Genomic DNA, 119702 nt, shown 5'->3' with positions numbered 1-119702 from the left:
TACCCAGTCATTTATTGTCGTCTCAAATGTCTACAGACGATGATTCGTCAGTTTTTACAGTTGATATTTGTAAATTTTTTTTTGCCAGAATTAAATGACGCATGTGGTGGCGCAGTGGGTTGGACCAGGTCCTGCTCTCCGGTGGGTCTAGGGTTCAAGCCCTGCTTGGGGTGCCTTGCGACAGACTGGCATCCCGTCCTGGGTGTGTCCCCTCCCCCTCTGGCCTCATGCCCTGTGTTGCCAGGTTGGGCTCTGGCTCTCCGTGACCCTGCATGGGACAAGCGGTTCAGAAAATGTGTGTGTGTGAATGGCGCATTAAGCAGCGGTTATTGAAGTGCCTTAAATATAATTTATGCTGAGTTCTCTGGGCCTGTCTGTGTCATGCTGGAATGTACATTACATGTGAGTGATGGAAGGTTTACAACCTTTTTTCAGTGCAAAGAAAAATGAAGTGACACAAAATATGTGAAAAACTCTATATTATCTTTATGTATCTACATTAAAAAATTCCACAAAATGACCTTAAAGGATACAAAAACTTCCTACTAAAATCTTCCTTATCAGAACTAATTATAATCAATATTCATTTCCTGTAACTATTAATGTTTCCGAGGGACAGAATATTATGCATTCCAATGATTTGTGTTTTAATTTACCAGAGGAATAAATGTAATCAGGATTTGGTTCATTTGTGAAATCAATATGGTGCTAAATGTATTTGTCAGTATTTTCTTAGTTAAAGAGCTAAAAGGAACAGCAGCTTCACACCAGCGTTCCTCGCCGATGGTGCGGTTCCAAGTCGGACAAGGAGCTCTGGGTCCACAGGTGTCTTGGACGGCGAAGTGGCCGACTGCAAGTGAAAGGGCTTCACGTCCTTGTCAAGAGTACTGAAACATTTACAATATCTACAGGTCTGAACAGTAGGCAATAAAACACAAAATAAGCACAAAGGCTTTGCTGTGTACAAGGCACAGCTGCAAGCCTTTAACTTAAATCCTGGTGCATCTTAGACCACAGCCACACCCCCTATAGACAATAACCACTCCCCCTTTAGACCACAGCCCCACCCCATTAGACCATAGCCACACCCCTTTAGACCACAACCGCACCCTATCAGGCCATAGTTACACCTCCTTTAGACCACAGCCACACCTCCATAACACCATAGCCCCACCCCCTTTAGACCACAGCAACAACCACTTTAGAGCATAATACCACCCCTTTTACAAAAAATCTCCACCCCTTTTAGAGCATTTTATATTGAGAACAGATACATATATATATACATAGAAATACATTTCACATCACAGTGAAACTTCCAGCACATTAGAGAACGCCCCTGCAATAATGGTACATCCCAAGGCAGTGCGGGGACAGTAAGATAAACCCCAAAGGGCCAGTTTGGAAAAACAGCAGGAACAACATTCAGCTTTCAGTCCATAACCCTCACTGCACACAGTGTGTGTATTGGCGTTCGTTTTCTACAAGGGGACCATACAGTCTCTTCAGGAAAGCTAACGGTCATTGAGGAATGGGAAGAAAACAAACTTCTGGGGGGGTCCAAGTAGCAGCTGCTGCCCACCCCTCCTGGGCAAGATGCCTCGGGCGCTTCATTTGAAGAAACTCCAGATGTGCGTTCTGAAGAGTAAGGTTCAAAACAAGGCAGAGCAGTTCCCTCAGGACCGTGATTCACTCTCTCTCTCTCACACACACACACACACACACACACACACACACACACACACACAGAGATTCTGCCTGGGGCCACCAGGTGGCTCAATGATGCCAGTGAAGCTGCCCTGTAGGAGGCAAATACACTTGTAGCTGAAGTTACAAACACAAATCGAGACCAGGAGTCAGTTCGTAACATGCAGTTGTTCGAAAGTCCTACCGCTAACTCGTAATCAATAAAAGTAACAGTTCAACCACTGTTTATTGACAGGCTAAGTTGTGTAAATTAAATTCTCTGTAAGACTTTATTCTATTTTCATAAACAAGTCAGAGTGAAGGGTCTCAGTGTTCAGTGGGACACCAGTTTACTATCCTTTATTAACATGAAACGACAGTAAAGTATGCTTAAAAATTACCGAAAATAAAACAGTTAACCATCTCCTACTCGCCGTACGTAGTTCCGCTTTATACACACGAGACAGTGCCGTGTTCCTTCTGAGCTTCAGGTACTACAGTGGAATGAAACAGTGGAGAACAGAGAAATATAATTATATTAGGCCATCTTGCTCTTTCTGAGTAGCTTTATTTTCTACACTGTATGAATAACTGATCACAAAGTTATTTTTTTCAGTTTAAAATATAGAACAGCGTTTGCTTAGAATAGGTATGAAAAAAATATTTAAAAATCTTTTGCTCAATAGTACGATGACATAAGTACACAGGATTCCTGTCTGCACTGTGTTTACTTACATTTTACTTGTAAAGTACCTGTAACGTTTTAATGTTATCGTAAATCTACTAATAATTCCATATACAACCATTTAGACAGGATTGCAGAAATATTTTAAAATGTTTAAACGTTTATCCAGGTGGCCTGATTTTTTTTTTTTTTTGACTGAAAAAATTATTTGTGACAATATGTGCAATATTCATGGTAAGAAAGGTCCACGTAAAGTGTTCAGGCGCTGAAGATAATGGTCCGTAAGGTGGTGAAAAATCTATTATGCAACAATTATGCGATTTACTCAAACTCACACCCGATATGAAAACACTCTGTGTGTGTGTGTGTGTGTGTGTGTGTGTGTGTGTGTCGAAGGCAGAGCTGTGCGCATTATTGCATACTAAAGGTTACAGGTATTATAATGGTGAGAAACAATCATTTAAATAATGAGCATCTGAATGAGCATCTTGACAAATTAACTCAATGTGCTTACATATAATTCATTTAAAAAGTACCACACAGTAACGATTGCTCATAAGAACAAATAATCACTTTTAATTCATGTTTAGATAATTATTCAGTATGTCTCGTGGCTACATTCATGTATAAGGCACAGAACTCACGCACACATTTGTTTACATGTTGTTGTGGGGACTGCACACGCTACCGCATTAATGCCGTTAATGGTTTCTAACCCCATCTTAACTATTTGTAGAAGCTGATAAAATAATATTTCACACTTTTATTGGTTTAAGCTGAAAAAGTTAAAGAATGGGGGCATTCCCACAGTCTGTTTTCCGGGAATTATTATCGCCTTGTACCCACAAGGACAGCAAAACACACATGAAAACACACAAACACACAAATATATATATATATACATAATCTTTGTCCTTACTGTACCAGAGAACAGATGTTACAAGCTAATGCAAAAAAAAGGTACAAATACAGTATTTACGCTCTAACAATGCTTAATGTTCTGTACAGTATATATGTACCATAAAAGTTCAGAGACTCAAGTTCTGAATGAAAGATTTAAGTTATATAATGAAACCTTAATACTGATCAACTATTATGACAAACAGCAGTAAGACTGCACATATGGAACAAAAGAATTACAGCAGAATCCAATAATTTTCAGATGTTTTTCACAAGCAACAACAAAGGGAATCAGAGGTCAGTTCAAATATGTAAATTAACAAACATAATTAGTGATAATTTTAAAGAAAGGGATAAACATGATAAAGTTCCATGTACAAAAAGTTAATTTCTACATCTGAAAACTAACTAATATAGTCAGCTATTAATTATGTACTTCTACAGCATATAAGCTATGCAGTAAGTTGTCGAGAGCAGCCATGCAAAAATAAACAATGCTCATTTTGAAGGGAAGTGTTACCATGGATACCATGAAATGTACCGTCTAGTTCTGTGCTTGGATCGCATTACAGATAGACCACGTAATTTTCAGGTATTAGCCCCGTTTTGCCTTCATAGGTAGCTTGGAGCCAGCCGGGTTCCACGGAAGGATAGACTGCGAGGAAAATATAAAAACAGAAACGTGAAACTCAACTCTGGAGAACATAACCAGGGATACAGTCCCCCCCCCCACCCCCCGATATAAAATTCTGCACTCTTTTCGCAACATGTTAACATTAATCATCATAATGAGAAACTGAATTAAATACTGAAGGTATTTAATTTAAACTTAACAACTGACCCTTGTGATGTGGAAACATTTTACTTCATTTGAAAATGTTTTACGGATGGTTCCACTAGCTAAAGTAGAAACGGCACTCACCATTGGTGAAAACGGCCCCCTGCGGGAAGCTGAGCTCGTGGCTGTGCTCCGCCTTGCACGAGTACATTGCCTTCGCATTCCTGAAGTGCAACGCAAATGATAGGATCTATTTTTACTCTTAACTCATGACACAAACTGATGCTACAAAGGAGACTAAAACATTAAGTAGCTGTTTGTTATCACTGGCACATCTTATCTTCCTATAACAATAAAAAAATATAATGGCAACTTGCATATGAGAAAATTGTGAACTAAAACAAGTGTACGATACTTAAATCAACCACTTACATTTATTCATTTTGCTGATCCTTTTCTCCAAACGTTAAGCTACCTACAATTATTCACCGATTTATAGAGCTGGGTAATTTTTACTGGAACTATTTAGGGGAAGGACCTTGCTCAAGGGTACTACAGCTGGAAATGGGATTTGAACCCGCAGCTCTCAAAGCAAAACGCCCTATCCACTATCCAATCAGCCCCATGCAACAAAAAAATGGGAGAGTGGGGTGAAATAAAAAGCGAAGCCACTGAGGAATTATTACTTTATTAAGTATTTGAGTCAAAAGGCAGCAGCTCTAACCACTTTGCTACCAGCCGTCCACCAAAGAAAGCTGAAAGTCAACATGCAGTCTGAACAATGTAAAAATGTTTAGTTTAAATAGAAGGGAATATTCCCACCTTCCGGCCGGAACGGGCAGTGAGGACACTGTATTTTCAAAGAGCATTGCTCTGGTAGCGACTCTGCAATGAAAAGTGCATCCTCATATCACAGTCAATCATTTTTAATGTGCATAAATATTCACACCTGCTGCCTTCTTCAAAATGTTTTCTCAGCAAACTTCATCCCTATAGTGACCCACACAGAGTACGACTTTACACAATTTACGTGAGAAGATATTAAGGACAGTGGTTTGTACCTTAAAATCCAACAGTAATAATGGTGATGCATATAGAGTGATCACCTTGCAATTGAAAAGTACAAGGTCTGAAGCCTCCTTCGAACATTAAAATCTTGCTCTTAACTGCACCAATAAAACTATGTCAATTATGCCATCATTTACATTCTTTAATTTAGTTGACTACCTGTATAACTGAGTAAACAGCATTAAGTACCTTAGTACAGAAACTAGCCTTGGAAGTGGACTTGGATAAAGGCATCTAAATGAGTACACTGGTTTGGCAAATTACAAACATTCACGTTATGAACTTTCAAAGATGGAAACGTTTTGTCGCTTTCTTATTATTAGTATTTCCTTCACCTACTGTCTAAAGTTTTCGCGTATTTGCGTCCGGGTGATTGTTGACGGTAAAACGCAAACAAAATAGCTATGTAGGACTGACTTGATTCAACTCACTTTCAGTGTCTGAAGCTTGTGCCCAGTGTTGACAAGTACCCGTGATCAAGAACAAAATGCAAAGCTGTGACTGAGTTATGCTGCTGAGTGCTTACTTACCGATGGTTTAGAACCAAAGCAGCGCCACACGGTGGTCAGTCTTATAATTTACTGACTGCATGACGTGAGAAAGCATTTTTTTGAACCTTCGGCCTACTTACACGGATCCGGGTCGCTGGTAACCATTACTAGTGGACGCTTCCGCTCTGTACTGCACAGCCATTTTTGGCGGTACTTCCGGGTTGTTCAGGTGCTTTGGAGGGTCCTTTTGGTCCAGAGATGCCAGACTCTGCAGAGAACCACTACAGCTTCTCTGGCCTGGAGGGAGAGACACCACACACATTTTGCATAAAAATGACAAAAAGCACATGGGTTTTAAAGCTTTTGCAAGTTAAAGCCTTCTTGACAGCTCTTCCACTTGACCCTCAAATGTGCCGAGTGAAAAAGCAGGAACACTCCGATCACACCTGGTGTGAACTTCTCCAGCGAGGTGAAAAGACATCCCACCAGCCCACCTTTGGCAAAAGCATTTCTTTGAAGGAGCTGCAAAAATTGCTTTTCCAAACATTACCCACATCTTTTATTCATGCCCTTCTAAGCTAAGGAAAAAACACAGCAGTAAATCTCAGCATGTTTTTCACTAGAAAAAAGAGAAAGCTAAAGTAGCAAACAGAGGTTGTTTGTCACAGGGCACGACATTATAATATATCTGCGCCTCACAGGGGACTGAAAATTTACATAAGAAATTCATTACCACCATAAGTCAAAAACCATCAATTACAAAGTCTTAGAAAATCAGTTCTGGCTACAGGGGCTGTCCCTGATGCAGAGCAAGTTCACATTATTTTACCTATTATAAACTTTTTTACCCTTTTATTACCCAAGTGTGTAGCTTCTATTACTCATTTTATTAAAGTCTTTTTTCTTTTTATATCTTTATTTTACCTGTCATACACATTGCTGTTCTGTTACTGTGCACAACTCGAGAAAGTTCTACAGAATTCAGAACAATTTTTACATGTAATTTGGAGGATGTCCGAGCAAGGCACTTCACCTGAACCAGTACAGTAAAAATACAGTAAAGCATTCTAAGTAGGTTAACACCGTAAGTCACGCTGGGGGGGAAGTGCTGGCAGAAAAAAAAAAAGGGTAAATTTAAATTATAGGCCTGGGGGGGGGGGGGGGGGGTCCTAGTTCCTACACTAACACTGAGAAAAAAAAGAAAAAAAAAAAGTTATATTTTCTCGATATATGGCCGAAGAGTCGTTAACAAGTCACTACAGTGCAAAGTGTTTGTTATACCTGTGAATTTATGATGATTAAGATGAAAAGAGCACTGTGTTCACCTTCTGAAATATGCAATGATCTGAGTGAGGGCGAGGCTTTAAGGTTCACATCATCCGACTTGTGTTCTGCTGCGTTTGGTGTGGCTTTCTTGGGTGTGTCTGGCGCAGGGGAGCACCGGTCCGCCGTGGTGACTGAAGACACGCTCTGGGTGTCCTCGGACTCCCAGTCGGTCTTGGCGGCGTCTTCTCTGGAGCTGCACTCGGGGCTGGTGGTGCAGGTAGAGCTCTTGGGCCCGTTGGAGGAGACCTGCGAGGGCGTCCAGCACAGGCTGCCTGTCGATTTGTCCTTGGGCTGCGAAGAGGAGCCCGTCTTGGAGGAGCTGTTCTGCTCCGACGAGTGAGAAGACAGCGACTCGATGCTCCCCATGGGGGTACTGGCGGGGCTGCTGCTAAACGTGTCACCTGCGGGGTGAAGGGCACGACAACACAACAGGCTCACCGCAAGAAAACTAGACCAGTTTAAGCAGTGAAATGATAAACATTAACACACTGATATTTACATGAAACATTGGCATATTTAAATATTCACCAATTCACCTTTATTTTAATAAAGTATTAAAATAGAGTTTAAAGAAATATTTACTTTTTTTTTGTTTTAATCTCTATTAAAATTTACATTTATTCATTCAGACTATTTTCTCCAAAGCAACTTAGCATGTTAAGGTATTTACTCATTTATATAGCTACAATATATAATTTTTTTTTGTGCTGGAGCAACCTGGGGAGGTACCTTGCTCAAGGGTAGTACTAAAGCTGGAGATGAGATTTGAACCTGCAACCTCCAAGTCCAAAGGCAGGAGCTCTAATCTGCTACACTACCGGCTGCTCCATTAAAGATATTATGTCCAAATACACAAAGAAATGCATATTTATAACAGGATAATATTGAACATATTTCCTTAATTATGTTTAAAGATATTGTAATATTTAATTTTCGTTTAAATATATTCTTTAAATGTTTATTAAAATAGATATTGAAACGAGTGAATGAATGAATGTCTTCAGTTCACCTAGACCTTGAGAAGAGCAACTCACTGTCAGCATCAGCGAGGCACAGTGTGGGTGTGTAGAGGCTCCTTGGCTTCCTGGGCCCAGTGGACAAACAGATAGCTTTGCTCCGCCGGGAACTGGAGCGGGACTGAGGCTGCGGCAGTGGCACGTTCGGGTCGGGAGCTTGGTGAAAGATCTGGAGAAAAACCAGAGTAATGGTTCAGAACACATAACTGCCACACAGTGCAAACAGAATACCAAGCAGGATGAACAAGGTCATACCCAAGGAAAGTGCACCTGTCTACTTTCAGAACCAAACTGCCTAAAATAACGTAAATTGTGTAAATATTTAACGAAAAGAAAATTTCAGATAAAAACACAAATGGGTTACTCTCACAGTTTAGCGTAACAAATAAAAAATAAAGTTTCCGATAAAAACAGAAGTGCATTAGTTTCACGGTTCAGCACAGCAAATCAAAAAAAAGAAAACTTCCGATAAACACAAATGTCGTCAGGGTTTTGTATGATAAATAGCTGTTATTTAAATAAGAGAAACATTTGCCTGCACACTACAGTAAAAAAGGACCACAGTTAACATCTTTAAGCTGAAGGTTAAATTGAGCATATATTAAAACTACTATTATGTTTCCTCAATACTTCTGTGGGCTGGAGTGCAACAAAAGAATCCGATTTTAGAAAAGTTCAAGAGAAATGCTGTGTATATGGTGTACGATTCTTACCGGACAATTACGCAGTTAACTCATAATAAAGCTAAAAGCAATAATTCTTGCTAAAAAGATTTATATCTTTCTAAGGTCAAAGTGAGGAGTAATATTTGTATCTCTCCCCTCACACACTTAACTGCGTAGGATTGTTTAAACGACTTTGCTTTATGACATTGTTACATTTACATTTATCTGCTTGACTGACCCTTTTCCACAAAGCGACTTACAACGTAAAGCTACGTACAATCACTTACCCATTTATACAGCTGGGTACTTTGTAAGTGAAGATATTTAAGGTAAGTAACTTGCACAAGGGCACTACAGCAGGAGGCAGGATTTGACATTCAACCTCTGAGGCCAAAGGCGGCAGCTCTAAACACTACATTACCTGTGCTACGGTTTTTAAGTGCTGAGGGAGCCTACAGAGTTGGGTACTATGCAAATTTAAACTTAAGAAAAATTTAGATTACGCTGATGATGTCAAACTGAACGCGCAAAATCGATACATTTAAGACTATAACAAAATCAAAAACAATGCAACTCAATTTAATTACTAAGCACTGATGAAGAGCCCAGTTTCTATTCTGTCTGAGTGCATTTTGCTGCCAACTAACAGCTGGATGTGGAACTGCAAGTCACTTTTGCTCCACAAGACAGTTTTTAGAAAATAGTGCAAAAAATGCATTTATATGCATCCAAAATTATACTAGATCCTATTGTGCTTTATGTTGTGCAAAAGCACAAGTGCACAAATCACAGCAACAATTACTTACCTTCTCATAGTTCTCGATCAGAATCTCTACCACTATGTTCTGAAACTTGATGTTCATCATGGCGGCGACGGTCTCCTCCTGTGATCGCATCAGTGTGGGGCCGAAAATTACGCCCAAGTTTGAGACAGTCATAAGGTTCATCTGGCTGTGTTTAGAAACCCTGGGAAAAGGAGACACAAGATATCAAAATCATTGTACAGCATCACGTCTCTATCCAGAGCAACTAAAGAACACGCGAGGGAGCCGCTCTCACTTTTCGGACTGGTTTTCAGCACCGTCGTTTCACGTTCTAGGGGAATACTAACTTGAGCAGGTGCTTAATGAGAATGTCCAGCATCTCCTTGTTCTTATCGGGTAGCTTGTGGACGAGGGCGTGAACGGCTTGGACTCTGTAGTTCTGATCATCGGATTCTGTAAGGCAGAACGACATACAATCCATCCATCCATTCTTTGTGTGACTGAAAGTCTAATAACCCAAGTAATTAAAACATACAGCTACACAGAATTTGAAAGTACCAGGACGGGACATTCTGCAAAACATTAGGAAAAAATCTGCTTTTAACTAACGTTTTAATGGTAAAATATTATTATTTTTTATTTATGGATTTGCTGTATTAGTCTTTTAAATGCAATGCTATTTTTAAAAAATTTTTGTACGATTCATTTCCGCTGTAAAGCAATTTGAGCTGCAAGGTTTGTACAAAAGGTGCCATGTAAATAGCTTTTATAACTTACTGACAGCTACGATGAAGTCTTTATGGAGCTTGTACGTCATCAGCGGTTCAGACAGACATCTGGAGCAACGGAAAAAAGTAAAGCTAGTTTTCACCTATGCAAGCCATAAGAGACCTATGCTAAATTAATCAAAAAACGCTACAGCAGTTTTGGAATTTAAATAGGTTTAAATGTTCATGCACCGTGACTTTATGATCATGTCCAGATGAGCCTTTACACAGCCGCTACTCCTGTACTGTACGTAAATGTTTGTGTACCTTTTTAAAAATAAAAACTAAAAATTGTAGAAAGGTGATCAGGATCAGTCTATCCCGAGTTTTGTGCACCTACTCGTGCAACGAACATCGGTGCATAAAGCGGAAAGAAAAACTAGGTTTACTTAAGAATCTGTGATGTATGTCGTTTTGGAGAAAAGCGTCCGCTAAATGGATAAATGTAAATGTAAATACTGATTAAGAGCTGTGAAGGTACCACCCTTCCAGAAAATATACACAACACAGTAATACATGTTAGCTGGAGCAGACTCGCCTGAGATAATTCTTCAGGCCGCTCGTGATGGTCTTGTTGTCCCAAGTATCTGGATCCAGTTCCATATCTGCAGGAGCTTTGGATCCTGTGTAGAAAGACACATGTGAAGTGTTTACTGGGAATGAAGGTAATTAATTTACAAAAACGCGTTGAAGTCCAGTCTGTCGTACCGAATGCTGACGTCATTAATCGCTGCACTTTGGAGTTAACTCCTCCTATTCGATATAGTCCCATGGTATTTATTCCTGTGGGGCGGGCAGACAGACAGACACATAACTCCATTGTCCCATCACTGTACCCCTAGGCTACATGTTTTACAAACAAAAGTGTTAATATGGGAAAAATACATGTGGCGAATAAAGAAAAAATGCTTTTCAAAATTTTAAACAAGAAAATCAAAATTACGAAGGCTAAATTGCTTTAGTAAAAGTTACCCAGCGATAGAAATAGGTAAATCACTGTAAGCAGCTTAACACAGCAAACTGTTTTGATGGAAAATGTTAGCTAAACAAACACATGGAATGACAAGCACTTTAAATCTTGTATCTATTCAAATTGCAAACCTACGAATTACGTTACAGTTCCATTTCAAACAACACATTTAACAGATAGCCCAGTAACAAGATGAGCAAAAAAAAGTGGCAGCAATTGCAAATGACTCACCTCTTGCCTCAACCAAGTGAATGCATTTCTTCACAAAATTAAACCCAGCCTCATTCAGGAACACTGAACACACAAAGAGGTACACGGCTTTCACTCACTGAGGTACCAGAGGCGAAAAAAAACCAAAAAAACAGAATGCTCCTGTTGCCTCCTATGAGTCACGGTTGTTTCATTCAGTAATTTTAAAATGTGAAACAGAAGCCAGGCAGAGCAAGTGTTTTTAGCTAAAACTTCTTACTGCGCTAAGGTTGACTTCATTCATAAAGATCAGTGTATACAAATAAGGGGATGTTTAAAAAAAATAAATAAAAATAAAAATCAGCATATCAATGGATGAGACAGAAGATCGAGAAGTCCACTTACTCTCTTCTTTCTTGCTCAGAAGTGCTGGGAGGGTGTATATCTAAACACAAGAAAGACAAACCTTGACATAATGCATCAGTTTAAACACACTCTACTGCGGATATCAAAAGTCTACTTGCCCTACCTGAAATAACACATTCTGTTGATGTAAAGACTCAAATCAAGAGAAATCCTGGCAGAAGTTTGTTTATAATTTTTTTTTTTATAAATTTTTCATAATAGTCAACATTTTATTTTTCCCTTGAATGCTGTTCCAAGATCTGATTAGCGGTGAAAAGGTCTGGCATGATTTGTGTTGATTTTACATTTAAAAAAAAAAAAATCGACTGTGATACAATGGACTGTCCGGAATAAGTGGTCACCTGACTTCCAGTCATGCATGGATGAGCTGTACATCATTCACACCACATTCCATTATTTGCTTACATCTCAGAAGACTTATTATAAGAACTTTAAAAGCCAGGCATCTTACTGGATCCATGTCTTCTGAGCCTAAACCACATTTAGCTGGTATTAAACATTTCAAGAACTAAAAGCTGTAAGAAAAGGACACACTATGACCAGGTAGCGTAGTGGTTACAGTTGCTGCCTTTGAACTCAGAGGTGCCAGGTTTGAATACCACCTCCTACTTCAGTGTCCTTGATCAAGGCACTTACCTGGAATTGACACGGTAAAAATGAGCAAATACATAGAGATGGTCCTCGACTTACGATGGTTCAACTTATGATTTTTTTCGACTTTACGACGGTGAGCTGGCGATATGCGGTACAATACTCTTGAGATGCTGGGCAGCGCCAGCAATCCGCATCTCCCAATCTGCCACGCAAAGGTGTGTACTAGGTGTACTAAATGCATTTTTGACTTACGATATTTTCAATTTACGATGGGTTTCGCGGAACGTAACCCCATCGTAAGTCGGGGACCACCTGAATGTATAAATGGGTAAATCAGTGTAAACAGTTCAATACTTCAAGTCACTTTGGAGAAAAGCTAAAGGCATATTCTCAGCAGGTGGAGGGGGGGGTGTGCTCACCGGCTCTTTGCCATCCATAGCCTCCAGCCACAACCTTCTGTTGGACTCTGACAGGGCCTGGAGAGTTATGATGCCGTGCCTGAAGGGAATGAAACCAGAGCCTTTTCAGGCTTCCAACACCTCTTAGGCAAACACCGCTACCAGTACCTCTCTTATTCAAATAAACCACCAGTTCAGCTTCACTTTCTTCCCTACTTGCAGGATGAGGCTTGGTGTTGGGTCTCGCGGTACATCATCTTTACTAACAAACCCTCTCTAACCATAGCAGGCTTCTGACTTTGGAGTTTAACAGTAAACACCACGAGTCCATTACAGACCATGTCATGTTCTTGGTCAGCATGCAGGCTGCCCTCCGCCGTCGAGGCATGACTACAAGGTGCCCATGCAGCTACATGAAGACTGGTGAAGAGGCCCACTGCGGAAACCCATTTTCTGTGCATCGTAGCCCTTCTGCGAGAGTGACAGTGCGAGAGGCTCTGCTGTGGGCAGCTGACCATCCACCCAGATTCCAAACTGGGCTACGGCCAGAAAAGCAGGAGATTTGCAAATTACTGAGCGAGTGCTCCTAAACATCTTCCCTAAGCAGCCAACTCTGCAAGACGTTGACTCAGTCAGGCTCGCTGGCGTTCTGGATCTTCTCGATTTCAAAGAGCAGGCTGTACGAAAACGGCCCCTATCCAACCGACACACTGGGACTGAACACATCTTCCTCAAAATGACCAAGCAGAAACATTCTCACTCTGAGTTGATCCATGAAATAGATGTCATTTTCCATTGCATTTTACTACAGTAACTTTCCACCATACACACAGATGCCCACACACACATTTTCATACTATGGACACAAAAGTATCTGTCCCCTTTACAATTATGTTTTTGCAGCTTTTCGGCATTAAATTTAATCAGTAATTTTCAGTTCTAGTAGCACACGATTCCTCCATAGCCTCCACAACGATGCCAGACCCTGATAAATATCTACAGGAATTGTTTAGTTGCAGTCATTGCAGCTAAAGGTGTAACGACCAGTTGACTGTGAATGTGCAACAACTTCTTCCACACCTACGACGGATCTTTCACAGTAGTGTTAATTTTTTACTCCTGGGCTCCATTCATATAAAATTTAATGTGAAAAAGCTGCAAAAACAGACAACTTTTTGACAGCAATGTATACGTTTTGCATTTGATGCATATTTCTTCAAATCAACACTAAAATACATCGTAACATAAATGTAATATTTCAAAGGACTAGACTACAATATGGAGTAATTTACATGGTTAACAAATATGTTGGACAAGCTGGGCATTACAAAGTTGTTTTTTTCTGGCTACAAAACAATACTGAATACTTGTATTACATATTTGTGTAAACTGTAATATTATTCATTTTAGATTTGAGAGATTATTTTACATCTTTAAATATCCAAGATTTCTGTGATGTTTGCCTGGACCAACTCTGTGCACCTTATCATGTAGTAGGATATATACTAACATGCCCACAATATACAATTTATATCCCGTTGCTTTATGGAACTCTGTCAGCATAACACAAGTAGGCTACATATACAATGTTCCATAAGTTTACAGACATGACTTTTTTTTTTTTTTTTAAAAAGGTTTTTTAGATGGTTGTGAATTTCTTTATCTCATACTGATATTTTTCAGTTATATTAAATAATTTTAGAATTAAACATGGATGGATGAAGATGTAATACACATAATTTTTAGGGTCAATGACATCTTCAAGGGAAACACAGGGTCCATTACCTAACACATCAAACGATGACTCTTATGAAAGGGTAATGACAGTTTCTAGATGAAGCTGCTGGCCAATAGCATGAAAAAAATGTAAGTTCTGATACCTCCTCTACCCATAAAGTAGACAACTATCGCAAATCTTTTAAAAAGGAACTATTCCCAGTGCCAGATGATCCTTTATGATACTGAAAAACACAAATAATTGCATCAAATCTATTTTCACAAACCTCAGCTGCCTACAAAGTCATAGCCAGGAAATCTGTTATGCAAGTATGTGCAACTAATTGGTGAGAGACAATTATTACATGCATTTTCATGAATTACAAATAAGATGGTCAGTGTGATTTACTGGGAAAAAGTGGAAAAGTTTGCTGGTTCAAAATCAGTAAGAAAAGTTCAATAGCAGCAGATAAGCCAAACATGCAAACTGCACTATGAGGACACGATACGGGTAACATACCGGACTTTACAGAAAATTTGAAGAGGTCTGAAAAGAGTTCCACGATAGATCGTATCTCTACATTAACATGAAAACAAAGGGGGGATGGGTACAAACAAAAAAAAGCTATTTTAAAACGCCCTTCACTTGCAGGGACATGAGAGGAGACACAAAATTCATGCACAAAGCAAACATGAAAATACCACATTTGCACGGGGCTTTTCATTACTGATTAGCAGTGCAGCCCAACTCAGGAAGGGTGTGTTTTCCTCAACATAGCAGATCAACAGAGGAGGGGGAAAAAAACTCCAGGCATCTCAGAAAACGATGCCCTCGGTGAACACGTTAACTCCTGCAAAACTCAGATTAAGACTACAGTGCATGTATTCACTACGATATACAAAACATAGTGCGTTTATAGCTCCTATAAAAAGTATTCAGCCCCTTGGACATTTTCAGATGTTACTATTTAACACTGAATCACAATGGATTTAATTATACTTGACACCAATCAGTAGAAAATTCAATTTAATGCCAATACAATAAAACATAAATGGGTTGAACACTTTTTATAGGCACTGTAATACAAAGGGTTCTAATCTCAGTAGAAGATATTAGTGCTTCCTTGACGTAAACATGCTTCACATACAGACTCACAGCAATAAAAACTCATTGCCTCATTTTAATGGATTAATAACCAATTTTTGAAAGTGACCTGAACACTGGAAAAAAATGAAAAAAAGAGGATTTGATGACTGACAAATTCACCGGCACAGTCAGCTCAAACAGTGAGCCACTAAGCTGTATTACCTATGCAAGAACACATGGCACTTTCCACCAAACTTTCGATCCTAGTGAAATTAACTATAGCATTCAAGTATTCAAAATATGGATGTAAGGGCCTGCAAACTATAATGCTACACGAGGGCATACAGTACAGGGGTGTGTGTACTTGAACTATATATTATATCTATCGAGATAGTAATCAGAGGTTAGTGCCCCTCAGATTCTGTAGAAATAGGAAAAGGGCTTTTATGTGTGCCATATTTTAATATCTTACAGGTATGATGAATTATGAATATGAATGCACCTGGCATTATATTCATATATTTATATTCAGTACGGTGAACTATGAATATTAATGCACCGGGCCCAACGCATCTTTACATTATTGATCACAATACTTGATATAATGAGGAATGAACACAAGTTCTGAATCCTGCTACGTATGACTTTGGGCCGAAATCCTGATTCCCATATATAGGAAGGCACAGCACTAAACAGGGATTAAATATTTCATTTAATCTGAAACATATTTTGAAACAAATGTGCCCATACAGACCTCTCCACCACCTCAATGTCAAAACAGAAACGTTTGTCGATGGAGTCCGTCTTCCTCCGGATGCAGGACTTCAGCTTGAACATCTCAGGTGGACTCATGACCAGACCATTCTATTAACAAACATTTTATTAAAAAAAAAAAAAAAAAAAAAATTAAAATTAAATGGCAGCATAGCTGGTGTTTAGTTATAATAATTTTGTGCCTGACAAAAGCCCCCTTACCCCCTTGCATCTTATAAAATAAAAACAAAAAAGACTGAATTTTTAAGGAACTGCAGTGATGTCCTTGAAAAACAAACAGGTCTTTGTTACACTGATGAAGTTTGATCACTGATTTTACTTTCTATGTACCTGTCACTGAAGCATTCATTAAATCTACCTACGTACGTCCGTCCATCCATCCATCCCCCCGCTCATCCTTCTACCTACTTACCAAACCACCCATCCATCTACCTACCTACTCAATCTATTGTGCTATAATAAACATCTCCACTTCACCTGTTTGGTCCCTGACTTATTTTCTGTGTTGCTCATGGCGAACGTATTGGTTCCCTTATCGTATGTACAGTAGTGGCGGGTCCATGTGCAACCTAGGGGGCCTGCAAGAGGAAAGCAGCCAATGTACAATACAGCAGAGCACAAACATCAAGCACCACCACCGTTTCCTGGAACGGCTCCCAAATCCACGATTAAGCTGAGTGATTCACATAGACGCGTTTATCTACAAAGAGCCATGCCGTTCTGTGGAGAGCGCCTTGATACGAGCTTTCTTTGATTCCGTCGATTACTGTGTACACACAGATTCGGCAAACGGAACGGATTTCAGCTGAACTTCCTCACCTTGGAAGTGCTTTTCACAACGCAATTTAGTGGTGAGAACAAACATGTTTATGTGGTGCAGTCCAGTGGAGACATGCGACACGTACGCTTTTCCTGGACACAGAGGAAGCCCTCCATGGTCCACTGTCCCGGGGCTTTGTAGTCCTGCTCCACCGACCGAATCCTTTTCATCAGCTTCTCCACCTCCTGCCTTGTGCTCTCAAAGTTGTTCCTCGTCTTCACCCAACAAGAAACAGCTCGTCAGTAGAAGATCGCTATTGCTCTTACGATAAACCCTGCTGGAAGTTACGGAAATTTAGCAAAATTCCGTAATTTACGTAAAAAATAGCTTAATTTATACTGTAATGAATATTGCTAAATTCCTTAGGTCATTACAAAGTTGTGTCATATCGGAAGACAGACAGACAGACAGACAGGTACAGATGTGTAGTCTCTCTCTGTTTGGGCTCAAACTTCAGGACCTGGGTGGACCCCTCCCATCCAGACCATTACGTGTTCCAACCCCATCGTGTCAATTCCTCTTAACCATGCTTGTGCTTTACAGTGATATGTGATCTACACTCAGAAATGCTGGAAATGTGTGAAAAACACGTCTTTGTAACACGTCAAGAATAGTACTCACTTGATGGCAGAAAGGGTAAAAGAAACGTGGAATAAGAAATATGATCGCTTTTGACTAAGTTTAATTTCCCAGAATATGAATGACACTAGAAGCTGTTACAGTTCCCCCTCCCAGGTTCTCCCACAAAGCATTAACCTCAGGTTGCCCCTACAGGGGGCCGCAGAGGGGCTCTTACATTTTGCAAATTGAACTGCAGCTGCTGCTTATAGGGCTCAAACTCATTTGCTAGCTCATAGCCCTCGTGGTAGAAGGTGAACAGGCCCTGCAGGAAAGCCAGGAGCTGGGAGGAGAAAAAAAACAGGGCACAGAAGAAAAAAGTGAAAAAGACAAAGAAACAATGAGCGCATAATGTGGATATTATAGAATTACATTCCAAGCTATTAATATTTTCTCTCTGCAGGTGTGATGGTGCATTTAAGAAACAAGATGAAATATACGAAGCATCTCATAGCATAGTGGTTGGAGCTGCAGCCTCTGGATCCAAAGGTTGCAGGTTTGAATCCCACCTCCAGCTGTAGCAGTCCTCAGCAAGGTACTGACCCGAAATGACTCCAGTAATATTACCTAGCTGTATAAATGGGTAACTAATGGTAAGTCACTTTGAAGAAAAGCATCAAATAAATGTAAGATTAATAATAACTGTGAAACTGTTTGTTCACCATTAACCTCCCATCAATATTCTCTTCAGCTAAATAACTAGATTTGCCATTGTGTACTTCCTTTCACAAAGATTTTTACAGTTATACTGTACGTGATGAGCTAGGGTGGAGGTAGTGGTTTGAAAACTGAACTATTAAGTACTGAAAAGTGGCGTTCCCAGGTTCAGGTGCAGGAGGGGAATGGATGCTGAACTGTTGAGGATCACCCATCACCTGCCCTACTTCAGTGAAAAACATTTGGCTATTAAACTAATATTTTTCTTTAAAAAATAAATAAATAAATAAATAAATAAATAAATAAATAAGGTGCTCTGAATAAACAGAGGTGAACAGCAGATATTAAATCCCGTATTACATCACGGGGATTTCGGAAACGCTGGCATCTCCATCTTCTGGCCCTGTGCTTTGAATGCTGCTAGTTGGAAAGTTGGAAAATCCCTCTTTCATTACCCAGAAGTGCTCTAGAACCGAACTCATTTTAATCAGAGCGAGCAGTTTTCAATAATCCTCATCTGGAATTGGGGGGCGGGGGGGAATTAAATACAGAATGCAAAAACACCACTTACCGGTTCAACAAATTCAAACTTCTTCTTTTCTTGAACTTCTTGGATTTTGTACACGTATTCAAGAGAAGCGTCGTAGAAGACTTGCCTTTCTTTATCAATCTGCATATCTGCCTGGGAATCAATCCAAGGGTTAGTTTACCCAGTCGACAGGAAGACTCAAACAATGAAACCCATGAACAAGAGATTATTCTGGCATTTTTGTATTGTAATTAGTTTGGCAAGAACACGTTTTTTTAAGTTAAATAAATGTGTCCAGCATTTTTTAAACTTAAAACACAATGGAGGAACCTATTTTTTTAATACAAGCCAGATTAACCGGGTTTACCTCTTGTAAAGATGCCTCTTTCTTTTTAGATGACAAATTTAAGTGCTTCTCCAAGAACGAGTAATATTTTTCCGTTTCCTTGTCAAATTTCTTCTTTCCTTCCTTCAGAAAATAAGCAAAAAAAAAAAAAAAAAAAACACATTAATTTAAACAAACACAGGAATTTCCTGCACTGTAATTACGGAGATAAAAACCAAATCATCGGACAGATTAAAAAAAAAAAACAAAAAAAAAAAAAAAAAAAATACATAGGACACAGTGGTTGTAAACAGAGAACCACAATCTTAACATTCCACTTCCAGGCAGTGGTTTTATCCCCTCTAAGGCACTCATACTTATTAATAATTTCAAAGCCAGAGAATAATTTCCAGCACGTAACAACGTATGATTTGGCAGCATACAGCCTGCAGATGGCAATGTGAACCCACCACTACAGTTTCTACTCAAACCGTCTGCATGCAGTAAATTTTAATGACCCTTACATCATCTCGTACACCATCCTGAGAGCAGCGACTACACCTTGCTGCAGTCATCACGAAACTGGCGCGCACGATGGGGAAGGACCCCCGAAACATTAGTAACGGGATGGAATCAGACGTTTACATCGCTGCCGCTGGAAGAGAAGAATAGTCTCGGTGGGAATTCTCCCTGGTCGAGCAGAAGGGCCCTTCCTGTTATAAAGTAAATTCCAAAACAGCCAGAGGGCTTCGCTCAGACGTCTCCGTGTCTCCCACTTTTGTAAGGATGACGTCTAACGGAGAACACAAGTACTGGTACATTGCGCCGAAGCAAATAAAAAGGGCGGTTCTGGAATGTCGAAGGTCACAAAGATCTCTCTGTGTGTGTGTGTGTGTGTGTGTGTGGGGGGGGTGGGGGGACGGGGATGGACGATGAGTAGCTTCACACATAACCCTGTACGCCCTGAAACCCTCCAGCCTTTGTGCTTTGTGAAAGGCCTTAGTCAAAGAGCTACACCTGATGAGTCCTGCAGTTCTTTGGAAAATTTCCAGCATTTTTGGGAATTTTTCTGAAATTTTTTGGGAAGTGCAGCAATAGGTGGATTCCGTGGAGCCCTTTCTTTCTTTCTTTTTTTTTTTTTTTTTTTTGCACAAAAAAAAAAAAAAAAAGGCCTTCCTGACGTACGGGACCAGCAGGGTCGGCAGACCTTCTTCTGGTAGCAGTCACTGAAACCAGATATGCACTGTTTGTTTTCCCATTTTGACATTAAAAAAAAAAACTGTTCCCATGACCCTTTGCACTGATCCAAAACCTTAAACCCTGAGTCACTGACATGATCCAGTCAGGCAGCAAACCCCAGAAATCTGGATTCTGATGTGTCTACCATATTAAATGGCCATCTTACCAACAATTATCTCCAAAGATATTTTCCAGTCTTTACTTCTCCATAAATACGATCATTGTGTCCCAACTGAGAAAACAAAAGCAAACAAAACTGCTGCAGACGAATTGCTTTCCTGGTTTCCTCTGTGGACGAGAACCTTTTCCACATCTGCTCGCTTGGTGGTCCCGCGCACGAAAGGTAAAGCACGGAAGTTCTCGGTTCTGGCGGAACTACCTCCCCCGCTCACTCAGAACTGCTGAATCCCTGTACACATTTAAAAAGGGTCTGAAAACTCATCTCTTCCAGACTCACTTCACCCAGTTCATGTAAGGTGTAAATGTTCATGCACCATAACTAAGATGATGCCAGATAAACCTTTACACAGCTACTCCTGCAATGTAACGTAAATGTTTATATGTATCAACAAAAAATTATATATTATTAGGAAGGTGATGAGGAATCATGGATATTCTGAAAGTTTCATGCAAGAAACAAACTGTACCTAAGAATCACGTGTCTACATCTAAGTGTCTCTTCCTGCTAATGTAACGAAGACATCGTATTTTCTACGAGACGTACGTCGCTTTGGATAAAAGCGTCTGCTACATGAATAAATGTAAATGTAAGTTCAAATGTAAAAAAGTACATCAGATCTTATTGAGACTCTACAGCATTGACTCAAGATTTTAGTTGGCCTCTGTAGGAGAACTTTAACTGTAGAGATCTTTCGTTTAGAGGTAAATTCTACAAATGGGTCTCAAACAAGGTGGCGCAGTGGCACAGTGGGTTGGACCACAGTCCTGCTCTCGGTGGGTCTGGGGTTCGAGTCCCGCTTGGGGTGCCTTGCGACGGACTGGCGTCCCGTCCTGGGTGTGTCCCCTCCCCCTCCGGCCTTACGCCCTGTGTTGCCGGGTTAGGCTCCGGCTCCCCGTGACCCTGTCTGGGACAAGCGGTTTGGAAAATGTGTGTGTGTGGGTCTCAAACAAAAAGCGAACTGGACATATTGTCCTGTGTAAAAAAAAAAAAAAGTTTAGCAGATTAAACTTTATATAAAGCGCTACAGGACACTTTACGCAGTATGGAGGCCACCTGGGGACTTTCGAGAAGTCCTGCCGAAGTGGACACTGTGGAGACACAGACATTCAAAGGAGGACAGGATAACCCCTCTGGACAGGCACTTGTCCCAGTGGCAGGGGGATGAGAGTAAACACCCAGTAAGAGGTCTTCCCGACACCTGAAATTCACTACGCTGCTGTTTTAGCACAGGTAATACACAGCTTATATGTGTGTGTGTGAGTTTATAGTCGCTGCCTGACTAAATCTCTAGAGAAGCTACATCGTAAAGAGTTTCATACAGTATTTCAGTATTGTGGAAACAGATCTGAGTGCAAGGCACCAGCTCCAAGCGCTACGCCACCTACTGTCAAGGAAGTCTGTTGTGCCACATCCCACTCATCCAAAAAAAAAAAAAAAACGATGACAATTTACTAGACGTCTGACTAAATAAAAGGGAAAACATATCTAGTCATAGTACAGCCAATCCTGCAAATGAGCCTTTATTACAGTATTTTATTCCTTACCTTATAAACCCCACACAATACTGCCTGTTTTTGTACGAAAATGACGCGGTCATCCGGCTTATGATCAAACTTGCAGACTGACAGCAAATGTTCTCGATTTCAAACCCTTAATTAACTGGTAAACGTTCATCTCGGCCGTCTTAGAGACATTTATTCCGTTCCCTTGTCCCTTATTAAGTCAGAGCGTACCTTTGAAACCGCTCCCTCCCTAGCTTTCTGTCCAAGAAAATAATTGATGGGCCTCGGTGATCGAGGAGCAGGCGCCCGCACCAAAAAGTTTCATCTTGGCGTCCTTACAGCACGAGGCAGCAGCGAACCCCGCGGTCCCCCCACTTGGACGATTTACGAGAGGCGGCCCAGGTCTCTGCCTTTGACCCACTTCCTGAGACTGCCAGACACGGTAAAAACCGTAAATAGAACCCGTTACAAATGACCGGCTCCATCGAGCCGCACCTTCGCCGTCTGCGACATCAGGGGATTTTTAGACGACAGAAGCAGTTAAATTCCTTCCTGGTAGATCCAAGAGTCCGTAAAATTCTCACAGTTACAATTCTGTTTTTAAATCGGGCTGTAAATAACCCACGTTACAGATTTGGAAAACAGGAAAATAATATTAAATTCCCCTTCAATTAAAGCTACATTTGGTACAGAGCTGCAGGCTGCAGTTTTAAGAAAACAAGCAAATAATAATAATAAAAAAAAATGTGTACAGTATCGTACAAAGACAGGCATCGACGCTCAAACTGGAGGAGAGGACATGCAAAGTAAAATCGAGGAATCTAGTCCAGGTGGACGCCTCGCCCTGGGGACTGTTCCGGCGCGTGCCCAGGTGAACACATCACTGCCTGGACGTGCAGGAACAGACTCTCACAACATACAGACACTGCTGTTCTCAACGCAGCACCAAGGATGTAGGCAATCTGGAGTTAAACATAACCTGCCAATGTTTACATTTTAATAAGTGGAAACAAATATTAATCAATCACAATAAAACGACAATCACAGGTTGCCTTTAACTGGCAACAGGTGGCGTAGTGGTTAGACAAGAGTGCGGACTTCCACTTAAAGAACCCAGGGTTTCAATCCCAAATCCTGCTGTAGTACCCTTTATGAGGGTACTTACCCTGAATCGATGCGGTAAAAATTAGCCCCCTGTACGAACAGGTAAATCAGCGCAGGCAGCTCTAAAACCGAGATGCTTGGAGAACAGCATCATTAAATAAACACATGTAAATACTGTACAAAATAAAAACTCCAAGTTCTATAAATGGGGGGGAACAAAATCACTAAGAAACAACACTGTCGCGTCGGAGAAAAGTGTCACTGCATAAAGAAATAGAAAATAATGAAATAAAATTTAAAAACAATACCAAACTCTATAATTGGGGTACTTGCAATAATTTAGCCAACACACTAAGGGGACTTGGAGAAAACGGTCAGCCAAATAAAAAAATGCAACTCGTCTTCAGTTAGTGTCTGTCTAACACTGAATTACAGTAAAGATGAAAAATAAGGGAGGGCAAGTACTATAAATGACCCCCACTTTAATTCCTCAATGTGCAGGAACCGGATATTTCATTTATTAGTGTCCCACCTCTCTGATAATCCCAAGGTCACTGTGGAAGTCAATGAACTGGAGAGTTTGTGCTGAGGAAGCATGACGAGCACGGGGCAATTTATAGGTAAAAGACGCGTTTCGCCTGGCTGCGGCGAAGAAATGCACAATGAATGAGCTCACTGGTAGCAGCGGTGGTGGCGGAGGCAGCGGTCGGGGTGTGGGAGGGCGGCCGGTCGGCCGGCCCAAATAAGGCAGAATGTTTAGCGAGGAGGATCCTTTCCCACTTAGCTCATCGGACTTTTCCCAACGCTGGAAGCAGCGGCAACAGTTGCCTGGGTCAAGACTCGTGCAATTTTTCAAGATTCCCAGCATGGAGCTCGTTTGGCCCTGCGGTTACTTCCTTTTTATCTGGCCCTGGTTAGTAAATGTTTATCCAGAGGGGGGCGAGCTATTTGGAGGAAATGGGTTGTGGAAATAAAAGACCCTGGGAGTGACAGAGACTCTGTATTTCAACAGCTCATTTCATAAACAGGAAAAACAAAACTGCGTACATATACAAGTATGGACATTATTTTTCATCAGCAGGAATCTTAGAGAGACGCTTCCCTGGAAGTGAACGAAATGGATACAGGCACTTCCTAAATATCCAAAAATCCTATTTTACGATATTCCGAATAATCCATAAAGTGGGGAGATGAAAAGAGCAGAGAAAGAAATAACAAAGATACACAGCTCGTAAAAGGTGGTGTGTGAGGAGACAGAATGCGGTGAACTGAGTAAAGAAAAATGGTACAGGACAGGAAAAAAAAAACCCTTGGGGGCGTTCGAGGCCAGTTGGCTGGCTATGTTAATATTACACAGGTGAGCTCTTTTTTTCCCGGACTTTTTCCCAGACTATTTTAAAATTTAAAAAAAAAAAAAAAAAATTCTTGAACTAAAATGTAACAAAAAAGTCAACATTCACACACACACACACACACGGACAAATGTCTAACATTTCGCATCAGGTGTTAATCATTCCCGTACAGATGCGTTTAGCTATAACCTTAATTTTGTTTTTTTCTGTTATGCGGATTCGTTAATTGCGTTTAATATATTGTTTATCCAGCTCTGCTGAATAAACCCCCTGTGCAAAAATGTATACAAAACATGTTGTGGTTTCATTCGCAGCTATTTATTTAAGCAAGGGTGGGGGGGGACTTACTTTAGCAGCACCAATTTGCTCTTTGCGAAACTTCTCCAGCGGTGTGATCAGGACATCGTCTGCATTCTGTATCTGAACAGAGAGGAAAACAGTTAAATCAGATTTTTTTATTTCTTAAATATGCAGTACCCAGCTTTAAATCTGTATGTAATCAGAATATATCCCCCCCCCCCCCCATGTACACAGCAATGCGAAAAAAAAAGTGGGAATGTGAAAAAGCTTCACAAAAATATACTTCATATTTGTTGATGAGCAAAACCCGCTGCCTCCTACATGACTACTGTATGTAAACCTCATTATTTACTGTAAGTGGTGACTCTCCTGATGCAGCTCGGATCAGAATCAATAATGTGTAATAAAGCGGAAAACATTTCTGGTCATTCTTTTTTCATTTTGTAGGGCATTATGGCTCTGGTGAACTGATCAATTTAAACTGCATTAGTATGAGTGAGTGTGTGTTATATTGCACTGCCATGTAAATATGTTAATTATTGTAGGTAGTTTAATATGGCCAGCTGGTTGCGTAGTGGTTATAGCTGCAGCCTTTGGATCCGAAGGCTGCCGATTCAAATCTCCCCTACCGCTGGAGAACCCTTCAACAAGGTACCGACCCCTAAATCGCTCGTGTCAAATTACCCAGCTCTATAAATGGATAAATAATTGGAAGTAGCTAAACATTGTAAGTTGCTTTGGAGAAAAACATCAGTTAAATGAATAAATGTAAATATATGTTTCGTTGAGAGAGCTGGTCAAAGGCAGAAATGGTTTAACTAAATGCAAACAAACTGATCAGGAGTTTGACATTTCAAGAGCACGTGATAAATACTTTTCCCTTTAACGCAATACGATTCACTATTTTACCTGTGAGCGCAAATGTCCAGTTGAAAAGCCAAAATGTTTACTCACAGCTGTGTATGAAGTGAGGTATTTATATCAGAGCTGAAACTGACATATTTGTGACCACACTGCTGTAGGAGAAACACTTTTGCGCAGGTTGAAGTTCATGTCGAACAACCTGTCACCACAGGCCGGATCGTTCACCAGTCAAAGCGTCTTTTACGTGACAAAACATGTGAAAACCTTAGCAAAAAAGAAAAAAAAAAATAGAAGCGTAAAAAGACAGCATGGAGCTCCGGGACATGAAATGTAGCGAATGTGACAAGACACAACACGAAAAACACCCAGTGGTTACATTCACACACAATAAATGTAGGAAACTGAAATGATGCGTCACAGCAGATCAGGGAGTGAAATAAGAGCAAATGTCTTAGGGAAATATGGAAATGTGAGAAGGACTTGATCATGGAGTGCTAGACTACAGATGTCTGGGAAAAATCAAATGTAAAGGTAAGGACTAGGAGATGTAACCTGAAGGTTGCTTAGTCAAGCCCACCGGCCATCACTGCTTTAGTGATGCATTTACTGTGAATTACTCTACTTAAAACACACAGCTGTATAAATGGGTCCAAAAACAGCTGTGCAGCTAAAATAAAATATAATAAACAACAATAAACTAAATGTTAGATGCTCAAGTACAATAACCCAGTATGCAGATGCTCTTTGACTAACGACGGGGTTACATTGCGATAAACCCATTGTAAGTGGAAAAATTGTAAGTCGAAAAAGAATACATTACCGCACCTACCTTACATCATAGCCTATCCTACCTTAAACGTACTCAGAACACTTACCATAGGCTACAGCTGGGCAAATTTATCTAAAACAAATCTTATAATTAAAAGTTGAAAACACAAAATAAAAAGACACTTCCAACACAGTATCGCTTGTTTACACTTGCGGTTGTTTACACGCGTTCGTGTTATCGCTACTGAGACTGCGAGCGTGGTTGAGCGGATGCTGCGGCTCGCTGCCATCGCCCAGCATCGGGAGAGAGTATCGTACCAGATATCGCAAGCACGGGAACAGAACGAAATTCAAAATTCGAAGTACACATTCTACCGAATGCATATCGCTACCGTACCATCGTAACTTCGAAAAATCGTAAGTCGGACCAACGTAAGTAGAGGAGCATCTGTATAAACTGAGAAAACATGAACGTGCTCTGGACAACGGCATCAAGTAGTAGTTACGATCAAAGGCACCGTTCTTCATATTAAGAGAATAAACAATGTAAGATCCAAAGGAGAAGCTATAAAATAAGAATGCTATAATTAGCAACATCTTTTATGACCCACAAAGATCTGAAAAATATACAGTTATATAGAGGCGTTCCTTTATATACTTTCCCAGGAACACAAGGGGTCAGCTTCATGTCTCATCAGAGAATTACCAGAAATAAGCTCCACATGCCTTTGAGCTCCAACTCCTCCCGCCAAATTTTTTCCCGGCCCTAAATGGCCAAACCAACACCAACACAACCAGTCATTAAAAATGGGATTATACATCCTGCAACAACTGCATACTGGTATCTCACTAGATCACTTAGTCACTACTAAAGACTGCGAGTAGTTCTTAATTTTTTTTTTTTTTTTTTTAAATACTGGCCGTTAAAGGATTAAAGACTATTTATGAGTAAGGAAATGCATTTTATACCTGAATAGTGTTTTTTAATTTTTCAGTGGGAAAAAAAAAAGAATATAAAATAAATATGTACATGGGGGGGGGGGGGGGGGGGCCTTGGGAATGTGTGAGGATGGGATTTTCGGAACTGGTAGATGAACTTCACCTTTAAACTCTCAAAGTAATGGCCGAGTTCCGATCGCTTGCTCCCAGTCCGCCTCTCTGAACGCACAAAACCCATCCTCCCTTCTAAGCGACTGCTTTTGCAATTGCACTGTCACCAACCCCCTCAACCCCCACACTACAGTTCTGCAGGGGCCTCCATTTCCACGTCATACCAACCCCCTCCACCATGTGGGAAAATGTCTCTGATTCCAGGAATTTGCTGGACGGCTGCCTAAAATTATGCACTGGGCCAAGAGAGCATGAATTTAGGTGAAAAATCGAGGGCAGACAAAAGTGAAATGATTGTATGAAACAAAGTGAAGCAACACTTAAATTATATTTCTCCATTAACCCTTGGGATATACAGCACAGAAATCACAAGATGCAGATGACTAACGGGTTTTACAAATATGAGCAAGGATAAGTCTACCCCCAGAATAACGTTCAACTTTTGGGCAGTGCTGTGGAGTCGGAAGCAATTATTGGGTTACTGGAATGGGAGTCGAAGGTTTTGTGTACCGATTCCACAGCACTGATTGTGAGGAAGATTTTGTTTGCAGGGAAGAATTGAGCATCACTGATATACTGTGTGTTCAAACCATTACACCATCACTGAAACCATGTACAAATTAAACTTCATAGAAGACCTATTCTGGTAGGAATGAACCATAATAATCTTTAGGAAAAAAATACTAAACTTTTTTTACAATTACACAAGATGACACAAGACTTATTTAATTAAACTTGTGTAGAAATGGAAAGGGATGAAACATTAAAAGGAAAACCTGGAGATGTAAAAAAAAAAAAAAAACTTGATTCTCACCAGTCTTCTTCGCTCTTCTTCCACCGTGTTTAATAGCTGCGAGAACTCCTTAAAAGAGTGAGCTGTAAAGATAAAATGTGTTTGATCAGTAAATTTGTTCTTAAATTATGCAGTCTGTATTAGATTAAGGGTACATGATTCTGTGTACTTAATGCCTGGTGTGAAAAGGATGAGAGCCTCCTCTTATGGCTCTACAAGAGACTTCTTATGAACACCATGTAATACTGTTTTAAAAATAAAAAAAAAGTCACACATCACACACACACACATTTTCAGAACCGCTCGTCCCTTACGGGGTCACGGGGAACCGGAGCCTACCCGGCAACACAGGGCGTAAGGCCGGAGGGGGAAGTCATTTACCCCTTTTCAATTATCTCCATTTCTGTAGCTTTTTGGCTTAAATCTGTTAAAATCTTTTTGACACTTCTAGTAATACATAAACGAAGCCTTTTATGTCCTTTTCTTGGTGTAGGAGAACTGTACAAAGGTGTGAAAAAGTAATGAAGTCAATCACCAGATGCAGCACCTTTAGCTGCAATGACTGCAACTAAACACTTCCTGTAGCTATTAACTAGGGTCCCACATTGCGGTGGAGGAATTCTGGCCCACTCCTCCCTGCAGAACTGCTTTCGCCGAGCAACACGTGCGGGTTTTTTGGACACGAACAACTCTTTTTAGGTCTTGCCAATACATTTGAGTCAGAGGCAGGTCAGGACCTTTCACCATTCCATTTTTCCTCAGCCATTCTGATGTTGACCTTGCTACATGACCCAGCTGTGCTTCGGCTTCAGTTCACAAACTGATGTCCCAACATTCTCCTTTAGATTTTAGGGTCCTTCACCGATAGCAATTTGGCCGGATCCCGTGGCAGCAAAACGTCCCAGACCATCAAACTGCTGCCATCATTCTTACAAGTGGTAGAAGGTTCTTACTATGAAATGCCTTACTTGGTTTTTGGCAGATGTCAAGGGATCCCATGCTATGCAAAGAGTTCAGCTTTTGATTCATCAGCTCACAGAACCTTCCTCCAGAAGTCTTGAGACATCTCTGTGCTTTATGGTGAACCGAATACGAGCTTTCGTGTTCTTTTTAGCGAGCAGAGCTTTCCACCTTGCCTCTCTCCAACATATCTCACTTTTGCACACTGCCTTTCTCACTGTGGAGCCACGAACACTGAGTTGAGCTGAGGAAGAAGAGGCCTCCAGTTCCTTGAATGTTGTTCTGAGGTTCTTTTTGAGCTCATTAATTATTCTACTGTAAAAAATAAAATTTTATTTTCGTTCCAGCCTTTCTCCATTTGATCAGTATGGTTCTGACCATGGTTCAACTGAGGTTCGGAGTCTTAGGAATGGCTGGGTAACCCTGTGGGGGTTTTCTCTGGAGATCGTCATCAATTTCCTACGAGCATCACACGATGCGCCTCTTTCATACTCTGTTTTGCCAACTTGACTTGTGTGAATTTAAGCATTTCATCTGCAGAAAATTCTATTGGACTGGACCGCCCAAATGAAGGACTACGTACGAAAAGCTGAATGCAATTACCCCCTTAATTAGGCTGATTTAAGTTAGAGGACAATTACTGCTTTAAACCTATGACTGCACATTTCATTTTCTTTCAGACGAAGGAAATGACAAAAATAAATAAATAAATACCGGTGACACTTTATCAGGAGAAATTCATATTGTACTAGAACTGAGAAAAAATATCTGGTCAAATTTAATTGCAAAAAGAGAAAAGAGTATATGTCATGTGCACAGACTGCATGAAAGTTCATTTACATTGACTGGAATAATATAACCTTTCTAGAATAGCACTTTCTCATGTGAGACAAGAGCACATTCCAGAGAGCAGGGATGTATCTATCTGAACTAAAGAGCTTATATTCCAAGTGACTGACCAAGCAAAAGAATTTTTTTTTCCCCATCATTAACACATCTTAAAATTTCCTTTTTCAATTTTTTTATAATACCCTATAAGTCAGGTCATATGCCTAAAGCGAAGCGGTCTGATGCACTTTAAAACCACCTGCTCCGATACACTCTCTGGCAGACCGACTGCATATTTTACACGATAGCGATCTGCAATCACCAGTATGGAAAGTTTCACTTCTCTCACTTTTTTTGCAGCTGGAATCTTGTGTGCACCTGAGTTATAGCACAACAGCCAGTCTAAAGAAGTTGCATAATTTAAAGTCACCCCTGAGATGGAAAAACAGCACCGCAGAAAATCCCAGCCACATCTGGTGAACGACACACGTCAGACCAGGAACTATTTCTGCTTCGTTTATCTGCATTCCTGACCAAAGGACATAACAGGCATTAAAAATCCCAAACATACTGGATTAATTCTGTAATCCAGAGCCGATGTCATGGAGCAGGCTGAAGGATCAATGCCGGGAAAGACACGTAAACAAGGCAAACGCACACATTCCGAGTTCCACGTTGACGGAGACAGAGCTGGGGCCGGAGCGCGTCCCACAACCATGAGGTTCTGATGTCGCAGATTTGCCGGATGAACCTTTGAACAACCGAAACCGTGCATGCTCCGCCAGAATCGACCATTAAACTACTTGATGAAAGTAAAACTTTTTAATTAGGAAGTACAGTTTGTTATTTTGGGGGAGATAAAACTGGGCTTGGGGCTCTGAGGTTTGTATTAAGAGCATTATTTACTATTAACCTATACCGAGCCTATGCCTTTGCCCAAATCATTTACTGTATTTCATAAATGTGAAATGCATGTGTACAAAAGGGAGGAGAAGAACAACTGATCTTTAATTCCCACTGAACTGCATTTAATCTAGGAAACTATTTCAAACTTTACCCAGCAAACTTCACTTCATAAACGAACAGGATGAGAGCCAAGACCGACTACTTATGAGCACCATGTAGTTCTGTGAAAAATTATTTGCCCCTTTCCAATTACCTCTATTTTTGTTCATTTTTTTTGGCTGAAACCTGATCATTTCTTTTGGACACCTGAAGTACTGGTATGTGAATAGAGTCTGAGAGAGAAAAAAATTAAACCTGTTTTTATGTCATTTTTTTGGTGTGGAAGATAAGGAAATGTACAGTTGAAGGTGTGGAAAAAGTAATAAAGTCAGTAACTGGTTGCAGCACCTTTAGCTGCAATGACTGCAACTAAACACTTCCTGTAACTATTAAGAAGGCTCCCACATTTAATACATTTTCAAAAATCACTTGTCAAATGAGCGGTCACTGTCATCAGCAGCCTTTCCCAGAGGCACAGGACGTGAGGCAGGACACACCCTGAATGGGGCAACCTTTTATTAATGGCTTTTAGAAATAAAGACTGAGTTGAAACACACACGTTTCAAAAAAGAAAAAAAATATCAATTTGATAATAAAAATAAATACAACTGAAGTAATGTATGTATTGTGATGTAAGGATATCAAACAACCTTTAACTCATAGCTAGCATATTAAGAAATAAAAATGTTTCAGTGTTATTTGGTTTGCCTATACCCTTAAAACGGAAGTGTGTTACTACATCACTGCTGAATTGGTATATTAATATAGTATGTGTAATTAGTTTCCTACAAGACCCTGTGCTTTGTAACACTTACCTATGTTAATCTCGTCGTCGGTCTCTGCGTCCCCAATGCATTCGAACTGGAACTCCTGAAGCGACTGCGAGAACTTCTGTACTGCTGCAGAAAGATCTGGGAAACAGAAAAGCAGGGAAACTTTTTGCATTAAAAGTAATTCATCTATGTTAACATTTTCCCCATTATGTTTATAAAAAACACCACATTTTCCCCATGTCTGGCCTTCTGTATACGCGGTTGCCATGGTTACGTTAAGCACCTGATTCAAAACTCTTCTCTCAAGATGTGAAAAGAATGCAAGAACAATTATTTATACTCTAAAGATCACTACCCGTACTAAAGACAACGGTACACTTTGTTCCATCACTTCAATGTAGTATTTTTCTACAGCGTTTTAATAAAAGCATTAAAACTTTTTAAAACCACAGGCCTCAAAAAAGCATAATGAAATGTCAACTGCAAAGACAAATTCATATTTAATGTCCAACAAGGAAACCTTGCAAACAAAAGAGGTCCACAGTTCAAACGTTCATAAAGTACGTTTACATATTTCTCTCAATGGCTAATCATGAAAACTCCTTAGAGCAATGAAGAACAGAATGAAGTATATGCAACTTATTGTCCGATTGGATAGAATGTTTTTGTACCCACTTGAAATTGTCAATTAAATTAGTGAGTAGAATCATTTCAAAAGAAGGCAATTTATTTTCAAGAACCAGATATGAAATTTTCACACTACTTTTTTTTAAAACATCCCTTACAGCTGTTGATATTGGGACTGTGGGGCATCTACTGATGTAACACAGGCTCAATTAGTGCTTGGTCTGAACAACTAAAATAAATTCAGTTAAATTCAGTGTAAAAAAAAAAAAAGTAATAAAACGAGATATGCATTTTTCATCTTTCTGGAAAGAAAACCTAAATGGAATCTTATATTTCTTCAGTATATTAGATCCAGAGAAACAATCTTTCACACAAAAGTACACAGACTCGCAAACGGTAATAACTGTTGGCTTTGAAATCCCTGCCACAGAAATAAGAGCTGTTGACAAAGGGGGAGGGGCCACCTAATTTGCATAAAAGAAGACAAGAGGCAGTCAATTAAAATGAGAGAGGCTACCATAGCATAGCAATACCATGACCTACTGAATTATTGCTCAACCCCTGGAACATCTGAGAAGGATGTCATTTTTCTTTAGTTGGTTCACTTAATGCACTTCAATCACAAAAAAGACAACATTTCAACAGGCCTGGCAATTTTAGGGGCCACACTTGGCCTTAAGAGGAACGGAGAGGCAGATGAGCAACAAAGGTCGCGAGTCTGTTCAGAAAAGCTGGAAGGTAGGACTGAAGAGTGAGCTGTCAGAGAACCTGGAAAAATCCACTCAAATCAAATATGTGTAAATGATATGAATTGTTACTGAAAAACATTTTGTCTTACTCCATCATTTTTTTCCTTTTTCTTCATAGAAGAAACATCAGGTTCCAATATATATAATTGAAATGTTCAGATGTTACCAATAACCCAGTGGGATTCTTAATATTTGTTGACACACTTAGAGTGCTATTAAAATGATGATTCATTTATTCAGAATAATAAAACAAAAAAAATCAATTATTTCAAAAACTGAAAAATCCAGCTATCCTACACACAGAAAAGCTAAAGTTTCCAAAAGAGAGAGAGGCAGGGAGGGAAAAAAAAAAAAAAAAAAACTAAATATTAAGAATTAATCCCACTTCAAGTTTCCCCTTAAATTACAATTCTTTACGACTGGATTTTTTCATGTGTTTGGATGAAAGGTGCTAGATTTGTCCAAACCAAAAATGCTTAGTTTACCACAGCAATGGTCATGAATTCTGGCACAAAACTGACTGACTGGTGCAATGAAGATTTATCTGTTCTCCAACAACAAAAGTAGGCATTTACAGTAGTTTACAAATGGGAAAAAAAATGGTATGTCAAATAAGTATACAATGCCTACTGATGTTACCGGGGCTGTGAAATCGGTACACAAAACTTTCGACTCTGACTCCAGTAACCAAATAATTGCTTCCGACTCCACAGCACTGCCCAAAAGTTGCACGTTATTTTAGGGGTTGACTGATCCACCGAATATAGGCCTAAACCTATATTACACCTCTAAATTTTGGGGGTCGACTTATACGCCGGATCAATTTATACGCTGGCATATACGGTACATTTAGTTGGAGTACATTTTTACCGACTCAGTAACCCAATAACTGCTTCCAACTCCGATCCCACGGTACTATCCAAAAGTTGCACTTTATTTTGGGGGTCGACTAATCTGGCGAATATAGGCCTAAACCTATATTATATCTCTAATTTTTGGGTGTCAACTTATACGCCAGCATATACGGTACATTTAGTTGGAGTACAATTTTACCGACTCAGTAACCTAATAATTGCTTCTGACTCCACAGCACTGGATATTACACACTAAATGAACCCTTAAAAATGTTATATTATAGTGAATTAACATATATTATATTCACAATAAAAGGAGCATGGAGAGATGGTCTGACAGGTTTGATCACTAATTAGCATTTTGTGCACAATAAATGAAACTGAACTAGCGAGTAATCTAATTCAATCAAAATTCTACGTTTGGTTTACTTTTCTTCAAGAGAGCTATGCAAACTCCTGTTGTTGTTCATATTGTTTGACTTCATGCCTCTGAAGATAGGCGAACTAAACCAACCGGAAATTTAACTAGCTCTACTGTCCACTCGACCGTGTACTCCGTTTTTACTGTAGCAGTTCTGAGAAAACACCATGTAACAGTACTGGTGGGACTCACGCTTGAACTGGCAACCATAAGTTCATGACTTTTACAATACACTGCCTGCTTTGCTATGGACCTGTAAGCTCCAGAAGCTTCTGGAATGGATGAAACACATATAATTCCATTTCATGTTGGACTATGGTACAGTAAACCAGGACCGTGGAGTCGGCACACAAATCCTTCGACTGACTCCGACTCCAGCAACCTAATAATTGCTGCCGACTCCACACCCATCCTCTGGTACCTGGATAGAATTCATTCCTGAAAATTCTCCTGGAAATTGGGGTCTACATATGCAAGATGCCATTTCCATCATATTCTGCCAGCAGAGTGCAAAATTCATACTTAACACAAAAACTGTGACTAATAGTTAATCTATTGTTTACTGAATGTGGAAAAAGGAATGTCAAAGAAGAAAACTGAAATGTGTGAACCGTATGTATAATTTATCAACTAATACTGGACAGAGGGAGCACTTTCACTGTAAGATTTATGGTAATCATAGTTATGCCAAACTTGTTTTTCACACCACAACACTTTAAATTTACACTCCACAATGACTCTGCCAAAGTGATTTAAATATTATACACAGAGTGACCTATGACTTTATATCCATTTACAGAGCTGGGCAATATTTACCATATTAATTCATGGTAAGTACCTTGTTCAAGGGTACTAAAGCAAGAAGAGGGACTTTATCTGGTAATCTTATGATCATAAGGCCTCGTCCCTAACTGATACACTTATCACTAATTCTCCTTTTTTGTGGTTTTCAATTTTTGCCATTGCATTCTCAAGCCCTTTTGCTTTCTTTGGGTGCATGATGAAACAGAAATGAAGTACAAACATCAACAACAGTAACGATACACATAATAAAAACACAGTATAATAGGTAAATATGAACTGAGACAGACCTAGTGCAATTATTAACCTAAAGACTGGATAACCAAGGACAGAGTCCGTATACTGGGAGGAGTACGGCAAATTCCTGAAGCCAAGATAAGAGAACGTTTATATGTGTATAAAGGGAGACAGGTGTATTTAGCATTAATAATGCGCATATTATTCTTGAATCGTTACAATGCAATAAAGAGCAGACAAATTTACTACGACAAGTCCAGTAGGGCACCTCAATTATTATGATACAGCTTATACTTCCGGGATAGACTTTGAACCACCGCGCCCCTAACTGGACTAGAGTTTCTGATGATGAATGAATTAATATTCCTTCAGTCAAATCTGGTGACATCCGAAGAGCCAGAACTGTTTCTTAAACCCGCGAAAGCACGTTTCAAAAAATTTTATTGAGGGCTCATAAGGTGTACCACTTCTGACAGCAGAGTCATAGATCCTGTTTTCTTGTCTAATTGCACCAGTGCTCTGAGTCAAAAGTACGAACAAAAGGCACTCGGCTGTGATGCAACAGTAGGCGTGAAACTGTAAAAGGGTGAACAGTAAAAGGAGTCCTTGTCTTAATGGCCGCAGAGCACCAGCCCTTCTCATAAACACCATGTCTGTCTCCAAGGAGACGACATTCCATAACATTCCCTCCGTTGTGTATTTATTGACAATTCACCCAAGTAAACACAGATTTACTGGAGGCAGGGGACTTCTACTCAAATTACTCTGGTAATTACACTGGTTGATCCATGGAGGGCTAATATGAACTCATTGTGCTGGGAACCAGCTCTGCTACTAGAACATCTGAGGATTTTTTTGTACCCCTCTCTAGCTGAACTGTTCCGGGTCGGCGTTCTTAGCCTTGGCTGAACTACTTTCAAAAGACGACTTCTTTTGGCATGTTTGGTTGTTTATTTGTCTCTCAGAATAATCACTTTGGCTGTAGCAGACCTGCCCGTTATCCCTTAAGCAGCAAAAACACGTGCGCTGCTTCCTGTAGCTACTGCTGGCCGAAGGTGTGTGGGTGTTCTTCACATTAAAATATTAACTTTGGGAATAAATTAACGTTTTAAGAAGGTTCTAACTACTGGCGTAGAAGTGACAGGCTAATTACATTGGTGTTTACACAAAACTCTGAGTGTGCCTGAAACAGCAAGTAAATGCTTTATGGGATCACTGAAATGCTTAAAAGAAGGGTATACTGTATCTTTGTATATCGTGTACATTGCTCTACATCTCAGGTTACTACAGTAATGTATTTATTGTATACTAAAGAGTACAGTATGTGAAATCATAACTTTAGAAGCTGTAGACTCACAATGCCATTACTAGCTATCAGCAGCAATGCACTATTTTGTGCACATAAGTCTCAAATATAGTCATTTTGAGAAACTACCAAGTACCAGAAAACATTGGAACTACTGAACATTGGAGTTAATCAGTCTTGATAAGGACAGCAAGATGGTTTCACAAATATGGGCAGCACAAAAAATGGCCAATATATCAAGCGATAACATGACTAGGGCTTCAACCTTGGAGCTGTTCTTAGTTTAGTTTCATTTACATTTATTTATTTAGCTGACGCTTTTCTCCAAAGCGACTTACAATGTTAAGGTTACAATTATTTACCCATCTATACAGCCGGGTAATTTTACTGGAGCAATTCAGGGTAAGTACCTTGCTCAAGGGTACTACAGCCAGAGGTAAGGCTCGAACCTAAGGCCTTTGGGTCCAAAGGCAGTTGCTCTAACCATTACGCTACCAGCTGTCATTTGATTATTAAGCAGCCGGATAATATCAACTTGGGCTACACATTTTCCTTTCTGAGACATAAAAAGGTTCTAGAAAAACTGCTGAAAGTAAACCAGGTAGACAGTGGCTAATTTGAAGTTGGGGGAAAATCAATAAAACTTAAGGATTTCTCTATTTTTTTGCTTTTTAGTTTGGCACAAAAAATTTGATATTTCATTATGAAAATTACTGTCTTATGAACTTCTTTCCACTTGAGTAAACATGGACTATAAAAATAACAACGTGTCAAGACTAGCTATCATAATCACGCTCTTGATACGCTGCTGATGTTTCAACAGTTTTTATGGGGAATAGCAGTGATGTGCCAAACATCAAAATTGCACCTCCCTACAGAAACAAGACACCCACTGTAATCTTAGTGAATCAAGAAATGACCTGGGTGCGTTAGGAAACCTGCAGATATAATCCATCATGTCAGTCAGTTCTGCGCTCGTTTCAACTGTGAAACTAAATCCGAATAATAGCTAAATTACATATATTATATAAATAATATATACAATTACATATAGTGTGCAAGAACCTGTTATATAAGGGCAGAGTTTACACACTGAACTGCTACAGTAAAAGTCGTAGCTTCAGAAATGTATTAAATACCATAATTACTGTTGAGTCAAAGTGGTAGCTAAGCTATGAATCAAATTTTTGCAGTAACTAGATACATTTATGAACATGAAAAAAATCACAAAGGACTTATTGGCTTTTTATTTAATAATTATGTAACGTATGACTCACAAAGTGAGTGACTAGAAGTCGTAAGCCAGCTGCTGTCAGTTCACAAAATGTACTGTATAGCTGACTCATATCCACATGTAGCACAATGTGACTAATTACGACGTTGTGTAATCGGAACGTCATTTTACATGAGACGGAGACAACAAACAGACGGCATATGTGGAATCGTCTCAGCCACACGGTTTCAGGAGTATTTACGATACATTTCCTGTTATAACAGACTGCAAAAACCTTAGCTAATGGCAAACATACATGTGTGAAGCAGCTTGGAAATGAGGTGACCCTGAGAGCCAATGGACTGAACCAACACGGGAAGGGAAACACAAAAGCTGGATGTCTGTGCATAAAGAATGACAGCTATTTCATAGTTATCCTAATCTTCAAATGCACAAATACACAAAATATACAAACAATGCAAGAAAAAAGCCAATCACTCCACTAAGCCCTGTGACACTCATATGCCAGCTGTTTATCTTACATCAGCAATTTATCAAGAAGAAATTGGCTCTATGTTCATGTCTGATGCATAAATATATAGTTAAATCACCAGATGTTTTAATACATAAAGAACACACTGAATACAAACAAACCATTTCATTTTGTTTCTAACACAGTATGAAAACAAAGTATGGCAATAAAGAGGGTTTGCTTAGCAGCATGTGAAGTCAAAACTAGTGAAAGCATTTAATAAAGCAACAGCCACAGGTTTTTTTCTTTTTTTTTAAATTTAAAAATTCAAAAACTTTTCACAATTGAAGCTGAACATTAATATAATATTACATGTTATGAAGCTTAAAATGTTTTATAGTGAACATGGCATCATGAATGCTGTTGATCCAAAAATTAATTTACAATCAATCTGTGCTGACACAGTAATCAATAATCATTGCTGAACTGAACACACAAACATTAAAATTTAACAGCATGGCCTTGATCTCGTCCAGAAACCCCCAGGGCCCAAGAGTCTAACTTTTTCCTCATTCCCAAACGACTTTTTCCAATTGCTGACTAGACATAAATCCGAGAGATAAATCAATTCACACTTTCTGTATCTTCAGCAAACACCAGATCAGTTTAACAAAGAAAAATTATCATTATTGTTATTAATGAACCTTATTTAGCAGACAACTCTGCCCAGGGAGACTTACCATGGTAAATGCTGCACTTTAGAATGTCGTACCCTGCTGAGAAATTTTTTTACTGGAGATATTCAGGGAATTTTCAATTACTTTGATCAAAGGCTCTGCAACAACAGACGGATTTGAAAAGGAGACTTTCAAATTACATGGTAAAGGAAATAACCACTATATTGCCTCCTGGCCCTCTGTTATTATTATTATTAAGTCTTTGCTCATGGAAACAATGTCAGTCTTATAAAAGGCAATACATGCTTACAAGGTTTCAGGATAATGAGATGATGACAGGTCCAGGATGAAGTATTCTATTGCAGCTAACAGAAGATCAGAAGAGGACTGGACTGGACACGATAACGCTGAAATGGAAAATTATGAACAACCCGGGAGTTTATAGGCAATGTCAGGATGTCAGACAGAAGCAGGGGTCAGGACTACAATGACAGATAAAATGGGGCAAACAGGATCCAACAAAGCTGGACGGTAGCAAAATGTAAATATTATTTGTGTTATGATGATTAGTGATGACTTTTTTGCTCATCTTTTTCCACCAAGCCAAAGAATTCAACTGGCAAAGACAAGAGTGAATAGAGAGCAACGGTGACCGTAAACCTAATTTCGGGTCTCAGCATCGCCTTCATACTTTTTGCCCCCCAATTTCAGAGAGTGGTTTCCTACAAATACTGAGAATAAGCGGGACACAAACGTGAACACACTGACTTGTCTGGGAAATGTCCGAACACTCAGTGATGCTGGACAGACCTGTGCCGACTCATCATCGGCGTGATCATCTGTGCAGTGACTTCTCTTTATTGTCCAAAGATGTACTGCCTGGCCTCTATGATACTGACACAAAGGCTGGTGGTGAACAACAAGACATAACCCTGTCTTACTTGAAAAATTTCACACTCATACAATTTGGTTGTTTACAAAAAAAGGAAAAAAAAAAAAAAGCCCTTCCTTCAATTGCTTTTCATGATGGTGATGTCCAGCGGGACATCTGAATACTATAGTATTTTCACCTCCAGTAACTTCAAAGACTTCAGAACACAAACTTTTCATGCAATTTTTTTTTTTTTATCTTTTTTTCCTTGCTTTTGTTTCATTTGTATTCACTGGAGAGCGACATGCGGCGCCGCATCCGATCGTGCCCAAGCCTCGGAACCCATCGAGTCGAACAATCGAATCGACAACGAACGCCCGAGTCGCGAGTCAGTCGGGCGCCGTCCAATCGGAACACGACCCGTCCATCCGCGCGCGGCCGAGCTCCGAATGAATGGCGGCCCCGTCCCGCGTTACTTACTTCTGAGCGCCGTGATGAGCATATTCCCGTCCTTGATGAGCTCCTTGATGAACTTGTTCGTGCGCTCGAGCTCGATCTCGTGGCACTTGAGGCGCTCCCTGAAGTCCGGACTGTCCAAGAAGGAGTCGCTGAACTCGAGCGTCGGCAGCCCCATGATGATGATGATGATGATGATGATGATGATGATGATGATCGCAGCGCAAAGAAGCCGCAGGCGACGCAAGAGGAGGTTCCGAGCGCGTCCGAGCAGCAGATGATCGGTCCAGCTTCGCCTTTTCGAAGCTCCTTCGGCTTCCGCGGGTCACTTTTCCTTGCTGCGAACGCGAACGCGAACGACTCGCTCGCCGCGGCACAAAAAGCGCTTCTCCAATTACCCCGCTGTGGGAACTTCCGGCAGAGCGAGTGGGCGGGCGGCCGGCGGGCTGCGGGTTGCGGACTGCGGGCTGCCGGCTGCGGGGGAGCGGGCCGGCGCACCAGCGCCCCAGCGCGCCAGCGAGTCGGGTCCGTGCAGTGGAGCTGCGACCCCCGGCGGCCGCTGCGAGAAGTGCAGCGCGCTCACTCGCTTCGCGCTGGATAAAGAAACGGGATTCATTGACGCCGCAGCGCTCGAAACTACTTAAAAACAATTAATATAATAACAACACCAACAGTGTATGCAATTTATTTCCTACATAGACAAGTTGCATCAAACTAACCGACATGCAAAATTACCAATGACTTTATGAACATGTATTCATAAATGATATACTGTATAAATTAATATAGATTTATATATAAATTAATAATGAATACATATAAACACCTCTTTCAGGTCCCTTATTTCCACTGTGACCAGGTTAAATTGGGAATTAACTACATTTACATTTATTCACTTAGCGGACGCTTTTTTCCAAAGCGACTTCCGCTGAACTCTGTGGAGTGTTACCAGCCCACAGACCTTATTCACCAAGGTGACTCACAGTACGCTGCTAGATACACTACTTACAATGGGTCACTCATCCATACATAAGTGGAACACACACACTCTCTCTCTCTCTGTGTCACTCACACACTATGGGGGAACCTGAACAGCATGTCTTTGGACTGTGGGAAGAAACCAGAGCACCCAGAGGAAACCCACAGAGACATGGGGAGAACATGCAAACTCCACACAGACTGAGCAGGACTCAAACCCACATTCTCTCCTACCACCCAGGCACTATGGGACAGCAGCACTACTCACTGAGCCGCTATGTCACCCAAATCTGGCCATTGTTGCGTCCTTTATATAAGGCAGTGTAAGGCCACTGTAGCCTTGACCAAGGTACTTACCCTGAAAATTACCCTGCTGTATAAGGGTAAATTGCTGTGGAAAAAAAAGTGTCTGCTAAATTAATAAATCTAAATGAACTTTCACATGAAAGCTCAGGTTTTATCTCCGTTTTATCTTTGTCCAATTTAATTAACACACATTTTAAATGGGATTAAATATTGTAAAATGGATAGGAAGGCACAATTTTTAAGGGGTGATGGCAGGCTCTGTATTTGTAATGAAAAGTAAGCAATGAGTCAATGTTTTATTAATAAAATAATGAAGAACTCTGCTGGAGGACAAAACAAATCCCACACCTATGCCGTGAGTTCCAGGTGTGAAACCTCACTTGTCACACAGTGTCTTCAGGGATTAATACTGAGCAGTTGTTACAAAATTAAGCATAATAACCATAACTGATTGGGTGACCTTTGATAATAACTTTAAATGTGTCAGGGGTTAAAGCTAGAGCTGCAGGAGGTGTAGTGGTTACAACCACCACTTTGCACTTGAAGAAGCCAGGTTTGAATCCCACCTTCTCCTCCAGTACCCTTCATCATACTTACTCTGAACTGATACTGTAAAAAATACACAAAAAACAGGTGTTAATATATATATATATATATATACCTGTTTTTCACACAGTGTGTGTGTAGACTCAAACATCATTGCTGCTGAATTCTCTATATTGAGTTAAATGCTGGAAACTAATATAAAATTTGTTTATTGACCTTGTCTTTTTGCTCGGTTGGTCACAGCAGCACGGTGTCACCCTGCAGCCTCTATTTTTAACACTTCCACACACTCAAGACATTTCAGACAGACACTGTGACTGGAAGGCAAAGGAGCTGTGACGCCACTCAAGGCTCGATCTGCTGGGGTCCGGGAAACATCGTAATAAGTTACAGGTTAGTAGAGGTTTCTGTTTTCTCATGCAAATAAAAATGTTTAATACATTTGGTAGGAAAAGTGAAGGAAAACATTGGACAGACTTTACTTCAAGTTTTACACATATCTCTTTACAATTGAAGTAAGAAAGTAGAATGTGTGTAATTATTGTCATATATACTGTTTATATTATGTATGTTGCTATGGAGAAAGGTGTCAACTATATGAGATGAGATGTACGTTGCTTTGGAGAAAAGCATCTGCTAAATGAAAAAATGTAAATATAATATGAATACAGTGTGCTTGTGTGTGTGTATATATATGAAGACTTAAATGTATGAGGTGTAATGTGTGAGGTAAAAATTTCAATTACCGCTTTGATTAAATAGGGGGTGCGCTGGCGCAGCGGGTTTGGCCGGGTCCTGCTCTCTGGCAGGTCTGGGGTTCGAGTCCTGCTTGGGGTGGCTTGTGATGGACTGGCATCCCGTCCTGGGTGTGTCACCTCCCCCTCCGGCCTTGCGCCCTGTGTTGCCGGGTTAGGCTCCGGTTCACCGCGACCCTGCTCGGGACAAGCGGTTTCAGACAGTGTGTGTGTGCTTTGTATAAATCGTATACTATTAAATATTGTGTGAAATGTAGTCTGATTGTTTTGTTTGATAATTTCATGACATTGTTGTAGGCAGGTCCACATGTTATTGTCTTCCGTTCACTTGTATTTGCTGACATCGTATAAACCAATGAATCTCTTTTCAGGACGTGCAGGAAATCCAGAAGTTTTGATTTCATAAAGTAAAAATGGTAAGCTTTGAAAATACTGAGCTATAGTTTGATGTGTCACTTCTGTCGTACAGTACCAGTTGAATTCCCATGTGTCATCTTTAAAAATCAACCTCAAAACAATTTTTTCCCTCCCATTTGCATTTATTTTTGTTTTCAGTGTTTTCAGTCATTAAATATCACATACCCAATAGATGATACACACTTAGATTCAAGAAGCAATAGAATTTTTTACAAGTAAAATTTTGTAAATTCAAAATGCTAGAGCTGAGGAGAAGTGCGTTTTTACCGTGAGTTTGATTTTTGGCATTGCTTCTTTCACTCTGCTTTTCAAGCGGAGAACCCGGAGGCCAGCAGCGAAGCAGCACCAGCACTGTGAGAATTGCTTCAGGCTGAACTGTAACAACCCTGTAGAAATTTCGGTCTCCTGTTTGATCATCAAGTGCCATCTTCTTTGTGGTGCCGCCTTCCACATGTGCAAAGAAGAGGAGCATCGGCTGCTGTGTCCTAATGAGAAGGTGCCCTGCCTCAATGCTGGCTATGGCTGCCCTTTAACCATGTGCCGCTCTCAGTTGGCCGAGCATCTGAAAGTGTGTCCGGCAAGTGTGGTGAGCTGCTCCATGGACTGGAACCGCTGGCCTGTTGACGACACCAACGGCACTTTCTGTAGCAAAATAACCACTGAGGCCTTCTCTGATGAACAGCTAGACCTCTGCATGGCTTTGAGGGACCAGAAGCTATTGTTCGAAAGATTAAAAATGAAGACATTCTTTCCCGAATTAATGGACAACACCGAAGTCCCTACACCTTCAAACCCAGAGGATGCTGTGGAAGCTGTTGATGCCATGGATGAGGAAGACTCTGATTGCAACCACACTGGAAACGAGATGCAAGAGGTCATACAAGAGGAGTGTAAGGCTTCAGCAAAAAGCAAGGAAGGGATGAGCCTCCAAAACTATAACCTGGCAGAGAAGATGTTCAGTATGGAAAAGGGAGGCTGCAAACAGGAAGCCAAAACTCAAGCTGATGGCAAGAAATCTGCTGATAAACAGGCAAAAAAGCCACCGTGCAACCAGCCACAGGTTGATGAAGAACCTAACGACAGCAAGTGCACGGAAAGTGCTGCAGCCGTCAACTTTAACCAAACGGGCTTTGCCCCCTGGCAGGAAGGAGTTCTTGAAAGACTTGGAAAAGAGGTCAACCCAAGAGAGTTCAACATGTATCTGGTGCATCATGGACGCATGCTTATTCGATTTGGCCAGATGGCTGCTTGCACCCCGAGAGAGAAGGACTTTGTTTACGGTAGCCTGGAACCCATACCTGTTAAAACTCTGAGGTCATTCAAAGTTCCCAGCAGTTACAGGGAGAAACGCATCCATCTGAAAGATCCTTCCATCAAAGTGAAAAGCGAAAACAAAAGCGTAGATACATCAGATTTGGCATTGCCAGAAGAAGATGTTCCGAAAATGGATGAAGTCCAGCTAACCCTACTGTGCTCGACAGAAAAAGAGCTTAGAGGACACAAAATATGCGAAACCGTTGTGACAGATGGTCTTTTCGTCGACATGGGAACGCAGACGTACAACTTTCCTTCAGCGCCGTTTCCTTACAACACCACATTGGCTGACATTGTTACCGAACAGACTAAGCGGCTCTACCTCCACAATGAAACCGAAGCCGTTACCAGCAGGCATAATAAAGCCAGCTCGGCGTTCACGTTTCTCTGCAACCGCTGTTTCAGAAGAGACGAGTTCTCCTCGCACTTCAGGAACGTGCACGCGGACATCCAGTCGTGCTTGAACGGCTGGTTCGAACAGCGATGCCCTTTGGCCTACCTCGGCTGCACTTACAGTCAGAAGAGATTTCAGCCGTCCACACAGAGAGCAACAGTCACATACAGTCAAGACCTCAGCACCTTCACCTTGAGACCGGTGGTCCACACCTTGCTCTTCGAGGGGGTGAAGACCAACCAGCCGGAAAGGAAGCGAGCACGCAACGTTGATGCCCTCAGCAGACTTCCGTTTGAGGTCCTCGTGCACATTGCTGGGTTCCTCGACAGCCTCAGTCTATCTCAACTGGCTCTCGTTTCTCGGATGATGAGAGAAGTGTGTGCAGTTCTGCTGCAGGAGAAAGGAATGGTTTGCTTGAAGTGGGAGAAAAAGACCTACTCACATGGAGGATCCCGCTGGAAGCCCAGGAAGGCAAGTTAATATGTTCTTTATACATTTTGAGCAAAATCCAGTATGTTTCTAGGAGAAGACTAGAATGCTTTGAAAATATTATGCGTATGTACATTACAGGTGTATTATTTTAATAATATACAGTATATCTTAGATGCAGTGTCTATTTTTTCTTTGAGATAATTTGAATATGTTGTCTTTCTTGATGGTATTGTAAGGAATGGAGTAAGCACAGTGATTGTCATAATGCAGCTGTCTGAGATGGTTCATGCTGTGTAATGTTTCCAGAAATGTCATAACTGCTTTGGTCATTATACTGTGTTGTAGAATCAATGGACAGTTTGATTAAATAAATTGTTAATATTTGTTTTGCTCTCTTTGCCATCACCTCCCATTAGATTTGGCGGTTCAGCAGCCACTTCTCCACTGTGAGCAGATGGTGCTTTGGCAATGTTCCCTCCATGTCTGAGCATCTGAAGCACTGCACTTTTTACCACGCTGAGAATAAGAGTGAACCCGTGGCCCTGGTCAACATGTGCCACAAGAAAGATGAGAAAAAGAAGCGACATTGTCTCATCACAACATCCTTTGGACACAAATAACACTATTAGTATGGATTGAAAGACATTTCTTCACTTCACACCTTTCTCCTCATCTCCTGAGGATGGAAGTCATGTGATTACCAATTATGGAGATTGAGAACTTTTATTTAAGGATCTAGTTGTCCACTAAAGGTGTTAAAAACCCGAGGTGTATCGTTGTAACTGCAGCATAAGTGGAAATGTCACAACCTTATTGAGGGGCATCAGAAAATAAAGAGCTTTCAAATGTTTACTGAAAAGCTTTTTGGGACATAGGTTAAGAGGCTCACACTATCAAAAATGCATATCATTCGAAATGAGACAGCTCTGCTGCTTAGAATGAAACATTGTATGCTCATAAGATCATGATTTTGCATTTCCTTCTGACTTTGTCTATATTCACAGTCAGTTTTTATAGAACATGGGTTACGAGGCTCAAACTATTAAAAAAAAGAAGATATTATTGAAAATAGAACAGCTCAGCCGCTTAGAATGACGCACTGGATGCTCATAAGATCATGATTTTGCTTCTCATTTTGACTGTATAAACAGTTCGTATGTTCTACGAGAGATTGATTGATTTGAATAATAGTTTGTTGAAACGTCTTGAAGTAGAGTAAAAGCTTGCCGCTGTTAAGTACTACAGAGTCGATATAAACTCTTGGCAACCACCAGAAATGTCTGACCTTCACTTGTGCTCTTGATGTTCAAAGGGGTGCACCCACTTTTGCTGTGATGGAGTTGATCCATGTGGTTGTTGTTAGGCCACCTAGAGTTCCTAAAAATGTGGCTTTTGAATAGCTCTCCATCTGGTATATATATACACAGTAAGAGTAACTTTTCTCAAGGCCTGGAGATAGGTAAGATACGTCAAAGTCAGAAACGATACTCATTAGGCAGAAAATTTCACATTATGATACCGAAAAAGATCATGCAACACGTCTAAAAAAGCCACAAGATATGTTTTACATTTACATTTACATGTAATCATTTAGTAGGGGATGCGGTGGCGCAGTGGGTTGGACCACAGTCCTGCTCTCTGGTGGGTTTGGGGTTCGAGTCCCGCTTGGGGTGCCTTGTGACGGACTGGCGTCCCATCCTGGGTGTGTCCCCTCCTCCTCTGGCCTTACGCCCTGTGTTACCGGGTTGGCTCCGGTTCCCCGTGACCCCGTATGGGACAAGTGGTTCTGAAAGTGTGTGTGTGTATAAAATCATTTAACAGACGCTTTCCTCCAAAGTGACATAAATCTTATAGAAAATACAATGTGTTCGTTACCTTAGGAGAAAGAGACATAGCTGCCAATGTGTAACTCTTAAGTACAGTTGGTTTCCTTCACCATATGCACCGACGTTCATCACACAAGTAACTGTATGAAACTTAACCAGAATATCACAGATTCCTAATCACCTTCCTAGTAGTTTTTTTTTCTGAGATACATATAAACATTATATTACATTGCAGGAGTGGATCTGTAAAGGACTGATCCGAGCACCATCATGAACATGTATACCTTACATGAACTTAAGAGATCATAGGTGAAATGAGTCCGGAAGAGATGAGTTTTAAGACACTTTTTAAATGTGGAAAGAGATTCAGCAGTTCTGAGCAGGAGGGGTAGGTTGTTCCACCACAACGGAACTAGAACTGAGAAAAGTCATTTTTAAAAGTAAAATAATTTTAAAGTCAAAGAGCAGCATGTAAACCTTGCACAGGGTACCACTGCTATAGAACTATATTAAACCTCACCTTCGTCGCACAGAATTTCATGCATTAGAACTAATGTTACTTCTACGGGAGCAATTATACCAAATATATTTTTTTTTCCGGTTAACTGAAAAATTCCAGGAAAAGTCAGATGTGTGCCTTTGGTGTTAATTTTAGCAACCAACACATGATATTATATTTCAGAGACGGAGCTCATATACCCGATATTATGCTCCTCAGACCTTAAACTCAAACAACCTTGAACTTAACCACCATATAAGCATACTATCATATACTTTTTAATATGGAGTCTGTGTCATCAACGCATGGCAAAGAAACTGTAAACAGTATGCAAATGTAACCTGTATACGGACCTGCAACCTGAAACGTGTCTAACACCAGTCACAGTAAACCGTTTGCCTGTGAGCTCTATTTATAACGCTGCCATTTACTCCCGATGTTTTTCAAGCTAACACCATCTGTAAGTGACTGTGCAGAACAACAGGAAAGCGAATTTACTTCATTATTATCGGGGTAAGGAGATACTGTGTTGGCATTTGTGTTCCGTACTTTGAACATGTTTGTTACAGTACATATATATATATATATATATATATATATATATATATATATAATAATAAAAAATCTGTAAAATTAATAATTTTATCTTCAGCTTTAGTTGGAATTTTTCTGGGTGCAGTGTGTCAGAAGAAAATTTCATATTCATTGCATTTATTGGTTAAAGTTTTTCTGCCATGTTTTCTTGTAGGAGCTTAACTGTGAATGGAGACCAGTTGTATAAGTTGATAGATTATTGTTTTTATATTTGTAAGAGCAGAAGGACCACTGTGTGTGTATATATATATATATATATATATATATATGCTGCTAGAAGACAAGCTAGAAGCAATAAAATTACCATGACCATTGTCAAAATTAGGCGAACACTTCCTCCCAAAAGGAAATTAAAAACAAACATTTAAAATATTGCAGGACTTAACCTATCATGTGCTGAACTAGAGTACTAAAGAAGTCCACAGTAATAAAGTAACTTGCAGAAACTTAAGTTGCCTTGGACAAAGTGTCAGCTAAATAATAATAATAATAATAATAATAATAATAATAATAATAATAATAATAAAGTACCAGATTCAAGACGATGACCCTGACAATGTGGGGTGAGAACCTAACCTGCCCAGACACTGTGGCAGCCAGTAAAGTGTTATTTCTGTATAATTCTCTTTTTGTTTCAGAATCAGCTACATAATTTATGACAAAATTAGACATCTGAGAATATGGTAAGTTGATTTGTACTTTTCTGCAATTTTTCTTGCTCATTAAGCAGAGAATGAAAAATCCATAATTCACTTGCCAGTATGAATTCTATGTTTTCTTTGTAACTCATAATGTTTATGCAATTCAGAATAAGCCCACTTTATTTCACCTTCCCTCAATAGGGCAGAAACAACAGGTCTGCAACGAAACAGCACCGCCATTGTGAAAAATGCTTCAACCGATACTGTAAGGTCCCCATAGAAATTTCGGTTTCCTGCTTGATCATCAACTGTCGCTTGTACTGTGGTGCTGTCTTCCACATGTGTAAGGAGGTGGAGCACCAGCTCTTGTGTCCCAATGAGAAGGTTCCTTGTCTCAATGTTGACTATGGTTGCCCGTTCACCATGTGCCGCTCCAAGTTGGCCAAGCATCTGAAGGTGTGTCCAGCCAGTGTAGTGAGCTGCTCCATGGATTGGAACCGCTGGCCCGTTGAGGAGAAAGACACAATTTTTTATGACAATATCCTCAATGACAACTTTTCTGAGGAACAGTTGGACCTCTCCATGGCACTTAGGGACCAGAAACATTTATTTAGTTCACTGAAAATGAAGACTCTTTTTGCAGAGTTAGTAGAGAAAGCAGAAAAACCAAATCCTTCAGTGCTGGAAGGAGCAGTAGGAGGTTCTGAACAAGCAAACGCTGAGGTGGACCGTAATACATTAGGAGAGGCCGACTGTCCTGCTGGTGAAGAGATGGAAGGACTTACACAGGAAGAACGTGAAGCTCTAGCGAAAGATACAAGTGTTGTAGATATGGAAAAATACAGAATCTGGGAAAAAATGTTCAGCATGGAACTGAGTGGCTGCAAGCACACGGTGAAAGGCCTAGGAAGCAACCAAAGAAGTGGTTTGAGCAGAGAGAAAACAGCGTCATCAAGCTGTGAGACTGTGCTTGAGGAGGAATCTGAAGAAAGCCAGCAGTCTAAAAGTAATGTGAATGTTTCTAAAAAGAGTCAAGCTGGTGAAATAATACAAAATGTAGAAGAAAAGATTAATCAGACTGGATACAAAGTGTGTCTGGTAGAACATGGAAACACTGTAGGTGAGCAACACCAACCCCCTGCTGCAATCAAACCTAAATCACAGACTTTTGTATATGGATACCTGGAGCCTATGAAGCTCAAAACTGTGCAAACGTTCAAGGTTCCCACAAGCTTTAGAGCAAAAGATGGGCGCATCCGTAACCCTTTAACGACAAGGAAAGTCACCAAGAGTGTAGACACGTCTGATCTGGGAGTCTCACTGGAAGATATTCCTAAATGGGATGAAATCCAAGCAACCTTGCTTTGCTGCTTAGAACGGGAATTCAGAGGCCACTCCATCTCTAAATTTGACTCGACAGATGCCCTTCTTTGCGATTCTGGCACCCAAACGTACAGCTTCCGCTCCGCTCCGTTTAAGCACAATGCTTCGCTGGCTGACATCACTGCAGACAGACCTTTGAAACTCCACATCCAGATTCAAGCTGAGGGTGTGACAAGGAGGCACAATAAAGCCAGCTCTGCCTTTACATTTCTCTGCAACCACTGTTTCCGTCGAGATGAGTTCTCCTCGCACTTCAGGAACGTGCACGCGGACATCCAGTCGTGCTTGAACGGCTGGTTCGAACAGCGATGCCCTTTGGCCTACCTCGGCTGCACCTACAGTCAGAAGAGATTTCAGCCGTCCACACAGAGAGCAACAGTCACATACAGCCAAGACCTCAGCACCTTCACTTTAAAACCAGAGGTCTCTGCCCTGCTCTTTGAAGGGGTCAAGACCATCAGACCAGAAAGGAAACGTGCGCGCAACGTTGATGCCCTCAGCAGACTTCCTTTTGAGGTCCTCGTGCACATTGCTGGGTTTCTGGACAGTTTCACCCTGTCCCAGCTGGCTTTGGTCTCTCGCTTAATGCGAGATGTTTGTTCCACTTTGCTGCAAGAGAAAGGAATGGTCTCGCTAAAGTGGGAGAAGAAGACTTACTCCCATGGGGGTTCCTGTTGGAAGTCTAGACATAAGGCAAGTTCCCAGTATTATGAGAACACCTCTGCTTGTCGGAACATGTGATTCCATGGATAGAAGAACAGCTGGGAAGTTTCTCTGTGAGAAAACCCACAAGTGCTGTTCGTGTTTAGTCTTTGGGTTTCTTGAACTCATAATTGGACAGTGTCCCTCAACTTTTGTCAGCTTGCCCTCTGTCATAACAGTTTGTGAGACATTTGGCTGCACAGCAGTAAGCTTCAACATCTGAAAAGCTGCTGGAATCGAGACCTTAGGAGATATCATGTGGCTGGCTGTCAACTGAACTATATCAGAGGAACTATACCGACAACAGTATTTTCTAGAAAATGCTTCTAACAAAGCCAGTCTTTAGTCTGTTAACACTTCATAAAATTTGATTTTAATTTTATTAAACTTGCTTAAAATGTTGTTGTTCTCCTCTTGTCAAAGGTGTGGCAGTTCAGCAACCTCTTCTCCACCGTCGACAGATGGCGCTTTGATGATGTTCCCTCCATGTCTGACCATCTGAAGGTCTGTTCTTTCTACCACACTGAGAGAAAAAGTGAGCCTGTAGCACTGGCCAGCATGCATAACAACCGATACATAGAAAAGAGAACCCAAGGTCTTGTTGCAATGTTCGGTAGAAAAGTATAGCTTTACTGTAAAGTAAAGCATTGTAACTGCATTGACATAATGAGAAAAATTATACAGAGGTGATTTTTTCATTTTTGGATATTCATCTTTAGAAGTAACTATTTAACTACTATATACAATAAATAACTACTGTATCAATATATACTAATATGGTTTCACTGTTTCAATTTAATTTGTATCCCTGTTAATTGACATATACAATATTATAGTATTTTCTGAGTATCTCACTGGAAATTATCACATTGTTCTAAATACCTGCATTTTGCATAAAAAGACAAACTGAAATACTTTTCCACGTGTATAATATTCTCTTGGTGTACAAAATTCTGTTTTGATGAATCTATGAAATGTACTTGTGTATAAAATTTTCTGTGTATGAATTTTTTTTTTCTTGTTTTGCACCAGAGGCTCCCGCTAAACATATATGGGGGACTCGAGTGTCTCAATTTTCTGCCACTAGAAAAACAGACATTTGACCTGCATGATGATAAGGATTAACTCTGGAAGATCTAGCCACCTTTATGGAACTCAGATTATGCTACGTGACCATCACAGGGATATGCTGTAGGCCTTTGCTCCTGCATTGCTCTTGTATTGTATTACACTGTGTGTAATTGCATTTTCTCAGAATACTGGTTCTGTCTCCATGCTGTGACCCATTTCTCTTTTGTTGTTATTTAAATAAAAATGGAAAAAAAAATAACATTAAACTGCTGAAAAAATATTGTTTTCAAGATTTGCTCAGTTCATCCAGTAAACATGCATGATCATCATGTTGTTATTGATCACCAGAACTTCCCAACACCAGACATGAGCTATCAAAGTGGAAACGAGTAAATTATGGTGATCCCACACTCTTACGCCACCTGGGTGGGTTTTCACTGACGTCTGTCAGCTTAGTGCATACATACAGGTCGCCTTTGCTATGCTACGTGCTACAAAGAGGATTTTTCTAGAACGTTTAGCTCAAATGACTACCTTAAACCTAACCCTTACTCTAACCCTAAAGGTCTCCACACATGTTGAAATTTATTTTATCAGAAAAGTTTTTCATGTGATTACGTACTCCTGCAATGCTTCAGTACTCTTTTTCCTGACACCTTCTCCATGTGGGAAGCCACACAATGAGAAATAACTGAAGCAAATGTTTTATTCGAAGGTTTAGCAATATCACAAATTAAAAAAAAAAAAAACAAGAAATAGTTTCAAGAAATGAAACTGCTGGCCTGGCATTATTTCTCAAACGAACTTTGCTATGTCTCTGACTTTCCTCATTTTCTAGTTCACAAAACAAAAAAGGAAGAGGAAACATTCCTCACATTAGAGCAACTGGGAACATACAACGTGGTAAGAATGAACATTTACTAAATGATTACATTAAATGTTCACGTAAGATAAGAGATCACCTTGTGAAATTTTGTAACTTTTAACTTTAGTTGCTTAAAATGATTTTGTAACTATTCAGAAAATATAAATAGTACAAGCATGATACCATTTTGTAAGTGTTATAGACTGTGGAGCATCTGGATTTTTATAGCATTGTTTCAGCTTTAAATCGTGCAGTTTTGCAATAACTCTGTTTTGATTTTTACTTTGACTAAACAGTCCCCAGGTGATAAAATACATTTTTTCTCTCCACCTGATTCACTGTTTAAAGTTGTCCAGGATGCATTACTTGAACACAAAGCTTCTGGTGAGCTGGCTAGCTGTAACAGTCACTCTTGGGGGCTGCCAAGATAGTTGCCGAGTGCAGGATGGTAAACCGGGATTGACGGGCAACCCTGGGAGGGACGGCCAACCTGGACAAAAGGGAGAAAAAGGAGATGCAGGTAATGCCAGATGTCCAGTCCTTTGTTTTCTGCTCATTTGCCACAAAAAAGGTCTAAAAGGGGTTTTCAACATGCTTGTAAAACTAAAATACAATAAAAGGCAGAATAACGTGGAAACTGTACAAGGAGTGAAATGTTAAAGTTTTTAAACCTTTAAACCACCAAAATACAACCATCTGCACAGACCCTAACCCCAAACCGAACCCCAACCCTAAAACTCACCCCTAACCCAAATCCTTACTCAACCCTCAACCTAACCCAACCCTAAAACTAAACCCTAACCCTAACACCAACCCTAACCCAACCCTGACCCTAACCCTTACTGTGCTGATGCTTTCATCTTCATTGATGCCAAAACATCTACAAATAGATCACTTAGCTGTAGTTGCAGCCTTGCATCAAACTAATTCTCCAGGGGTATTGATCTTCTCTTTTATTTCTGAATTTATTTGCTTTTCTAGCTCCAATACTTGACTCTGCAGCAATGAAAGGCAGCAAAGGTGATGTTGGAGAAAGAGGCTTCCCTGGGGAGATGGGGAAAAAAGGGTACAGCGGAGCTGTGGGACAAAGCGGCCCGCCTGGTCCTCCAGGTCCCAGAGGAGCTCCAGGTGACGGCGCTGGAGCCTCACAGCTGTCTCAATCTGCATTCTCAGTCCTGCGTACGTTAACCAGCCTCCCTGAGCACGGCAAGCCTGTAACCTTCGACACCGTCACCAGCAGTTTCAACACGGACTTCAATGTTCAAAGTGGTTACTTCACTTGCAAAGTCCCTGGTGTTTACTATTTCGTTTTCCATTCCATGTCCACGGGTGACCTTTGCCTGGCAATAAAAAGTGACGCTCTAGGTGAGGATAGTTTGGGGTTTTGTGACTATAACAAGAACAACAAGCAGGTGCTCTCTGGGGGAGTCGTGCTTAAGCTCACCAAAAACATGAAGGTGTGGCTGGAGGCTTTCAAGGCAGGAAACACACAGGCCAACAACATGACTCCGAATGAGGGGAAATCGATCGTCTTCAATGGCTTCCTGATCTTCCAAACTGTATAAAATGAAGACGAGAATTCAACTTTCTTGTCATATTCCTTGTGCCTTTTATACATACTATGGTAACGATGTTGTGATGAAACCTAAAATATATATATATTTTTTTAGGAATACTAGCTTTGCTCTTCAGCAAAAACTGATGCTCATGAGAAATCATTATTTGTAGTGTCATGTTGTATAACTAATTAATAACAAATTAATAACCTCGCTATATGACTCTTCGAAGTTAACCATTATTCACTTCTATCCTTTCAGTCGATGCATGTGACCAACCTGTCAAACAAAGCATCTAATCACAGTGGAAACTGAAAAATAAAACATTATTTTGCTGAAAATGTTCTTTATGTGTGTCAGTTTGTGAAAAATTATTTGCAATTTATTTTATTTTCTATCTGTTTCTGTTTGCCTTTTTTCTTTTAATTGCATTTAATTGTTCTATGTCTACACTCAGTCTGCCATAAATAAGAATTGTAAGTGATATGGTCATCTCTCCAGCTCCAAAATGAAATGATTTTTATAATTTGTGAAGGTTTACTTTGTGCAGGTGGCCTATTATATTAATTGCAGCAGATGTTGAACATCATTAAAAAAAGAAAAAACACTACCATTCTTTTCCACACTTGCTAGTTGAATACACACACACACTGGCTAGAGCTACTTGTCCCAAGCAGGGTCACAGCAAGCTGGAGTCAAACTTGGCCACACAGGGAACAATGCTAAGGGGGGGAGGGGGTCACACCTCAGGGAGGATGCCAGTCCACCGCAAGGCACCCCAAGCAGGACTTGAACCCCTGACCTACCACAGAGCAGGCCCTGGCTAAACATACTGTGCCACCATGCCCCCTTATATCACCCGCATAATACAAAGCAATTCCATGGCATATACAATATAATTTGTTTTGATTTTTATATCACTGGGGTGGAAGACGGTATAGTACCAAGCTGAGTTCCTTGCTTAAATCTCCCTCCTGCTTTTGAACCATTTATTCAAGGCACTTAACGTGAATTGGTCCAGTATATTGATGCACTTTACTGTATAAATCAGTAAATTCTTTTAAGGTACAGAAGTTTGTTGTGAAAACCTACCACTCCAAGCTGGGCACAAGTGTAGGCTAAAAAAGGGAGCATAGAAATGTACAGTACTTCAAAAATCTTCTCGAACCCTCTAGACAGATGAAATAACAGAAGAATACATAAGTAAATAAAAACGTAAGTAGATCAGTTAGAGGTGGTGCAAAATACAAATAGAAAAAGAAGATGAAAAAGGAGAGTCAGCCCAGTGCCACTGTGGCCACCAACAGGTTGTACGTGACCTCAGGTGACCCCTTGGAGCGGCACACCTGGACCAATGTGTTGCTGATGGAGCTCCTCTATTCAGCCAGGAGGATGTGCTGAGGGTGCGAATTGTTGTTCGTGATGGACAGGAGTTTGGTGTTCCCCCCCTCAAGCCCCTATGAGAGGTAAACATGCCTTGCCAATTTCTGTCTTGCAAAATTCATCTGAAACATATCTATGAAATTTGCAAAGGGTGCAACAATTTGCAGTACAGCTGGGGAGTTCCTCTCAGAAGCAGTTCTTCCGCAGAGTTCTTCCCTAAAATCGCGCACCCTTCCTTTGTTGAGACTCTTCGCTGAACCTTCCTCATCCGACAACCCTGGTCCACTTGTAAGTTTGCTCTCTTTCATTCCCTGTTGTTTCAATCATAATTGTAATATTCTGAAAAAAATCCAAAATGCCATAAATCTGCTCTGCTCTGTTCATTTGTTAGTACATTAAAAACAATCAAGGCACAGAGCACTTCATTATATGTCTTTAATATAAAAAGCATACATTTTTAGAGCTTAAATAGTGCTTCACTGTTTGTACAAAAGTTTATTTTGTTCTCCAGGGTATATGAATCTGTTACCCATTTCATCAGTATATTTTTGTTTCCACTGACTTTTTACATTAAGGAGCAGCCTTAACTATAGATTTTTCTTCCTCCCCTCCAGCAACTGCCATCATGTTTGCACCTCGTGTTCTCGGGATCCTCCTGACTGTGGCCATCCTGCCCATAGTCACATCAGAAACATGTCCGTCTGCAGGTTACCCTGGCATACCCGGGATACCAGGGATGCCAGGAAGAGACGGCAGGGATGGGGAGAAGGGGGAAAAAGGGGAACCAGGTAATTCATTCAATTCCAAAAGCTTTTAAACGTAATTCCAAACTGTTAGGGTATGATGATGATGATGATGATAATGATGATTATTGTTATTATTATTATTTAGCTGTCCAATGCAACTTAAAGGAAAGATAAGTAAAAGTAACAAATGCTGATGAAACATTATAAAACTTTATGGGTATTGATGTATATTTCATTTATACTAGACTATACTGTACTGCACCAGCAGAAATTAGCATGTATTAAAAAAATTTCTGAACATTCAAAAACAAAAAAAGTCCTACTTTAGGAAAATGTCTTTTTGTCAAAGTCAGTCATAACAGAAACTAAGAAAACCTAAGCAAACTGCTTTTTTTTAATCAAGCAGTTATTTGTTTGTCTGTATTGATGGTCAAAGTCATGTTCTTTAGGAAATGACCATCAGGATTCCTTCTGTCTCCAGGTGATGTCTGGACATCAAAGCAGTTGGCAGAGAAGGGTCAAAAAGGTGAACCTGGTCCAAAAGGACCAACAGGCAAGATTGGGCGAACTGGGCTGCCGGGTCTGAAGGGCTTCCCTGGTCCAATGGGACCAGAGGGGGACAACGGGGAGTCCAGCGCCTTGGAGATCACACTGCAGTCTGCATTCAGTGTGACGAGGCGCACCAAAGCCCCCCCGACCCGAAACAGCCCGGTGCGTTTCACCCACGTGATCACAAACATCAATGACCACTTTGACATCGAAACGGGAAAATTCGTGTGCCACATTTCGGGCACCTACTACTTTGTGTACCACGCGTCTGCTAAGTCCTCGCTGTGTGTCTCGCTGATCCGAGAGGGCCGCAGTCTAGCCAGCTTCTGCGACCACGTGCACAATGAGGCCCAGGTGAGCTCAGGTGGTCTGGCGGTGTACGTGAAGAAGGATGAGAAAGTGTGGCTGGAGACCAACGACTACAACGGCATCATTGGGGTGGCGGGCAGGCAGAGCGTCTTCTCGGGCTTCCTCCTCTACCCACACTGATGAGAAAATGCTCTTAATGTGTACATGTCCATTTTTGAAAAATCTGTTGTTTTGTAGTTTTTTATTTTACTTTCCATCTTTCTGTTTGCCTTTTTAAAAATTAAATTGCTTTTATTGCACTGTCTGCGCTTAGTCTTCCCTAAATAAGAATAATACATTTTTTTTAGCAGTGATACTATGGATGAAAATGAATTTGTATGGCAATTTGATTTCAAACTTTTTGAGTTAGAGTACAAATTCATGTTGTGTACAGCAGTCATAAATAAACTTGATTTTTCGGTCAAGCTTATGCTATCAGTGTTCTTGCGTAATCGATAAGATGAATGTAATAAACAAATTGTTTACTGGGAGCAGGGACATGTATACATGAATGCTGGTCCAAGTTGAGGCAGAAAGTCAGTGTTGTCCATCGCAGAAAGTGTCAATACTAAAGTAAATAACATGGTTAACTGCAGACGAAAATATTCAAACGATTATCAGAATAACATTCATACGCAAGTGACACTGTTCCTATCGAGGTATAACTTACATGAAGGTATTTAGACAATGCTAATGTTATGTAAACAATTGCAATAAACTTTTTTTTCACCAAAACCTTTGTAATTTGCTCTGAGTCATAGCTTTTTGGAAATTTTGTCACTGATTTTTCAATAAAATAATGCCTTCAAAATTTTTTTAGAACCCCGGTGAAAAGACATCTTAGGCAGTACTATGATGTGACTTGAGCTCATTGACCAGATTCAGAAACACTTTCACATGTGATACAAAGTTGAAGAACAACAGTACCTACAAAGCTAAACACAGCCGTCCACCTCTTTTTACCACGATCTGACCATGTTACCTTGATATAGCAAATAAAACGAAAAATGTGAACATACCAAGCTCAGGGTCCAAAACTATACAAGTTAAAATTAAAAGGGTTCAACACTATAAAAGTTGAAAGTAAAGGAGTCAACACTGTAAAAGCATTTAACACAAGTAAATATATGTAAATAAAAGAGGTTCACCGACATGAGGTTGCCCTGCTTAGCTGAATTTTCTGGGTTTGATTTGCCCCCATATCGAAATCTAACAACTCTTACAATCATAGAAAAAGACTTTAACTAAATAATAAAGTTGGAAATACTGGGCAAATGATGGGCTAAAGGTACAGGGACTCGTTGTCTCAGGGATCCGGGACTCAAGCTTGAAACCAGAAGGGTGCTGTGTCAAGACTCCCACACAAATTGAGGCCAAGACACATAAAGCAATAAAATGAAAGACAGATATGAGGTATTTTAACTCAGTAGTAAATCTATACGTGATAAGTGAAAATGCAAAATAGTCACGTCATAATATTTGTATATGCAGGAAGTTTCATTTTTAATTTTTTAATTTGTGCCTTGCGTATGAAGGCCTCGCCTTTGAAATGGGCACAACTTTAAGTGTCTCCCTTAAATAACACTTTTTGAAAATATTTGTTAATTAATTCATTATCTTACTGCTCTAGAATGTATTCAACCAAGATCATCAATGACGATTCCTAGGTCTGCAGGCTTGCTATACAGAGCCTTAAATCTTCATATTCGGAAACTGCTGAATCTGTACAGAATATATAGATCAAAGAGAGCTGAAAAATGGAATATAGATGAAATCAGACTCAGCACAATTTTAAGTACTAAAGCAATAACATTATGCCACAAATAAAATAAATATGGCTTAAATGAAAATTAATAAAAATTACTATTAATAAATAAAAAAAGAAACTTTTCTTAATTCTAAGCTTGAGGTTATATTAAGGGAAGCCTCTTTTCACTGTAGTAAAGTTCAGGCCTTCAATTCAATGTATTAAAGCTTAGTTTTAATGAAACAAAATCTATTCAAATACTTTGCACTTTGTAGCATATATTGCATTAAAGATGCAACACATTTTTGAGTCTCCTGCATTTTTTTATTTCGATAAAAGGAAATGAAAATAGCTTAGAAAAGCAAATTGCCACAAAGGGGAAGTTGATCAGTTCAATCCGTAAAGGAAAAAGAACACGTTTTGTGTGTTTTTTCAGTTTTTTTTTTCTTATTTCCTCTTATTTGCAGCAATAATCTTCCCCATTTTTCTTCCCGACAGCATAGAAGTATGCAATGAGAGCTCTCGAATGATTTTTACTCAAAAGGACCACCAAAGGCAGCTTGTTCACCCAGTGTGAGGACTCGGTGAGATATAAACGCTATTAGTTTTGATAAATAACTGTAAGACATAATACCAGATATGAAATATAATACAGTAAATGCTGATGCTACTCAAATATGAAATGGTTCAGCTATAAAATCCTATGAACTGTTATAATGAAAATGATACAGCCTACTAAACAAACATAACTTTTGCATGTTAGAATGTGGTCTGTTAAGCAGATTGAATGCATATTTTATTCAACTGTGCATATTGCTTTGGTGTTTACATAGATAAATAATTTTGAAATAATTATTTTAATGGTTATGCAGTCTCTTCTAGGCCCTTCTTCTGATAATGGCAGGAACCGGGGTGGTTTTGCTTGGTGTTCTTATCTCCTTTGTGGCCTCATCTGCCGCTGACACGTGTAGTGCTTTCCGCGGTTACCCCGGTGTCCCTGGTATTCCGGGAGCTCATGGGCCGAATGGGAAGGATGGACAAAAGGGAGAAAGAGGAGAAAAAGGTACCAATTTCTTCAGCTCTTCTTTCCTAATGAACACCGAAAAACCCAATAAAAACCTGTTCAACTTTATTGTCATTACATAAATATATCAAAATGCAGTTATCTGAAGCTCTCAAAATGGAACATAGAGCACTGCAAAACACAAATAAAAAGTAGAATAAAATGCATTATAAATAGTAGGATAAACAGTAGCAGCACATGAAAGTGGGTGTAAACAGGATCATTTACACAATGCTGGGTACTGCAACCGAAGTAAAGAAATACCTCTAATTAGAATTATTACTGTAGAGCTGCTAGAATCAATGTTTATTTCTGAAATTTCTGGTTAGCAAACACACATCACTCTGCCAATGACTTCACCATTTATATTATTGCCACTGATTCACTCCCCAGAGATACTTGCTTTTAATTTCTCTGAACAGGTTTCATTTGTACTGCTGCTTTCCTCTAAAGGGACTTGTGATGTCAATCTACTGAGAATTATTTACCCATTTAAACCATGAGGTCATTTTACTAGAACAGCACAGGGGAAGTTCCTTGCTCAAGGGTACTGCTGGTACAAATGGGATTTGAACCTGCAACCACTGGTTCTGAAAACAGCAGCTTCAACCATTAGGCTACCTGCCACCTTATCAGCTGCTAACTTTAAATAAAGTTATGGTATTAGTCTTATGTTGTACTTTTACTAAGTTGAACTCTCTTTTCACATTTTCTCAGATCTTTTGTCTCTGGTTTTCTCACTAGTTCTGCTTATACATCTACAGGAGACAGTGGACTGATGCTGAAGGGTCAGAAGGGGGAACCTGGGCTACTGGGACCTCCAGGCAGGGTGGGTCTTCCTGGAGACCCTGGGGTGCCGGGGTTTTCTGGCCCGGTGGGTCCCAAAGGAGAGAAGGGCATGTCTGTGAATGCCATGCCATTCCAGAGGTCCACTTTCTCCTACAAATACGCTCTGAGCAGGATGCCCCGGAAGGACCAGCCGATTCGATTTGAACGGGCCATCGAGAGCACCATCTCCCTCCAAAACGGTGTGTTCCAATGCAAGGTCAGGGGTTACTACTATCTCACATACCATGTGACGGGCCGCTCCAAGGTGTGTATAAACATCATGAAGGGCGAAGAGATAGTGGTGGGCTTCTGCGACTCCACGCAGAGGGGCTTCCTGGTAACATCCGCCTCGGTGATACAAGAGCTGATGGTCGGTGATGAGGTGTCCATACAAACAACTGATGACAATGCCGTTATGGGCACAGATGGAGCTGACAGCATTTTTACTGGATTCCTTCTCTTCCCAACCAGTTAAAACAACAAAACAAATTATCTAACTGGGAGGGTGGGGGGTGGGGTTAGCTATCCAACATGAATAAAATGAACTGAATACTACATGACTATTCATTATACTCTTGCAGGCCATAACCTCCATCGTCTCCTGTCCTTTGATAACATCCTTCATTTGTGCCTTTTCCACTTAGTTCTGCATTTGTCTTCCCTTTCCATGAGGATTTATGAAATTAAAAATGCATGTATAGTAAATTCATAATCATCACTGGCAATTACTGGTGTTTTTTGTTTTGCTTAAATTGAGCTTGAAACAATAAAGAGCACAACTACTCAGATTGTAACATGTTTATTTCTTAATTTGTGTCACTTCATGGACAGTTAAATAGAGTGTATTGTCTTGTTCATTGTGTAGCATTCAGTCCCCAATGAAATGATCATATTAGTAGCCATTTTTTAAATTTTTATGTAATTTTTCTGTGGGAAATGCAAACTCGAAGAAAATTGACAAAAAAAGTTGACAGACTGATTTTTTGCTTCAAAACAGAAGGAATGAAATTATAGTTAGACCAGCATAGTTACAGCACTTGGGAAATAAAGAAATAAATACTAAGATTTTGATAACAGAGGATATGTGCAGTTATTAAAATGGCAGGAATAAAAATGGAAGCACTACAAATTAAGGTTTAGACTTAGTACACTGACCTATGACCTTACAGAGGTCAATGGCACCAGAAATCAATTCGTAACTCAATTTGTTTGTAAATCCGAGATGACTTCCATTTATCAGACTTATTTTCCAGAGTAACTTACAATGTTAGTACTAGTACTTACAGCTAGTTACCTATTTATACAGCTGAGTAACTGTTTTTTTTTTTCTTTTTAATTGGAGCAATTTAGGGGTTAGTACTTTGACAAAGGACGCTAGAACAGAAGGTGGCATTCAGACCTGTGAGCTTTGTGTTCAAAGGAACAAACGCTAACCACTACGGTGCCAGCTGACTTTCACTGCTTTCGCCACTAAGTTACACTCAATAAAAGCATAATAATACAGGCATCTGTTGATTTATTTGAGAAACAGAACAAGATGCTGAAGTGTGTTTCAAGAAGTGAGTTTTCCCATTTGAAAACGTGATTTAAAAAAAAAAAAAAAAAACGTGGCAGGAAAAGCGAGACCCCAATAAACGGAAATGTTGCAATGGTGGTGACTTTATGTGCGTTAAAAAAGAGTGGCTTCCTTGTACCCTCAGGCTCCGCAGTACAGTCACTATGGCAGCAACACAACCAGTTCACAACAATATACCTTTTCTTGCTTTCTCTTCCTGGAAAACAGATTAAAACATTTGAATTTGTGCAGAAAAATATGAAAGAACTCAACTTCATTAAAGACTACTGCAGCAATAAATGCCCACTATATGAAATACACATTATAACACAATATAATACAATAATACATTATATTACAATAATACATAAACATTACAACTATTTTACTCTCCTTTAGTTTCCTTTTTCGTGTTTTCTTTTCAACTACGGATTAAAAGCAAAGTTCTAAATAGCAAATAGAGATTTTGGACATGAAATACAGAACAAGAGTTTAATAAGATGTATTTTATTTGTCCGTTTCGAGGATTTGGCGTTGACAGTTGCCGTAGACCGTGGCTCTCTATGGACTTTGGGCCTCGAGCGCCTCCGGGTTTCGCAGTTTGGTAATGACCTCTGACAGCATGCGGTTACAGAGAGCGGCATACGGGTTCAAAAGCACAGCCTGCTGGCGGGCAAAGTCACTGCCCAGCGTTGCGGCTTTCTCGAAATCCAGGCGGGCCTCTTCGTCCCGACCGGCAAGGCGGTGCAGTAGCCCCCTTTGCACCAGCGCCTGACACGCTGACCGGCTGGTGCCTTCGCTCAGTGAGATGGTGCGCTCCAGGTCGTCAAGTGCCCCTGCGGCAGACATGCGCATGAAAAAAAATTTTGGACATGGATACATACAGATCACGGAGAAAGATGGAGAGATACTATTTTGATCCCCAGGGGAAATACAGAAGAAGCCAAAGCAAATTAAAAATGGTTTTTATGGAATTATTTAACACACACACACATATATATATATACATTTACTGAGTCATCTGATGCTTTTAGACCAAAATGACTTAAAACGTTAAAGCTATTTAAAATTATTAACAGATTTATACAGCTGGGTAATTTTTATTGGAGGAATTTAAGGTAAATACCTCGTAAGAATACATCGTACTAAAAAACTACTTATTATTAGGCAAGGCTTTTAAAATTGGTTTTTCTCAAAATTACAGTACATTTTTTGATTTTTGATGCAAAATCTGGCACCCCCAAATTTCAGCACTCCTCCTCCCAGGTTTGGATTGGATTTTGGAGTTTGTGTTTATTTTGCTTTGAGGAATCACATTTCAGTAACTGTGCCAAAAATTAGCATCAAAAACCTTGTGCAGTTTGATTTTTTAATGCCTGCTTCTAAATAAGATTTAAGCAACGGGTAAAATGCAAAAAAACTGGAAATTTATCCAAGGTGTAAATAAAATTACTAATGGTTCTCTTGTTTTAATTTCTATATTTTATTTTCCAGTTAGTATGTACCTACACTGTACCAGACGGCCGCAGTCAAAGAAAAAGTCAGTTGAGCCCAAACAGGCAGAGAGTGTGTTCAAAGGTGACATTCCTACATATGTTAAAAAATTAATAAACTCCCACTTTGCTGCATTTTACAGATTATTCAAATATTATGTAGAAGTGATATTATTGAAAATTCAAGCTGCACAGTAAGTCCTCCAGTGCTGTTTGAAAGGGAGTTCATGTGTCTCAGCAGAGGACTGAGTCACTCGAAGAAATGGGACGTCTGCAATATTAATGACAGGAAATAATAATATTAAATTAATATTTATTGAAATGAATAATTAGAAACTGAAAAATGCATTACACTTCTGGCACAGGGTGAAGTGTATCTACACATCACGCGTGATCGTAACCTCAGATGGTAACAATGCTGGGTTTTTTTGCGGCAGCGATCGTGGTGAAGCAGGAAGAGCTCCGGCGCTCGGCGGCTGAGATCGCGGCACACGTCACCACCGCGCATACGCCCTTTACCTGCGGTGTCTCCCTGAAGCCGCCGCGTTTGCGCTCGGTTGTTGTACGCCGAGGGCCTCTGAGGGAGCACCCGAATGGCCTCGTCGAAGCATTCAAGAGCTTCGCTTAGGTCACCAGACTCTGCGGCTGAGACCCCTTGAAGCTCCAGGCCCTTCACCTTCTCCAGGAGCATTGCGTCAAAACCACTGTCTTAAAGAAATGGTGTAGCACTAATAAAATGTCTGTATCAGAAAAAAAAATGTGATACACTACATCGAATGTAAAGGGATCGATACGTTTACTATGACTGTAAACATTTACCGTCATCTTGCAGCCCCTCCACCTGGTTTAAGCCAGGAACGTCACCAAACGGAGTTGTTGGGTTGAATATTGTCTGAAGAACTGCTCTGTCGTGTGCTGTAGCCATGCCCTTTATTTACCTGAAAAGAAATGGTCAACTTTTTCCAGAAAACTGAACATAAAGCGCAGATGAGATGTTACCCCATGAAAGAATCTTGCTTTGAATGAGAAAGAGCAATAAAGAGCTATAATGTGTTCCAGTCCCACAAACACGTCCAGGGTTCTGAGCCAATCACATGAAGGGGTGGTGACAAGAACGTTCCAGAACATGGACTTTTCACATCATCCCGCTGAGCAAACATCTGCACCTGATTAGGAGACACTGCCTGCACCAGGGGAACACTGTACGTGGAGCTTCTAAAGCGAGCTGTCATGTAATGAACACATATCTCTGTCTGGTGCAGAATGTCTTATCATGTGTGTCTATATGTCGTGTGTGTGGTATATTCATATACAGTATGTGTGTGTGGCGTATAACACATGTTCAGTATAACAACTCTGAGGAAAGTCTGAAGTTTCAAGAGGTTCAGTTTAAGAATGTGATGTCAGATCTACTGCAATATTCAGTTACTGACAACAACTTTAAGCTGTTCTTGCAAAATTGAGTTTTTCAGTCCTTGGTGTAACGCCTTGTCTGTTTTTTTCGAGAGGGGGATGGGTATTAGCAAAAGTACTCAGGATCCGTAAAACAATTTCTTTTAATGGTTCACGGGATGCATTGAGATTATGTTAATTTTGTTCCGAAAATTCCAGAAGAACTACGATCATTTCCGTACTTAAGTGCCATCAAATTGATGACTACATAAAAGCAATTCTTCCAGAACATTCCGTGCTCCACTTGTGTCTTTAGTGTTTGAAAGGGGATTGAGTCCATCCTCCTGGCCACTACTTGTCCTCTTCTTTACCCTTCAAACTTCCTAAACATCAGCACTTTTTCAAGAAAATTAATAATTACAATTTCACTCACTCACTCATGAGGCAAGGGGTGGCATTTTGGACAGGGCAGCAGTCCGTAGCAGATCACAATTACATTAATAACTAATAAAAATTATTACCTTCCTACAATTTTTATGACTATTGACTCCAGTACTAATCCTCTGGGCTATAATAAAAAAAGAAATAGCAAGAGGGAAGGCATGCATGTGTTCCTGTTTTTATTTATACTTAATCTCAGTCGTTTGGTGCATTGATTAATCGGCAAATTTAGGGATTTAAGAGCTTCATACAAGAGTTTGTTCATTATGTGGGGATGACGTTCATGAAGCCCTGAGAATCGATCAAGTTTGCTCTAATCCTTTAATTTCTAGTCTAATAGTCAAATTTTTGCACTTCCACTTCAGTGCAAGTGTAGTCTTCTTGGAAATAGCTAGAGTAACAAGTACCAGCGTGACATTTTTAATTTATCCGAGGATAACGCATCACACCACCAAGCCATGGGTCACGTGAGACTCACCACATTTCACTGCTACGCGCAAACTATAGGCTTAATTTTGCAGGACAAAACTTCGAGACTGGAGAAATGACATTGCCGACATAGCTCGACATTGACCGATGGCCAAATGGGGTCAAAGTTAAAGTGCCCTTCAGACTTTTACCTGTTAGCAACCTTCAAAATACATATAAATATAAATCAGAAGTATGGCCAAAAACAGAGGCAGGAAAAGAACATTAAAAACACGCATAGAAACAATAGGGCTCTACTATCTTTGCTACACGGCATGCAAACTGAGGCCACGAAGAACCATCTATGAGAATGTGGCTGCCGGAGAACCGTGGGAAATGGTGTGTCCATAAGGAGCAGAGCGCAGTAACACACACCCACACACCACGGTGCGAGTGAAAACAGCTTATTGTTCAGAAGCACTTTTGAATAACCTCTTGTGCTGAGCGCTGGATTATGCGGATGTCATAGCAACAAGTATAAACTGAATCGTGGCAACTTCCCTTCCAGCTCGTCGGCTGGAGAAGCACAGGCAGAGCTGCTAAATGGTTCTATGCTCAGAAATTCAGCTTTTTTGAGGGGCAGAGAGATACAAGAAAGAGTTTCAATTATGAACCAGGAGAAGAATGAGTTCCCAGATTTTTCCTGCATCTGCGAGTTGTGCAACTGTGGGTAAGAATGATATTATTTAAAGCAGTTATATTTTGGCAAAATCAAAACACATCTGTTGATGACCAAATAAGGTCAAAATATTAATAGTTTATTGTAATCCCATATTTCTTTCTTTTCATGTACAGTATATACAGATTATATATGAAATATCCAAGTAATATCAGTTCCACACAGAAATTCCTTATTTAAAATATATTGGTAATATTGTGACTGGAAGATCTATCTATCTATCTATCCGAGCTATTTCCCAAACATTGACTATTTAAGACCAATTTTTAAACAAAATTTAAACAGCGAGTTTGGGTTATAAAGGGAGGATGTCATTATTTTTAAGATTTATCACAAAAGAGAGAATGAATGAGAACAATAAAAGCCATTTAGGGCTTTGCTTTATAATTGATATTTTTTTATTATAACCATCTCCCGCCTGCTCACTCTCTGAGCCCATCATGTCCTGTTGTTCCACACTATTCTTTGAATCAAAATTTATTAAGTCAGCGCATTTCTTGTGTTTTTGCTAAACTTCATCCCAATATATTTCCCGACAGGCTACACAAACAGCACAAAGGCTGCAGGAGGAAGAATGGAGTATCTAGGACTGGCCAAGGCTTCCAAAACCATTTGCTCAGCCACTACAAGTCCACTTTCACTTGGCCCCGTGGTAATACTGCATTATACTATCGGAATGGTGCACAGTCGTTAAAATGCTAACACTTCAGCTACTGTAAGAAATGTACCATGCAGTGTGCAGCTGTGCAGCTGTGTAACCTGTAAAAAAACACACACACACACACACACACACACACATTGACTGAAACCGCTTGTCCTGAGCGGGGTCACGGCGAGCCAGAGCCTAACCCGGCAACGCAGGGCATATGGGACGCACCCAGGACGGGACGCCAGTCTGTCGCAAGGCACCCCAAGCTGGACTCGAATCGCAGACCAACCAGAGAGCAGGCACAGGCCAAATCCGCTGCGCCACCGCATCCCCTCTATTAGAATTAAAAATTGTTTTAAAACAATTTTTCAAATGACAGCATCGCTGTTCTGGGTTCAATATATGGCAACTCATTGCGATCGCTCCTCTGTGTTAAGGACAGAAAATATTCTTGTGTTTTCATACCAAACTTATTATTTCACCACTTCCTTGAGCTACATATTACACTATAGTGCGTAAGGTAGTGATTAGTGCTCTTGTCTTGCAGTTTGAAGGTTCCCAGGTTAAACTGTGCCCTAACCGTTGTAAAGTTACATATCCAAAATTGCTTTAATGAGAATATTCCGATATGCTAACTGGATCAAAATGGAATGATATGTCGCATTAGAGAAATGTGTCAATTAAAGAATAATAATAGAAAATGTTCTAAAACAAATGCACATGAAATGCATGGCAAAAATTAGGTTGTCATACTCCTCTATTTATTATATTACAATGAAAAAAATCCCACGTGAACAGCTTGCTTATATACATATTACAGAGATCGTTAGCTGTAAATAGACTTTTGAAAGTCTTTATTTAATTCTAGAATTCCCAGGAGGGCTGGGCAGCCACTGGCATTGGACCCCTAGTCTTTTTTCTGCCTTGCCTTTCAGTTGGGAATTTGTTTTGTTCCTTTCCTCCGTGGTCAGTCGTCTTATTTACAGCTTTAATAATTACATGGTTATTATAATAATTTAATGTGTAGCCAACCTTTTATTTGTATTATACCTCCAACCCTTTGTTCTATGCTGTGTTTCACTGTGTGAGAAGAGCTTTCCATAAACACAAATCGAATTTCATCATCTGTTATTGTATTTGACCCTTGTTGCCTGTTCCTCCGCTGTTACTGCTGTTATTACCGCTATAATGAACTGTGGAAATACACACTGCAGAAAAACAGTGGAGCTACGGGAGGCCCAGACACTCTTCTGTCCAGCTTTCGCTGCCTTTCATAAATTCGCAGGACCATACTGGTTATCCTGGGCCGAAATCACGGCTGAGTACAAAGGTGGGTCTTCAGCCAGTTTATCATACAAAATGTAAAAATTACCTCAAAGGTCAAAAGTTAATGTCTTAAATGCACTTAAAACTTATCTTTATTTCCTTTAGCTTTATTAATTCAGTAGGAACATTTTGAAGCTCTCCATATAGAATGATTATGTGGATAACCCAAGGGATGAATTTTCCACCGCTACAAAAAAATTAACATTTCATTTATATTTTTGGATAGTGGACTTCTCAGACTATGGTATTTGCTCACACTTTTGAAATTTGTTAGCCCTTGTGTTACGTACGACGTATTTATAAAGTATTGCTCTTCCGATTATGTAGTTTTGAGCCTAAAAAAGATGTTAGCAATGTTGCTATTCTGAGCTCTTGTTACCCCTTTACTTTTTTTTAACCAGATTCCTCAAGACCATACAGAGACCTGCTGCTTACACAGTTTTGCAGTCTCGACCAAGAAGCCAGAATACACAAAAACAAAGCTGCCTTTCCTAAATCACATCTCAAGTGTTCAGCACAAGATGACATCTCATTCAAATTCACGTCTTAGGTTTGGGGAACTACCTGCTATAGCAGGTGAGTGTATGGGTGAGGACACAATTATTTGTTCTCTGGAGCAAAACTGTGGCTTAATGTAATGTAGAAATGTTCTCAGGCTCTGTGGATTTTTGCAGATGTTCATATGCATATACAGTAAGCAGACACTAGGGGTGGCAAAGGGGGGCGTGGCGGGTTTGACCGGGTCCTGCTCTCCGGAGGGCCTGGGGTTCAAGTCCTGCTCGGGGTGTCTTGCGATGGACTGGCGTCCAGTCCTGGGTGTGTCCCCTCCCCCTCCAGCCCTGCACCCTGTGTTGGCGGGTCAGGCTCTGGTTCACCGCAACCCTGCTCGGAAAAAACGGTTTCAGCCAGCGTGTGTGTGTGTGTATAGGTGGCAAGGTGGTGCGCCAGGTAGCACTTCTTATATACTTCTGTGACTGCTTCCCTTAGGTTCACTGCTCTATCCAGACCAAGAAGAGAAAATGGAGACAACAACAAAGAAGGATTTTCTTCCCAAAAGCGGAGGCAGGCAGGAGCCACACATTTATGAAAGCAATTTGAAACTTGAAGGTAACAAATGCCAGTTTGCTGTCATACTTTCAGCAGCTCACTTTTGTTGATGTGAAGTCATAACAGTGTATTAATTGAGCTAATTATACAGGACAGAGGCATTTCGTGACCACCCACCATGTGGAATACAAACCACATCCATTAGAGGGCGCCCCACCAGTGAGGAGGAGAAAAGCACCTGGCAGGATAACACCACCCAAGAGGGGTCTGGGGGAATTCATCACTAATTACAGCTGTGATTTTCCCTCAAAAGAACACACCCCCCACAGGAGAAACCCATCCACACCCCCTCCCGACAACCTTGCAATAAACCAGACGCTAAGGCAAGAACCCAACACCAGCTTTAAGATTGTTACTAATCATCTTCAAACAAAAAATACCTGATGTCTCTCAGCATATGTAAACGTGACTTTTAAATAACATTTTCTAAGTATTAAATAACAGCACAGGAATAGCTTTTGCAGAATGTTAGATAAGTGCTTCAGTGAACGTTTCATCATATTATTTGGTCCCAGTTCCCACATCTTAATTTTCTCTTAATCTAATTTAATCCAAAAACACACCAGTAGAAAAGGAACATAAGGATTAAAATACAAGGCTAAGACTTATGTCCTGTCCTCCCACCCTAAAGGAATGAATTTAGGACAGTGCAAATGGATGCGTACCCCGGTTGGGATACCACTATGCACCGCAGACCTCATCCTGCTGAAGTCAGACAGGAACTCACAGTCAGAGAAAAAGATGCTGTCTTCCATGCAGACACGGTTACAAAGGTAACAGAAATACATTGTGCGATTCGATGTTTTACTTTATTGCTAAAGAATAATCAGCATTGAATTGTTACATAATGTCAGTTGATGCAAAAAATGAGAGTGTACTCTCCACTCTGTATCTGAAAGTTCCTTGGGGTCGGGATTGTTCTACTTTTCAAAACGCCACATATATACAGATGAACATAAAGAGTTCACAATATTGCATGTCAGTCTAGATTATTCATCAAGAACTGCATTATTCTAACACAGAATGTCCCTTATACTTAAGCACAGTTCTTGAACCAAAGTAACATCTACCAGCCATAATTTTGTAAGTATATTTCTTTTTACAGAAATTCTTCATAAAAAGAATTTCTCTGTGTACAGTTAGATTTTCAGCCTCGGTCGCTGGAAATTGCTCGCCAGCTGCCATTCAAAGCTCCAGTGTCCACTATAGAGCTGTGGCATGAGCCCTCTGCTGACCAGACATCAAATAGGGACTTTTTCAAAGACTGCTGTGCTAGGAGGCACGAGTGCCACGGAAACTCCTCTGATAACGCTCATAAGATGCCTCTGATACGTGTGAGCGACGCGGTAAGCCTGTAATTCTAAACCGCAAGCTGACAAACCACTCACCTATTCTGTGACACCATATTACATGGCATACACAACATACTTTACTGCATTAAACATACCGCATGCAAATACAAGTTTTGACATGTGACCAAGAACAGAAAATGTTACTTTAAAAAGTGTTCAATACACTCCTGTAGGTCTCAGCCCTCATCTTCTCAGTACGTGACTTCTACCCTTGAAAGCCCTAGACGAATCTGGTTTTTATCTATCTTGTTAAAGGTTGAGAGCAACTACAACCCTCAACAAGAGACTGATGTTACCCAGAGAGACCACAGCTTTGGAACAATACTTAGAAGAGCTTGTCTGTGAGTATGAGCTAACAAACATCAACACCCTTAAAAATTCTGCAAATGGAACATTCTGGTAATGTTGAATAATAACAGAAGAAGAAAGGAATCCCAAAGCAGATAAAATAGTTGCTTCACAAAATTAAGAAAGGATACAAATAATCAAGTTTGCCTTTTGAAAATATATCTACAACTCTTGTTTTCTTCAGACCACGCAATCTCCCACTTTGTCAAGTGCAGCGGTATCTTGCTCAGAAATGTTTAAGCAAGATGGAAAATTTGCCCTTTGCCGTCAAGAAATGAAAACTTCAAGCAAGACCAAGAGTGCAACACGCTACTCTGCATGTGCAATGTTTTTGAATGTACACCATATTTTTACTGACTACGCACAATGTCTCAACAGGGCAGCACATAGTAATCAGCTGAATTTTGCTTTTTTCGACTTAGAATCATTTATAGAAATTTTATAAGTTCATTCACTGTAACAATATCTATAGCCTTCTAAAAATAAATGGAGCATTTTCTAGTTAAGGGTATTCAAACGTATCTGCCTGTGAAAATAGAATGCAATAATATAAAATACAGTGTTACATTTCAATTAGGAATAGAAATTTAATTAAACGACCTCTACTTAGAGGACAATGTGTACACACTGGAATAAAAATATTAGTTTATAGTTACACAGCAGATGGCAGCCACTGAAATAATCAAACTTTTAGTCAGATAGACTAAAAATAAGTTACAGCCTGAATCATCACTACCTTTGGAGAAGTCTGTTAGTTGTGTGATGACAAAAAGTTACAGACACAAGTAAACCACAAGAAACATTTAATACAAATTGGATATCTAACACCTGAGGAAAATGTATATCATTTTACAGGTTTAAAAAAGATGTATGTTGCAGGCTGGTCCCAATGAGCGGGAGGGGGGGGACACTACATATCTTCAACACTCCATTTGTAAGCCATCTCCTGCACAGCTCTCTGGTCTGCCATTCTGCTGTATCGTTGTTTCTCAAATCCATTTGATCTGTAACATAAACACAGATGTTCAAAATTGCATTTCATAGCCTTGGGTTTTGCTCAAATTATTCAAAAATTACAACTGGAGGTGTTACCTGTCCACGCCATCCCAACGATAGCCAGGCATAATATTAAACCTGTTTGGTGGAGGCGGTGGTCCTTTATACCGAGGAATCTCTGAAAATCAACAAGACTAATTAATAAAGACGTCAGTTATACTGTTAAATTAAGGATACTGAAAAGTTTAGAGCTTTGTTTGACTATCAAAAGGGAAACTATTTCAATTCCTGAGTGTAGTTACATAATATATCTGTCTATGAATTATTAGTTTAACAGATATTTTGTATTAATAACAGATATATTCTCCCAGAGCTGCCAACCTTTGGCTCCTTTGCCCTGTTTTTCTTTTCTCTTGCGCAGCATTCCCGCCATGGGGTCTCCCTCCCGCTCCTGCTCCCTCAGCATCTTGTCCAGGTCCTCGTCATCAATATGTCGGGCAAGTGGTTTCTGAGCCTCTCTGATCGCATCTTTCACGTTCTGTTCCTGCATCTGAGCCTGTGCTAGTCTAGATACGTCAATACACAGAGTCAGGCAGCAGACTTCCGGCCACTTAATAAAAGGACATACACACATGCTAGAAACATTAGTGACAAAACACCTGTGTGTGAACAGGGAGTGGAAAAATTCAGCTCCTCTCCAACCTACTTCAGTGGTCCAATTGGTCTTCCAGACCCTATGCATTTCACTCTCAATTTGATTTTCCAAAAAACCAAGTGTGAAAGTGTTTCCCTGAGTACAGGGTGAAACTGTCGCAGTCTTAAAGTTTACTGCTCAATAACAACTGTATACCAGCATTATGGCAGGTACACAACAGAAGGAAGTGGCTGCAGCCACAACCTGCACACCCAAATGTAGACATCTTGTCATTGCCTAGAACCAGCAGTCTCTCTTCTAAATATCCCTCACTAATAGCATGGCATGAAAACACCCAAAAAGTATAAACTTAGTGCAGGTTATAACTTAACTAAAATGAGAATTAACAGAAATATGGACAAATGTAGCCAAGCTGCTTACAAACATGTTATACTGCTATGCAAAGATGTGTGCACATGCTTACATTTTTTGTGTCACGTCTAATAACACTTCCACAGTCTCACTAACTCACATTTGTTTCTGAAGACTTTCATGGGGTAATGTTTAAAACTGAGATTATTTCACAGAGACCAACAGAACATGCTCACCCTTTCCCCCACTGTGCGTATTTGCTGTCCCTCTCTGCCTGTTCGCCTGCCCTCCTCTGCTGCTCCTCTCGCTCCTGCTCCAGGTCCCTCCTCTTCCCGGACTTGTCTCGGAACACGGTCTTTGCATTGTGGGACTCATCTAAAAAGGATAAAAAGACCAAACCATGTCAGGATTGAACATATTTACGCTAACCACATCTCTCAGGCATGGGTAGGCTTCTGACATTAACAGTTTAATATATTAAGAGGAATCTCTTGATATTTTAAAGTTATAACCTTCGAGTGGCTGGTTCTTCTTGTCCCTCTTGCGGTTCTCCTCTTTCTCCCTTCGCAGAACCTCCGCAGACACCAGGCCTGCTGCTCCCCCAGAAAGCATCTGTGGAAGCTGAATTAGACATTTTTACTTTCAGATTTACAATCTAAACAATTAAAATCTATAATATGAAAATCTAAACATACTACAAGGAACACTTCATTAGACAGCTCATTTAATAATTGCAATTTAAGAGAATCACTGGTCATGCAGGAAATAGAGAACCCATTGTCCTCAACAACAGGAGTTTTACACCCTTGTCCTCACCCCCCAAACCCCCCCGTCTGTTGGCTTTTGCTCCAACTAAGCTGTAGTTCATATGTTATGGAGTTTGTTAAATGAAGGAAGGGAGAAAATGTCTTAGTTCATGACAAGTTTAAGGTATTTTTGTGCTAAAAGCAACATTTTAAAAGGATGACCTATTATAATGAAGACATTACATGTCAATCTCACCGACTGCTGTCTACCCTTGAGCAAGACACTAACCCTAACTTGCTCTAGCAGAATTACCCAGCTGTATAAAAGACAACGTTGCAAGGATTAACACTAAATTGCTAAGTGAATAAATGTAAATGTGAATCTAGGTGCACGTGAGACAAGTTACAGCCAATAATTAGGCATTTACTTCAATAGGCTCATTAGTTGCCATGTCAGGTCACAGAAAAACCAGCATGCAGACGCATGATAAGGACAAGGGCAGAAAGAATAGGTCTACTACACCTTCTTTGTGTCGGTGGAGTGATGCGAAACCCTCCTAGGAGGTGAGAGGTCAGAATCTGAATTCTGCCCAGTCCGCTGGGATCTCCTAGGGGGAGAAAGATCTGAATCTGAGCCTGTCTTCTTCTGATGGGATCGTTTCCGTGGGGGTGACAGATCGGAGCCCGGAGAGCGGCTCGAAGTGCATCTTTTTGGAGAGAGATCTGAGTCAGAGTCGTGTCTCTGTCCAACATGACGGCTCCTCCTTGAAGGTGAGGAGCCTTCAGAGAAAAACAAGAGTTTATTTCCATGTGATTCTCATAATTCCACCATTTTTATTTAACTTGCAGGGCACATCTGAGAACAATCTTGCTGTACTAATTTCAGTTGCACTCATTAATTTGTATATTGGCCATAAAATTAACAACCAGAGCAAAAATAATTAAAAAAAAAAAAAAAAACAAAGTAAGTATCTATGCCTCTGGAAATAACAGTATAAAAACAGACCTACTGGAAAAACGGTGTCCAAGATATTAAAAACAATTTTTTGTTCGTATTATGAAGAGAAATCTATACCTTTGTTATGCCTTTTCACAAAATCGGAAGGAGAACTGCTGCGTTTCTTTTGTGCAGGTGAGTATGAACGAGAATCAAGGTGCTCTTTTCTTGGGTCAGATTTTTTCCTTTTAGGGGAAACACCAGGTGGACTGTGATGACGTTCTCGTACAGGCGAAAGATCCGGGGAATCATGACGAATTTTCCTCACAGGTGAATCATGGAAGGTATTTCTGGCAGGTGAAAGATCTGGCGAGTCATGGCGAAAATGTTTTCTTGGAGCAGAATCTGGAGAATCATGCCGTAATTTTCCTGGTTTCCTTTGAGCGTCTTTGTCGATACTGATTATAAGGAAAACAAATATACAGTTTCCAATGACATAAAAACACTATAGTATGAACAAACACTAAGAAAAATGTACAATTTGTAACAGTCATTTCCATGATCTTATGTCAGGACATTAATGCTCTACAAACTGCCCAAATATAAAGCCCAGACAGACATTTGAGCATCAGGAATGTCCTATGCGCACACACAACCCAATGTTTTAATGGCTTTATTTTTATTTTCTTAAAGATCATACCACAGAGAGCCACATGGAATAAAACACTCATTAAGAAAATTATTTTAAGCAATCTGTGAGATGAAACCTGAACAAATAAAGAAATTCTTTAGTACCTCTGTGCAGAAAAGGAGTCTTGGTATGCTTCCTGAGAGTCTTCAGAATTTGTAGCTACAAGAGGTGGGATTACACTTTTAGATTTTTACTTCAACATTCTCTGCCCTTCATAACATGCTTAATAAAAATATTCTTAAAAAATGAAAAGGAGCCTTTTTCTATTCTTACCTCCTAATAATCGCCACCTATTGCTTGTCCTAAACTCCTCCAAACGCTTCACCTCCTCCGGACGTTCATCTATAATCTCAGCTACCTGTTTATTAAAAATATCAATTTATAAAATATCAGTAAAAAAAAAAAAAAGACTGACAAGGAAAACAAACCTTTTTGCAAAACCACACTTCACACTCATTTCACAAATACTTTAAAACACCACTGCAAACATCTGCAAAAAAAAAACAGTTAATTTCCTTAATGTATTCTAGTCTAAGGTTATCAATGCTTAAACTTTATTATATGCCATTTATTTACAAAATAGGGTGAGATACATGTAAATAACTTGAACTCTATTAGATACCGATATATAAATGCATTTCTCATGATACTGAGCCTGTCGCTATGGTCTTCTGATCCAGCTCTACTCTGATGTTAAGAAAAAGGGCAAACATCTCCACTATGACATCACCCACACATGCTGCTGGGGAAAGCATCCCTATGGTGAGACCTGCAAACTCAAGAAGCCTGTGAAGAAAGAGGGTTCTGTCAGAGGTCCGACCCCCCGACCCAGTGAGGACAGGATGAGGATGAAATTAGAGTCCATGATGGACAATGGCTCCCACCCCTCTCTGTGAAATGACTGCTCTGAAGTCTTTTAGGCACCGTATTTTTCAAATACAGTGTTCAAAGAGGTGCTTCTGGGGTCCTTCTCACAAGAGCCATCTGCCTCCAACAGTAATGCCACCCAAGGGACTGTTAGCTCCTCACTGCGGTGAAGAAGGAAGGGCCTTCAAACCTTAGAGTCAGTGCATTAATTTAACTGTTTAGTGTTCAGTGTAACTGTAATTTGTGATTATGTTTTTTGCACGCGTTATTTACTTGCCATTTACCATTTTGCTAGGTATAAGCGAGCACCTTGTTGTGTCATACAGGGGAAACTAAGAACGGTGACAGTTGTTGCCTTTAGATCCAAAGGCTGCAGATTCAAATTCCACCTCCAGCTGTAATAGCCTTGAGCAAGGTACTTACCTTAAATTACTCCAGTATTATTACCCATCTGTATAAATGGGTAAATAGTAATTGTTAAGCAGCTTAATGCTGTCAGTTCCTTGGAGGAAAGTATTAAATAAATGTAAATGTGTTGAGATGCTGTGCCTGTGAATCTCACTGTAATGATTAATAAATTACTTTCCACTCCTATAATCTTACCACTTGACCTTTGTAACTCTGACGTCTGACCTGTAGTTCAGCAGATACATCCGTTCAAAGCAAAACTGCTGTTTCTCAGTCAGTGTCTCCATATTTCTGACAGTTATTAGTAATTTGTCGTTTTGTGTTGGTTGGTAACACTAGCCAGCAGAAGACACGTACTACAGGTGCCTCATCTTCGTCCTCCTCCTGGTTCTCTTTCTCTTCCGTGTTTACAAGCTGTTTCCAGTCTATATCGTCATCCACGATTTTCATCCTAAAAGAAACACAACCACAAGGCTAATTGGGGAAATAAGGCGATCAGACTCAGATTGAGGGCCATGCTAGCTTGCAAGCTAAATAACTCTTCCTGTTAAGAATGAAAACACAAATTCGCGTACCCCTTCCCAGTAGGTTTAATTCGCTTATTCTTTTTCTTCTTCTCGCTGCCGTTTCTGCTGTCATCTTCTCCCAAATATCGTTTAAGATACTCCGCTTTTGAGAGAACCGTATCACCACTAACTTCCTGGGGCGCCGCCATTTCACTTATCAACTACGGAAACCGCAGTTGACCAAAAAGCGCATATTGGCCGTCGCCTTGCGATGACGTATTTTTTGCGTTTTGAAAAATATGAGGAATCTTAATTTATCCGAGTGGACTAGTGTTTAGAGCAGTTCAAGAACGTTCTGCGATATTATTGGTAACGAAGTCAAATAAAACTGCTGAAGTGTTCATATGAGTAATAATATCTGACTTTCTGTCTGTTTGCTTATTTATGTTTACAGCATGTCTTTATGTCATGCATCTGTGTGTTCGTCACGGCAAAATTGGTTATGATGTACTGAATACAAAAAATAAAAAAATGACTATCCTCAGTTCATATATCATTTTAGGGCCTGTAGTTAGCAATCAAATTTATTTTTTCAGGGGAAATGTCTTAAGATTTAAATAAATACACCCAGCCGAGTGGAAAAGCTATTCTTGGTAATGGATGAATAACCAGGTCTGCACTTTTCACCTATGAAAAAAAAGACTTCTTTTAATAATAATGAGGGGAGAGAACAAATTTAATTTAACAGAACAAAACTTGATCACAACAATATGGAGAATCAGTATAATGAGAAAATGCAAATACCAAGCAACCAATCATGTCTACAACCACTACACAGAAACATATATATAGTAGGACAACTCAAAGGCAAGAGGTTTACAAAATTTATTGTGCAGGATCATATTACTTAATCTCAGAAGTGCCAAAAAAATCATGTGATTATCCAGAATTCATCAAATTTCTCTTACAAGCTGAGTATACACTTGTTTGGTGGAAGAAAGTTTAACACTTGAATCACATATGTGTGAAAGGAGCTGCTGGTGTGGACCAGAGAGGGTAAAAACAAACTTTTTCTGAAGGATCTTTTGAATATTTAAATGAATGTCACTCTGAATGAGGCTCTCTAGACTCTGATGTAGGGAACAGGGACTCTCCGTCCATCTGATGAAATAAAGTAAGGTGGTTTCTCCTATCTTGAGTTCCTTGTTTGAGTTGTGTTGAATTTCTTCCACAATTGAACTTCATGTAAAAAGGATATGCTTCTTAATTAAAATGGAGGTCAACATTTTTTGACAAACAATTTTTCTCAACATTGACAGAGTCCAGCTTTACAAGCTGGGCTTCCATATGCTGTAGCTTATTCAAGGTCATTTACCCAGATATGTTGTCCATTCATGATACGAGCTCTACATTTAACAGTGAGCTGGCACCGCTAGAAGCAGAAGCAGAAGAAATCATTTCCTCTGGTACGTCCATAGCAATATCCCGACTGCAGACCTCGAGTTGACTTGTTTTCCATGGCTCCTTCCTTACCTCCTTCACCTTTCTGAGAGTGTGTTGTCATCCTTGGGGAAAAGCACAGAGCAAAATGTGTGAACTGTAAACTATAAGAAATGAAGTAGGAGATGATTAAAATTATGGGTGTCTTGATCAAGGCCACACAACCTTCTTGAAAAAATATGTATTTTTTATTAATGTTACTATTATGTTTCTTTGTATTGATCAAAGCGGGGTGCGGTGGTGCAGTGGGTTGGACCACAGTCCTGCTCTCTGGTGGGTCTGGGGTTCAAGTCCTGCTTGGGGTGCCTTGCGACGGACTGGCGTCCCGTCCTGGGTGTGTCCCCTCCCCCTCTGGCCTTACGCCCTGTGTTACCGGGTAGGCTTCGGTTCCCCGTGACCCCGTATGGGACAAGCGGTTCTGAAAATGTGTGTGTGTGTGTGTGTGTATTGATCAAGACATTACTACAGTAAAGACATCCGCATATTTACATAGTTGTTTTCATGTCCTTATGCGACAGAGGTGCCTATCCATGAAAGGGCAAATAGTTGCTGCACAGGTCCAGCACTTCTCTAGGGCATGGGTTTCCTCCATTTGCTTTTTGCAGATTTTACACTGGATCTGCTGCTGATCTTGGGCTTGATCCTTCTCTTTTTGCTTCATGAGGCCCTCCAGGGCACTCTTAGTGTTTACATCAGTGCAGTGTGCTATGCCCATCACGGTGAGTCTCTTGGGGTCCCAAACACAGTCCTCTTCATAGCGCCCCATGGATGCAGGGAGCCAAGCTGTGTCATATCCATTCTGATGCCAGCTGGTCACTAGGTGGATGCTCTGAGCGTCTATTCGTTTTACCTTCCCCACCTTCACCTGGAGTTTGAGGACAACCCTCTCATTTGGAGAGCAAAATGAAGGATACCCTAAAGCCTTGTTGATGTCTCTGCTACAATACACTCCAGGGCCCAAGGTTCCTCCGGCAGAAGGTTTAAATCCTGAAGTAATAATGGCATGAGCACTGGTTTTGTGTGTACCATGGTACATAATGTAGCCATGGCCCCGCTTTGGTGCTTGGCCAGATTTCAGGTGTTTTTCCGTCTCACAATATGTTTCCCATCCACTGAATGTAACGGACATGCTACAAATGAGATGCAGGAAATCAACAGGAATTTGTGGAGAAGAGTAGCAAATTAATTCTAATGCAGATTAAACATTAAATATACTTAATTTCATTCACTGTTTCATTGAGTCTAAGCTGTCTGAGTTGTGTGTTGCATTAAACACATTTTATATGTACATAAATCAAATCTAGATATAAGTAACATGCTTTTCCTTCAGTTCTTAAACTTGTTTCCATTAAGGGCTCTAAAATGTGCTTTATAAAAGCAAAATCTTTTCTCTTTGGAGAAAAGTGTCAGCTAAATGTATAAATGTAAATATAAAACACATAGGCAGGAACTGATTAACACGATGTAAACCTTTCACAACGAGTTACTCTTTTCTGAACATTTCCAGTCTAATATAAAGATGCAGAATAGAGCTGCTTGTCTCATCTCATGGTGTATTTACCTGCTGGCCACTGAATAGTCCTCAGTTCCTGTGGCGGAAGAAGCAGAGACCACTGAAGAAGCCGTGGACACAGTTGTGCACAAATGAAGTCACGCCTTTTCTGGGAAAGTTCTAATGAACGGTGAAATGAAACTGAAAGTGACCTTAATATACACAGTTTTCACCATGTGTGATGTCTATGCAGTTATTCATTTAGCCAACATTTTTCCCCAAGGCAAGTTACAAGTTTAGCTATGTACAATTATTTACCCAGTGACACAGCTGGGTAATTTTTACTGAAGCAATTTAGGGTAACTAACTCACTCAAGAACACGACAGCAGGAGGAGAATTTGAACCTGCAACCTTTAGATCCTTTTGAAAGATCTAACCACTACACAGCCAGCTGTCACATACACATAACTATTATTTAAGGTTCTGGAATGTATGTATATGCAGTGCCTTGAACACATACATACTGTTCATAATTTGATTTTTAAAACAATCATTCCAAAAATGCACTGATATTGATACTTATTACAATTTCAGCTGATATACTGTATTGTAGCAGCCCCCCATGGAGCTACTAGAAACTGGTTCAGGAGTCAGGGTAAAAGGAACATGCTGTTTATTAAACGTGGACATGTCTTTTACTAGCCATCTTAACAAAGACGCTTCAGACAGTACAAAAAGATGCAGAACATTGGAAAATCCCCTTGGGTCACTCCCAGGCCCCCAGATACGCCCCCACGGTTAAGGGCTACCCCCAGGACTCCCCAGAATTCCCCTCTTCAATACTTAACATAAATAGAACGACAACCAATCGGCACATGACACAAACAGCTATGTACACACATGAACACTAACATCAACTATTTACAGGATGCTGGTATAACCCCCTCAGCACCGTTACAGTATTATTAGTGAAACAGTGGTGTGGGATGGGGTGACAGGAGGAATTACTCCCCCTGCATGGAAATTTTTCAAGATGTGATTTCTGCCTGAGGAGTAGTATTCCTACTTAGTAATTTACTTTTTAGTATTTGAAATTGAGCAAATAAGGAGGAGTTGCGCAGTAAATTCTTCAAACATACAGAGTGTTTTATTTTGTATCACACAATTTTACCGCCGTCCTAACTTATTTTCACATAGAAATTCAGAGCAACATGCAATATGACTGGGGTGACCAGACCTTTGCATATTTAGTATGTAAGTGAAAGGAAATAACTATAGCACAACAGAAAGTACAGTAGAAATACAAAGGATAAATTTGCTATCCAGAAAAAAATGTATTGATGAAAAATAATTAAGTTATACATCATTTAGCTGACACTTTTCTCCAAAGCAACTCACAGTGTTGAGGTTACAATTATTTACCCATTTATACAGCCAGGTAATTTTACTGGAGCAATTTAGGGTAAGTAGCTTGTTCAAGGGTACTACAGCTGGAGCTGAGGCTTAAACCTGCAACCTTTGGGTCTAAGGGTAGTAGCTCTAACCCCTACACTACCAGCTGTCCCATCAAGACATCAGCCCTCACAGGAAGTAAAGAGTGCAACTTACACCATTTCTGCCAACAACTATTAGGCCTTGAAATGACTCCTTGGGCTGTTGGATCGGTACTGAGCTCACAGAACAGACAGCTGTATAATCTTCTAAAACACAGTCTGACTGACAATATCAACTTTATTTTTGAAGTAATCATTCCATCAATGTTCTGGGTACAGTTGTAAGTACATGTGTCATACAGGTGCAGATGTTAATTTACATTTACATTTACATTTATTCATTTATCAGATGCTTTTCTCCAAAACGACGAACATCTCATAGAAAATGCAATGTGTTCATTACATCAGAATCAGAATCAGAATCAGAACGAGCTTTATTGCCAAGTATGTTCACACATACAAGGAATTTGACTTGGCGACAGAAACTTCCACAGCACAAACAGAATGACAGTGACAAGACACAGACAAGAAGATAGAATATGTGAATGAAGGATAAAAAATATAGAAAAAATATAAAGTACCCAATATACAAAAATAGTCACTAGATATTGTATGTATGTACAGGTATGTTCTATACAAATGCAAGGGAGTGTGAGTAAGAGATATGATGTGATAAATCAGACCTGGGCATTTTACGGCCCCCTGGCCACATCCAGCCCTTTGGCTGTCCCTGTCCGGCCCGCGAGAGATCAATCGGAAATTAGAAATTAAATGTAAATAAGTGTACGCCATGCACAGAATACAACCGCATTGCTTTTATTGTGAAAGTGACGGCTTTTTTTTTTCAATTTACGTATTTGTGTGCGTGCCGTAACGAGAAGGATCGAGGACATCAGTTGCGGGAAATCTGAAACTTCAGCTGCAAAACAAAGCGGATTATTTTGACTTTTTCTCCTTTGCTTTGATGAGAGCTGCGATGTCTGCAACACAGCCCAGTTACTCGTCTTTGTACGTGGGATAATAAAGGAAAGTTTAAGATAACGGAGGAGCTGGCAGCAATGCGGTCAATGAAAGGGACGACGACAGGGAGGGAGGGATTTGTTCACGGAGGCAAATGCATAGTTGGACAAGCTGGGACTGAACTACACATTTTCAGAATTGTTTTTGTGAAGGTTAAAAATTTTAAAAATAATGGCTACCATAATGAAGAACTTATGTTAAAAATAAAATGAAATAGTGATGTAATGATTGGCTTTTCTATTATTTTTTACTGCTCTATTTGACCTACTCCACATTTTCATACCCTTATCGTAACATGTATTCTTACGCATAGCAGCTAATTAAAACCATACAATTTACAGCTTTTTATGAAGCGATAAAATTAGTATTGATCAGAATTAAATTCAGCCTATTGGTTCAGCCCTTGGGGGTGCGGTGGTGCAGTGGGTTGGACCACAGTCCTGCTCTCCGGTGAGTCTGGGGTTCAAGTCCTGCTTGGGGTGCCTTGCGACGGACTGGCGTCCCGTCCTGGGTGTTTCCCCTCCCCCTCTGGCCTTACGCCCTGTGTTACTGGGTAGGCTCCGGCTCCCCGCGACCCCATATGGGACAAGCAGTTCTGAAAATGTGCCTGTGCCTGTGCGCGTGTGCGTGTGGTTTGGCCCTCGACAACAGTCCCAGTTTCTCATGTGGCCCCTTGGGAAAATTAATTGCCCACTCCTGTGATAAATAGATATAAATATAAAATACACACACACACACATCTTCAGAACCACTTGTCCCATATGGGGTCATGGGGAACCAGAGCCTACCTGGTAATGCAGGGTGTGAGGGGGAGGGGACACACCCAGGATGGGATGCTAGTCCATTGCAAGGAACTCCCAGCAGGACTTGAACCCCAGACCCACCAAAGAGCAGGACTGTGGTCCAACCTGCTGTGCTACTGTGCCCCCCTAAATATAAAATATAAATATAATAAATACAAAACATATATTACATTATCAGAAAGAGACATGCAGATGCGTGATTCTTAAGTACAATTAGTTTGTTTCTTTCCACCATATGAACAAATGTTCATCACATAAGTAGCTGCAAAAAACTTTATCAGAATATCGACAATTCCTGATCACCTTCCTAGTATTATTATTATTATTATTATTATTATTATTATTATAGAGCACTCTTGTGTAGTGACACAGAGCGCTTTAACACAGGCATAAGGCAAGAAAAAGAGATACAAACAAGACAGTCAACTAATGGCTACCATAATGAAGTACTTTTTATAGAGCTATAAGTATACCTACTGGCCACCGGGGAAAGGAATGAAAACTCCCAGCTGAAGGTTGAGGGAGAACAAAACCTCTGGGGGTCCACGGGCCAGTGGTTGCCCACCCCTCCTGGGCATTCTAGAAAGTAACAACTTGTAAGCCAGTGTGTAACAAGTAATATTGATTATGTTGCTAAATGGCATCTTGGATCCCCAGATCAGCATGGAACATCTTGTTTGTCATGGCAGATAGACGTCATCCTCTGTCAGCATGGGATTCTTCTGTCACCACTGGCCGGCCTCCTCAGGTCTTATGTAGTGAGGTAGTGCTCAACGAGAAGATAGAACAGAGTTAGTAATTTGTTACTTAAATTTAATATGCATTTTTATAAAGGTGATAAACAACTAAGGCAGGTGGAATTACATTTCGAGGTGGAATGCCTGAGTGAACATGTAAGTCTTTAGTCAGGATTTGAAAACAGAAACAGACGGGGCATTTCCGACAGTAACTGGTAGACTATTCCACAGTTTAGGTGCTCTATAACTAAAGGTGCGACCGCCTACTGAGGTCTTATTGATCACAGGTACTTTAAGGTAACCTGCATCTAATAAGCGGAGCGGTATTTAGTATAGTATTTATTTATTACTTTTTAAAAATATCTTAGTTACTGTATGTGTGCACAATATCTGGCACATATATACATTTATGATACTTGTTCTCTAGAAGTACACACATTGCCTGAACCGCTTGTCCATATGGGGTCGCAGGGAGCCAGAGCCTAACCTGGCAACTCAGGGAGGGGACACACCCAGGATGGGACACCAGTAAGTTGCAAGACACCCCAAGCAGGACTGGAACCCCAGATCCAGCAGAGAGGAAGACCTGATTCAACCCACCGAGCCACTGCACCACCATGCCGCCACACCCCCTGTTCTCTAAAAGTATCAATTGCAAAAGAAGAGTCAAAAGTTTTTCATACACTCTCCATTAATATACTGTATTATGAGCTGTTCAAAGGCCAGCCAACACACGAGCCACTCCCTATGTGCTCTCTATAAATTAGACATACATCAGTCTTTGACTGCTTATCACTGTGGTAAGTGTATTCATCCATTTTTGCATTACTATAGAACATATTTATTTCAAATAACCTTTGAACGTCACTCTGGAGAAAAGTATCAGCTAAATGAATACACGTCAATGGAAATGAGTTAAGCAGATGAAAAATTCCCTGAATGTCAGAGAGGAACAAAAACTCTTTTAATCTGGTTATTAATTATGAAACAGCTGGTAGTGTAGTAGTTAGAGCTGCTGCATTTGCAGGCAAAGGTTCTTTGTTTAAATCTCACTTCCAGGTGTAGTTCCCTTGAGCAAGGTACTTACCCTAAACTGGTCCTGCGAAATTCCCCAGCTGTATAAATGCGTAAATAATTGTAAACTGGTTTTGAGAAAAGCACCAGCTGAAAGAGTAAATGCAAGTTTTGTGTACTGATAAAGATGGTTATTTAAGCAAATGGTAACTTCATCATGCCAACATGATATGGGTTGAAGATGTGGTTTTTAATTTCTTTCTTTAACACTGATAGTTCCAACATGACGGTTAATGTTTCAATAAATTTCTCTCAAATATCAGATCAAAAACAAAAATAAAGAAAAAACATTTGAGAAAATGGTTTAGTGAGGTGACACCTTATTTTCTTGGGCTGGGAACTATTTGGGTGTGTTAACCTTTACATGTTTTGAATAGTAGGAATACTTTGAAGAGTAATCAGGCCAACAGATGAGTCCCTCCCTATATGTGCACTATGAATTAGTCATACACCAGTTTTCTATCTACTGTGTTTCTTTGTTAAGCATAAATACCTTTACATGTGTTGTAACACAACATGAAGGCCAATTACACCGAAAAGCTTGTGATAAGAAAAACCTGAGAAACTTAACTGAAAGCTTATCACTGTGGTAAGTGTATTTATGCATTTTTACATTACTAAAAAACTTTTTATGAAAAATAACCTTGGGACTATTTGTGTCTTTTGTACAGAATAGATATAATGGTGACAAGTGTACTTTTAAAACATTCAAACAAGTGGAAAACATGAAAAATGTGAAAGACAACACCTTAACCCACTAGAATTTGACTGAGGATGAGAGAATTGCATAAGACACCAAACAAATTTTGCTATACAGTTATACAAAAATGGGGGTGCGGTGGCGCAGTGGGTTGAACCAGGTCCTACTCTCTGGTGGGTCTTGGGTTTGAGTCCCGCTCGGGGTGCCCAGGGATGGACTGGCATCCCATCGTGGGTGTGTCCCCTCCTCCTCTAGCCTTATGCCCTGTGTTGCCAGGTTAGTCTCTGGCTCCCCGTGACCCCCTATGGGACAAGCGGTATCAGATGGTGTGTGTGTGTGTGTGTGTGTGTGTGTGTGTGTGTTATATAAAAATATGGAGAGAAATCACACTTGTATTGTAGATTTTGAAATGTATAAGATCATGAAAATGTGTGCTCAAAATGTTTTTACTTACAAATGTGGTAAAAGTTTGGCAAGATTTAAATAAGTAATATTTAAATATCACATAAATTGACATAATTTAGCCAAAATGTTTGTGCAGGAAACCAAGACTGTAAGAAATTAGTTAGTATACCATATTACCTCGTTACTTTTTGTAATAGAATTGACAGCTCATACTACGTTAAGAGTGAATTGCAACCAAGTGAGACCCTGTAGCACATTATAGATGAAGTACAGAGTTGGGTGTCCAGAATAACACGTTACTGTAGACAAATACTTAGCTCTCACAGGAAGCATTAAATTTATTCAGCATAAAACATTGAAATCAGTTTAATTTCAGCTTGATTTCTGATTTCTGTTTTCATTACAGGCAGTGTACCTTCAACAGAACTATGTGGGCTGAGGATCATTTCAGTCCACTTGCTGGTGCATGTCTGGGTAGCTGTACAGACCCAAGAGAAAATGGAACCTACATCATGTATCATGGAACAACAAGGCAGGCAGCACAACAAATACTTGAGAGTGGATTCCATCAGTCCCCGGATGGAATGCTGGGGCGTGGTGTTTATGTCAGTCGTGACCTTCAGAAGGCCAGCAGGTACCCTCTTCATCTACCTGAACATCAGCGTGTAGTTTTGAAGTTGAAGGTTAGAGTTGGCAGGGTGAAGAAGATTGACTGCCAGGGACACCCACTGCAGAAGACCTGGCATGACCATGGTTATGACACCGCGTGGTGTCCTCCAGGCTGTGGAATGGTCAAGAGTGGCCTGGAGGAAGACTGTGTATGGGATCCCAACAGAATTACTGTTACAGGTGCAATCTATCTATGTGTTTGAAAGATGAACAGTTTTTCACTGAGTATCACTCTTACATATATCTCCAGCTAAATAACACAGCAACATACACCCTGTAATTGTGTTGATATGTGAATCATGGACACACACACACACTGTGTGAAACCACCTGTCCTGATGAGGTTTCAGTGAACCAGAGACTAACCCAGCAACACTAGACTGGGGGACATATGGGATGCTAGTCCACCGAAATACACTCCAAGCAGGACTCGAACCCCAGATCCAAGAGAGAGCAGGACCCAGCCAAACCTGCTGCACCACCACACCGTCCCAGAAAGGTCACTCTTCTGTCACAAAATATTATATAGGAGGTTTTAATATTAACAGTACATGTTGTTGTTTTCAGATCTTTAGAGAAAACAATTAGTTGTCTGAGGTCAACATTTCCTGATCCACTGAAATTTCAGTGATAAAAATGAAAGCAGCAAAAAAAAAAAAAAAAAATTAAGTGAATAACTCCTGCACAACTGAAGCCACACCTTTTAAAACAGAAAGAGTGATGGGTGAAATGAAACTGAAAGTGTCCTGCATTTACACAAGTTTTACACATCTACAACATGTACATCAAGCTGTTAGTTTATGTAGTTTATATATATATATATACATATTGTTCATAACTTGGTTTTATAATAATCCTTTCTAAAATGTTCTTGACACAGTTTTCAGTTTGTGTCGAAGTATATATCATATAGAAACGTGATTTTACGTATGTTTGCACAATGTCTGGCACATATAAATAGATTTCTGTTTAAAACTGGATTAAAAGAATCAGAATTTCAGAAAGTGGTTCAGTGAGATGAAGCCTCATTTTTCGGGTGGGGAATCATCCAGTTATGTTGATTTCTTCGCATTCCTCTGTAGCGGAACAAAGAGGAAACACCTTTCAACCCATGGGCCAGGCTCTTCCTGTACTGTGTGTCTCTGTAAGTATAAATACCTTTAAAAGTGTGTTGTACCACATTCTGAAAGCCCATTAAACTGACAAACTTAACACTGAAATCTAAACACTGTGGTAAGTTTCTTCATTTATACATTACTATTTAGGAACAGTGCAAAACAGAGCAACATGCAATATGACCAGGGACAGATCTTATTTAGATATTTAGTGTGTAAGTAAAAGGCAGAAATTTCCAGTACAGAAAGTACAGTAGAAATACAGTACATAACTCCTATCCAGAAAAAAAATGTATGGATGGAAAAAAAATTAAGCTACACATCAGGTCTCACAGGAAGTAAAGAATGCAACTGAGATAATTTCTGCCAAAACCAGTTAGGCCCTGAAATCACTCCTTGGGCTGCTGGATCGGTACTGAGCTCACAGACCAGACTTTGTGGTATAATTTGCTGAAACACCGTCAGTAGCTTATTGCTGTAAGCTTCTGTGAAGAGAAATGTCAGCTGAATGAATTATTAATTAAAATACTAATAATAACAGTTACTGGGAAAGAGGATTTTTCCCCCTTGTGTTTCAAGAAATGCACAAGAATTTCTAGAGAATAACAATAAAGGCACTAATTCTAATAAAAAATATTGAATCAACACAGATGCAAAAAAAAGTTTCTAAAAATTTTTAATTTCTTTTAACCTTTATATCATCTACAGTCATAATTGTTTGATAACACTTTTCCTCTATTTTCCTTTAATTTTAAATGACCTGATTTAGAAGAATTAGGAATTAAAATGAACTGATTCAAAGCACAGAAATGGCACCACCTTGTTACAAAATATCGTAAAAAAAGGATTAACATTAATGGGACAAGATGTTTGGGTAGATGCTTTGGAGAATGAAATTACTTATCATGATCCACTGAAGTTTCAGTGGTAAAAAAATTACAGAACACTACAGCAATAAAACAAGCACAAAGATAATAACTCCTGCACAAGTGAAACTGTATGAGTGATGGATGAAGTGAAACTGAAAGTGTCCTTGATGTACACAAGTTTCATACATATACAACATGTATATACAGCTATTATTTTATGTAATAGAGATGCACAGTGTCTGAAACATATACCTATATTTCATGACTTCATTTTTGAAGTAATCATTCTGGCAATTTTCTGGACACAGCTATACATTTATCATGCAGGTACAGCTATTATTTTAGGTATTGTTTGTATATGTGCACAGTATCTGGCACATAAATACATTTATGATACTTATTTTTTAAAACATTGATTAAAATTGAACAGTGAAAAGTTTTTCAAACTTTCCCCATTAATATAGTGTGTTGTGAGCTGTTCAGCTGCAGAACAGTAGTTTGGGACTAAGAGAATGAATGAAGTAAACGAAAAACTCCTCGAAACTCGGTCAGGAACAACAAGTATTTTTAATCTGTTATGAGTCGACTGATGGGGTTAGGGTTATAGCTACTGCGTTTACACGCAAATGTTTTCAGTTTTAATGTTGCTTGTTGAATAATTTAGCTTATGCTTGTCTCCAAAGCGACTTATGATAATAAGCTAGCTACGAATTTATACAGATAGGTAATTTTACTGGAGCAATTTAAAATAAGTACATTGCTCACGAGTGCTAAATAGGGAGGTCGGATCAAAACCCACAGCTTCAGCTGTCAAATGCAGCACCTCCAGCCTCTGTTCTACCAGCTGCCCGCTTTGGGATGCAGGACCCTCAAGCAAGGTACTTATCTTAAATTGGTCCAATGAAATTATCCAGCTGTGTGGAGCAAATAAATGGATAAAATAAATAGTAAATAATGAGTGAATAAACAAAGATGCTTTCAACATGAGCATCAGATTAAAGAGTAAATGAAATTTTAATGTGCTAATAATAGAAATTAGTTAAGCAAATAGCAACTCCACCATGCCAGCCATGAAGTTGTACATTTTAATATTATTCTTTAAGACTGAGAGATGGTTCCAAGAAGGAACTTACCTTAAACCCCAGATCACAAAAACAAAAAGAGACAAACTGGTTCAGAGAGATGAAGCCTTGTTTTTCTGTGTGGGGAACTATTTGACTATGTAAATCATTGTACTATATACAGTGCTTTGAACAGTAGAAATACAGTACCTTGAACAGTAACCATGCCAACACATGAGCCACTCCCTAGATCTGCTGTGTAAATTACGCGTACACTAGTCTTCCATCTACTGTGTGTCTCTGTTAAGCATAAATACCCTGACAAGGAAAAATTAACAAACTGAACACTGAAAGCTAATCACTGTGGTAAGTTTTATTCATTTATGTTTGCAGTACTACTGCTGTAAAAATACTATACAATGTGATTTTTACTATAATCTTAGGGCTCTGTATAAATATGTGTCTTCTGTACAAAATGCATGTAGTGGTGACAAATGTACTCTATTTAAAAAAAACTGAATTTTTTTTTTTTTAAAACAACTGAAAAATGTAAGTGTGAAAGTAAACATTTTAACCCACTAGAATCTGATAACACAAAACAGAAAATAGAATTACGCAATGAACGAGCAAAATTCAAACAAAATTCATAAAAATTCATGTTCATAAAAATAGATGGAGCAAAATCACTCTTGTCTTTATAGATTTTAAAATATAGAAGATCATATAAAATTATGTTCAAAAATATTTTACTCACAATGTAAAAACAGAGGAGGGGGTGCGGTGGTGCAGTGGGTTGGACCGCAGTCCTGCTCTCCGGTGGGTCTGGGGTTCGAGTCCCGCTTGGGGTGCCTTGCGGCGGACTGGCGTCCCGTCCTGGGTGTGTCCCCTTCCCCCTCTGGCCTTACGCCCTGTGTTGCCGGGTAGGCTCCGGTTCCCCGTGACCCCGTAAGGGACAAGCGGTTCTGAAAATGTGTGTGTGTGTGTGTGTGTGTAAAAACAGATCAAATTATGAAATAGTAAGTGTTCCACATTGCATCGTAAATTTTTTTTTTTTTTAAAGGACTGGCAGCTTATTCTGTGAGTTAAGGGGGATTTGCAACCAGGTGAGACTCTACAGCTATTGAAATGCAGTACAGTCAGAAGTTAACAGTAAAATTCATTGTGGTCTCACATTAAACAGGAAATGAACCTCCATAAGCCATTGAAATCAGTTCAGTTTCGCTCTCTTTTATTTTCTATTTTCATTACAATCCCTCTACCTTCAACAGAACTATGTGGGCTGAGGATGATTTCAATCCATCTGCTGGTCCATGTCTAGATAGCTATGCAGAACCTATAGAAAATGGAACGTACATCATGTATCATGGAACAACAAGGCAGGCAGCACAACAAATACTTGAGAGTGGATTCCATCAGTCCCCGGATGGAATGCTGGGACGTGGTGTTTATGTCAGTCGTGACCTTCAGAAGGCCAGCAGGTACCCTCTTCATCTACCTGAACATCAGCGTGTAGTTTTGAAGTTGAAGGTTAGAGTTGGCAGGGTGAAGAGGATTGACTGCCAGGGACACCCACTGCAGAAGACCTGGCATGACCATGGTTATGACACCGCGTGGTGTCCTCCCAACTGTAGAATGGTCAAGAGTGGTCTGGAGGAAGACTGTGTATGGAATCCCAGCAGAATTACAGTTATTGGTGTAATCCATCCAAAGGCGTGTTGATAATGTGCCACAGTTTGAATTTAAGGCTCAATTAGTGGAGAACTTGAATCTTTTATGTACTGTACGTGTACCAGCCAAATTACACAAATTGTATACCATAAATTGTTCTTGATGTGTGTCAATCCAAATTTTTTAGATGAAAAATATAAGCAGAATTACTGTCTATCCAGCTGTTTGAACATTTGCTGGAAGAGACAAAGGGTTTTTTGTTGAGTAACAATCTTTTATATATATTTCCAGCTAGATTACACAGTAAAATACATCATATAGAGTAATGGATATATGAAGGATCTTAAACTTTGTGAACAATTTTTTTAAAAAATTAAAAAAAATACAAAAACTGGGTTCATGTCAACACTTTTCTCTATTTGATTATAGAACATGCTGTTTTTCTGCATTAAACACTTACATTGCATTCATTCTTTTAGCTGACAGTTTTCTTCGAAGCAACTTACAATTATTTACCCAGTTTTAGTGGAGCAGTTTTAGGGTAAGTACCCTGTTGAAGAATATTATAGGTGGAGGTAGGATTTAAACCTGTGACCTTCAGGTCTAAAGGCAGCAGCTCTAACTAATATGCCTCTTTTTTTAGCTTTCTTGTGCAAAGAACTACACGTTCTCTGAAAAAGATGATTTCTAATACTCCCCTATCATGGTAAACATGGTTTTCTGGCTGTGACTTTTTCTGCACTAACTGAATGTTGATGGGATTGTCAGCAAAGCTCAACATTAAGTGTTATTGTCTTTGCTCAGATTAAATGTGCAGACAAGAAACTGTGCTCATCTACGAAACTAGTAACTTCTTGTTACGTCCACAGTGGGTGTCCATTTTGTTATCTTTTTTTTTTTGGTTTTTCCCTCTCCCTGACTTGGATTGGAGTGACAAGTGTCCAGCAATATTGATCAAGGAGAGATGGACCTGATTCGCTGGACCAGGAAAGGCAGGACTTCCCACATGTTGAAACGACACTTCCTGGAGGCTTTTGGGAAGCTTGCTTCTTCAGTAACAAACTGTTATAATATTATTTTCATTGTGCTCTTGGTCTTTCTGTTTCCCTTCTTGTTTGTACTTTGATATTTCTGCTTCTTTTTTATTTGTATCTTTCTTTATGCTGCTTGTACGCTTGTTTGGTTGTTTGTTTTCTTTCTTTATATAGTAGGCCTCTATACGTAGTGTAGTTAGGAAGGTGGCGGAAGACTTTGTTTTGGGTTTTGACCCCTTTTTGTTTCCGGTTTGGAGTTAGAAAGTGATTTATCCGCAAGGGGTAGGGTTAGTTAGGTTTTTTTTCATTTTTTTTACCCTTTGCTTTTTGTCAACTTTTGTAAGGTTTGCCCGTTGGCTCTTCATTTTTGTACACTTTGATTATCTGCCCTTTCACACGAATATTAAACACACATTCCTGTTTGTGCACTCTGTTGTCTCATCAATTCATAACTTATAATGCGGTACAAAATCTTTATGTTATACCCCTCTACACCCCTAGACAACATTTGGGTTGTAAAACTCCTGAAAAAGACTCGTTTGGCATCAAACAGTGCACAATGAGTGCAGATTGCATTGTTTCCAGTTATCTATAATATGAAATAAAAATAGTTAAATCAAAATGTGTCACGACCCAAAGGGACGATATCCCCGGTGACCAAAAGAGGCGCCACTGAGTTCCACTAATCCAGATCTGTACACCTGTTCACATATTAGAGGAGCAAACAACCGAGGCAAGACTGCGGATTCTTAATCAGCAGTCTATTGTGAATTCCTTGCGAACTTTAGTTACGCATTTATTTTCCAATGTGTTGTTCCATGTGTGCTTATATTCCACTCCTGAGTGCCTGTCCTGTCTGCTCCTACCTTTTGTCCTGTTGTCCAGCATCTGGTTTTTCATCAAACCTCCACATCCAAGTTCCACTCACAGATCCGGGTTTCTCTGTATGGCTTTGTCCCATGATCATCATTTCACCTTCACCTGTACTTTACAGTTTGCACTGTGCACTTATAAATACACTCTTGTGGTAGGAGAAATAAACAAACACTCCAGACAATCAGACAGAAACTTAATGCTTAATTATCGAATGCATGCACACGGGTGAGCCTCTCTAATAGAGTCACTCATTAACATCTAAGCAAGCAGATATTTATACAGCTCTTGTCACGCACGGCAGGCAGGGCCCCCTTCCTTTAGGCAAAACAACCAAATCCGCTTCTCCCCTCTTCTCAAGGAGAGCAGGAAGCAGCCCTCCCGGTGAGGACAGTTTCACAATACAGCTATAAGTCTTAGGGAACCTTCCTATATCACTCTGGCCTGTCTTCTTCCTTCCTTGCAGATACATATATTCTTTAAGCAGCTGCATAAGCCTGAACACAGACTTAGTTTGACGCAATTCCATAATCACACAGGAACATATGCTGGGTCACAGTGACCTTGCACAGCAGTTTCAACACAAGCAAAATAACTGGAACAAAGATAACAAATTAAAATTTTCATTCCACACTCTGCACGTGGGGTCATTACAATTCTCGTCCATAACATTCATACAACACTTGTCGTGTCAGGTTCACATCCAAACACAACATCGGCCTTGGATCCAGTGGTTCTGAGACAGGATCACTGCGATCCTGATTAGATCAAGCGGTTATTGAAACTGGATGGATGGATGAAAAGTCCTCATATTTCATTCTCCTTCTTGAATGAAGTAGTGTGCAGATAATGTCATGGTTAGAGTAACCTTACCTGGAAAACATCAAGGACATGAGTCTGAATCCTAGAAAGGTCAGTCATTTGTTACAAAATGTCATACAGTAGGTATTAACATTATGTGTTCATGTACAAACAACTGGGGGGGCGCGGTAGCGCAGTGGGTTGGACCAGGTCCTGCTTTCCGGTGGGTCTGGGGTTCAAGTCTCACTTGGGGTGCCTTGTGATGGACTGGTGTCCTGTCTTGGGTGTGTCCCCTCCCCCTCTGGCCTTACGCCCTGTGTTGCCGGGTAGGTTCCGGTTCCCTGCAACCCCGTATGGGACAAGCGGTTTGGAAAATGTGTGTGTGTGTGTGTGTGTGTGTGTGTGTGTACAAACAACTGTACATGTTGATGCTTTCAGATGCCTGGAGAATGGAACTACTTGTCTGAAGTCAACATTTTCTGACCCACTGAAGTTTCAGTGATGAAAGAAAACACCACAAAAACATTAAGAGAAAAACTCATGAACACGTGAAGCCACACCTTTTTCTGGGAAAACAGTATTGTATGAGTGATGGGTGAAATGAAACTGAAAGTGTCCTTCATTCACACATGTATAACATGTACATGGAGCTGTTAGTTTATGTAGTGTATAAATACATATTGCTCATAACTTGGTTTTAAAATAAGCCTTCCTGAAATGTTCTTGACGCAGTTTTAAGTTTCTGTCCTTGTATGCATCATATAGAAACATATTATTTTAGGTGTTTGCACAATGTCTGGCACAGATACACAGATTTATGATTTAAGATTTAGAGGTGTTCCAACAAGAAGGTTAGTGTTTCAGTAAAGTTATCTCAAAAATGTGATTAAAAGAACCAACATTTCAGAAAGCCAAACCTGCTGCACCACCGCACCCTCCCAGAAAGGTCACTCTTCTGTCACAAAATATTATATAGGAGGTTTTAATATTAACAGTACGTGTTGTTGTTTTCAGATCTTTAGAGAAAACAATTAGTTGTCTGAGGTCAACATTTCCTGATCTACTGAAATTTCAGTGATAAAAATGAAAGCACCAAAAAAAAAAAAAAAAAATTAAGTGAATAACTCCTGCACAACTGAAGCCACACCTTTTAAAACAGAGAGAGTGATGGGTGAAATGAAACTGTCCTGCATTTACACATCTGCAACATGTACATCAAGCTGTTAGTTTATATATATATACACACATATTGTTCATAACTTGGTTTTATAACACACACACTTTCAGAACCGCTTGTCCCAGACGGGGTTGCAGGGAACCGGAGCCTACCCGGCAACACAGGGCATAAGGCCAGAGGGGGAGGGGACACACCCAGGATGGGACGCCAGTCCGCCGCAAGGCAACCCAAGCGAGACTCGAACCCCAGACCCACCCGAGAGCAGGACCCAGTCCAACCCACTGCGCCACCGCGCCTCCGTTGGTTTTATAATAATCCTTTCTAAAATGTTCTTGACACAGTTTTCAGTTTGTGTCGAAGTATATATCATATAGAAACGTGATTTTACGTATGTTTGCACAATGTCTGGCACATATAAATAGATTTCTGTTTAAAATTGGATTAAAAGAATCAGAATTTCAGAAAGTGGTTCAGTGAGATGAAGTCTAATTTTTCGGGTGTCGAATCTTTCAGTTATGTTGATTTCTGTGCTTTCCCCTGTAGTGGAACAAAGGGGAAATACCTTTCAACCCATGGGCCAGTCTCTTCCTGTACTGTGTCCCTCTAGAAAGTATAAATACCTTTACATGCCTGTTGTACCACATTCTGAAAGCTTATTAAACTGACAAACTCCTCATAAGAAACACCTGGCAAACTTAACACTGAAATCTAAACACTGTGGTAAGTTTCTTCATTTATACATTTACAATATATTTTTAAAAACAGTCTTGGGAGTATATGTAAATATTTGTTGTTTTGTAGAAAGCAATTAAAAAGTTTTGGAATGCTCTTTGCAAAATATGAATGGTTTGAAGGTAAACTTTTTAACCAAACAGAATTTGGAGGCACAAAACAGAATGAGAGAATAAGAAAACGCACCAAACAAATTTTTCCTTTACAGTTACAGAAAAAGAAGAAAATCACACTTGTCTTTAGAATTTACAAAATCATACAAATATATGTTAAAAATGATTTTTACTCACAAATCTAGTGAAGGTTTAATAATAATTAATTCAGATTTATGTATTTAGCCCAAATATTCATGCGGAAAGCTAAGACTATATGCAAAAGGTTAGAATCCCATGTTTCACTGCAGGATTTTTTTAAATAGAATTGAAAATTTCTATTGTAAATTGAGGGTGAATTACAACCATGTGAGACACTATAACAAATAATTGGGTATTCAGAGAAAATATTGTCGATTTAAGCATTAAATTCTCCTCCATAAAATACTGAAATCAGTTTAATTTGAGCCTGACTTTTATTTTATATTTTCATTACACACACTGTACCTTCAGCAGAACTATGTGGGCCAATAATAATTTTACTACATCTGCTCGTGGACGACTGGGTAGCAATACAGAGCCAAGGAATAATGAAACCTACACTATGTATCATGGCACAACAAAGGAGGCAGCACGCGAAATAGAGGCCAGTGGATTCCGCCAGTCCAAGGATGGAATGTTGGGGCCTGGGGTTTATGTCAGTCGTGACTTTGAGAAGGCCAGCAGGTACCCTCTTAATATATCTGATGACCAGCGTGAAGTTCTGAAGCTGAAAGTAAATGTTGGCAAGGTGAAGAAAATTGACTGCCAGAGACATCCAATGCAGAAGAGCTGGCATGACCGTGGTTATGACACCGCGTGGTGTCCTCCCAACTGTGGAATGGTCAAGAGTGGCCTGGAGGAAGACTGTGTATGGGATCCCAGCAGAATTACTATTATGGGCACAAGACGTCCAGAAACGCGTGTTGCAATGTGTGCTGAAATTTCAGATGAGGAGTATTGATCTTTCATGTATTTGTCTAGCGTTATTACCCTTACAACGTACAGCATAAATTATTGTTAATACATGAATGACATCAAATTCATTTTGAAATAGGTCATTGGCTTAATGTTAGCATTTTTTGTTTTATTGATTGAAATGTTTTTTTTTAACATTCAGGTTTGATCATTTAATTTTTGTGGAATAAAGTATTTTTAAATTTTTCTCTCTTTTTTTGTAAACAGATCAATTTCAACACTGCCCTGTGTGATGGTAAAAAATATTTTAGTAGTGTTGAGTTTTTTATATGTAGCAAATATTTGGCAGACTATCTATAGACAAAGCCCAACATTACACATTGTTATGATTGCTCAGATTAAATCTGCCTGCCAGAAAGTATTGAACTTAACCCCTTAAACATCATTATTTGGCATCAAATGTAGCACTGCAAGAGGAGGACAGAGTGTAACATTTCCTGTTATTTATAATGTGATGGTGAAACACGTCATTCACAATGTTCCTGCCATTTTTTGATGACTCATGAATCACTTTAAATACAACATTTTTGTCTTGTAAAAGCACATAAAAATAAAAGACAAAGTCCTACAGAAACTGAAGAAGGCAAGCCTCCCCCCACCCATCCTCACTACATTTTACAGAGGAACCTTAGAGAGCAAACTGATCAACTGTATCACTGTCTGTCTGGTATTCCTTTAATACTGAGACTTTGCTTAAACAAGAAAGGTACTTTTTCAATAAATTTAACTTAAAAATCAGCTCTTAAAAAACCATCAAGTCAGGGGTTCAGTGAGATGAAGCCTCATTTTTTTGGATGCGGAAACATTTAGTTGGGTTAATTTTTGTACTCATCCTATCACAGGAAAAGCACTAAACAAATACAGGAAATCCTGTGAATAGTAAGCGTTTTAGCCCATGAGCCACTCCCTACATGTGTTGTATAAATGATTTGAGTAACGGTCCAATATGTCCTGTTTGTCCCTGTGAAGTATAAATACTTCAACACACATGTTGTGTCATATTCTGAAAACGGACTAAACTGAAAAACTGCTGGTAAGAAAAACCTAGCAGACAGGCTAAACACTAAAAACTCAACACCGTGGTAAGTTTCTTTACTCCTTTATGCATTGTTACTGGAACATACTTTTCAAAATAATCTTGGGACTAAATGTAAATACTTGTCTTTTGTACAAAACAGACCTAATGGTGACTAATGTGCTTTAAAACACTAAAAATTTTTTAACTACTACTTGCAAAATATGAATCGTATGGTGGGAAAACATTAGGGATCGTATGGAAGGCAAACATTTTAACCCACTACAATTTTAAGACGCAAAAAATCCTAAGAAAACTACATAATGGACTGAAGAAAATTTGCTTTACAGTTACATAAAAAAGATATTTTAATCCAGTTTATGTAACTAGTAAATGTTTGTGCAGGAAGCCAAGACTGTATGAAATAAGAATCCCATATTGCCTCTACTTTTTCTAATAGAATCGGTAACTTAGAATGTAACTTAAGGGTGAATTGCAACCAGGTGAGACCCTGTAGAGTTGTAACAATAAGAATTAAATTCTCCATCATAAAACATTGAAATCAGTTTAATTTCAGCTTAATTTCTACTTGCTGTTTTTTGTTACAGACACTGTGGGCTCAAAACTTCAATCAACTTGCTGGTGCAGCTTGATTCAGCTTGATTTCTATTTTCTGTTTTCATTACAGGCAGTGTGCCTTCAACAGAACTATGTGGGCTGAGGATCATTTCAATCCACCTGCTGGTGCATGTTGGCTAGGCGGCTCTGCAGAACCAAGAGAAAATGGAACCTACATCATGTATCACGGAACAACAAGGCAGGCAGCACAACAAATAATGGCGAGTGGATTTCGTCAGTCCGCAGATGGAATGCTGGGCCGTGGTGTTTATGTCAGTCGTGACCTTCAGAAGGCCAGCAGGTACCCTCTTCATCTACCTGAACATCAGCGTGTAGTTTTGAAGTTGAAGGTTAGAGTTGGCAAGGTGAAGAAGATTGACTACCAGGGACACCCACTACAGAAGACCTGGCATAACCATGGTTATGACACCGCTTGGTGTCCTCCAGGCTGTGGAATGGTCAAGAGTGGCCTGGAGGAAGACTGTGTATGGGATCCCAGCAGAATTACTGTTATTGGTGTAATCTATCCACGTGTTTGAAAGATGAAGAGTTTTTCGTTGAGTATCACTCTTTTATATATATCTCCAGCTAAATTATACAGCAACATACAGCCTAGGTTTACATGGTGGAAAGTAACAAATACACTGTGCCTTAGAATTACGTGTCTCTCTTTCCGTCAAGATAATGCACTCATTGTATTTTCCTGTGACGTTGCTTTGGAGAAAAGCATCTGCTAAATGAATAGATGTAATGTAATGCTGTTGATATTTGAATGATAGATTCATTACAAAATAAACTGGCTTCATTTGAGCATTTTTTTTTAATGTTTTATTAATTCTTATGTTTTTCTGGAATAAACAATTTTTAAGCTTTATTGTGCCTTTATTGAAACTTCCATTTATCACAAATGATGTAAAAAAAGATCATTTCCAACATTCTTCTATGATGGTAAGAACGATTGTGTGGTGGTAACTTTTTACACTCATTGGATATTGGTGGGACTGTAGACAATGTCCAGCATTACATGTTATTGTGTTTGCTCACAGCGGTGGGGGCAGAGTATGAAGTTTCCTGTTATTTCTAATGTGAAATATTGTAACGACCCACGTTACTGTTTTAGAAGGGAAACCTTTGTAATGTAAATAGTTGCATTGTGGGGAGTAATGTTAAATGTGGGTGTGCAACCACTCAGGGGGGAAATGATGGGGTGACTGTGCCTACCAGTGTGAGCCTGGGGATGTTAAGGAGGCTGGCTCCAGGTCCAGGTCCAAGGACTGAGAGCATTATTTCCCTGGTGCCAGTGTTCTAATAAACCATTCCTCATGAATGCTGTTTCTGCATCCTTCTTTGTCCCATCCAAACACATGATGCTGTGCACCACAATATAAACACTTCAGTCACACACATACTTCCTGAACCACTTGTCCCATACAGGGCTGTGGGGAACCAGAGCCTAACCCGGCAACACAGGGCATGAGGCTGGAGGGGGAAAGGACACACCCAGGATGGGACACCAGTCCATTGGAAGGCACCCAAAGTGGGATTTGAACCCCAGACCCACCAGAGAGCAGGATCGGGTCCAACCCACTGCGCCACCACACCCCCAGCACACATCAGCCAAAATGTTTCCATCATTTCCTAATGACTCAGGAAACACAACAGATTTGTCCTGCAATAAAACAGACAAAAATGAAAGACAAACACTAATAAAACAGGGAATCTTTTAAAAATTGGCTCTGGATCACTGCGACCCTGATCGGGTCAAACAGTTAATGAAATTGGACTGATGGATGGAAACTCCTCATATTTCATGCTCCTACCTTACTGAAGTAGTGTGGAGACAATGTTTTCTTAAGAATTATATTATAATGAGATGAGTTTTAATCTTAGAAAGGTCACTGTTTTGTCAAAAAAAATCATACAGGAAGTATTAACATTGTAAATGTTATTGCTTTCGGATGTCTGAAAAATAGCGCCACTTGTCTGAGGTCAAAATTTCCTGATGCACTGAAGTTTCGGTGATAAAAAATGAGACCACAAAAAAAAAAAGAAGTAAAGCCACACCTTTTCTGAGAAAACAGTATTGTGAGAGTGCTGGGTGAAATGAAACCAAAAGTGTCCTTATCTGGAATACATAAAGTACATACAGTTCAGCAACGTTAATGACCCAGTTGCAATAGAGGGTCTGTGATGTTTACAAGCCCATCCTGACTGATCTGCTCCTCACCCCCGTGGTCGCCCTCTGTCCGGGCTACAGAGAACATCTGGAGCTGCTCCTGGGGGGGGGGGGGAGGGAGTAACACTCACAATGCCTGTAGGAGGCAATACTCTGGTCACATCTAACTGGTCTCAGCATACCTGCTTCTTATTAAAACAGTCTTTAAAAGAATGTGGCCTAAAATGCAAACGTTGCAGAATGTCATTTGAGACCATATGGCCTTCTTTGCTTCTTGCCCCTTTATTCTTAGTCCTTCGGCTCAAGACCCTAGCTTTTGGTCCACGAGTCATCTGATCATAAATTCAAACCACTGCCACGGTGACCACCGTTACTTCGTCTGTGTTTTCTTCCGTGTCTATTGGTCCAAGGTCCCACATACAGTCTCGGGCCCCGAAACATGTTTTCTCCTATTGTCAGAAAGCTCTCTGCAGTTGTGTTCCTTTAACTAATGGGGAGGTATGACAGTATTGTGTAGGTGCAGCAATTAGATATTGATACATTTATGATGTTTTTTCAGTACTGATCAAAATACAACTATACTTTCTCTGTTAATATACTGTGTTGTGAGCTGTTCAATGGCAGAACAGTAGTAATGGACTAAGAATGAATGAAGTTGTTGAAAAACTCCCTGAATGTCAGAGAGCAACATGAACTGTTTTTAAACTGTTGGTAATGAATTTAATGTGCTAATAAACCAGATTAATTAAGTAAATGGTAACTTATCATACCAGTGTGAGCTGTTGGTCGAAGTTGTGGCATTTAATATCTTTCTTTAGGACTTAGGGATGGTTCCGAAAAGAGCGTTAATTAAGTGAATGAACTTTAAATATTAGAGAACCAAAAAAAGAAAACCTTTCGGATTTGTTCAGGGAGATGAACCCTCATTTTTCTGGGCGTGGAACTGTTTGTTCATGTTAAATTTCTGTACTTTCCCCACCAGTGGAAAAAAAGGAGGATAGTTTGCATAAACAGCTCCAACACATGAGCCACTTCCTGCATGTGCTCTATAAAAGCCTCAGGTCAAAGTGATCTGTGTGCTGCACATCTCCACTGGGCGTAAATACCTTTACAAGCGTGTTGTGTCATATTCCGAAAGCCTATTAAAGTGAAAGACTTGACAAACTAAACACTGAAAACTAAACAATTTGGTAAGTTTATTTATCCATTAATGCATTATTATTACAATATATTTTTTTAAAAAATATTTGGTGTAAATCTTTTCTGCAAAGTAGATGTAATGTGACATTCTGTTTAACAATTACAACATTTTGAACTGCTATTTGTAATTTGAAAATTATGTTTGTGACAAAGGTAAACATAGTACGCAACAGAATTTCGAAAAATTGGAAGAGAATGAGAGAAAAACATAACAGACGGAACCAAATTTGCTTACTGGATACATAAAGAGAACACGGAAAAAAAAAAAATCACAATTGTATTTTTGTAGATTTTTGAAATTTACATGATGATGTAAATGTAAATTCGAAAGTATTTTGCTCACAAATGAGGCAACATTTTAGTAGTACTTAACTCCGTTTTATGTATTTATTTAGCCAGTGTTTACTTACAAAGCGAGGGGAATTTGAAAAAGATAAGTATTCCATGTTACATTGATTACATTTTAAAATAGAATTTACAACTTATATTTCAAGTTAATTGCAAATTGCAACCATACAAGACGGTAGACACATCCAATGGACGGTACAGAATCGGGTGTTCAGTAAATGTTACTGTAGGCAAATACTGTATCAGATGTTTCCGTAGGCATTAAATTCTTCTTGATAAAACACTGAAATCAGCTGAATCTCAGCTTGATTTCTATTTTCTAATTTCATTACAGGAGGTGTACCTTCAACAGAACTATGTGGGCTGAGGATGATTTCACTCCATGCAGTACCCCATGTCTGGGTAGCTGTACAGAACCTGTAGAGAATGGAACGTACATCATGTATCATGGAACATCAAGGCAGGCAGCACAACAAATAATGGCTCATGGATTCTGTCAGTCCGCAGATGGAATGCTGGGCCGTGGTGTTTATGTCAGTCGTGACCTTCAGAAGGCCAGCAGGTACCCTCTTCATCTACCTGAACATCAGCGTGTAGTTTTGAAGTTGAAGGTTAGAGTTGGCAGGGTGAAGAGGATTGACTACCAGGGACACCCACTACAGAAGACCTGGCATAACCATGGTTATGACACCGCTTGGTGTCCTCCAGGCTGTGGAATGGTCAAGAGTGGCCTGGAGGAAGACTGTGTATGGGATCCCAGCAGAATTACTGTTATAGGTGTAATCTATCCAAAAACATGTGATGCAATGCACTATACGTACTATACTCACAGTTGAGATGAGGAGTGGTAATCTTTCATGTATATGTCTAGCTAAATTACTCCATATATTGTTGTTAATATATGAATGACATCAAATTCATTTAGAAAGATGTCATTGGCTTAATGTTAGCACTTCTTGTTTTATTGATTGTAATGTTATTTTTAACATTCAGGTTTGATCACTTAATTTTTTTGGAATAAACTTTTTAAATTTTTATCTTTTTGTAAGCAAATCAATTTCAACACTGCCCTGTGTGATGGTAAAAATATTTCAGTGGTGTTGCATTTTTATACTTACCAAATATTTTGTAGACTATTTATGGTCAAAGCCCAACATTACACATTGTTATAGTTGCTCAGATTAAATCTACCTGCCAGAAAGTATTCAACTTAACTCCTTAAACATCGTTATTTGGCATCAATTGTAATACTGCAAGAGGAGGGCAGAGTAACGTTTCCTGTTATTTACAATGTGATGGTTAAACACGTCACTCACAATATTACTGCCGTTTCTTGATGAGTCATGAATTGCTTTAAATGCAACATTTTTGTCTTGTAAAAGCATATTAAAATAAAAGACAAAGTCTACGGAAACTGAAGAAGGCAAGCCTCCCTCCACCCATCTTCGCTACATTTTACAGAGGAACCATAGAGAGCAAACTGTATCACAGTCTGATGTGGGAGCTGCAAAGTCCCTACAATGGATCAGTGCCCCTCTCCCCCCCATACAGCACATATACCACATGCTGTGCACGTGGAAAACCCTCAGCATCACACTTGACCCCACGCACCCCTCCCACAGCCTCTTCGTCATCCTGCAGTCTGGAAGGAGATACCAACGAATTTGTACCACCTCCTGCAGACTCTGCAACAGCTTTTACCTTTAGGCTGTTGCCCTATTGCGGTGGACTGCTGAGTATAAATAGTAGTGTACAATTTTAACACTTGACCAAAGGTACGTCAGGTGGCTGTCGTTAACGGAGGCATAGCCACTTACTAAGTGCACGCGCGCGCACACACACACACACACACACACACACACACACACACACACACACACACACACACACACACACACACACACACGCACTGCCTGAACCACTTGTCCCATAAGGAGTCACAGGGAGCCGGAGCCAAACCCGGCAACACAGGGCGTAAGGGCGGAGGGGACACACCCAGGATGGTTTGCCAGTCCGTCGCAAGGCACCCCAAGCGGGACTTGAACCCCGGACCCATCGGCGAGCAGACACAGGCCAAACCTACTGCGCCACTGCACCCTCCACATATTTCTTTATGCACTGTACAAATAAAGATGACACAGTGAACAGAAAGCAAAAGATTTCTTGGCAGGAGCACAGGCCTGCTAAGAGATGAATTATCTCTATTGTAGAGGTTAATTTGTAATACAGGAATTTAACAATTTAAACTCACTAATATTAAGTCTAGGACAGGATCTCCCTTGTTATACAAAAATTATACAGGAATATGGTGCCGCGAACGGCCGCCTCGGTGTGGAGCTCCACAGATGTTTTACTGTTTTTGTTAGTTTGTCCTGTCTTTAGTTATGTTCCTACAATCAGTTTTACCAGGCAAGAACTGCTGAACATTCGGCAGTACACACCACCCAAAATTTTACCCGTTTTCGATTATTCTGATGTTTTGCTGGACATTGTAGTTGGAGGTGCAGCGGCGCTGCTCAAGCGCTCCAAGACGCGCAAGCGCGGAAAGCGAGCCGGCGCGCTAGTAAAGCTCCGAAAGCACAGCTTTAGAACAGCGTTGCCTAGTATCCATCTGGCGAACCTCCGCTCCTTACCGAACAAAATGACCAACTACTTCTCCTGTCCCAGAAAAATAAGGACTTCTTAAACTCTGCTGCTCTGCGTTTCACGGAAACTTGGCTGAATGAAGCCATCCCGGACAACGCGCTACATCTGCCGGGCTTCCAGCTGTTCAGAGCGGATCGCGACGCGGAATCGGCGGGAAAATCACGCGGCGGTGGGACATGCTTCTACATCAACGAAAGGTGGTGTACAGATGTGACAGCGTTGAAGAAGATGTGCTGTCCTGATCTAGAAGCGCTCTTCATCAACTGTAAGAGTTTCTACTAGCCGCGGGAGGTTTCCTCGTTCATCCTCGTAAGTGTTTCCATTCCACCGCAAGCGAGTGTGAACGCAGCGCTGCAACAGCTGGCCGATCAGATCACAGACACAGAGCAACAACACCCGGACTCTGTTATCATTCTCGGGGACTTTAATAAAGCAAATCTCTCCCGTGAGCTGCCAAAATACAGTTAGCACGTTACATGTCCCACCAGAGACAGTAATACACTGGACCACTGCTACACCACAATAAAGGATGCATATAACTCTGTCCCAACGGGCAGCATTGGGGATATCTGATCACTGTCTGGTTGATCTTATACTGACCTACAGGCAGAAACTGAAATCAGCTACACCTGTAATAAGGACTGTTAAAAGATGGACTGAGGAAGCAGAGCAGGACTTACAAGCCTGCTTTGAGTGCACTGATTGGAGGTTTTTTTGAAGTTGCTGCTACCAGTCTAGATGATCTCACAGACTCTGTAACATCATATGTCAGTTTCTGTGAGGATATGTGCATCCCTACTAGGACTCGTTTAACATACAACAATGACAAACCGTGGTTCACTGCAAAACTCAGACAGCTTCGTCAGGCCGAAGAAGATGCCTACAGGAATGGGGACAAAGTCTCGTACAAACAGACCAAAAACACACTGGCAAAGGAGATCAGAGTGTCTAAGAGAAACTATTCTGAAAAGCTGAAGAAACTGTTTTCAGCCAATGATCCTGCATCAGTGTGGAAAGGCCTGAAAGACATCACAAATTACAAGACACCACCCCCCGGCACCGTGTCAACTCAACAACTAGCCGACGATTTTAATGGGTTTTATTGCAGGTTTGATAAACCCTGTCTCACACTCCACACCCATTCAGACCCTCTCTCCACCAATCAATTAACACCTCCAGTAACCCCCACCTTCCCCCCTCCTGCACCTTTGATCAGTGAAGAGGAGGTGTGTCGGGTCTTCAACAAACAGAAGACAAGAAAAGCACCAGGCCCAGACGGCGTCTCACCGGCCTGCCTAAAAACCTGTGCTGACCAGCTGGCCTCTATCTTCACAAAGATCTTCAACAGATCACTGGAGATGTGCGAAGTTCCTTCCTGCTTCAAACGCTCCACCATCATCCCCATTCTGAAGAAACGCAGAATCACAGGACTTAATGACTACAGACCTGTCGCCTTAACGTCTGTGGTCATGAAGTCATTTGAAAGACTGGTGTTGGCCTACCTGAAGGACATCACTGGACCCTTGCTGGACGCCCTGCAGTTTGCTTATCGAGCAAAAAGGTCTGTGAATGATGCAGTCAATATGGGACTGCACTACATCCTGCAACATCTGGACAAACCAGGGACTTGTGTGAGGATCCTGTTCATGGACTTCAGTTCGGCCTTCAACACCATCTTCCCACACCTTCTGTCCAAATTAACCCAACTCTTTGTGCACACCTCCATCTGTTGGTGGATCACCAACTTCCTGACAGACAGGCAGCAGCTAGTGAGGCTGGGAAAATTCTCACCCAATACTCGCACGATCAGTACTGGCACCCCCCAGGGATGTGTGCTCTCCCCACTGCTTGTCTCCCTGTACACCAATGACTGCACTGCAAAAGACCCCTCTGTCAAGCTCCTGAAGTACGCAGATGACACCACACTCACTGGCCTCATCCGGGATGGTGACGAGTCTGCTTACAGACAGGAGGTCCAAGAGCTGGCTGTCTGGTGCAGTCATAACAACCTGGAGCTGAACACGCTCAAAACGGTGGAGATGATTGTAGACTTTAAGAGAAACACCTCAGCATTATCCCCACTCGCCATCATGAACAGCACTGTGGCAACAGTGGAGTCATTCAGGTTCCTGGGCACCACCATCTCACAGGACCTGAAGTGGGAGCCCCACATAGACTCCATTGTGAAGAAGGCCCAGCAGAGGTTGTACTTCCTTCGTCAGCTGAGCAAGTTCAACCTGCCACAGGAGCTACTGCTGCAATTCTACTCTGCAGTCATTGAGTCCGTCCTCTGCACCTCTATAACTGTCTGGTTCGGCTCAGCTACGAAATCAGACATCAGAAGATTACAGCAGATAGTTTGGACTGTGGAAGAATCATTGGCACACCCCCCCCAGCTCTCCAAGAACTGTACTCGTCCAGAGTCAGTAAAAGGGCTAGCAAAATCATTCTAGGCCCCTCACATCCAGGCCACTTCCTCTTTGAACCTTTGCCATCTGGCCTTTCTACAATTAGCAGTACTTAACAACCCATTAATGGCCAGAGCCACCAAACCCAAGGTGTAAATGGGTGGGAAACATTTTGGGGACAGATGCTAATACATACAAGAAGAAAATAATAAACTACCTGCAAGAACTGGAAAGGGAAAAGGTTATTGATCGACAACTGTACTACCGGTTGTATCCTGGAGAGGCCATCCCTTGTATTTATGGACTCCCCAAGATACACAAGGAAGGAGCTCCACTCAGACCCATCGTCAGCAGCATCAGCTCAGTCACATATAATATTGCTAAACACTTGGCCACCATCCTATCTCCGCTAGTTGGTAATACTCCATATCACATTCAAAACTCTCAGGACTTTGTTAACCAAGTCAAGAATATCCAACTGGACCAAGAAGAAACCATCGTATCCTATGATGTCATCTCTCTCTTTACATGTATTCCCACACCAGAAGCAACAAGAGTGGTAAGGGAATGACTAATACAGGACACCACTCTGGTCGACAGAACCAACCTCACCCCAGACCACATTTGTGTCTTGCTGGATCTTTGTCTGACTACCACCTACTTCCAATTTAATGGGGGTTTCTACAGGCAAAGACAAGGCTGTGCAATGGGGTCACCAGTGTCACCTATAGTGGCCAATCTCTATATGGAAGATGTGGAGAGCAGAGCCCTGACCTCTTATACAGGAACCACCCCCTCCCATTGGTTCAGATACGTGGAAGACACTTGGGTTAAAATCAAAATGCAGGAGGTGGAATCCTTCACACAGCACATCAATGAAGTGGACAGCAATATCAAGTTCACTCGGGAGGATATCATTGGGTATTGTTTGGCCTTTTTAGATTGTGCAGTGTATGTGGAGAAGGACAGAAGCCTCAACATTTAAGTGTATAAGAAACCCACGCACACAGATCAGCATCTATTATTTGATTCCCACCACCCTCTGGAACACAAGCTGGGTGTCATAAGAACCCTACATCACCGAGCGCAGACTGTACCCATAAGGACAGAAGGCAAGGAGAAGGAACAAAAACACATCAGACAAACACTTAGAACATGTGGATATCCGAACTGGGCCTTCGTCAAAAGTGCTAGAAGGAAACCCAGAACAGACAGAGAGGAGGAGAACAACAAACGAAAGAACATCGTCATCCCTTATGTGGCTGGAATATCAGAAAAACTCAGGAGGATTTTCAACAAACACCATATCCCTGTGCACTTCAAGCCCAGCAACACTCTGAGGCAGAAACTTGTTCACCCCAAAAGACAAAACACCTAGGCAAAAGCAGTGTAATGTAGTTTATGCAGTTCAGTGCACTGAGGAATGCACAGATCTGTATATTGGCGAAACAAAACAACCCCTTCATAAACGTATGGCTCAACATAGGAGAGCTAGTTCTTCAGGTCAGGACTCAGCAGTCCACCTACACCTGAAGGACAAGGGACATTCTTTTGAGGATAACAACGTACATATTTTAGCCAGAGAAGACAGATGGTTTGAAAGAGGAGTGAAGGAAGCCATCTATGTAAAATTGGAAAACCCCTCTCTGAACAGGGGAGGGGGACTGAGACACAATTTATCAACCGCATATAATATAGTTTTAGCATCTGTCCCCAAAAAGTTTCCCACCCATTTACACCTTGGGTCTGGTGGCTCTGGCCATTAATGGGTTGTTAAGTACTGCTAATTGTAGAAAAACAGGTCACCACCCAGGTTAATTTCAATAACATTCTCCAATTGGCAGGTGATTATTGGGTTGTTAACAGACCCCAGTCATGTGAGTCTCAAATGGGCTCCACCCATAGATGTTCCAAGTTTAAAAACCAGAACTCCCCACCAGTCTTTTAGAACTGAAGAAGCCACTTGGATGAGTGGTGAAATGCATTCAAGAAAATTCATGCAAGTCCAGTTTAAAAAAAAAAAAAAAAATTAGATGCCATGACCTGGCTAATTGAGAATCTTCACATCCCTACCATCTCTTTGATGGATGTCAGTCTGGATTCAAAGTTGGTCACTCTATGGAGACAGCACTCCTGGCAGCGTCTGATGCTCTCCAGTTGGCTAGAATGCCCTCCCTCTCCTCGGTTCTCATCCTCCTTGACCAGTCTACAGCATTCAACACTGTCAACCACCAAATTCTACTCTCTCTTAGACAGCTTGGGATCAAAGGAGCAGCACTAAGATGGTTTGAGTCCTACATATCTGACAGATCCTACCAAGTGATCTGGCTGGGCTGCTGTTCTTCTCCCCTGCCTCTCTCAATTGGTGTTCCACAGGGTTTGGTACTGGATCCTCTGCTCTTCTTGATCTATACTTTCTCCCTCAGCCCTGTCATTGCCTCCCATGGAGTAAATGCCACTGCTATGCTGATGATACCCAGAGCTTCCTCTCCTTTCCACCTGGAGCACTAGACATTTCCGTGTGCATTTGCTGCCTGCCTGTCAGACATCTCTGCCTGGATGTCTGATCACCACCTCCAACTCAACCTTTGCAAAACAGATTCGTAACCTCCCAGCTGGCCTGTCCTCCTGTCACGATTTCTCAGTCAAACTAGACAACTCCCTCATTTTGCCTATCTCTGTAGCCAAGAGTTTGGGAGTGATGATAAACTTGAGTCAATCTTTCTGTCAGCACATTGAAGCCGCAACCCAGACCTGCAGACACGTCTTGCATAACATCCACAAGATCCATCCTTACCTCACAACAGACTCTGTGCAACTATTTATCTAGGCCACGGTGACATCCTGTCTGGACTACTGCAACTCTGTTTGGCCTTCCTGCTACTGCCACCAAACCTCTACATCTGATACAGAGTGATGCTGCCTGAGTTATTTGACTTGCCAAAGCGTTCGTATGCATCTCCTCTACTCTTGTCTTTTTTTTTTTTATCTCCTCTCTCTGCACTGGCTTCCCATAGCTGCCTGGATCAAACTTAAGACCCTGGTCATAGCCTACAAAATGCATGAAAAGAACTGCTCCCAGGTATTTACAAGACATGATCAACCACTACACCCCATCCACATTTGCCTGTTTGGTGGTCCCACGCATGAAATGTAAGGAGGTTCTCAGTTCTGGCTGCGTTGTGGTGGAACGACCTCCCCCACTTTCTCAGAGCTGCAGAAACTCTTAAACATTTAAAAAGTGTCTTAAAACTCAACTGTTCCAGAATCACTTTGCCCATGAGCTCTTAAGTTCTTGTAAGGTGAAAATGTTCATGCACCATAACTTTATGATCCTTCCCGGATAAACCTTTATGCAGCTGTTTCTGAAATCTACTTAAATACTTGTTTATCGCCAAAAAAAAAAAAGCAAGAAGGTGATCAGAAATAGACAGTATTCTGAGATTTATGCAGCTCCTGGTGTCATGAACATTGGTGCATATGGTGGAACTTACTGTATTTTAGAATCACATGTCTGCAGCTATGTCTCTTTCTCATAATGTAATGCACAAATAGCTTTTTCTATGAGGTATACATTGCTTTGGAGAAAAGCATCTGCTAATTGAGGCAATGTAAATATAAGTTCAACACATCTATAGTTTTCAAGCCCTAAGAAAGATCTCAGTGAAAATAATAATTTGGCGAATATCTGACTCTGACTGCAAATTGAGCCACCTTTCGTCTGTCCCCAATACCGAGAACTTGCCTTATCCCTCGACTCTGGACAAACGACGCTGCACTTGGGTCAAGCCATCCTGGCTCCCTGTGTTTCGCGTGACAGAAGATTCCGCCTTAAAACATATGGACGTATGGAAGTATTCCAACACACCTGGCAACTGGAACGAAAAGATGCAAACCAGCTTGCAATTCCTTGTTTCGCCACGAGAGGTCGCCAACGCTCCATAGAAGACTCCTTCGGCCAATTCACAAAATGCAATGCTAGATACGTACACACAACAGGCTCGCCTTGGACACCATGCTCCTCAATCGTTCGCCTCCAACGCCCCCGAACCCCGGAATAGAGACTCCACCAGCCCCCAGAAAAGCACCAGCACCGTTATGGGTTGGTCATGGGTTTCTGACCCCCATGAAGAAGCAGCGATGCATTCGAGAAAACCTTTGCCTGTACTGTGGAGGAGCTCGACATTATGTAGCTGGCTGCCCAGAGAGGCCTGTAACTGGGAAGCACTGCATTGGACCTCCTAGAATGGTGAGTAGATCTCTCCCATCAGTCCCTCAATTCACAGTTCCCATTGTACTGACATGGGGTTCGCGAAGGGTGGTAACTAAAACGCATATAGACTCAAGAGTGGCAAGCAGTTTCATGCATGCCGCTTTCACGGAAGCCCATGGCTTTCCCACACAGCACTGTGAGGTGGCGCTACGGGTAAAAGCACTTGATGGTAAGCTACTAGGTCAGGGCTTGGACTCCAGACAGGAGCATGTCATATGGAGATGATCTCTGTTTTTATTATTAAGGCCACTGACACTCCAGTGATTTTGGGCTTCACCTGGCTTGCTGCACACAACCCAGTTTTTTCTTGGAGTTCTGGGGAACTAGTGTCGTGGGGACAGCAGTGCACCGTCTCTTGTCTTGCTTTGGCTTGCTGAGCAACATCTATTGAGATCCCTGACTCCTCACGGCCTCTGACAGTGCCAGAGCCCTATGCTGGCCTTGCTGAGGTGTTTAATGAGGTCCGGGCATCTACCCTGCCTCCACACCGCCCATTGGACTGTACCATCGACCTTCTGTCCGGAACAACCCCTCCCAGGGGTCGAGTATATCCGCTGTCGGTGCCCGAGCAGAAGGCCATGGAGGCGTACATAACAGAGGCTCTAGATTTAGGCATTATCAGGCCATCCACTTCACCTGCCTCAGTTGGGTTTTTCTTTGTTGGGAAAAAAGATGGTGGTCTTTGTCCTTGCATAGGTTATCGAGGTCTCAATGAAATCACTGTCAAGTATTCGCATCCCCTGCTTTTGATCATTGCCGTGCTCGAACAGGTACATGGCGCACGAGTTTTTACTAAGCTAGACCTACGCAGTGGGTATAACCTCATTCGGATAAAAGAGGGGGATGAGTAGAAGACTGCGTTTAGAACTGCACTGGGACACTACGAGTACCTGGTCATGCCCTTCGGACTAGCTAATGCCCTCTCGGTGTTTCAGGCTTATGTCAACCATGTCTTAGGTGACTTAGTCAATAAATGTGTTCTAGTATATCTAGATGATATCCTGGTGTTTTTGCCGTTGATGGCCAAACACATAGACCATGTAAGACAGGTCTTTAGACATCTCCTAGACAACGGTCTCTTGTAAAGGGTGAGAAGTGTTTATTTTACCAAGAGTGGGTCTCTTTCCTGGGTTTCGTCCTTGGTCCGGATAGGATGAAGATGGACCCAAATAAGGTCCAGACCATACTGGATTGGCCATGGCCAACCACGGTAAAGGCACTCCAACGTTTCATGCGGTTTGCTAACTTCTACAGACGATTCATTCGTGGGTTTAGCAACCTTGTGGCACCTCTCACCGCATTACTCAAGGGCAAACAGTTCTGACTCTCCTGTTCCAAGGAAGCCAGCAAGGCTTTCCAGCCTCTCAAGCAATGATTTACAACTGCCCCAATACTTAAACATCCAGACCCGTCGCTACTGTTTGTTGTGGAGGTAGATGCCTCAACGGTTGGGGTCGGGGCAGTTCTATCCCAAGGGCAGGGAACTCCAGTCAAGCTCTTCCCATGTGCCTACTTCTCACGTAAACTGTCACCTGCAGAACAAAACTATGACATTGGTAACAGGGAACTGTTGGCCATTTAACTGGTCTTAGAAGAATGGAGGCACTGGTTGGAGGGGGCTACTCATCCGTTCTTGGTGCTCACAAACCATAGGAACCTGGAATACCTTAAATCTGCCCGTAGACTCAACCCTCGACAAGTCCGGTGGGCTCTTTTTTTTTTTTTAATCAGGTTCCAATTTACTGTCTCCTACCACCCGGGGTCCAAGAACACCAAAGCGGATGCCCTTTCTCGCCTCTATGACAAGGACCCAACTCCTGACTTGCCAGAACCCATTCTGCCCAGTACCTGCTTTGTGGCTCCTATTTGTTGGCAATTCACATAGGATCTACAACAGGCCCAACGTGAGGAACCCAGTCCTGTCGACACCCCTGAAGATAAGGAGTACATTCCTCCCAGGAAGTGGTCCCAGCTACTCTACTGGGTGCATGACACTCCAGCTGCAGGCCATCCGGGGGCCTGACAGACCAGGGCCCTGCTTGAGAGGACTTACAGGTGGCCTTCTTTTCGGGAGGATGTACAGGAATTCGTGGAGGCATGTGCCCAGTCCAGGACCCTGAATCAGAAACCGGCAGGGCTGTTGGAGTCCTATCCGGTCCCAGCCAGGCCATGATCTCATGTAGCGGTGGACTTTAGTACGGACCTGCCACCCTCAGAAGGTAACGCAATGATCCTTGTAGCACTGGACAGATTCTCCAAGTCCTGTCGTCTACTTTCTTTGCCCCGACTCCTCACTGCCCTGGCCATGGTTGAGATTCTGTTTCAGAATGGTCTTTGGTCTTTGTCTCTGACTGGGGCCCTCAGTTCGTGTCCAGGGTCTGTAAGGCATTCTGGCAGAAGCTTGGAGTATCTGTGAGCCTCACTTCAGGGACCCATTCTCAGGCTAATGAACAAGGGGAGCATCTGAACCAAGACCTTGGCCACTTCCTGAGGGGCTACAGTGGAAAGGACCAAGACCAGTGGTTGCGTTTCCTGCCCTGGGCCGAATACGCCCATAACTTCCTCTCTCACTCCTCCACGGGCCTGTCCCCTTTCTAGTGCGTCCTTGGTTACCAGCCTCCCTTGTTCCCCGGCACCCTGCATTCTCAGAGGTCCCAGCTGTGGATACCTGGTACCTGCAAAGCAAGACCACCTGGCGGGCAGTGAGGGACCACCTCCAGCAAAGCATCTGCCGGTATAAAGAACAGGCGGACCGAAATCTCTGCACCTTATCCTTCCAGCCAGGGCAACGGGTATGGTTGTTCACGAGGGACATTCGCCTGAAATTGCCCTCCAAGAAGCTCAGCCCTCGGTTTATCGGTCCCTATAAGATCCTGCAGAAGTTTACCCCAGTCACTTATCGATTACAGCTACCTCCTCACTTGCGCATCAACCCCATGTTTCCCTTCTCAGACCCCTACAGTACTTCCATGCTCCAGGCCACCCAGGGTGAACCGACGAATCCTCCACCAGACGTGGAGGAGGAAGATACCTACACTGTTCGCGCACTCCTTGATTCCAAGCGCTGGTATGGGGGGCTTTACTACCTGGTGGACTGGGAGGGGTATGGCCCAGAAGAATGCAGCTGGGTGCCAGCCCGCGACATCTTCGATCCATCTCCCATCCTCGAATTCCACTGAGACCATCCAGATAAACCGGTGCCTTGCCCCTGGGGCCGCCCACCTTCCAAGTGCTGCAGGGCAGCTGGAGCCACTCTTACGGAGAGAGGTACTGTCACATCCACGCCCACAACTTAGTCGACAGCACCTGACTCCGGTCCAGCACCTAACTATCTCCCTACCCTTTAAAAGACACTCCGCAGCTCCCATACCTTTGCGGAATCTCATCAGGGACAACCGCTCTTCCTTGTGACGCTTCATTCACAAACATCGCTAACTCTCAGTTCACTTTCTCTGGCTTTGACTCTCCACCTCGTTTCCCGACCACGTCCATGGATCCTCGTTCCTGTCCTGTTCGTCGCTCGACAGACCCTTCGCTAAGTCCTCTGACCTCGCTCATGGATCTTCGTCCTGACCCTGACCGCCAATCGACTGATCCTTCATCTGTCCCTGACACTGAGAACTTGCCTCATCCCTCGACTCTGGATGAATGACGCTGCACTTCGGTCCAGCCGTCCCGGCTCCCTATGTTTAACGTGACACTTTTAAAATCTAGAAAATGGTGCCAACTTTCAAGGGGCTTGAAAACTTTTGCAAGCTTAATTTTTAAAACAATCCTTCCAGCAATATTCTGGATGTAGTTATAAGTACATGCATCATGCAAGCCAAAGATATTCATTATTTTAGGTACTATTTTATTTTCTATTTTCATTCAACCCCTGTACCTCCAACAGAACTATGTGAGCTGAGCATGATTTTAATCCACTTCCTGGTGCATGTCTGGGTAGCTGTACAGACCCAAGAGAAAACGGAACCTACATCATGTATCATGGAACAACAAAGTAGGCAGCACAACAAATAATGGCCCATGGATTCCGTCAGTCTGCAGATGGAATGTTAGGCCGTGGTGTTTATGTCAGTCGTGACCTTCAGAAGGCCAGCAAGTACCCTCTACCTGAACATCAGTCTGTAGTTTTTAAGTTGAAGGTTAGAGTTGGCAGGGTGAAGAAAATTGACCGCCAAGGATGCCCACTGCAGAAGACCTGGCATGACTGTAGTTATGACACCACATGGTGTCCTCCCAACTGTGGAATGCTCAAGAGTGGCCTGGAGGAAGACTGTGTATGGGATCTCAGCCAAATTACTGTTATTGAGTGAATGAATGAGCTTTATTGCCAAGTATGTTTACACATACAAGGAATTTGTCTTGGTGACAAACTTCCACAGCACAGACAGAATGACAGTGACAAGACACAGATAATAAAAGTAGAGTGGGCTAATAAAAGATAAAAAATATATAGTGGTGCAATCTATCTGTGTGCTTGAACGATGAAGAGTTTTTTGTTGAGTATCACTCTTTCATATATATGTCCAGGCAAATTACACAGCAACATACACCCTAGGTTTATATGGTGGAAAGTAACAAACTAATTGTGCCTTAGAACTACATGTCTGCTTCCAGGTCTCTCTTTCCATCAAGGTAATGCACTCATTATATTTTCCTGTGATATTGCTTTTGAGGGGGTGCAGTGGCGCAGTGGGTTGGACTGGGTCCTGCTCTCCAGTGGGTCTGGGGTTCAAGTCCCACTTGGGGTGCCTTGTGATGGACTGGTGTCCTGTCCTGGTTGTGTCCCCTCCCCCTCCGGCCTTATGCCCTGTGTTGCCGGGTAGGCTCCGGTTCCCCGCGACCCCGTCTGGGACAAGCGGTTCTGGAAGTGTGTGTGTGTGTGTTGCTTTTGAGAAAAGCATCTGCTAAATGAATAGATGTAATGTAGTGCAATGCTGATGATATCTGAATGATAGCAAATTCATTACAAAATAACTGGCTTCATGTTAGCTTTTCTTCATGTTTTATTGATTAATTCCCATTCTGGTTTTTTTCTGGAATAAACAGTTTTGAAGCTTTATTGTGCCTTTATTGAAACTTCCATTTCTCACAAATGATGTGAAAAAAGATCAGTTTCAACACTCTCCCATGATGGTAAGAATGATTGTCTGGTGCTGACTTTTTTACGCTCATTGGATATTGGTGGGACTGTAGATAATGCCCAACATTACATGTTATTGTGTTCGCACGCATTAAGTCTAAAGTTAGATTCATCTTTGAACTCCTTAAAAATGGTTACTTGGCATCAAATGCAGTTGTGCACAGTGAGGGACAGAATGTGACATTTCCTGTTATTTATAATGTGAACTAAAAACACTTGAGTCAAAATGGTTTCACCATTTCCTGATAACTTATGAAACAGAAAATGCAACAAATTTGTCCTGCAATAAAACACAGACAAAAATAAAAGACAAACTCTGATACAAGAGAGAAACTTTAAAAAATTTGATTGTATTTAATTTAATTTAGTTCAATTTAATTTGATTTAGTGAAACTTCTCATCCTGTCCTGGGTGTGTCCCCTCCCCCTCCAGCCATACGCCCTGAGTTGTCGGGCTAGGCTCCGGTTCCCCGTGACCCTGTATGGGACAAGCGGTTCAGAGTGCGTGAGTGTGCGTGTGTGTGCGTGTGTGTGTGACTTCTCATCACACTACGATGGACACTACGATGGTTTGCACCAAAAGATTCTGATGCAGGCTCTGGATCCCTGCAACCCTGATCAATGTCAAAGGAGTAACTGAAATTGGATGGATGAATTGAAACTCCTCATATTTCATGCTCCTACTTGACTGAAGTAGTGTGGAGACAACATTGCTTTACTTAAGAATTGTCTTACAATGAGCAGAGTTTTAATCTTAGAAAGATCATTGTTTTGTCCCAAAATATCATACAGGAAGTTTAACATTTAGTGTACATGTTGTTGCTTTCAGATTTTTGGAGAATAGAACTACTTGTTTGAGGTCAACATTTGCTGGTGCACTGAAGTTTCAGTGATGAAAATGAGACCACAATAAATAAG

The 119702-nt window shown here is 40.7% G+C and overlaps 12 protein-coding genes and 1 pseudogene across 15 annotated transcripts; 9 read left to right on the top strand and 4 right to left on the bottom strand.

The window, feature by feature from the left end:
• Positions 1-3837: 3837 nt before the first annotated feature.
• Positions 3838-41034, bottom strand: arhgap42a (Rho GTPase activating protein 42a). 2 transcript variants are annotated; one of them, XM_018736437.2, is made up of 25 exons: positions 40737-41034; positions 32071-32166; positions 28484-28545; positions 24976-25047; positions 19292-19393; positions 18967-19077; positions 17917-18021; positions 17206-17335; positions 16778-16878; positions 16281-16390; positions 14960-15016; positions 12745-12823; positions 11711-11750; positions 11348-11410; positions 10855-10929; positions 10685-10769; positions 10157-10215; positions 9727-9832; positions 9422-9581; positions 7969-8119; positions 6934-7335; positions 5749-5905; positions 4872-4934; positions 4194-4273; positions 3838-3926 (listed from the first exon to the last, which is right to left on the bottom strand). In XM_018736437.2, the coding sequence occupies exons 1-25, from the start codon at positions 40888-40890 to the stop codon at positions 3838-3840; spliced, it is 2709 nt and encodes a 902-aa protein (XP_018591953.1). In that variant the 5' UTR covers positions 40891-41034. The 2 variants fall into 2 exon arrangements, with proteins under 2 accessions (XP_018591953.1, XP_018591954.1); XM_018736438.2 differs by lacking the exon at positions 14960-15016 and having other exon boundaries at positions 40737-40890.
• Positions 41035-42859: 1825 nt separating this feature from the next.
• On the top strand, positions 42860-47120 carry LOC108924835 (F-box only protein 40-like). Its single transcript, XM_018736440.2, has 4 exons — positions 42860-42935; positions 43669-43713; positions 44028-45893; positions 46271-47120. Exons 2-4 carry the CDS (start codon positions 43711-43713, stop codon positions 46472-46474), a joined length of 2073 nt encoding a protein of 690 aa, XP_018591956.2. The 5' UTR covers positions 42860-42935; positions 43669-43710; the 3' UTR covers positions 46475-47120.
• Positions 47121-48465: 1345 nt separating this feature from the next.
• fbxo40.1 (F-box protein 40, tandem duplicate 1) lies at positions 48466-52779 on the top strand. 2 transcript variants are annotated; one of them, XM_018736331.2, is made up of 5 exons: positions 48468-48692; positions 49412-49456; positions 49616-51490; positions 51923-52003; positions 52532-52779. In XM_018736331.2, the coding sequence occupies exons 2-5, from the start codon at positions 49454-49456 to the stop codon at positions 52622-52624; spliced, it is 2052 nt and encodes a 683-aa protein (XP_018591847.1). In that variant the 5' UTR covers positions 48468-48692; positions 49412-49453; the 3' UTR covers positions 52625-52779. The 2 variants fall into 2 exon arrangements, with proteins under 2 accessions (XP_018591846.1, XP_018591847.1); XM_018736330.2 differs by lacking the exon at positions 52532-52779 and having other exon boundaries at positions 48466-48692; positions 51923-52149.
• Positions 52780-53391: 612 nt separating this feature from the next.
• Positions 53392-55332, top strand: c1qa (complement component 1, q subcomponent, A chain). Its single transcript, XM_018736322.2, has 3 exons — positions 53392-53473; positions 53784-53955; positions 54417-55332. The coding sequence occupies exons 2-3, from the start codon at positions 53793-53795 to the stop codon at positions 54998-55000; spliced, it is 747 nt and encodes a 248-aa protein (XP_018591838.2). The 5' UTR covers positions 53392-53473; positions 53784-53792; the 3' UTR covers positions 55001-55332.
• Positions 55333-56503: 1171 nt separating this feature from the next.
• c1qc (complement component 1, q subcomponent, C chain) lies at positions 56504-58752 on the top strand. The gene is made up of 3 exons (XM_018736317.2): positions 56504-56662; positions 56989-57162; positions 57602-58752. The coding sequence occupies exons 2-3, from the start codon at positions 57000-57002 to the stop codon at positions 58156-58158; spliced, it is 720 nt and encodes a 239-aa protein (XP_018591833.2). The 5' UTR covers positions 56504-56662; positions 56989-56999; the 3' UTR covers positions 58159-58752.
• Positions 58753-60230: 1478 nt separating this feature from the next.
• c1qb (complement component 1, q subcomponent, B chain) lies at positions 60231-62439 on the top strand. 2 transcript variants are annotated; one of them, XM_018736234.2, is made up of 3 exons: positions 60231-60348; positions 60647-60827; positions 61592-62439. In XM_018736234.2, the coding sequence occupies exons 2-3, from the start codon at positions 60662-60664 to the stop codon at positions 62128-62130; spliced, it is 705 nt and encodes a 234-aa protein (XP_018591750.1). In that variant the 5' UTR covers positions 60231-60348; positions 60647-60661; the 3' UTR covers positions 62131-62439. The 2 variants fall into 2 exon arrangements, with proteins under 2 accessions (XP_018591750.1, XP_018591749.1); XM_018736233.2 differs by having other exon boundaries at positions 60637-60827.
• A 1256-nt stretch (positions 62440-63695) lies between these two features.
• ttc36 (tetratricopeptide repeat domain 36) lies at positions 63696-65777 on the bottom strand. Its single transcript, XM_018736235.1, has 3 exons — positions 65523-65777; positions 65223-65411; positions 63696-64046 (listed from the first exon to the last, which is right to left on the bottom strand). Exons 1-3 carry the CDS (start codon positions 65626-65628, stop codon positions 63772-63774), a joined length of 570 nt encoding a protein of 189 aa, XP_018591751.1. The 5' UTR covers positions 65629-65777; the 3' UTR covers positions 63696-63771.
• Positions 65778-67454: 1677 nt separating this feature from the next.
• On the top strand, positions 67455-71149 carry LOC108924724 (stabilizer of axonemal microtubules 1). Its single transcript, XM_018736271.2, has 4 exons — positions 67455-67674; positions 68223-68335; positions 70646-70765; positions 70857-71149. The coding sequence occupies exons 1-4, from the start codon at positions 67556-67558 to the stop codon at positions 71147-71149; spliced, it is 645 nt and encodes a 214-aa protein (XP_018591787.2). The 5' UTR covers positions 67455-67555.
• Positions 71150-73303: 2154 nt separating this feature from the next.
• Positions 73304-78836, bottom strand: bud13 (BUD13 homolog). The gene is made up of 11 exons (XM_018736238.2): positions 78692-78836; positions 78474-78567; positions 77115-77199; positions 76946-77000; positions 76289-76608; positions 75737-75993; positions 74980-75088; positions 74704-74842; positions 73843-74027; positions 73558-73639; positions 73304-73469 (listed from the first exon to the last, which is right to left on the bottom strand). The coding sequence occupies exons 1-11, from the start codon at positions 78829-78831 to the stop codon at positions 73376-73378; spliced, it is 1560 nt and encodes a 519-aa protein (XP_018591754.2). The 5' UTR covers positions 78832-78836; the 3' UTR covers positions 73304-73375.
• Positions 78837-80621: 1785 nt separating this feature from the next.
• Positions 80622-81251, bottom strand: LOC108924725 (uncharacterized). The gene has a single exon (XM_018736272.2). The coding sequence runs from the start codon at positions 81249-81251 to the stop codon at positions 80622-80624; it is 630 nt and encodes a 209-aa protein (XP_018591788.2).
• Positions 81252-87083: 5832 nt separating this feature from the next.
• LOC114910209 (uncharacterized) lies at positions 87084-88761 on the top strand. The gene is made up of 2 exons (XM_029250386.1): positions 87084-87331; positions 88254-88761. The coding sequence occupies exons 1-2, from the start codon at positions 87153-87155 to the stop codon at positions 88717-88719; spliced, it is 645 nt and encodes a 214-aa protein (XP_029106219.1). The 5' UTR covers positions 87084-87152; the 3' UTR covers positions 88720-88761.
• Positions 88762-91832: 3071 nt separating this feature from the next.
• Positions 91833-105257, top strand: LOC108924727 (uncharacterized). Its single transcript, XM_029250098.1, has 8 exons — positions 91833-91927; positions 92622-92664; positions 92830-93273; positions 96802-96819; positions 98509-98934; positions 100659-101119; positions 103820-103838; positions 104719-105257. Exons 3-8 carry the CDS (start codon positions 92834-92836, stop codon positions 105146-105148), a joined length of 1794 nt encoding a protein of 597 aa, XP_029105931.1. The 5' UTR covers positions 91833-91927; positions 92622-92664; positions 92830-92833; the 3' UTR covers positions 105149-105257.
• Positions 105150-116818, top strand: LOC114910172 (uncharacterized; annotated as a pseudogene).
• Positions 116819-119702: the final 2884 nt, after the last annotated feature.

Source organism: Scleropages formosus, chromosome 3 (assembly GCF_900964775.1).
Source record: "Scleropages formosus chromosome 3, fSclFor1.1, whole genome shotgun sequence".
Taxonomy (NCBI): Eukaryota; Metazoa; Chordata; class Actinopteri; order Osteoglossiformes; family Osteoglossidae; genus Scleropages; species Scleropages formosus.
This window is presented reverse-complemented; position numbering and strand designations above follow the sequence as displayed.

Coding starts and splice junctions, on each gene's coding strand:
- bud13 (XM_018736238.2), bottom strand. CDS start 78,831: ATGGCGGCGCCCCAGGAAGTTAGTGGTGATACGGTTCTCTCAAAAGCG. Junction 76,609..76,945: donor GACTCCTTTTCTGCACAGAG/GTACTAAAGAAT, acceptor CCTTATAATCAG/TATCGACAAAGACGCTCAAA. Junction 74,028..74,703: donor TACGCACAGTGGGGGAAAGG/GTGAGCATGTTC, acceptor TGACGTATCTAG/ACTAGCACAGGCTCAGATGC.
- LOC108924835 (XM_018736440.2), top strand. Junction 45,894..46,270: donor CCCGCTGGAAGCCCAGGAAG/GCAAGTTAATAT, acceptor ACCTCCCATTAG/ATTTGGCGGTTCAGCAGCCA.
- arhgap42a (XM_018736437.2), bottom strand. CDS start 40,890: ATGGGGCTGCCGACGCTCGAGTTCAGCGACTCCTTCTTGGACAGTCCG. Junction 4,935..5,748: donor TACCAGCGACCCGGATCCGT/GTAAGTAGGCCG, acceptor TTTTCATTGCAG/AGTCGCTACCAGAGCAATGC. Junction 3,927..4,193: donor GGGGGCCGTTTTCACCAATG/GTGAGTGCCGTT, acceptor TTTTCCTCGCAG/TCTATCCTTCCGTGGAACCC.
- ttc36 (XM_018736235.1), bottom strand. CDS start 65,628: ATGGCTACAGCACACGACAGAGCAGTTCTTCAGACAATATTCAACCCA. Junction 65,412..65,522: donor GGAGGGGCTGCAAGATGACG/GTAAATGTTTAC, acceptor CATTTCTTTAAG/ACAGTGGTTTTGACGCAATG. Junction 64,047..65,222: donor GCTTCAGGGAGACACCGCAG/GTAAAGGGCGTA, acceptor TGTCTGCCGCAG/GGGCACTTGACGACCTGGAG.
- c1qb (XM_018736234.2), top strand. CDS start 60,662: ATGGCAGGAACCGGGGTGGTTTTGCTTGGTGTTCTTATCTCCTTTGTG. Junction 60,828..61,591: donor GGGAGAAAGAGGAGAAAAAG/GTACCAATTTCT, acceptor ATACATCTACAG/GAGACAGTGGACTGATGCTG.
- c1qa (XM_018736322.2), top strand. CDS start 53,793: ATGCATTACTTGAACACAAAGCTTCTGGTGAGCTGGCTAGCTGTAACA. Junction 53,956..54,416: donor GGGAGAAAAAGGAGATGCAG/GTAATGCCAGAT, acceptor TTGCTTTTCTAG/CTCCAATACTTGACTCTGCA.
- LOC108924727 (XM_029250098.1), top strand. CDS start 92,834: ATGTGGGCTGAGGATGATTTCAATCCATCTGCTGGTCCATGTCTAGAT. Junction 98,935..100,658: donor GCTGAAATTTCAGATGAGGA/GTATTGATCTTT, acceptor TTTTCATTACAG/GCAGTGTGCCTTCAACAGAA.
- LOC108924725 (XM_018736272.2), bottom strand. CDS start 81,251: ATGTCCGTTACATTCAGTGGATGGGAAACATATTGTGAGACGGAAAAA.
- LOC114910209 (XM_029250386.1), top strand. CDS start 87,153: ATGAGTCCCTCCCTATATGTGCACTATGAATTAGTCATACACCAGTTT. Junction 87,332..88,253: donor ACTGAAAGCTTATCACTGTG/GTAAGTGTATTT, acceptor TTTTCATTACAG/GCAGTGTACCTTCAACAGAA.
- c1qc (XM_018736317.2), top strand. CDS start 57,000: ATGTTTGCACCTCGTGTTCTCGGGATCCTCCTGACTGTGGCCATCCTG. Junction 57,163..57,601: donor GGGGGAAAAAGGGGAACCAG/GTAATTCATTCA, acceptor TTCTGTCTCCAG/GTGATGTCTGGACATCAAAG.
- fbxo40.1 (XM_018736330.2), top strand. Junction 51,491..51,922: donor GTTGGAAGTCTAGACATAAG/GCAAGTTCCCAG, acceptor CTCTTGTCAAAG/GTGTGGCAGTTCAGCAACCT.
- LOC108924724 (XM_018736271.2), top strand. CDS start 67,556: ATGCTCAGAAATTCAGCTTTTTTGAGGGGCAGAGAGATACAAGAAAGA. Junction 68,336..70,645: donor CACTTTCACTTGGCCCCGTG/GTAATACTGCAT, acceptor TGCTTCCCTTAG/GTTCACTGCTCTATCCAGAC. Junction 70,766..70,856: donor AAGCAATTTGAAACTTGAAG/GTAACAAATGCC, acceptor CTAATTATACAG/GACAGAGGCATTTCGTGACC.